This window comes from Cydia pomonella, chromosome 4 (assembly GCF_033807575.1).
Source record: "Cydia pomonella isolate Wapato2018A chromosome 4, ilCydPomo1, whole genome shotgun sequence".
NCBI lineage: Eukaryota > Metazoa > Arthropoda > Insecta > Lepidoptera > Tortricidae > Cydia > Cydia pomonella.
In genome coordinates this window covers 5,351,699-5,495,877 of record NC_084706.1, presented here as the reverse complement: position 1 = coordinate 5,495,877, position 144,179 = coordinate 5,351,699, and the positions used below count along the sequence as shown (strand labels likewise).

The following is a 144,179-nucleotide window of genomic DNA, read 5'->3' as shown; positions in this document are numbered from 1 at the left end:
ATTGCGATCAACGCGGTAGGTCATAGTAATGTCAGGATTTCTGGTAACTAAATATAGGATGGGACTCATGGGACACGACACGACACGACACTCATGGTTTCGAACTAAAAAATAAATGGTTAACATATTGACCATTTTATTTTGAATATTTAAAACCATATTGAAAATTTAATATAATTACCCCTTTTTACAAGTGTGACAGATAATGGGACCAAGTACTAGGTGCTTGAATTCGTGTTATAAAGGGACATTTTATTTATTTATACTTACTTAGGTATGCAATAACCCTGCTGCTCCAGCGCAGAACATACCACACGTGATGGGGAAAACTTCCTACATACTCGTACCTACCTACCTGTTTTACATACAGTAATATATTTGTCACGCTTTAGCCTCTAACGGCTTGGTAGTTTTGTCACCGCAATATTTACTAGATCTTATCAAAAATGCCCATATCATTTTCTCAAATTACCTAAAATTTCAGAAGAGTTACCAAATTGTAAATTAATTTGCAATCCAATAAAGTTATCCTTTGCGGTTCTTGAGAGTATGATCAAATAGTTATTTGTTTTACAAGGGGGCAAAGTTGTTGTTTAACCCTTCGGACTAATACTGATACCCGAGCAAGCGAAAGATTCCATAATTGAACCACGAGCGTAGAGATTCTACAACAATACGGCGGTGTATGGAGGTTCTCAGCCTTGTATAATGTATATTAAAATATTAAAGCCTCTGGCTATAGATAGATTTTGGACTTGCCTGCAAACAACCCCTCGATGATCATGCACCCAAACTAATGTCACGAGTACCTCGAGCCGTCTGATGCTGGCGTGTATTTACAGCCTGTCCCCTCCGACCTTGACCCGCAGACCCGCCTTCCACCCGCGCTAATAACGATCTACAACCTATTCCAGGCTATATTTATCCGTCTATACTCTGCCGCCTTCTATATACGATTACATTATTGAAAAGTTTAAATGTGTCATTTTCAAACATATTTGTATACGTCGATTGATTGTCAGTGTGGTCATATGGCATTGTTTTAACTGAAACGCTGCATTCTTAAAAAAAAAACGATAAATCGAAGGTAAATTTTAAACTCAATACGCGATTAAGTCCCGTTTGTATAATTTAATAATGTAAAACAATAATTGTTTACGAATATAAATTTCTTTCTGGTTGTTTAAAATATAGCATAAGTATATTAACTTCAACTTCAACATTATTCAGCAAAAAGGCCACAAGGGCACTTTTACACGTCAACATGGAATTTACATACAAGCAAAAAAACCCTAATAAGCACATCAACAATTAAAAACTATAATTAACTGAAAATATAAATGCAAACTAAGGTATTATTATTACTTAAGAGATGTATAAAGTATCTTAAGGTAACAGGTGTATCATGGATTTTTTTGAACTATAAAGTAGGTGTAGGTGAAGTATTAATAAATTAATTCAAAAGATGAGTATGCGGATACATTAATTAAATAAAACGAAATTATGACTACTTATAAAATAAAACTACTAAAACTAAACCTACCTAGAAAAAATAAAATACCTAAAGCAAACCCTAGCCTCTTGGCAGGGTGCCCATCATGCAGGCGGCATACCCGCGCCATATCGCTATGGCAAACCTTTGCGCGAGAAAGCTCCCAGCGTGGGGGTCTCCCGTTGCCTCCTAAAAAATAATCTAAAATTATTTAGAGGTGTAAATGTCTCTAAGTGTCAGAACTAAAAGATTATATACTTAATCAAATCATCCTTAGAGATATATAGGATCTCGAAGAGTCAAAATCTTGTTCAATTAAAACATTCCTTAAGATAAAAGAAACATACGAGAACAGTCTCCACAAATAGCACCCGTTCACAAGTATGACGCGCATCTCAGCCATCGCCTCCCTCAACCTTCATTCGGGAAAGTGGCGACCCGATCAACGACGCCACCATAAGCAAAGATTTTTAAGCGAGCATTGCATGTTTAAGCTAATGGGCTTATATATTTATAGTTAAATAGTATTACTACATGTAGGTAGCTGTGAGACATAACATTTAGTGCTTGTATATCTTATACCTTTAAACGAGCAATTCTTATATATATATATATATATAGTACCTGGGCGACCGAGCTTTGCTCGGTTAAAACTGTTTATTGTAATATGGTGGTGTATAGGTGATAATCTTAACTACATTTTTTTACTAAACTAAACTTGTCTAAAACAATAAAAATTAAATAATTATATATAAACTTGAACATATAAAAAAAAAGAGTTAGTCACCGGGTGAGATTCGAACCCGTATCACTCGTTTAGCAGTCCGCGTCTTAACCCGCTGGACCAAACAGACACTGGCCGGCAATACGAAATTAGCGACCATATTCTGCGTCGTAAGAAAAACGCATGAAAACTCGAAAACACGCGTTTTCCCAAACATAAGACTAATCTAGATAGATTGTATACCCCGAAAAACACCCATATACCAAATTTCAGCGAAATCGTTAGAGCCGTTTCCGAGATCACAGAAATATATATATATATATATATATACAAGAATTGCTCGTTTAAAGGTATAAGATATTTTGCGGAACTCGGAAACGGCTCTAACGATTTCGATGAAATTTGCGATACGGGGGATTTCAGTGGCGATAAATCGATCCAGCTAGGTCTTATCTCTGGGAAAACGCGCATTTTTGAGTTTTTATTCTCCCAGATATTGTTATATAAAAGACGATACAGCTTCACAAAATTACTAGCTTAAACTTACTTAAAGATGTAAAGGTATCTAAGTGTCAGAATCGTTAAAAATAGTGCAATCAAATAAAACACAAAAAAAAAGAGATGTATAAGGTCTTCTGTCCTAAACTAAAATTAATTTACACAGTATAATAAAGCGATAACATGATGTTCTCATGTCTCAATTATACTGGATACTAGCGTGCTTAATTCATGATGAAAACAAAAACAAAATATTTACGAGTATTTAACTTTTATCTTACTATCGAAATCAAGCTACTGGCTTAAAGGTATTTCTATCGTCAATAAAATCATTTCTTTTGGCTTTACCCTAGTCAGTCGGACTAAGTATGTACTTAAAGGCTGAGCATAATGTATCACACTGCACTGGTTGCATCAGTTCTTACGACGACCATTTGAGTCAGGCGAATCGCGAATCGCACCAAACTTGTTTTCAAGATTAACTAAAACAAATTATTCGAGCCTTTTCTGTATTGACCAACGTAATCCGTGTAAATGTCAATGCTAAACAAATAAGCATTAGCATGTCTAAAGTAGGGTTGCCACCTGTACTAGAATATATAGTATCGTTCTAGAAAGGGGTATACAATATGATATCGCATCGTATGCGAATTGGATTTTTAAACGCCGTACTTCGCCTCAAATCGGTGTCCTATTTTTTTCCATTTTCCCAGTAAATAATATATTTTTTCAATATTTTACCAAAAATACTATTTTTCTGTAGAAGGTGGTAACCCTAGTCTAAAGTAACGAATAAATAACAAAGTGCTATAAAACTTGTCATAAACGGATTTAGATTTTTTTTATTTGCATCGTACGCGAAGAATATCTCGTCAGGTGACAAGCAAAACTCACTAACAAAAATCAACCTTATTTTAGTAATATTATGGTTCATTATCGCTATGAACTTGTGGTGGTAATTAGTGAGATTTGCTTGTCACCTGATGATATACTTTAATTGCAGTGCCATACGAACTTCAGTTACGACTCTTGCTTACACTTACAAACTTGCGGGATTAATTCTAGGATATGAACTATTCTGTTGTTCATCATGGCAGTGAGGCGACGCTCCTCCTTTCGGCTTTCCCGGCTCATTATTGGGGTTGGCACAACTTGACGTCCCTGCACCGTGCACGACCACAGATAAGATAATGACTTCAATTTTGACAACCCTAAATGGCCGAAAGGGATAGTGCCATACATTAGAAAGGGACCATAATTCGACCTCAATCGCTGTCAAACTTCGGTTTTGTAGGAAGTGTCATTTCTGTACGGTAGTACTATTATTTATTTTGTGTATAATTGATACTATCTAATTACATATTTTTCCCCAATATGCTCGGAAATGTTCACCTTATTGTAGCAAAAATAGTACGGGAAATTCTTCGTTATGGTCAAACGAAAATTAAAAAAATTCAAACCATTATTGTCGTGTTTTAGCGGACGGGAAAGTTATTACTGTATTGTTTTAAACTTTTTAAAAACATGTATCCACTAATGAAAGCAGAATACAGCCAATTAATAAAGCCGAGGGCTGCGTCTACACGACCCCCGCCCCGGTCAGCATCATTAAGACCGACGTGTATGATCGTGCGAATACTGCTTAATCAAATCAAAGACTATATAAAAAAATTTTTAAGGATTTCATGCGTGCAGCTTATATTAGACAATTATATTGAATGGTAGAATAGTTATGCATTTAACTTTTAAAAAAGAATTAAAGAGGGAAATTGTTTTTGACGTTTTTGATGTGAAGGTTCGATTTGAGTTCTGGTTCATGTTTAAATTATGATTATGTTACCTGATTTCCTCGCATGCTTGGCGAAAAGCACTATATATGCCTCGGCAGGAACAGCAATTCGTGAATTCGTCTTCTTCGCGTCGTCCGTCAAAATCGAAACTCATCCACGAATTGCGCTTTCCCGCGGCCTCTGCAATAATCTACTAATCTGTGAGTGTTTCTGTTACCTATGTGCGCCTACCAAAATGCAATCACATCCTCGATATAACTTTAGCGTCAATAATATTAGTATACAGGAATAATTGTTGTAATACTAGTATAGCTTTTAATCAGGTTCAGTTCAGACGGAATCTACCTCGTCATCACTATAAGCGGATAAACTTCAATTCACAAGCCAAAAACGTAGACGCTAGTTTCCTTAACCGGAACAAATGAACACTACTTTCTACACAGCACAGAACAGCAGCATCAGCACTAGCGTGAAGATAAGTTTACTTCTGTCACTTCGTATGAATGGAGACATGGAAATCTCCATTGAACGTGTCATATCTTTTATTAACAGCCTACTGTAGGTAGTAAAGACTGTCCACGACAAAAAGTGGTCATGCATATTATAGTAAATCTTTTAAATGATTATTTCCAAATAATGTGTGGATATCAAAGTACATAAAAAAAATACAAATGTGCGTTCGGTAAAAAGATATATGGAAAGATGGATAGTCTTTGCTTTAGCCAGTCTATCTCAGGGGCTATAGAGCAAGATCCCAGAGCCGCCAGACCTTACTTATTTTCTCATGACTAAAATGTATGGGATAATATAGTGTTAGTATGTACTTTTAATGTCTGCATACTTGCTCTAATGACCCGACGGCCATTTGTCCGGTACAGGGTGTTAAAGGTAGGTACAAATATTACTAACGTTTTCGTAAATTACTAATGAGTTTTCGTAAATTCCCATGGCTGATTTTTATGTATGTTTTAGAAATTTTTGTTAAAAGTTGATAATCAACATTGCCAGACCATTTCCGCTGGCAGTAACTTTTACAAGACGCTTTAAAGCTGTCAAAAGATCTTGTAACTTTACTTATATTCTCACTCTTGATTTTTTATATACGATACTCAGTGAACTATTACTATTACATTTTGTAAGTAGCCACACCAATTAGAGGGGCCCAATCATTCCCCAGACCCCACATAATAAAAATATTGTAAGTAAAGTTACAACATTTTTTCGACAGCTTTAAAGCGTCTTGTAAAAGTTACTGCCAGTGGAAATGGTTTTTTGCACCTCCTAAATAGTTAAATTAATATTATCACTTCTCCGCTACCTAAAGGTTGTCTGGTAGAGATCGCTCTTTAGCGATAAGACCGCCTGTTGTCACCTCTGTCTTCATGTATTATGTATGTCTCTCTGTAAAGGTTATTTTGAGGTTGTGCAATAAAGAGGATTTGTATCGTATTGTATTGTAAAGTTACAATATCCTTTTGACAGTTTTAAAGCGTCTGGTAAAAGTTACCGCCGGCGAAAATGGTCTGGCAATGTTGATTATCATTTTTTAACAATATTTTTTAAAACATACATAAAAACAGCCATGAAAATATCAAGAAAAAGTAGTATTCTTTTTACCAACCTTTAGCACCTTGCACCGGACAAATGGCCGTCGGGTCAATATAGCAAGTATGCAGACATTAAAAGTACGTACTAACACTATATTATGTCTTGTGTTGTTCAAGGTTCCGGTTTTTCGATATATTCTTGCCACGTGCCTCTACACACGTTTGACTGTCGCACAATCCTCATATTGTGCATAAAACACGTTTGAGCTCGCGCTTAAATGTAAACAAATAAGTATTAAGGCGCCGAGAGTGGTTTGGTTGATGACTCATTACTCGTAAGCGCAGAGAACTGAAACTGAACTAAACAAACTATAAGAGCGTCGTACAGAAGGCAAGCTTCATGCAATAGACACAACACACTTGTTGCACCTATGCAGCACCGCTGCCCTAGCCCCCGAGTCCTCGAAATTAAACATATAATGTATATAGGTACTTGAAAAATCTCCGTAAAAGTAAGCATAAGGCCCAAAATAGGTACTTTATTTATGCGGTAAAGTGAGTGATAAATTAATAATCACGATACTTAAGAATCATAAAGTATCGTATAAAGAACCCGATAAATATTTCCATCCTTCTGCGCAGTTCTTTCTAAAGCGAACAAAAACGAACAACTATTCCATTATGTACCTAACCTAAGACGAGATTTTCGCGACTTTTAAATGTTACTATTGTTCTGATTTTTCCCAGCGGGATCCATCGGTAAAGTAGTGATCAATCGAGGGCTAAAAAAAAATAGATTATAAGTACCTACCTACTTAAAATGTCAGTATGTTAAATCAAATGTCATGTGCCTGTCTATCACTCGAATACATACATACATACATACATATAATCACGCCTATTTCCCGAAGGGGTAGGCAGAGACCACGGATTTCCACTTGCTACGATCCTGACATACCTCTTTCGCTTCCTTCACTTTCATGACATTCCTCATACACGCTCGTCGGTTTTGGCGAAATAGGCCCTAAATTTTATACCTACAATGTAATTATTAACGTGAATTTCTTTTGAGTGTTGAATAGTTGCCTATTACTCTCATGACTCATAAACCTCATCAACAGCTCGATCCGATCGATCGGATGAAGCACTAACTCTGGCTCAGCTCATCTGTGACGTAAATGTTCATTGTTCTCAAAACTTACACAAGAAAGACAAAATAAAATGAGTCTTAAAGGAATATAATACCTAAACATCGACAGTATCGACGTAGTAGGAGCCGATGCCAATGTTTCGACATTATTTTAGGACATTACGAAACATGTCGGATGCGATTTTTTACGATAAACAGTGGCTCATTGTTGTCTCGTGTGACTAAATTTATCAGTTACATGTTAATTATTATTGCAAACAACAGCTTCCAAAAAATCATCAGAATTTTAGGGAGCATGTTTTGAAAGTTGACTCTCAGTCAGTCCATTGTGGATTGTTTTTTATTCATCGAGAAATGGCAATTTTTTTAAATGTAATAACCTGAAAAAGCTTATATTATGGGCACAGCGTGTATGTACCTCATTAATGTACCTAAAAAGAACCGACCTCTGATGCAGAGTATTCTGTTTTTAGGGTTCCGTAGTCAACTAGGAACCCTTATAGTTTCGCCAAGTCCTGTCCTGTCTGTCCGTCCGTGGCTTTGCTCCGTGATCGTTTGTGCTAGAAAGCTGCAATTTAGCAAGAACACATAAATCATGTATGGCAACAGAACGTTAAAATAAAATGTAAAAAAAAAACTACGGTACCTTCCTTACAAAATGGTTTTAAAAAAACGCCTTCAAGGCTGTCCCTTTAACGTAGGATGCCACTAGTATTCAGGAAAACATAATTCGTTAATTTTACATATTTCAGTAGGTACGTATATTTACTTCCTGGTGTTGTACCACTTGCGCATAAGTTGGCTCGATGACTTCACTCCCCTCCCGCGCGATTCGATACGGCACGTACATTCGGTGACATTGTAAGCATCTGACCGCAGATTAGTCATCGCCAGGTTAGGCGAAGAATTCTGCGTAAAAATCTCAAAAAATGGTGTTTCGTACTCGACAAGCTCATTGATGTCAGTTCTGAATACCATGCTTATCTTTGCGGCCTCGTAAATTAGGCTGTTTTTGCGAATATTTGTAGTACTCTAGCGCCTTAAGAAACAAAAATATCAAAAAAAGCAAAACAGTCCGACACAGATATTAATAATAATAATCTGTGTTAAAAAAATCATTGCTCTAGTTTTAAAAACCACGAAGGAAACAGTCGAGTACGTTTGTATGGAGAAATGAATGACCGCTCCTGTTGCCTCTTAAGGCACCTCTAGGACCCTGCAAACTGTCAGGAATCAATTGAATCTGATAGTTAACCCGGGGGCGATAGCACAATGATAAATAGAAACGCTTAAACTGGTATATAAATTTATTATTCCTGCACTGGTACTCTAAATTGTATGTTATACAGATCGAAAGCTTTCCTCACAAAGCGTTTACATGAGCACTTCCGAAGCCGTCGGGTACACACTTGTGTGTAGTTGGTGTTTTAGTATGGCGCCGCGCCGACCGCAACGCAACGGTCGGTAGCTCCGCGATAACGGTCCGCCACTGCAGTACAGGGACAATGCGCAGGCTGCCTATATCAACTTTATGTTACAAAACAGTCTTTACTAGTCTACATGTGTGTGAATATTATTTTTATGTTTCCGACCGGTAACGTGGCTGTCTAGGTTTTCTCAGTTCGGGCTAAAAAAAGGAGTGCACAGGTTTGCAGAGTGCGTGAGCATAGCATACGCTTGTTTATAGTCGTTATTTACAAAGCTGGGTATCGTGGTCATTCATTTGCAAATCCCCCGTATTTCTACCGGTAGAATAAAAGGGTAATAATCTAATAATACATTACTATAGAGGCCGAGAAACGAAGGATTGCAGGCCAAGTAGATATAGGCAACCCCGTTTCTCGCCGAGATTTGTATAGTACTTTTCTCAAGCTAGCAATGAAAAAAAATATTAAATTAAATATTAAAAAATATTATACAAATTACGAATGTACTACTATTTGATGGTTGAATACATAGACGTCGTGTCACAATTTGATGTTTAAAAACAAAAGATCGCTGCTTTACAGGCCTAATAGGTATGCAAGATGCAATAAAAATCGTCCTTAATGTACACAGCTCATTAAGTGGTCATTTTCCAGGATTAGGAAAGAAAAGTTATTTGCTCCTTGGTTTGGATAATAGCAGTCCTTTGTAGTTGGAATGTGTATGACGTTTGAAAACGCTATTTGCCTAAAACTTTGCTTACGTTACATAGCTCTAGGTATTTCCAACGGCCTCAAAGCTCGAAACAACTAAACGGTTTATGAACGGTCCTTATACATTATGATTGTGACCACAGAAACCCGTTGTGTTTAAAAAGCACGTACGAAATACTCAGCGAATAAAGCCTTAAAAAAAGCTACATTAATCGGTAAACAACAGAGTCCTTTGAACTTTACAGAACGCTATTAAGAGCAAAGCGAATTTTAGGGCTCTACCGTTCCACCCAATCTAAGGTTTAATTTAATATGAAATTCTGGAGCGAAATACTTTATATTTAAAACAAATGTCGGTATTCCAGTTTTTGCTGCTTAAGCCTGATTCAACAAAGGAACAGGAAGGCATCTCAACAGCTAGCCAGGTTGTTTAATTCGTGTGTTAAGGAGACAGCTACGCTAATTACAATAATTACACACGGCGGCAGCGATATTATTCTTCGCAAGTGTCGCAACAATTTAAAATACTTAAAATTTTAAAACGGGCATAGTCATTACAATTTTTATATTTTCTCGAAAAAATACAGAAATTTAAATTCGCCGACAGCCGAAGTATTTGTAAAACCTGATGGACATTTCGACAACACAACACATGACATTGTCTACAATTCTGCATCGACGGTAGGCACGTGGACTGAATAACGAAGGAGGGTTCTTCGAGAAAGCTAGACGTTTTTGAGCTTAGTCATACCGCGTGTAGCCTTGGCTCTGTGCGTCATGGAACTGATAAACTGCCCATAGGTAGGTTTATTGCAAAACTGACTTTTGTTTTAAAGGCACGTTAATTCAACCATTAGAACAAGAAACATTGAATTTGAAGCAAACTATTGATATTGTAAAATTTACCATTGCAATTTCCTCTAATATCCCTTAACAAAGTCACTTATGTCACGTGTGAAGACAAAGACACAGATGGCGCGAGAACCAGCATGCAAATTAGATTACATTACTGACTATACTGAAGTACTACCGATTCAACCGATCTATCGTATGCGAGTTCTCGTTTAGCCTAAAGAGATCTCTGTGGATGCCACAACTGGCCGAGACAATATGATGTGGACTTACATAAGGCGGCGAGCCAGCAAGCGACTCACCTGCAACAAATAAGGCGAACGTTCATTGGCGGTCGATTTGCACACCAACAGCGCAAACCAGCCAGCTACACTATCACCAGAACAAACCATCAGTTCAGTCTACACCCACCAGGGATTTTTCGCATAACATTTTACAAGTTTTAGCCGCCGCCATAATCGAAGTTACGCTCTCATTTTAAAACGACATTAAAATATATCTATGTCTGGTACTAGTTCTGTTTTCGTTGTTAGAAATAATAAAACAAGGCCGATTTTATTTCCTTTGTTTTTTGTAAAGTCTCTCAACGCCCGGGAGTAGGAATATTGCGAACGCAACCTTTCATATGAAAAAATCAGCCGTCGGGCTCGGCTAGTATTCGGAGGCTTTTTCTAAAGCATCAAAGTCAGCGCTCCACACAATTTTTGTCGTGGGCTATCAGATGTACCTACATTCAAAACCCTTTGTAATTGTTCAATCTTGCAAATGTATCACTCTGTCATCATCCTCCATACAAACAACAACCACTTTCTACATTTAACCGTTTGTTACGAATCCCTTGTAAACCAGTACCTTTTGGAAAACTATAACACTTCACTACAAATCGAAGCTTTTTATTTGAGTCGTCGCGATTCTGAACTGCACGGCGGCTACAACGTTGTAGCGTTGCTAGAAATGATAAAACAAAGAAATGAGAGTGAGTAGAAACTGTACATACAAACCTTCTACTTGCTGTATTTTGCTTGTAATAGTTATAACATTTTTTTACAACTAAAACTAGTACCAGACATACACACACAGACATGTTACGTAGATGTTCATGCCAAGTTTCATGTAGTTTAAGCATTTCGTTTTTAAATAAGAGCGTAACTTCGCTTGTATGGGAGCGGCTTTTTGGCGGCGGATTCGTGTGACTCTTAATCGCATCAATGTTGACAGTGTAAACTAGTTTAAAATTTGAGCCCACACAGAACTAGACCATTTCAGCCACAGTCCAACACTATTCAGCTACTTTAGCATTAGACCACAACCCATGAACCCACCACCGGTGCCACCAAACCATCACCTCAGTTTAGCCGCACCCCAATACTCGACCAGATCACCTCCGGCCCGGCGGCGCCGGAGGATCAGACCCGGCGAGTATTTACAATCTAACTGTCAAAGACTCCATGATTATGATCCCATGGCGATGGGGTTTCATATGACTTTACTTCCTACTATTTGAAAAAACAAATTGATGACAAGAAATGTTCATTTATTTAGAACGATGTAATGTGAATCAAACTTTTTTTTTATATGAGCAAATTAAAGGCAAGCATTCCATTTAAAACAAATAGGTATGTTTATCAGATAATCGCATAAATTAGTATGCGATACTCTATACCTAACTCAGATTTTTCAAAATGTATCAAGTAACAAGCAATTAAGGGACATACCTATATCTCCGTAAAAGCCATTAATTGATAGGGATGATGTATGGTGACAGTGGTGACGTATATTCATGGCATCATACCCTATCAATCAATTAAGGCTTGCAGTCTTACTCCGTACTGGTGCAAATCAGATTCCCGGTTTTCCGGGAAATTTAAAAGCATATTACCAACATCCTGCAGCGAGGCGGGAAAGAGGATATTGCACAAATTTTTGCTTCAATTTCTGCAGCTGAGAGGGAAGTTAAGTGAGAGGAGGAGTCGCAGCGGAAGCTGGCGCAGTCGACGCAGATAGTTTCCTATCGATAAATTCAATTTTGTTACAGCCACAGCAATCGTCTTTAAAGCGCAACTTAAGTTGTGTTTCAGTAACGTCTAACCGTCCCTTTCCCGCAAAATGTATGGGATTTGATATTGACCGCCAGCTTTGTAACGATTGCTAACCGGCCGTTAATGATACACAGTTAAGTGAAAGAAAACGCCCAAATATAAGGATTTTTTAATAGTAAGTCGTGCATTTGCTTTTGCCAAGCACCAAGCCAGGCCTATGGAACTCTCCGCGCGAGCTCGAATTTATGCCTACGAAACTCGTCCCGTTTACGGTACAAAAGTCAGCCAGTTGGTTGCCACGCGCGCTCACGGACGCACGTCACCGCGCGCTCTTATTGTGCGAAAGAAACGTCTTCGTCACTAACAAATAACACGGCTTGTGTGGACGGATGCAGAAACATAAAAATATCACTTTGGTTTCTTTCGACAGATGAGGAAAAATAACTACTTATTTTTCCTCATCTGTCGAAAGTTTAGACATTCTCAATATACCTACTGTTATTATTTTTGATAGTTAAAAAGTACGTATGTATTGAATATCTTTAAAGCCGTTATGTTTTTAGGGTTCCGTAGCCAAATGGCAAAAAACGGAACCCTTATAGATTCGTCATTTAGCAAAGCTGTCAGCTATAAATAATAGTTCCAAATCTCTCCAGAGTAGCGCCAGAGTAGCGCTAGAGTAGCTAAGAACCTAGGCGTTATTGACGGAGTGAAGTGCGCTGTCTATGATTAGATTTTTTTTCAAGTATTCTAGGATTGTAGCGCCACCTATTTAAGGTTTTTTGATGTCACTTTTTGGTACATGGAGATTCCATTCCTTACCTCCACCTTCCATAGTATGGCGGACGAATGTTTGATATGTCTCCGTATTTAAGAATAATTTCGCTTAAAATTTAGTTTTTTGTTCGAAGTATAATGAAAAATATTGAGTGTAACTCCGGGGGTAAGAATATTGCAAAATCGGGTCTTTAATTCTCTCCAGCCTTCGGCTGTCGGGATTACCAACCTCGCTTCTAAAATTTTACTTACCCCCCTCATTGCACAAAGTACCATTAGTGAAGACGGCTCTTTTTAACCGACGTAAAGAAGGGAGGGTTTCAATTCGTAGTGATATTTGCTTCCCGATGTCTAGGAGACAGCTGAACATTGATATATGTATTTTTTTTGTTTTTAAAGGTATACATTTTGACGACCGGTCTGGCCTAGTGGGTAGTGACCCTGCCTACGAAGCCGATGGTTCCGGGTTCAAATCCTGGTAAGGGCATTTATTCGTGTGATCAGCATGGATATTTGTTCCTGAGTCATGGGTTTCTATTTTTTTATTTAAATCTATCGTTGTGTAAGTACCCTCAACACAAGCCTTATTGAACTTACTGAGGGACTTAGTCAATTTGTGTAATAATGTCCTATAATATTTATTTATTATTATTATTTATTACATATATACTTAACAGTTCGTACGTTGTCGTCACGTAAGGATATTGACAGGATTTTCCTCAATATTGTTGGTAGTTCCCTCGCACTCTGCTATTAGAGGGACAACTAGATGGATTTGGGCATTTTATAGTAACTCGTAATATGTGCTCATGGAAAGCATTATTTGGTGAAGTGGAACTGCTAATGAAGATCATTATAAAAGATAACTGGTTAATTAGCGTTAGGCTGTTCTGAAAAATCTGATCTTTTGTTGTTCATGATATCCAAATAGCGTGCAAAGCATCCACTAATGTACGTACTTTTATTAAAATATTAATGTACAGTCAGTAATAAATTATACTATTAGCTTAGCACCTTTGCATACAAATTTATATGCAGGGCGGATACCTTTTCTCTGCAGCTGACTGTACATTTGAATGCTAATAATGGATCTAGCCACAGGTTCAACGTAGACGAGAGATTAATTAATTATTAAACCACCAAAGCCTCTAGGCCGTTGTTATTAGCCTTTGTGATTTGCGGTTCCACTAGCACCAGATTAGCGGCTGATTTTACAGGTATTAGGTAAAGGTAGCGTGCAATCGACAATTAGTTAGTATTTGACACTCAAAGCTTATGTGGCCAATTGGCAAATGGGTCAGTGTTGGTGTCAACAGTTAATTAACTGTGTGGTCGGTGGTAGCAGGAATCAGGATTGAAACGCTCTGACTCCATTAGTGCACTGTCCGTGCCCCTAGCAACACGATCCGTGCACGTGGTACGTCGATCGATGATTGATTCGTTCGGGAAATACCGCTTTATCAACTCCGGACGTACTGTGGTTTATCCTTGACGAAATATTTATACTAATTAAATAGGTTAATACTTTTCATTTAACTTTAATCGTATGGTGTGCTGTATAAAGATTTTAAATAGATACACGTAAGTAGCTGTAAATCCACATTCTGTGCTCTGAGCCACGGGACCACGTTATGTGTTTGGGCGGGAAAAGTCTTCCGAAATCTAACACTAATATATATTGTCTTTTTAATGACAGGGTTTTTTTTTTCAAACCTTTATGAGCCATGCTGCTTGAAATAAACATATTTTATTGCTGCCAGAAGACGAATGTTCCAACCAACAGGCGAATAAAATATTTCAATAATATTACTATATTTACTCTTACTGTTTTTATTTTTTCATACATTAACTAAACACCATGGCATAAAAATCTAAAATTTTAATAGTTTGATTTCCCATTAAATTATTTTCCTTTGTACAATATATTGCAACAATGCTTATTTGCATTTTTTTTTATATAAAGAGCCAAACATTTACTATGTTGTTTAGTCAAATTTAAAGCTCATCATTCAAAATTTTCATCTTATTTTGGAAATAAAGATAATCGAAAACTTGCATTCAATAAAAGTAATTGTAATTGATAGTCATTATTTCAAAATGTAATTGAAAATTTCGTCATATCAGCCTTTTATCGCCCACTGCTGAGCATAGGCCTCTCTTCCAGTACGCCACTTATCCCGGTCCTGAGCCAATGTTGTCCACCCAACGAGCCAATGGACGCCCGGCACTCCTTTCGTCTGAAAGCGGCCACCATTCGGTTTATTAAAAATTTAATTAACAATTACATTTTGCAATTGTAATTTTTAGAGGAATGCGCGATTACTTCCTACATGTAATTGAAATTAGTTGTTGCAATTACATTTTATAATTGCAATTGTTAATTTGTAATTAAATTACTTTTTGCCCAACACTGTCTGCGACGAATGAACGTCAGCGACTCTGACTCACCGCTTACATGGGAAATTTCATAATATGTATTGTACTCGTATATTATGTTATCTGATTGTGAGATGTGGTTATCTTGCATCCGCGATGTTACATATTTAGTATTCAATTTCTTTCGAAGAATTCACAGAATAGCATACATTATAGTCTCCCATGAATATAATAGTTCGTGAACATGGCCTCTACACAGTTGCTCTGTGCGTGTGAGACATCAGTTAAATTTATCGACATAGGTAGTAAGGTTTACTTGTCCTCGCACTATTTAAACGTCAAACCAAACTACACCCATCAAATCTGCGGCTGTAACACGGTTGCATTTTTATCACTTGTCACTATGCCTGTCACATTCTAACAAGTACGTAAGTGCGAAAGTGACAGGCATAGTGACAAGTGATAAAAATGCGACCGTGCTACAGTTCACTGGGCATGTTAGTTATCACTATCAGGCAGTATCCTACTGGATACAGTCAGAGTTTCAGCACAAAGCCTATTTATAATAATATCTATTTTAAGGAGCCAGCGCGGCAGCAGCATCCCACTTCCTAGGCTAGGATGTTCTAACGACCTTATGAATTATCTGAAATGATTTATACGCCTAAGAGTACAGTTACTACTAATTACTAATACTATCACGATACAGTTGCTTTTTAAAGGGCATTGTTGCTTTGCCACGTGTCTAATACGGAGCTTCAGATAAAAACGATTACGATCTAATTGAGGCTTGTAGCGCGTTTATGAATAGTTACACAGTCTGCGAGCGAGAATAATTTACCAATTCCCAATATTGGTTTTGGTGCAAAACTGATGGGATGGTGAGGTTTAAGAATAATTGGTAGCCATTTGAGAAGTGCTAGTTCATGTGCGGAAATCCTTAATGTCCTCAGCGTGGCAATGGCGACCATCATCATGAAAATATTCATGTTCAGTAGTGGGAATTTACATGTGAAGATACGAAAGGATTCTTAATGTGAAGTCGTAGTCAATATGATAAAAAACGGCCGCCATCTTGGATTTATAAATTTTTGGTGGTTCGATCGTCTTGACAATAACAAACAACAAGGTACATAATTGCGAAAAACTTGGACCTGGCGTGACGTAACAACTTGTAAAGTTGGAGATGTCGCAGACGCGAGGACGGTGGTAATTGAATAGGCGACTGAAGGTCGCGGCGATTGCCTCCACTTGACTCGCCTGTGGCCTGCCTCCACTCAGCTCCAGCTTATAAACATACTGGAGAGAGAGCTAATGTAAAACAATACTTTGGAAGAAGATTTACATATGCTCTCTCTTTCTGCAGTGTTATGTGTAATGAGAGGGTGTATTTCATTGAAAACTGCTTTCAAGCTGCTTTCATGAGAGTTACCCTGAAGCTTTTATTCTGCGCGCAAATACCAGGTGATTTGGTTTCTTGCGCGGCTCATACAATAGATAATATTTAAAAGTTGGTAAACTAGCCCGCCTTATGGGAAGCGAGGGTACGCAAAACCATTAAAACAGTCCTACTATTACTATGAATGGTTTCCGGTAACCAAAATAGAATCGGGATTTTCCGGTACTTTTAGGACAGGTCTAAATTCGATCATCCATACTAAGTTATTAATGCGAATGTCTACGGGACCGATTTTAATGATATTTGGCATGTATGGCTGCATGGCTGGGTTCTTGGGGATGAATATAGCCTGCTTTATTTTTGGAATGTACCCTCAGGGGGAGATTTAGTTAATTATGCAGACTGATGGCCAAGTGGACAGAGCTGCAGGCACAGCTTGTATATGTTTTTCACGCTGGCGAGTCAGAAATACTCAGTTCTGGTTATTGTTTGTTGATTACATAATACATGTATCTGTAACGCATTTGACATGCTTAGACTTTGCGCTGGTTACTTCAAAATCTGCATTTTTATTTTGATATGTTAGTCTTTTCTTAGGTTTAAAATACTTAGAAAAAGCTCTTCAAATATTATAGAATATAAATTATTAGTAACTACGGAAAGTTTATGTTAGACGTGTGTTAGGCTAGTGAATCCTTGAAAGTTCACGTTCCGTCCTTAAAGGCAAGGCTCTTTAGTCCGAGTTAGAGTTAAAAGCCGTGGGTGTCCTAGCCGCAACGGACAGTAGACTAAGTAAATGCTAACAACAGCGACCTTGACGCTGAGAGTGTACGTCTGCGCTGCAACAGGAAACTAACACAATCGAAAGGCACTACATGTCTATCGCAATAGGTATTACTACAACTAGCTCTAAGCTGTAGGTACACTAGGTAAGCTATACAATTTATATATTATTTTGGCAAACAGATTCTAATCTAACCGGTTCTGCTTTTTATTTTTTGTTACATCTAAATTGTCTTTACTAAAATCTTTACAAAAAAAGCACAAACACAGTTAGGATAGTGTTTCATTAAGGACTTCCATTGAATATTTTACGTATGCTATGATATGATCTACTTTCTTACATCAGTAGTTTCACTTCACCGAATGGTGTTTTCCAGAGCAAAAACAAGTTTTCTAGAACAAAATGCGTTATGAAAAATAATCAAAACACTACATAGAGGAGTGTCTATGTTATTTGAAGAGTTTCCTTGATTTCTCAGATCATTTGAGCAAACTGGGTATGGATACTAGATATGGGACATTGGAACAAACTGGGGTTCTTTATGTATCTTTTTCATCATTACGATTGCGAAGACTTTAGATGAAGAGATCTTTAGCCATAAATGCGTTTCGTTGACGCTGCGTTTTGCAAGACAGTAATAACTAATAAATAAGAATTGTGATTTCGTTTCGCTTTACAGACATTTTACGCATAAGTCAACAATTATTTAGTTTCTACTAGAGATGCCTCGAATATTCGGCAACTATTCGGTATACGCCCACTTTGTAAAATTTTTGGTATCCGGCAGAAATCAGAATACGTATTTACACCTACTGATGTAAACAGGTATTGATGAGCAACAAAACTTAATAAACATTGTCCTTTGTAGGTGACCTGTTTTCATAATAAATGTGACTCAAAATGTACACATGTTTTTTACCAAATATTAGGCGTTTCGGCCGAGTGTGGCCGTATATGGTAGTCAGCCAAAACGTCTACTGGTAAAACATTTCTAGTTGCTGCCTCCGAGTGATGCTTGCACGCGAAACAGCAGTCAACATAGCTGTAAAACTGTGTATGTACCGGCAATTGCAAAAGACAAAGGATACAGCGATAACAATGGGACAGAACAATGCTTATCATTATCTGGCGTGACGTAACACAGGTGTCATAGTACCTGCAGAAGCATGAGACGGTGTCGTCCAAGTCCAGCGGCAAGGCGCTCGGGACGGGCGAGACGCTGCGGTACTTGACGTGGAGGACGCGTCGCGCCACGCGCGCGCCGCTCCTGCGCAAGATGCCGGCGGGCCACCGAGATTTTTCCACGCTCTCATCACTGCCCGAAGTGCCAGAGCTCATCGCGCCGGCGGCGACGCCGCGCAAAAAACACAAAAACGCACGTTCACTCGTGCGCGCGCAACACGACTGACGAGGCCGCGCGCGCGAGGTGACGTCACGCGTTATCAGCACACCTGAGGCCGCGATATCGTCTCTCCCTAGATTGTCGCTCTTATCAGGATTCCCCGTGGTTTCCATTGGCTAGAGGCATTACCCGCGCGTATAATGCAGAGTTAAATGGGGCGTGAAAGTACTGTTTGTTCATGTAGGTAAACGTGTGGATGTAAGACGGTGAAGTTGGACCAGTGAAGTTGACCACCCCATATCGGTAAAGTTTGATCATGGGTTTCAAAAATTGAGAACCCTTTAAGGAAAACAACTACACCGAAAAGCCCATGAATGTAGTATCTAGAATCTAGATCTTTGGCCTTAGTACGTAACATGAATTATCATGTGGTTAGGTAAAGTTTTTATCATATTGTTATGTTAGCAAATCGTTTAGACTGTCCACTCACTAAAGTACTTATCGACCTACATGTCAGGGCCCGGAATTCCCGGTTTGAAACACATTTTAAAGATTTTAACTTAATGAAATATTTTATTCTATTTTAATTTTACGATTTCAAAATTATTCTTATCAGGACATGCTTATATTTTAATATTTATTTATTATTTTGTCATACTTAAAATAATTTTATAATTTTAATGTTACTTACTTAGTTTTAAATTTGAATGTTTTAAGTGTGAATTTAGAATTTTTGTTTTTTAATCATTATAATTTTATTTTGTGATTGTTTAAATGTTAATTTAACTTATTTGATTTGGTGTGTGTACATTTATGATAGTATTTATTTTTACATTTTATGTGTAATTTGTTGTGTATATTACGGACTGTGTGTCTGCAATAAACAATTACATTTCATATGTATAAGCATATAACTTTATAACAATTAGTGCTTCACAACATTTAGTAGCTTGAATACCCAAGTAACAATAAAAAAATATCGGTAGCGTGTCCAGCCAAGTTCAAAGAAAAAGGAACTGGTGACGTGGTGACCCAACCGTGTTGATGCTTCCGAGCTACTTTTGACCCCTTCACAACTTTAAACCTATTTAACCTATATACAATACACATCAGTTTGGCATCTGTCCACAGTTTTTTTGTTGTGGCTTCTTTCCACTATTGTTCAGAACAAAAATGCAGAAATTTAAGAGGGCGGCTGTTTTTTTTTAAATTTAATCTCAGATTCCTCATAAAGGGCTTCTCAGATTCTCGGATATCGATTTTCATCTTGATCAAAGCAGAGATGCAGAAATTCAAGATGGCGGCCGTTTATTCCAATTTAACCTCTCATCTCTAATAAAAGACCTCTCAGATCCTCAGATATCGATTTTAATCTTGATCAGAGCAGATACATTTGGATGGATGATAGAGTCACAAAATCATTCGATTTCTAAATGTTTCATTAAGTTTTTAGAGTCAGATCAAGATAAGTTGGGAGTGATTTTGAAGGCCCAGCTTATAATTTAATATATAATTAGCTTCATAATTTCATAGAAGTTTGATGTTTAAAATAACACGTCCCGTCTGGACTATCAAAACCCCTGCTATCTTAGGTTGATATGACTCTAATTTCGTTTTATTTGCAGTTTAAATAGTTAAGGTCTCTAATAAATTAGAAAAGAATAGAATAGAATTATTACCATAATCCATTTCTGAACGCACCCACAAAGTTCGACAATCAACAATGACAATCCTTTGTAACTGTGACGCTTTTTATTGTTATTATTATTTGTATTTATAATCTAAATTAGCGATAATCCAAATATAGTGTATATATGTTGTCGATTCCAAATCCTTATTTTAATACGATATTCAATTTGAGGGGACTCGAGTCTACGGCACCGGCGGGACGAATCAAATGTTTGACAGGTAGGAACAGTTTGTATGGGAAAAAAAAATCGTTGTTTTTACTATTTTCCTCGCAATTTTTCCATATTGTCTCACCGCCTAAACCTTTTCTGGAGTTCCACGAATATTTCGATACTAAAATTAGCCAAATCGGTCCAGTCTTTCGGAAGTTATGCGATCAGAGTCATTTTATTAATATGACGAGTTTTTAAGTCTACCGATTGTTATTTAAATGGTAAATAATATTGTGACATAGTAAAATATTTTAATATGGATATAATTTACATACAATATGAATAATTGTATTTGCATTAATTTTATTTGTAAGATTATTGTAATTGATAAACTATTGAAAACTGTTATAAATAAAATATTTCATTTCGTTTCATTTCACATACATTGGCGATTCATGTTTATTTATATAGATATAGATTTAATTGATAAATTCACATTTTATTATCCAAATATATAATTACAAATTATTGACTTATCATTGTTATAAGGGTAATTCATAAAGAAAATCAAAGTTTGTATAGGTTACTGTATAGCTAGATCTAGTATATAGTATACTCTTTATTGGCACACCTCGGTAAAAGATACAGCTTTAACAAAAACAATTACCTATTGTAATATATTAATACAAACAAACAATAATTTATTTGCAGAAAAAGGGTAAAGATTACATGTGTTAGTGTAAAAGAAATACGTTTCACCTTTTCCAACTGTTTTAAACAGTATGCAAATACAAAGGGTATTCATTAGAATTTAAATTCTGGATAACATTAGAGTAACATAACATCAGTAAAAAAAAGATTCAGTAATATAGAGAGTAAGAATCAGTTGGAATCATAATATATTGTAACAATAACAATAATATAATATATTGTATCATATATGTTATTTAGTTGGATATTTCATATTTTCCTTTCCAAATAATATAAAAATTTCGACGAGAGATGTTTTGTGTGGTGTTATTGAATTTTGCATTTAAATTACTAAATAATATTTTTAAGGAGGGCACTCCATTCTTCTCAAATCATTGGGCATCAGACATCCCGAGTAATATTATACAGTGTGTCCCTAGCCATTGGACAAAGCCGAAATGTACATATGCATTAGGGTATTTAGAACCAGTGTACAAAGTATCATAACAACCGGTGTAGCGGTTTCGAAGAAATTAATCGACGACGACGATCGACCTGTTGGCCACCTCTGGTCTATAATTAATCTCCAGGGGTATTTGTACCATTTCTCAGATTCATCACATTGTGTACAACTTATGTAAGATGTTTATTATGACTGTGTGTTCTTAATAAATGAAAAAAAAAACACACACATACACACAAAAAAAGTGTAATAATCCCTATGTAAAGGTTGAAAAAATCTATTCCTGCTAAGCGCTAAACCATTGCACATAATCATACTGATTAACAATTCATTTCATTATTATTTATTCTAACAATAATTATAAATATGCAAAGCAATCATATTCCAATATGTTTTAGAGATTTTAGAAAACAAAGACCAATTTCTTCTTTTTGACCCTCAAAATGTGCTGGTTTAACTACTAACACTTATTTATTTACAATAACAATATACATAATGGATATATACAGAGTATTACTATAACTATCTTTTAAGATAGGCTCTTGAGGCATTGTACCAAGGATGATGGTGGAATTTTTTCCTTGTATTGCAATACTGATACATTGTGCGAACTTGGAAACTTGTATGTTTTACAAATTTATCTAAAAATAATAATATAAAAACATTTTTTTTGGAGCAGAAAATAGATCATAGATTAGACTTTTTTTGTAGGGTTCCAGTTTTAACCATTGTAATCTGTGAGTTTTTAACCTTATTCATGTAATTGTTATTTGTTGAGATCAATAAAAAAAACAGTTTATACGCCAAGCTTTATAATAAAAGGAAATAGTTATTATTATTTTTGTTTAAGCTCACTAAACATGGTCCTGTGCTAAGAAAAACATAGAACCCTTTAGGAAATCAAACTCAATTAAAATGAAACATGAAATGGCCCAACATTGTGTATCAAACCTTGTATCAAAATTAATAATTTAATTGTAATTATTTTTTGTATACGAGTAGGTGCTAATATAGTCTAAAGAAATGTAAGTAACATTTTTCTTTATGGGCCCCCGGCCTGAAATTAACGGGTATTTAATTTATTTAATTAATGTTCAATGAAAATGTGTTAATGTTTTGTATTCCATTAAAATACTAGGTTACCTGCAAAAGCTAGCCAAGTATATTTGTTTCCAATTTTTGCCATTACTATTTTGATTGAGTTTAAGGTTAAAGTCTAATATTGTCACTGTTTTCTGTTCTATTCATGTTATTGCATTGTTATCACTCCATACTTATATACACTCTGAATAGCTGAATGAGTAAATTTAAGAAGCAGATGCCCAATTTAATTAAAAATCCCCACACAAAAATGCTGACATTTCAATGTTTGCCACTTGCTTGTTTTACTCCTACTGTATTCGAATCTTACTTCAAGCAGATAAAATACTACTTGAAAAAGGATTTAGTCATATTTTACAGTCAGATTAAGTCAGAGTAAGTAACTAAATTCAAATGACCGTATTTTCATTGGAGAACAGCTGATGTGATAAAATAAGTTTTGTTAATTTCGTTTTTGAGTCATGCAATCAATAATAAAATATAGGTAAGATAAGTGTGTGTGAAAGACAGATGTGATGCTTTATAAAGTAACAACAAGCAGTGATATTATCGAGCAAAATGTTCGGTCGTGCGAGGCCACTCACCCCATGAACCAGTCGACGGTGTCGCGCAGGTACTCGGGTAGCCGCTCCAGCTTGACGGCTGACACTTGCTTCTGACCAGAAACACAGCGCCCGGCGCTCCGCTGCTGTATACCCTGAGCTCAACGAGCTCCGATCCGCGCCTAGCTCGCCGCCAGCATCACACTTCACGGAGCTCGAGCGCGCGCAGCTAACTGTAACAAGTCGCCGCTGCCGCACCGCACCAACCGTGCGCGTTAAAAATCTTCAAAGCTAACTAGAGCGTGTCACAGTCACAAAGTTATTATTGAGAGTTTCATTACAGCAGCTGGGCTCAATTCGCCATGTTGCGCAACTAAACCGATTATTTATAGATAAAACGAGCTTTTCGACGTTCTTTATGAGAACGGAAGGCTTAACACCGACATATAAAATTAAACCTTTACATTCAGAAACAGAAGTTTATGAACATTGTACATTTTTGTTTTCTCGAAAGAGCTAAGCTCAAAGCTGACAAAAATTTTTGCTAACTCAAATACTTACAGGCAACACCAAGACTAACTGTCAAGCAAGGCTGTCACATTAATCACATCAAGGCCTGTCCAGACGGGATGATCCAAGGCCCATTAAAATGTGTAAACAGACCCTATAGGCATGAATATAAGCCCTATACATATATTATGGAAGGTGGAGGTAAGGGATACAATATAAGGGATCATAGGCAGAACTGTTGCAAAAGTGTCCAGATGTCAACTATAAATAATAATTCCTCCTCTGCAGTTGCAGGCGTACATGGGCTGCGGAGACTGCTTACCATCAGGCGGGCCGTATGCTTGTTTGCCACCGACGTAGTATAAAAAAAAATCCGATTCTCTCCATAGTAGCGCTAGAGTAGCTAATGAAGTGTGCTGTGCTGTCTATGATTTGAATTTTTTTCAAGTACCTATTCTAGGTATTGTAGCGCCACCTATTTAAGGTTTATAATGTATGTATATATATAAAGCCTGACCAGTAATATATGATCACGCGCCATACTGCGGAATTTCATTGGAACTACATTTTTGACACTAAACTGAACTGTCATCCTATACATGAGAATAACAGCGCCCTCTTGACAATGATCATATATTCCTACCGCGAAACCCGAAATTCGCAAATTGCGGGGATCTTTCTCTTTTACTCTCACTAAGACGTAATTAGAGTGACAGAGAAAAATGCATTTGACGAACTTCGATTTTCGCGGTTATAGCCCTGGTCGGGCTTTATATATATACATTTTGACGTTAATGCTTTTGGCTAGGAATTACAGATGGCGCTTCAGAGGGCGCTCTTTGTCCTATATATTATATTACTCTTTGGGCTGATGGCTCATACGATAATTATACTTTTATCTTATCTGTGGTATATATTGATATGTCAATAATTGAAGTTTCTTTTCTGCTGTGATCGTAGCAGAAAGTTAAATTGCGCGTCGTTGCTGGCGATCCGCTCGCCACTATCGAATTCTGACAGAGAAGACCAGGATGCGTTTGCGCCACGGTCGAGTAGACTAAGCGGCATGTATGAGAGCACGTGCGGAGCGGCGGCCAGCGGTCAGTGCGGCGCGGCGCAGCACGACGGCGATGGGGCCGTCGCGGCGCCCGCCCGTCCCGAGCCCGCCGCGCGCGACTACAGTGGCTTCGACATCGTGAAGGCCACACAGTATGGTGCCTTCGACCGCGTCCGCGAGCTCGTAGAGGCCGGCTGGGACGTGAATCAGCCGGACCATGAGACGGTGACGCTGCTTCACTGGGCGGCGATCAACAACCGGCGCGAGATCTGCCAGTACCTGCTGGCGCGCGGCGCACATGTAGACGCGGTGGGCGGCGAGCTGCGCGCTACGCCGCTGCACTGGGCGGCGCGCCAAGGGCATCTGGAGGCGGCCGTCATCCTGGTGCGGGCGGGCGCAGACCTTACGTGCCGCGATGCGGAAGGCTGCGCGCCGCTGCACCTGGCGGCTCAGTTCGGGCACACTGCGGTAGCGGCCTACCTGGTGGCGACGGGAGGCGCGGGCGCGGCGGATGCGGGGGACGCGGGTGGGATGACGCCGCTGATGTGGGCAGCGTGGCGCGTGGCAGCCGTGGATCCGGCTCGGCTGTTGCTGTCCCTGGGCGCGTCACCACGCCCGGCTGACCAGGCGCACGGCAACACTGCACTGCACTGGGCCATTTTGGCCCGCAACTCTACTGCTGTGTCGACACTTGTACTTTATGTGAGTCTCTTACTTATCCGAGGTACTTCTCCACTAGACACTTCTTTTTCCTCTCAATAAAATAATACAATCACCAATTCAGCCCATCAACACTAGCAACACTGGAAAATAATTGCGATTGTTTAAATTTAACAATAGATATTTATTAAAGGGGGCGCACTGTGTTTTGTATTTCAGTATCTATTGAATACTTAAAAATAGTTTTTATGTCGCTGGATTCGTCGATCTATGAACTCAAAACAAAAACGGCCGTTTTAACTTTAGACGGCTAGATTGACGAATCCAGGAATGTAAATGCCATTCAAATGGTACTTAAATATAAAATACAGTACATAGCGGCCCCATTTTTTAAATTTTATTATTATTATTAAAGCTTTATTTGTTCTACAGTCAGATTGTTATTTTTATTTTTTATTTCTTTAACTTTGTTTTGGGGCTGACTGCAGATCCCATCTGCTGGGTGAAAGCCTCATCACTTTTTCTCCACTCATCCCTGTCTTGGGCTTTTTGGAGCCAGTCTTTTCCTGCGACGGAGTAGATGTCGTCTATCCACTTCTTTTTGGGCCTTCTTCGGAGCCTCCGTCCTGCCGGTCCTGTCCATTTTGTTGCTACTAATGTCCATCTTTTGTCTTTATATCTGGCTACATGACCTGCCCATTGCCATTTTAGATGAAGAGCGCCTGTAAGTTTGGTCTTTTGACATATTATTTCTTCATTTTTTTAATATCTATCCCTTAAATTTAAATAATCACAATTATTTAGCAGTGACGCTATTCGTATTCGCGGGCTGGGTTTCCGCAACTCGACGTCGCAATTCGCGCCTATTTTGCGTGAAGCAGTGACGCTATTGAGAATGTTGATGGGCTCTTAATAAATCTATTTGTGCTGCTTATAATTTTATATCATTAAGCTGATTTTACTCCTTAAGTCACATATTTTTAGTATTTTTATATGATGTTCTGTTTCAAGTACCTTTTCATAAGGACTATGCACTGTCAATAATCCATTTACTATCAGCAAAATAAAATAGAGCATATTACAACATAATTACCTAAAAAGAAAACTAAATCGAATATGATGATATTTCAAATATGATAAATTAATTAAAGTTTAATTGATTAATTAATCATCGGGAAATTTAATTAAAATCAATTCTATGGTAAGTTTTGTTTTTCGAAAATAACTCATAAACGGTGGCCTATAGCAAAAAAATTTGTTTAACGTAAATAGCCGGGTCCACACAGAGCGTGCATACGCGCGAGGCAATTTCCTCACGCACAAACCGGCCAGTGTAGACGTGCCTCGGCCGAGGCACCGCGCGCGTTTCCCTCGCCTGAGCGCGCTGCCTCGGCCGCTTTTTTCTACCCAGTGACTGATAACAGCCACTGTGCCAACGCGTCTTATGCATCTTTTACTTCCATTCCTGGAGCATATAGCTCTAACGATTCCTCTCTGGACGGCCAATGAATGCAAGCCAGAAATGAGAGTCCTGCAGGTCTCCCTGGAGTCCACTCCGACCGACGAAGACACGCCGGAGACGGGGACCCTGACCGACTCTCGGGAGCACTCGGGTCCGTGGGGCCGTTACTCCTCAACAGCTCGCCCCAAGCTGCCCTGGGGGCTTATTATTATTATAGTTTAGAAAATACACAAAAATAAAATATTAATGGGAGATTGTAACCAGTACCTTGGGATCAGATAAAATAAATAACCACAATATTGGCAACTATACTACAGGAAACTCACTCTGTTTGTGTGTTTATTAATAAAACAAATTCTATTCTATTCTATATATCTGCTACAATGGTGACAGATTAATAGAATTTGCAACAGAAAATAGATTATAAATATTGAATATAAAAAAAAAGTTAAACATGGGGTTTGATTTCACCATTAGGAGTAAAGGACGAAAGAGATTTTATTTCAATTTATTTATTTCCTTTTTATACAATTTTAACTTTACAGCATGTTGTTCGTAAGAGTAGGAAATGATTCCTCCATACATACTAGTAGAAATAAGTGTCCGTTTGTCTGTTTTCTGTACAGTAATGGGTAGTATTTTGTGTTGCAGGGCAACGCCCCACTGGACGTGCCGAACCTGCGCGGCGCCACGCCGCTGGCCATGCTGCAGGCCGCCGCCGGCACTGGCCGGGACTCCTGGATCGGCAGCAAGGTGCTGGAGAAAGTGCGGGAGCACGAGCTCAAGCATTCCAGGCCGAATCTGCTGCGGCGGCTACTGTATGACAAGGTGATTGATGAAACAGGCTCAAATCATCTGTACCTACGCGCCTTTAGACTCGTTTTGTACCTAAATGTATGTGGGAGAATCAACTTTTTAGCGTCACTCGTTGCCATGGTTACGATTAGTTGTCCAGGGGACAAAAGTTCATTGAAATACTGATTTTATGGTACTTAAATGTATCAAACTTGCGTTTTTGTGGTCGTTATAACCAATGTCCATAATGGGCCCCCTACTAAGCATGTTAATAGAACGGCATACAACGTCTCTTTAAACAAACTGTGCCACTGTTGTCCCTTGGACAACGGGACAGGATAACAAAACAAAAAAAGTTGATTCACCCATGTACATATGTCAGATAAGATAGATAGATAGAATACTCTTTATTGGAACACCTCAGTAAAAACATGAAGCTTACTTTCATACACACAATTACAGTAAATAAACATACATATACCTATATATACAGCAAGAGTTTGAGCGCGTCTAATGTCCAGAGGTAAATAGTCCATAGTCGAACAGCATGAAAGCAGCATGCCAGACTGCGTGACTATATCACAGAATTAAGATAATTAAAACGCACCTTAAGGTATCCGGGAGTTGCGGGTAGGAATAGAACACAATATCACAGGGACAAAATGTGGAAGTTACGACGTTAGCGAATAAGGAGTCACTTGAGCTGTGACCGAAAAAGAGAAACATGGTCATACTTGCGTAACCCAAATATGAACTGAATGCAAATATTTTGGATGCGCTCGAGTTTATTAAGTTGTTCCCCCGTTAGATCAAGATATAAACGTCAGCAATCACCATAGTCTAGAATGGGGAGAAGGAGAGTTTGGCAGGCGCAGAATAGGTTGAAAATTTCACAACCTTCTAAGACAGCTTACTGCTGAAAACATCCTCCTGTTTACTTCAAACCAAAGCCTGAAGACACTAAAATCTTAATTTCACACAAAAAACAGAACATAAATCGATTAAGTGAAGAGTAGATATTAATCGTAATGCGCATCATTAAACATGGCAATTCCGATGGATGTCCCGCGAGTGCGGGAATTTCCATGTATCGCGAGGGGACATGCAAGATGCACGATAAGTTACCATATGTCTGAAATAATGTCGAAACGCGTTTGGTGTTTATGATCGTCTTTAACTCCCCATCGGTTCGTGTTCTTCTCTCACTCTCACTGAGCTGAGCGTAAGCGTGACCTAATGGATGTGCGTGCTCGGGACCGCAGATATCATGTCTTAGAATTTTAATATATTAAGTTTAAACAAAAAAAATCGATGAATTCCCTTAAAAATAAAGTCGCACATTTTTCATATTTTTAGCTTTTTAGGGTTCCGTACCCAAAGGGCAAAACGGGACCCTATTACTAAGACTCCGCTGTCCGTCCGTCCGTCCGTCCGTCCGTCCGTCTGTCAACAGGCTGTATCTCATGAACCGTGATAGCTAGACAGTTGAAATTTTCACCGATGTATTCCTGTTGCTGCTATAACCACAAATACTAAAAAGTACGGAACCCTCGGTGGGCGAGTCCGTTTTTTTACTAATAGCCCCCGTTTAGCCTATTCTGAAAGAATGGTAATTACGGAACCCTACACTACACTGAGTATGGCTTGATATGCTCTTGGCCGATTTTTTACTTTTATCATGGAAAAATTAGTGAGCTTAAGGGGGCTCACTCCATACATGATTTTCCTAACTGATAATAATAAGTTGTATGGGAGGTATGGTAAAACGTATTATTAATTAGATTAAAACTAGCTTAAAACTTAATCATTATTTACCTTAAATCTTTTACAAATAAGTTTTTTCAAAGCTCGATTAAAACTTATTATAAATGGGTTTTTGTTATTGTATGGAGTGAGCACTCTCATCATCATCATTTAAGAGCATGGCTCGTGTCGGTGGAGTAGACGCCAGTTTTCGCGGTCCTCGGACAAGTTCATTAGGTCCCTGTACGGCACGACATTTGCTTTTCTTTTTGGTTGCTGCGTGTACCTTGTTCTTGGCTTTCCTCTTCTAGTTTCGATCTTGCCTTCTAAAATAGTTTTAAAGAAAGGGTTGTGTTCGAAAGGTCCAGAAACACCAGCATACGGACCGGTACTTGGTATAATTATGTATGTATGAATATATGTATGTTTATTTGTATTAAGTATATGTGTAAGTTTATCAATATATAGTTTATATTCATATATAGTCTCGGTTACAAATTCATTTACTTTAAAAGACACTGCACCTACTTAATCTTTCTGGTTTAACCCATTGGTTGACTGGTAGAGAATGCCTTAAGGCATTAAGTCCGCCATTTGTACCTTCATGTATTGTGAAATAAAGATTAAATAAATAAATACAGGAACAAATACCTAGGAACGCCGAACACACTGACAGAGGTATTTAATAACCTGAAAACACTGTTAGGTTTTGTAGAGGAGAAGGAAACGAGGTGGCTAGAGTAGCGCTACCTCGTTTTTCACGCAAAATAGGCACAATGGATGTCGAGTTGCGGAAAAGGCCCTGAAAAACTAACTCACTAGTTCGTTTTTTTTCTCCGTCCAAATTATTCTCTCCATTCTTCTCCACAACCACATGCACTATAAGAAGATAAACCAATACCACGCGTGAATCACATCAAAATTTAACCCTTTGACCGCCACCGTCGGCTATGGCCCGACATCAGAATGACTTGCCAAGGACGCCAACGACGGCTACAGCCGACAGTTTCGCCAATGCAATAGCGACTAACGCGGGACTCTGTAAAGTCCAATTTCGCTTAAATAATCGTGATAGCCAGCGTCCGGGGCACGGCAAGTTCCTTTGTCGTCTGCCGTTCAAAAGGTTAAGAAGCAAACGGATCATTGTGTTTTAAGTGTTAATCCGATTTCCCAAAACGTTGACAGAAGCTGCGCTGGTGGGTGGTGGTGTTGGCGCCGTTCGTGGCGTTCTACCTCTCGGGGCTGGTGTTGGAGTCGCGCGCGCGCTACGCGGTCAAAGCGCTGCTGCTGCTGGCGCTGTCGGCGGCGCTGCACGCGCTGGGCTCGGCGCTGCTCGACGACGACTTGAAGAACATCTTCCCGCTCAGCGTGTACCTGGCGACTAAGGTATAACAAGGGTGGGTGTGTCGTGCGCTGCCTTGTAAATGTTGGCTCTAGTACTGGACGCTTGGTGATTAAAGATGTTGCTGTTGGCGGCGCTGTACGCGCTGGGTTCGTCTCTAAAATGTCTCATAAAATGTGCTCAACGCTTCCTTCATTAGTATTTGCTGACAAAATGATCCTGATTTAAACGCTTAAGCTAGCCAATTTATGCAGTAATAAAATATGAATATGTGCTAGATTTGGAGATATTAGGCCAATTCTTACACCATTGACCACAATGTTAACCTACAATTCGTAAATGTATTCGTTATAAAGCTTAGTTCATATAGAATTGGCACATAATTAGCAATGTTTAAAAAAAAACCATGGCGGTAAAAAAATGACAGTTACAGTTCAATCACCAACCTTGAAATAATGGTGAAAATATTATTTACAGTACATATGGTACTACTTTACCGCACTAGTGCGAAAATTAGCATATTACGTTACTGTGTCGAACATTTAAAGGGCCATATGTACTGTAAAACGTTGTACGATACATGTGCGAATAGGTAATTCGCAACTCGTGTCGATTTAAAACACTCCCTTCGGTCGTGTTTTAATATGTCGCCACTCGTTTTGAATTTCCTATTTTTCGCACTTGTATCGTAATGTACTATTTTCTAGCTTTATGCATTTTAAAGTTTTCGACCATGAAAATTGGGAAAAGGAGATTGATCGTGCACAAATACTTCGAAAATTCTTATCGATCCCGGACAAAGACAGCTAAGTTGCTTAAGATGCTAAAAGCTAGTATTTGTAGGGTCATAAAACGTTACAAGGAGACTCTATCAGCCGACAGGAAAATACAAACTAATCGGAGGTCTGGGAAAGATAACAAGATGTTGGGAAAAAAGTCCCAAGGTCATTCAAACAAAATTCAGGACGGTCTAATTACGATTTATCCCAAAAATTCAAAGAAACATCTAGAAAGATAAAGATGATTCACCTCAGAGGTGGCTATAAGAGCTATCGAGCAATAAAACAGCCAAATCGGACTGTTAAACAGACCCGACAAGCTAAAACACTAGCTCGCCTATTGTACGACCCAGTATTGACAAAATTCGAAGGTTGCTTGTTGTTGGACGACAAGAAGTATGTAAAACTCGATTTTAATCAACTGCTCGGTTCGAATTTTTATATGGCCAATAATAGAGGTAATGTACCCGAAAAATACAAGTTCCTGAAACTTGACAAGTTCGCAAAAAAACATGTGATACGGCAAGGAATTTATAATTTCGGCTGTAAGATGAAAATTTTTATAACATAGTCAACTATGAAGTCGGACCTTTATATTAAAAAGTGCTTAGGGAAATGAGTATTGCCATTTATTAGAACCCATAACGGTCCTGTGAAATGTTGGCTAGATTTAGCCAGCTGCCACTACTCAAAAAAACTTTTGGCATGGTATGCTAATAATCAGGCCAATTATATACCCCGCGAGATGAATCCTCCGAATTGTCCCCAATTTCAATCTATCAAAAACTACTGGGCAATAATGAAATAAAAAATTAAACAAGACTAGTCAAATTGTCCAGGGTATCAATTCATTGCGATCTACAAGAAATTAACACGCCAAAAATATCGACAAAAGTGTTGTGCAGAAGATGAGGGGGTAACAGAGATTTTTTATTTATTTATACATATTTGAAAGCTACATACATTACTATTTAAAATTCACCATTCATAACTTTCTTATTTTATTTACTTAAAAAAATAACAATCTTCTAGTGCGTACCAATTCTATATGAACTATGCTTTATTTAGACAAGGTGCACTGTTTAATCGAATGTATAATTTGTGTTGCGAATTCGACAACTGGGGTAGCTGATGCTGTACAGGTTGTCAAAAGTTGACGTTTGACAATCCAGTGATCACAAAACGTACGGCGCATCACAATTAGGGGGGCGACACTTAGAAATGTAGTTAACATAATATTAGGTCTACTTTGGCAGCTTACAAGTTAGTATTTCATTTGATATCTTGTAAACAAAAAAATTATGAAAGTTACAAGAAATCAAACAAATAATTAACTTGTGAACCGCCCAAGTAGACCTAATATTATGTAGGACGAAAGGACCTACACTTACAGATGTATATGTAGATGTACACGCACACATACATAGCTAGTTTCGGATACAAAATAGAGATAGCGCTTCGAAATTAGTTTCCTTACAATGCTTCAAGAGAGCCCTCTCTTTTCCTATATACTTACTTTACTCTTTGATCACAACGCCGCTTATGTTAGCTGTCAAACGATCTCTTCTTAGGCCGCAACTACATTATCAATATTATCATAGATATAGGCAGGGGCGGCCTTAGCCTTTGCGAGGCCCCGGGCGGATTTTTTTTGCGAGGCCTGTGTGTCTAATCACTTTATTTAGCATTAGTATCAGGGAAACGTCTAGTAAAGTCCAAAATCCGACCTTCAAGAGAATTGAGCTCGGTCATTAACACATGTATGGGTGTATTGCCCATACGTGGCGCTGTACATACGGAACGATATTCGGTATAAACAGCGCACCGACCTACAAAGCGTTGCGGTTCAGTATCATTTCGAGTTAACATCGATTGAAATTATAAATTTGAAATTGATTATTATTGCGATGTATCGGACTGGTAAGGGAGATTTTGACATATTTATAAATAAATTGGAATTATTACTGAGTAAGGTAATTTTAGAAAATAAGAGGTTCATATTGGTTGGCGATCTGAATGTTGATTTCCTTTCCGACAAAAACGAAAAAATGAAAGTGAATGATATATTGGCTAGTTATAGATGCGCGAACATAGTTGGGTTTCCGACCCGTGTGTGCGCGGAGAGTTCCACCTCCATCGACTGCGGCATAGTAAACAACACCTGTGACGTCACCGCTTCACCTATAGATACACCTATAAGTGACCATAACGCACAGCTATTTACGCTAACGGTGGAGCATCTGTACCGCGAGGAAACCAATATCTTTCTAGAACGTAGGCTAATTAATGATGAATCAATTTATTTATTTTACTGTGACATTGAGAATTATGATTGGAATTTTATATTAGATACTAATATTGACATTAATAATAAGTTTAGCAAATTAATGCGTGTATTGACATATTATATTGATATTCATTTCCCCATGAAACGTATACGAATAAAAAATAAACCAAAACTTCCATGGATGACTGATGATATCTTAAAATATATTCAATATTTAAATGACCTTTCTCACTTTCGACAACAATATCCGGATGACATTAGTATATCAACAAGTATCCAGTACTACTCAGACCTGATTAAACGTAAAGTTTTTATAGCCAGGCAAGACTACACCACAAAAAGGTTGAAGGACAGCCGTAATCCCACAAAGGAAATCTGGAAAATAATTAAGGATGAAACCTCACCATCACAGGAGAGAAAGGACATCACTTTAAAAAAAAGTAACTCAATTCCTGTTCCTACTATAGACGTCCCTGACCACCTTAACTGTCATTTTTTGAGTGTCGCGTCCAACTACAACATAGGAGTAAATGAACAACTCGCGATGCATTCTATGAATGACTACCTACGGACCGCTGATGTTCACACCTTTGAGATACCCCTTGTCACACGTGCTGATCTCGATCGCACCCTCAAAACAATGTTAAAAAGTCGCAACACACTTGACATATATGATATATCAGTCAACGTTTTACTATCGATTTGGCCATTACTTTCGGATACTTTGGTTGCCCTCATCAACGAGATGTTTAAGGAAGGTGTTTACCCCGACATACTCAAGAGCACCCGAGTGTGCCCCGTCTACAAAAGAAAGGGTGATAAAACATCCGTTGACAACTATAGGCCGATCTCAATAGTACCCACCATATCAAAAATAATCGAGTCCTTCCTATCCCAACAATTAATGAAACATTTTGAAAATGACTTACTGACTGACAGACAATTTGCTTACCGTAAGAATATGTCAACTACTTCTGCAGCGTATAACATGATCGATAGCATCACTACCGCTATTGATGACAGGCACAAAGTAGCTGGCATTTTTTGTGACCTGTCCAAAGCATTCGATGTCATAAACCACGACCTACTTATTAAAAAGCTCTCATGTTATGGGCTGCAAGGTAATCTACTGAAATCTTTTTTAAAAAACCGAACACAGACAGTAGAAGTGATGGCGGGAGGAAAAAGAATGCGATCAGAGACTGGCAACGTGACGGTAGGAATTCCGCAAGGTTCGGCTCTGGGAAATACCCTATTTCTCGCATTCATAAATGACCTGCCAACTGCTATTAAAGACGGCCAAATCATTTTGTTTGCCGATGACACAACAGTGGTTGTCAGTGCTCCAACATATGAACAGCTTAATTGCAAGGTCAATACTGTATGCGACCAGCTTAACAAATGGTTTTCGGCTAACGGATTGATTCTGAATGTCAACAAATCAAACGTCATGCTATACTCGGGTAGGCGCGTCCCTAACGCGAACATTCAGTGTCCTATCCCCACAAACGATACGTGCATGTTTCTAGGATTTACAATGGATCCCACCTTAAGCTGGAAGGAACACATAAACACACTGTGTGATAGGCTGGGTGGTGCGATCTTTGCACTGCGCAAAGTGAAGCCATTGGTTTCAAGTGCTGCGTTAAGGCAGGCGTACTACGCATACTTCCACTCGCTTATGGTCTACGGTGTGATCTTGTGGGGTAACTCGACCGACGCCAACAGGGTGTTGCTTATGCAAAAAAGGGCGCTGAGGACTATACTCGGTCTACAGCAGAGGCAGTCCTGTAAAGCGTTATTTGCTGAGCATCAGATTATGACCCACTATTCGGAGTACATTTTTGAGGTCATCATGTTCACGCGTAAACACCTGTCTCAATTTAAGCGAGTGGAGGTCGTGGGCAAATGCCTCCGGAGCACGGGAAAACTTCGGACAGTTCCGCGTCGCACAGTATTGCATGCAAAAAACCCGCGAGTCATAGGTCCGACTTTCTACGAGCACCTGCCTAATCAAATAAAAAATGAGACATGTGATGCAACATTCAGGCGCAAACTAAGATTTTTTTTACTAAAGAAATCCCTCTACTCAGTTAAGGAATATCTTTCAAAATAAACTGAATCTGACCAACTACATGTAGATTGTAATTTCTAATATGTATATTGTTATTGTTATTCATTTTAAAGTTTTTGTTTTCAGTTGACATTCTTTTTTATTTTCTACTTGACATTGTTTGAAAATCATATGTAACTTATTCATTGATAGGTACTCTGTAGTATCATGGTACAATTTCAGTTTTTTTCTTTATTCCTATTGCTTATTTTTGACATTTTGATATGGCAAATATTATATGATAGATTTATATACCATTGTATATAACTACCTCTACCTCTATAACATTATATTGTATTGTAATAATATTAAATTTCACATGTATCCGACGATCACTATACGATAAGTAATTGCTTATGTATCCTTTTACATTAACTTTGAACATTGTATTGAGAGATAAATAAACTAAACTAAACTAAACTAAACATGTGTTATAAAGTGAGGCCGAAAGCCGACCTCCACTTAGAACAGAAGTCTCGGAGCGTCCAATCTCGATGGCTTCCCGTGCTAGGTCGAAGGCCGTACAGCAGGCCGTACGGCGCAAAGGCCGAGCTACAGATAAGATCTTGTGGCCAAGTGTTTTAATGCCACAATGCCAAAGGCCGAGCTACGAGAGAGCTGAGCTTGGATGTGAACTAACGGCCGAAGGCCGGACCGTCCGCTCGAGGCGCGTTTCCATTCAAGGCCAAGCTGCAGAAAACGATAGCCCGTAAATGAGCCAATGTTATCTGGACTCTTGCTGCTCAACCTTTGGCATCGCTTGAAAGTGCGAGTTGCTTGGATGTTTTGGGTCTTCAACCGTATGCAGTTTTCTTTTAATAAATTGTACTTTCATAATCACACATCGTTATCACGGGAGCAAAAACAAGCCTGACACTCAACAACTTTTAAGAAAATGAGAAAAGAAACAAACACTAAAGCGCGCGGTTGTTTTATGCGATGAACGCTGCGTTAAACGCGATGCGTTTGACTTACGTCATTTTACATCAGATAATCTAATTGCCAAGTATTGTTTTACGTAATAAACGCAGCGTGAGAAAAGTTCCGACAAGTAAAAATGGTTTTGCAGGCGTGGTTCTACATAACGTGGGCCGTGTTCCTGGTGGGCGCGGCGGGCTGGCGCGCGACGCTGCTGTTCCTCCTGTGTTCTGCCGCGCTGTGGCACTTCTTCCTGAAGTCCTGGCGCTCCGACCCCGGCGTCATCCGCGCCTCCACGCGGGACAAGTTCCGGGTATGTTCTACATCACGTGGGCATTACCTCCGACGTTTCAAGGACGACATTGTCCCCGTGATCTCGGAGAAAGAGTGGAACGTCGGAGGTAATTTTAAAAACATCATCATTATACATATATATAACAAATAACCTTGCTTCGTCACCTTAACACTTTCCACTTAAGACCGACAGTTGTATCCCTTTACTTTTACGGATGCGTCATTAAGTCGGCTGAAAGTTTCCTCTACGTCTTATGGATATCATACAATTCACAAACATGCGATTTGATACAAAATATATTAAAAATCAGTCACCCATGACATAAGGTCATAAGAACATACATGTTAAACGTCTACTCTCTTTATTTTCTTTCGTATTAAAATGTGTATCAACAAAAACGGATACCAGAGTAGATATATGTTACTTGAATGTAAAATGAGAACTTAACTCCAAATGTATGGGGGCGGGATTTTTTTTATCTTAAAGGTTTCTGACATTTTAATTTTCATTATTTTTACAAGTCCAAAAATGTTATCGTTACGTCCACACTCCGCAGACGATAATCGAGCTGTCGGAGGACAGTTCGGGCGGCGGCGGCGCCGGCTTCGACCCGGCGTCGTTCTGCTCGGCGTGCCTGGTGCGCCGCCCGCTGCGCTCCAAGCACTGCTCCGTCTGCAACCGCTGCGTGGCCCGCTTCGACCACCACTGCCCCTGGGTCGGCAACTGCATCGGTGGGTACGCCATTTTAGGCCTTCTTTGTAACTTGTAACGCGCTTTAAGTTGTGTTTATATTATATTCTATATGAATGCTTTTAAATCCTTCAATTTAGTCAATGTATTTTGTGAGCCTACTCGAATCACAGCAACCAGTGCTACATGTATAGATAACATCTTTAGTAACAAGGATGCGATTAGTAAATCTGTTATTAACAACCTAAGTTCTGATCACTGTGGATTAAAAGCGTCTTTCAGCGGGAAAACTGAAGAAATTCCTCAAGATACCATGTGCAGGCCGATTTCCGAAAAGCGCCTAGATTTATTCAATCGTAAAATCACTAAACAATTATGTTGTCTTTCATGTAATCAGGATAACCCTGACTGTTTGAGTTCAGAGTTGTTTAACTGTATTAAAACGGAATTTGATGCCTGTTTCATTCAGAAGAAGGTGCAAGGCAAGGCCAAGACTAAATTTTGCGACTGGGCTACGCCGGATATTCACGAGAAAAGACGCCGACTATACGACTTGTATGATTTAAAAGCAACTGATAAAAGGCCGGAATTTCTGGAGTACGTTAAGAATTTTTCTAAATCTTTTAAGATGATGTGTGTCGCCGCTAAAGCTGATTATTTGTCCAAAAAGATCCTAAGTTCTAGTGATAAAGTTAAAACTGTATGGCAAGTAATCGGCAATGAAACTGGAAAACGTAAGATGAAGGATCCGCACTACACCGTACGAATTGCTGACACTTTAGTAAGTTCTGACCGTGAAGTGGCAGATCATTTTGAGCGGTTTTTCTCGAATATACCGGTAGAAACAACAAAGTCTCTTAATTCATCGCCAGACGTCGCTGAAGAAATTTTGAAGACAAATGTGGCGGAATGTACAGAAATTTTCAAATTTTCGTATGTCACTCCGAACATAGTTCTTAAGACTTTTAGGTCATTAAATATAAAGAAAACAGAAGACCTATGGGGTCTGTCAGTCAAAGTATTACATTCCATTATTGAATCGATTGCACCATACTTAGCTGAGATTTTCAACAGATGCATTGATGCTGGAATTTTTCCAGATATTATGAAACATAGCAAAATTATCCCGTTGTTTAAATCAGGAACAAGAACCGACTCCACAAACTTTAGACCTATTTCAATACTACCGGCATTAAGCAAAGTGTTCGAGAAACTTATTCTAAATCAACTATCGTCACATTTCAACAGAAATAAACTGCTTGATAGCAATCAATTTGGTTTTACCAGAGGTCGATCAACTACTGACGCCGGTGTGGTACTTCTAAAACACATCTTTGACGCTTGGGAAAAAGCTCAAGATGCTATTGGAATTTTCTGTGATCTGTCGAAGGCATTTGATTGCGTTGATCACGAAAATTTAAAGAGAAAATTAAGCCACTATGGGATAAAAGCTAGTGCCCTTGACCTTGTCTCATCGTACCTTTCGAATAGAACTCAGCGAGTAGTTATTAATGGAACTCAATCGGCTGGGTCCCCGGTAGCCCTCGGAGTGCCGCAAGGTTCAATTCTTGGCCCCTTCCTGTTTTTGGTATACATCAATGACCTACCAAAAGTTGTGCAAGAAAGACATGATATAGTGTTGTTTGCAGATGACACTTCCCTTATATTTAAAGTGAACAGAAAGGAAAATAGATTCGAGAGCATTAATGACGCGCTATCTACCGTATTAAACTGGTTTACGGCAAACAATTTGCTTTTGAACGCAAAGAAAACCAAATGCATCAAATTTACGCTACCTAACGTCAAGCAGGTAAATAACAGCAAGATTAAAATAAAAGGTGATACGCTGGAATTTGAAGATCGAACTGTTTTCCTGGGAGTCACTTTAGACTCAAAACTGCAATGGCATGCACATATAGCCACTTTAGCCGGCAAACTTAGTTCAGCAGCCTATGCAGTGAGGAGAATCAGACAGCTAACAAACGTAGAGACGGCCAGGCTGGTTTACTTTAGTTACTTCCATAGTGTTATGTCGTATGGAATTCTGTTGTGGGGAAAAGCGGCAGACATTCAGACAATATTTGTACTGCAAAAGCGAGCTGTACGTTCCATCTATGGACTGGGCGCTCGAGTATCCCTAAGAGAGAAATTTAAAGATGCAAGCATTCTTACCGTTGCATCTCAATACATACTTGAGAATATTATGTATGTTCGGAAAAACATTAACGAATTCAAGCTTAACAGTGATATCCATAACTATAACACTAGAAACAAGCATAAACTTGCTGTGCCCGCCCACCGCCTCCGTAAGGTTAGTACGTCTTTCGTCGGGAACTGTACACGTTTTTATAACAAAGTTCCCACTGATATAGTGAATTTGCCTCTTAACAAATTTAAGTCACACGTTAAGAGCTCTTTGTTAAGTAAGGCGTATTATGCTGTGAATGATTTCATAGATGATAAGGATGCCTTTAAGCCAGTAGCTTGATCTTGATAGTATGATAAAAATGTCAGTAATAGTGTTTTCGTTTTCTTCCTGTGAAATAACCATACTAGCGTCCAGTAGAACTGACACAAGAGAACATCATGTTCTCGTTTGATTGTATTATTTTAGTTTTGGACACTTAGAGACCTTATACACCTCTAAGATTTTATTTTATTTTAAATTTTATTTTATTTTAAATTTCATTTTATTTTAATACCTATTTTAATGATTTGGACACTTAGAGACCTGTACATCTCTAAGTCAATTTAAATTTATAATTTAGTTTTATAGGTAGGCACTCCTTATGAATAATATGTAGTCGCGTTTATGTGGCGCTATGCCGTCTTTAATGTAACTTACAAGCACAAATGTTGTATCTCACAATTTTTTTTATTATATTTATATTAATACAACCCGGCAGCTTGAACATGTCATGCTCGCTTAAAAGTCTTTACTTACGGTGGCGTCGTTGATCGGGTCGCCACTTTCCCGAATGAAGGTTGAGGGAGGCGATGGCTGAGATACACGTCATACTCGTGAACGGGTGCTGTTTGTGGAGACCGGTCTGTTTAAGCTTACACGGGGTACAGGTTATGTTAAAGTATGTAACTTTACTTTTGAGTGACATTAACGTGAGACACTTCATTCGGTTCTTGTCTGTTTTAATTTTTTTGTCTTTTAATTATTTATATAAGAATTCAAGCCTTGGCGACCCTCTACATCTCTAAGGATAATTTAATATATATTTTTATATTTTATCTCTGACACTTAGAGACTTATACATCTCTAAAGAATTTTAGTATTTTATGGTTTTATTTTTTTATCATAGTTTTTTTTGTGTAATTTGACATTTAGAGACAGTATACATCTCTAATAAAGTATTTATTATTTCATAGATTCGATATTTGTAATTGTTTTTTTTTTTTAATTTATTGTTTGTAAAAATGGACATGTAAAAGTGCCCCTGTGGCCTATTTGCTGAATAAATGTTTGATGTTTGATGTTTGAATGCACAGGCTGCTTATAGCTGATACGTGCACATCAATGTTTGTTGTTTGTCGAGTCCGTTTTTAAGTGTTCACTGCGGGTGCACTGATTACGGGTTCGGGCAAACTGTTCGTCACTTTCACTACCGAGTTAGACAAGAAATGTCGTCTAGGGTTGCTACTACGCGTCCGTGTCAGCTTCAGATAATGTCCTTTCATTTTGTCCGAGCGAAAATATCACTGAATGCGGGTACATTGTACTCGTAGTGGCCTGTAAGTATTTTGTACGTTTCTATTAAGTAAAGTCCCGCGTAGCCTCCGCTGCTCCAAGTTTGACAGGCCCAATTCCTTAAAATTTATAGTAATGTTAATATTATGTATAAATTTCATAATTTTCCGTCGGTAAACTTCGGAGGTAGGGGGGGGGGAGGGAGGACGGTATTTTTTTTCACATTCTCATTCATAAATCAATTTTGTTTGTCTATGAAAAAAAAAACAAAAAATATTTTGGAATGAACAATTTGATCTCTTTCAAATAATACCCCACTTGACCTAGTCACTAGACTTTGAAATTTTGCCCCCTCTTCATATTCGGCAAAAATACTTTCAAGACACATTGAAAGTATTTTTGCCGGTTTTAAGGGTTAGCGTTTTTTTTCATACCACCCATATGTTTTTTTTAAATTGGGTGAATTAGTACGGCGAGCGATTTTTTATTCCACTGAAAGAAGCCTCGGGACCCATCTCGCCGACACCTTGGAAAAACCTAATTCGTTGACTATAATATTTTGAGTTCTTTCATAAGAGATGCCTACGATGTCAGCTATTTCCCCCGCACCTTTAATCGTCAGTCTTTCATTATCATTTCGCATATAATTGCCACATTGTCCGTGTTAGTCACCGTTGTTGGCCTCCCGGGACGAGGGTCATCTGCGATACTATCTCCTCCACCCTTGAATTCAGCTGCCCATTTTTTCACCATCGTATATGATGGACAGGATTGCCCTAATGTACTTTGCATATCGTCATGAATTTGCTTCGGTGTCAATCCTTTTTTTATGTCTTAATAGTAACTATTATGTTTGGGAGAGGACACTGACTTCTGTAACACAGGTTTTTACCTAGCTCAGAAGTCAGGGACTTCAACATCGCCGATGATGATGATCGCCGAACCACTAGCTCATGTGTTCAATCTTATGTTTAATCAAGCACTATTCCCTGAGCACTTCAAAATATCATTAATTAAACCCATTCATAAAAAGGGAGATAAACATGATATGTCAAACTACCGGCCTATTGCTTTATTATCAATTTTTGCTAAACTAGCCGAACGTCTGATGTATGATCGACTTTACAGTTTCCTAGAAAATACTAAAGTGTTTGTAGATGAACAAAATGGTTTTAGGAAAAACAAATCCACTCAGCTAGCAATATTTGATTGCCTTAAACACGTCATGAACAGCATCAACGAAAAACAGCATGTTGCAGCAATATTCATGGACATGACTAAGGCTTTCGATTACGTAGATCACAATCGCCTCTTGTCCAAACTATACTCATATGGTATACGTGGAAAAGCCTTCGATCTTTTTTCATCATATCTTAAAGACCGTAAACAGCTATCTGAAATAAGTAAAATCTGCACTCAAACAAAGACCAAAACTGTACATCAGTCTCAAATAAAAACCATAAAATTTGGTGTACCTCAGGGCAGTATACTTGGGCCGTTGCTGTTCCTTACCTATATAAATGACCTTCCGAGACACGTCCGTCACCCAGCAGTACTATTTGCAGACGACTGTACAGTAATCGTTAAATGCTCTGATTTAAACTCGTTAGAAAAAGAAGTGACGACTGTTTTAGAAAATGCAACGCAATGGCTTGAGAAAAACAATTTAATTATTAATTTATCAAAAACAAAAATTGTACTATTTCAACAACCACAAGCAAAACCTCACACATTAGACATTAAATTTAAAAATGAACAATTAGAATTAGTTAATGAAACAAAATTTTTAGGGGTCTATCTAGATAAAAATTGTAACTGGAAATATAACATTGAAATACTTTGCGCCAAAATTAATGGGTTTATTTATCCCCTTAGACAACTTGTAAAACTTGTGAACAGAGAGACTGCAATTACTGCTTACTACGGCCATGTCCAATCATTAATCACGTACAGCATTATTTTTTGGGGTAACTCAACAAATTGGCACCAAGTATTTGGTATGCAAAAAAGGTGCATACGTGCGATTGTCGGAATACGGACTTGGGAAAGCTGCGAACCCTTCTTTAAAGACCTTGGCATATTGACTGTCCCTTCTTTATACATACTGGAGTGCCTAATATTCGTAAAAAAATATGACAGTCGTTTTTCTAAAAAACAGCCCAACCCGGCACGTACTTTCCGGCAAAGAGATACACTTTTAAATCCACGTGCACATTGCGCACTTTTTAGAAAATGCATTTTTAGCGTGGCTGTTAGATTTTTTAACAAACTACCAGAATCGATACAAACTTTACCGATAAACAGATTCCGCAATACGATAAAAACTTTATTGAAAACCAAGTGCTACTATGACATATACGAATATTTAAACGACAGCGAACTTTTTTGATGCATGTTTTTGTAATACATATATTATCTAAATTATATAATTTAAATATATACCTTAATTTGACATTTAAAAATTAGAATTTTTACATTAATTGATAAGCATGTGTATGAAATAGTTGAAATTTATTATTTTGATGATGACAAATACCTACATTGAATCTCATGAGCTACACCGCCACTCACGTTAAATATTTGTATGCCTCATAATATGGCCAAAAGTGGAGCACTTAATTATCTGTATGTAACACCTGTTTGTAACACTACCTGCTTTTCGACAAATAAATGCATTGAATTGAATTGAACACTAAAATGTACTTACCTTAATGCCAATAAAAAAATATTTTATTTTATTTATTTTTTTATGCAGGTATTTAATCACAGCACGCTGCTCTAATTTCTCGATTTTCACGATATCTACCGACACGTAACTTTAAATATGCCGTAAAATTGCTTTTAAATATAGACGCCAATTGAAGTTTCGCGGGAAGACAGTCGAATAATGACAGTTAAAAATGGCGGCAGAAAAAAGAAAAAAGTTTTTTTTTTAGTGGCCAGGCCGCGTATTTTCAATCAACCCTCGTACAATGTGTATTTGCGTCACACATTTTGCTTAACGAGAGAGTGTGACGCAATGCACATTCCACAAAGATCTTGGACAAGTGGAATACCGGGAGACTTGTTTGGTTCCAAGATAGTAGGAATGATTTATAATGGGTTTTGACCCTCATTTCCAGGAGCTAACAACCACCAGCACTTCATCGGTTTCCTCGTGAGCCTGGTCGTGATGTGCGGCTGGATGGTGTGGGGCGGCGTGCAGTACTACCGCGCGTCGTGCCCGGCGGGCGCGGCCGACAGCGCGCTGGCCACGCTGGCGCGCTGGGCGCAGTGCAACGCCTGGCTCATGTGGGTGCTGCTGCACGCCGCCTTCCACATGTTCTGGGTCACGGTGCTCACGGGCTGCCAGATGTACCTGGTACGGCTACTTTTTATTCATTATCTCTCGCTAGCTCTTCTAATATTTATGTGTGTACGATTCACCATATGACAATGCATGAAGTGAAGTCGATTAAGGCGAAACACGTTTACTTATTTTTGGTATTACGGGGAGTTTTGTGTTCATTCCTTTCTGCTCATAAAATTTTGGGGGTATGGGTATAATTAGCATTCAGATATCGCGTCCGATATGCCACCGCCTACCTGGGGTTTCAAACCTTTATGATAAAACTCAACTTCTCGACTCAACACCTTTTATTTCGGTTACGTTTCAAAAATAATTGTTTTTATAGAATATTAAAGGAATGGAAAAGTTTTTTAGGATATTTCCTTTAAAAGTGAAGTGAGTGTTTTAAATTTCGTCATTATTAATAACTCCACTCGTAACTAGCTTTATTTTATAAAGATCGCGTTCTCGAAAAAAATCGGAACGATACTGTAATAGGCTTAGGACGAACTTCCAGGGCCGGATTTAGGGGAGGGCAACCGGGGCTACTGCCCCGGGCCTCCACAAAAGAGGGGCCCCCCACAATAGAGAATTCGAAAAATTTTCCATTTTAAATTTTGGAAAAATTTGGGGCCAGGGGGCCTCCACTCCTTTATTGCCCGAGGCCTCCAGACCTCTAAATCCGGCATTGCGCACTGCGATGAATTTCTTGCGGTTTCAGAACCGGAAAAAGTCGTACAGCATAACAGCATGCTTTATAAGTGCACGCACATATGATTTATTTCAGTGACTGATTTTAAAAACGTTACTTGTTACAATTCGACTTGTGGTTTGCAAACGCGATTTTTTTCGTCAGTTTGGCTTCGAGAGCGCAGTAGTGAGGTGTGTTGAAGTGCAACAAGTTATGTCATCGGAGTCAGATAGCACGTTGCCGGTAAATAGCGAAAATGGTGTAATTTATCAAAACTACTGATTACGGCTATTGACATTTTGTAGTAGTGAAAAAAAAAATAGTTTCGGTTATTTCACACATCACTGACATCACTGTACATTTGACAAATATATCCTTTCAAATTTATTTGATCTGTTCTAACGCACGCACCCAGGACCTACGTTGGCGACGTTTTCTAAGCTTTCTATTTTTTATCACTAAAGCCACAATACATGCTACTCTGCGGAAATCCATTGTCATACTGAACGTAAAAAACGCAAACACAGAAATCGCAGTGCGACTTCCAACGTGGTTCGGCGGTTTTAGCAAGACTGATACCGCAAGAAATTAATCGCAGGGCCAGCTAAGCCACATACCGGGATTTTAAAAACCTCGCTCGAGTACCGGTGTCCCGCAGGTGGTGTGCCTCGGCATGACGACGAACGAGCAGCTGAACCGCGGCCGCTACCGGCACTTCGCGGCCCGCGGCGGCCGCTCGCCCTTCTCGCGCGGCCCGCTGCTCAACTGCGTGGACTTCTTCAACCTGCGCCTCTGCGGCCTCGTCGCGCCGCGCCGCGCCGACTGGTCCCGGGCCGGCGCCGCCGCCGCCGCCGCCGACGACGCCGACGCCGACTCGGCGCCCATGCTGCAGCACGTGGTGTGAGGCTCGGCGCGCGCTGCCGACGGCGAGCCCGTGTAGCCGCCCCCGCCGCCGCCGCCGCTGCGTCTACAAGTTTTATGCGTGCGAACGACGAGGAGATACAAGACAGATTTTAACACTTATTTGGCGACTATAGTAGCGAACGAATTTGTCGGTAGAAAACGGCCGCGAATTTGAATAACGCACGCGCTAACGGTCGACCTCCCGTAGAAAGTTTGAATTTTGCATCTTTTTATATTGACGATGATTTTAAAATGGGAGCGTTCCGCTAGACTGTCGCTTACGAAACGTACTCCTTTGGTTATTCTAGAAAGCTCCGAAGCTGGATTGTGACACGAAATACGTGTAAGTACAATTTTTTTACTCTCTTACTAAACCAATATTGGAAAATTATTTTCGCTCTCTAAACTCAAATTGTTTACTAATGTATATTTTTTTTTAAACCAAGCCACGGAGTGTCTATCTATAAAATAGGCTAAAATCGGCCTATTTAAAATCGTAATACTTGTTTACAAATATATACGTAGAATCTATATTTATGTAAATAATGTTGTATAGTGACTTTATAAATACGAACCTCTCAGACATCGATGTTCCCTTTCTGAGCCTTAAGTACTAATAACAAACCATCAGTAGCGGCGCGTTGAGTAAATCAGTTGTACAAAACCCCGCCACTGCAAAATACTATCACGAAACACTTCGCTACTAAAAAATCTATATCTAAATAACACTTACAATAAATCTGCATCCGACCCGAAATACATGTAGTTAAAATCTGTCAAATACCTCCCCACTTACAATCTAGTATATTGTAACCCTCGAACTTACTTTCTTACCGCAGTTCCGAGTAAAACTTATAAATGTTGCGACGGTCGTAGTCAGGTGTCCGGGGCGCGCGTCGCCGTCAGCAGTGCGCCGGTCTAGTCCGGTCCGGTTCCGACGCGATCCTACCGGTCCCGGCGCGGTCCGTACCGGTTCCGACACGGTCCGGTCCGGACTTCACGCGCGCGATTTGCGCTCGCACGCGTACTCACATCGATCTCCGCAGGTGGACTATATAAACTATATTTTTTGTAGTACAACTTAGGTTATGCGTACACGTGTATTGTGTACGCCGCGATTCTAAACTCTATTATTATTATAGTAATGTTTACCAAAAAAGTTCGTCGCTTCGCGCGGTCGCGCTGACCTTGTAATTTTTATAATTAATTAATTATTGAACAATATGGAATTAATGTTTAATAGGTTTAATTAAAGTTATTCCGAGCGAACAAGTTGTAATTATGTAGGTATGTTATTGTGTGCGTGCGGCTTGGGCGAGTGTGTGTTATACCCGATGGAAAATCAATTTTGACACCTGTCACATTCTGACGGTACATTTTGAGTAAAAAAATAAAAGTTTGTGATACAAATAGTATTGAAATGCCAGGTGTAAAAATTGACCTGTAAAAGTTGCCGTTGGGGATAGTTATTAAAGGTATACTTATTCCTGAATTTAGCGTCTTATGGTCGGTCTTCACGTTGGCAATTCTTGCTGAATTTCGCAACGGGATTCCATTACTTTTTACCAAAACTTATGAGTTGTAAGATGTTATACAACAGCCCTCTGATAAATCATTTAAATGATTAGAGTTCAATACACTCATAAAAATCAGATTTTGTAGGATAATATCGTCAACCTAACGACCCCGGAGGTTAAAGTCAGGAATGTGTGATGCCACCTGCACCTATGTACTTTAAGAAACGAAGCTTCCTTCTAATCTAATAATGTACTGTTATACTCATATCAAACACTTGCGATCCAAATATTTTTGTAACGGACTCGCCATTTGTGAGCGTGAAGTTTTTAATGATTCCTCTTTCTCAATATTACGGAATATTAGTCGTTCCGGTAGTTAAGAGAGTTCTATTCCACAAACTAACTGTATTATATATTTAAGAGAATATTGGACGAACGCTTCTCCATACAAACCTAGTCCCCATTTTCCTCTCTGGATCTTAACATTATATATTTTACACGATTTGATGTAGGTATATTACTATATACCTTTATTTGGCATTTTTTGATTTTTTTTTATTAGAGTTAGGAGAGAAAAATCCATATACCTCTTAAATTTTTAGAACGTCACCCTTATAAATAAATAGTGGGCCCGTGAGTGACTAAACATACGCAATGCGACGAAATTAAATACACGCTTTAAAATTCCTGAGAACATACCAAACATAACCCACGTAATACGGTCGGGTTATTTGTTATCCACCATAAACCATACTAAATTCATGGTGGGGAATAAAAAAAATGCGAGACTGTGACAAGGACAAACAATAATAACGCTTTCTCTGCTACTCCTACTGAAAGTTCCATAAGAGCATCTCGTTCGGTTATCTCCCCCCCTTCCACATTTCATCTCTACTTATATTATTGTACCTCTATAATAAGGTAATTAAAAAATCCAAACAATTCAAACAAAGAAGCATAGCTGTGGTTAATTTATGATTGTGTAAACATAGGTATTTTCTAAATATCAACATCCAGAGAGGTAAATGGAGATTACATTTGGATAGAGTAGCGTTCGTCCATTTTCAAGCTACCGCGTGCACTCTGCGACGCACGGCTAAGCTTTTCGCTTTAATATTTAAAATTACACTATTACTACTTTTTGTTATATTTCTTACTTGTAACAAATGAAATGAAAAATAAATGTAACAGATGAAATTAATTTATTAGAAAAAATATTAAGTGATTTTTTTTTACTTAAGTCACCTAGGGCGCATTGTAAACATACACGTTACTATTTTACAACTTTCAATGGAAACATGGCAAAACGTATCTTGTTAACCCTTTTCCAGGCCGCACCAATCTACAAGGTTTTCCCAAAAAAACCAAATATATTCCAATTAATCCAGCTTTTATGATTCATTTGAAGACAAGTAACATTTCCTGAAAGTGTAATCTAATTTGAACCTTAAATCGGCATGCTAAAGTTGAAATTCTAATGGCGCGTATGTGGTCGATAAATCGTACTATGCCTGGAAAAGGGTTAAGTCGAGACCGGCTTATTCATTTAGGGCCATACTTCCCGATATTGGGACCGAAGTCAGTCCCGATGTCGGGCCTAATAAACGTTTTCCGTTTCTCGGAATATCAGCTCATCGATCGTTAACAATATTTGAAATGTAAAAAAAATGGTTCATATGCAAAAATATCAAACAATGAACATTTTTGGCAATTAGAGACTAAAGTATTTTTTACATGATAAATATTGTACCCAATGTATATATTTTCTCAATTTCTGTATCTGTGTTTTATGTAGTGTGCAATAATGAATTTTATTATTATTATTGTAAGATGTGCTGATATTTGGTGAAATGGAAAAATATTCTTGCTCGGGCCCGACGTCCGACCTAGAGGTGTGCGCCGATCGGAAAATCATCGGCAGCTAGTCGCCTTTGGCAGCTACTCGAAAATGTGGGTGTTATACGTCCAAAATTAAAGTATATAAAACTCAAAACTTGTCCATTAAAAGATGACATGTTTAAAAAAATACGATTTATGACAGGATTTCTTTCCAAATGTGGTGGCTTGCAATATGTAACGTATTGTTATATATGGCATGCTAGGGCTGACGCAACAGTAGGTGTGCTGTGTGAGGCCGAAGGATATAAGATCAGATACATCTCAATGATTAAATATCTGTAAACCGATGCAATCCGCGATTCCAAAATCTCTGGAGAGATTGCCAAGATTGACTGCCGAATTCCGCGATTGGCCGAGGGCATTCCAGCGAGACAATTTCGATACTATCATGCGAGGCCGAAAGCCTATATGCAGGACAGGTGGTTTTTAAGAGTCAGCAGACTTAAGGCGCTGCCCTAGTGGCTTGTGCTTTATTATTATTACATATGGTCGTTTAGATGCTGAACCAATTAAATGTTAAAAATGTGTCATTGTTAAGTACGAATTGGATGTCAATATTGCACTTTCTCTAATATTGTGAGTTCTAACATACGAGATCATTCTTGCCCTCTAATCGATCTATTGCTATATTTGTGGAGTTACCATGGACCTATTGATAAGCTTATTCGACTGCGACATCTATTCAGCTGTCATATTTTGCATCACGGTTTTCAAGCAATATCTTCTATAAATCGATATCAAAATACGGACGCTACAGTGGCAATATAGATTAACACTTTTCCTTACATTTTGTTTGTTATTGCTAGTGACTTTTCACTTACCGATTCTAAAAATGACTCGCGCAAATATCCATGGGCGTTAAATTTGTGTACTTAATGAACTACAATTCAATTTAATATTGAGCACCGAATCGTCACCAAAGTCACCATAATGAATAAAAGAAATTAATTGTAACGTGGGGCAATTCACATCTAAGTGTTTTTTTATTATTATTGGCAGATTCTGAAAATCTGGTGGATAGATAGTTTCTTATTCTGCACAATTTGACAAGTGTTGACAGGTTAGACAGAGCACGCACCATATATTATGCAGTATGCACCATCACTACACAAAGTTCCCCACCGCGTCAGTCTGTCTGCATGTTCGCGATAAACTCAAAAACATTGAACGGATTTTGAAGCGGTTTTCACCTATCAACAAAGTGATTCTTGAGGAAGGTTTAGGTGTATAATTTGTTAAAATTTTAAGTAACCCGTGCGGACCTGGGGCGGGTCGCTAGTGCCATACTCGTATATTCTAATGACATCACAAATTTCAACTTTAAATTCGTTGAAAGTTGTTCTAGTTGGACCAAGTTAACTCTGCGCAGAATTTGCAATGACAGTGTGGAGTGCCACCATAAACGTCAAATTCCTACTTCCACTCTGTCATTCTTGAAATAATTTACACGTTCTCTGCGAATCCCCCGAATCGATGTATGCTTAATGTTGCAGAAAGATTGATCGCACTCTCTTTTTCGCATAAAATGGATTGTCATATTTTCACATGGCATAACACGATTGGCATGACGCTATTTCGCATAAATGTCATTATAATAATGCTTCAAATCGCTTAAAAAGCTGTGTTCCTAATATATTATGCGCATAATTTTCAAACTTGAAGAAATGCAGGTTAGGTTAGTTTAGAACTGCGATCCTCACAAAGACGAACTGTTTTCATAAAAGCAGGTAAGGTTAGGTAAGAACTGCGACTCACATAAAGACGAATTGTTGCCAGCAAATAAGTGTAGGTTAGGTTAGAACCGCGGCTCCCACAAAGACGAACTGTTGCCAGAAATGCAGGTTTGGTTAGGTTAGGTTAGAATTATTAGGATATTCGAATTTAGGCTATACGTATAGAAGAATTCGACATAAGAATCTTATGACATTTAACCTGTAGGGCGAAAATCGTTTAGGCAAGACAGGCTTATGCGCATAAAAATTAGGATACTCAATTTATTCGGATCAATAGTTATGCTTAACGTTGTTATGCCAATAGTTGTTATGCGAAGTGAAAATAGACAGGAAAAATTATGCGTTCCAATATAGACCCAAATTTCCGCAAAGTCTGATTAAATTGTGTGGTGCGGATGCACAAATGAAAAAGGACTTCGGCTCGCCGATTAGATGAGATTGACGCCAATTTAATTAATTATCAAATTGGTAATTTCATTGTTCCATCTGGATTGACTTTTATATTGCATTCGTAGATTTGGTATGCAAGCTAAGTACTTGGTGTATTACCTACGTATATTTTTAATATTTGGTGACAATCTTCCATGATCTCCCCTGGACCCTGGGCTGGGTCTAGGACAACAGTAGATATTTTACTAAACTCTAAAAAAGAATTTGACTATGCGACCCCATGACTACAAAACTGGATGCGCCCTTGTCGGGAATGCTATTTTGTATTAAGTTTTCCATTTGATTTATGTATTTTGTGCAATAAAGATTTAAAAAAATAAGTAAGTAAAATTAAGGAGAGGGCGAAAGTATATAAAACCTTGTAAAAATGGGTAGGTAATTGGTGTAATATATGTTTTATAAGGAATCGTGCGTCGCATTGGGTTTAGCCTTCACCATAGGGCCTACCGCGAACCTCGAAACATCTTTATCTGCCTCTTTATAGCTCCTTAGTAATTGAGCGGGAAATAGATGATCGAACGATGTGGTTGGTTCGCGGTAGGCCCTCTGTTTCTCGTGCCGCAACGTCGCGCGGTGCGTCATGTTGTACCTTGTAACTCGTAGTAAATGTTGCTTTTATTTTTGTAAACATAATACTTTGCCTTATTATAATATAAATATCAAGTCTTTATATTATGGATGTATTGATGCCATTACAAAATTAAAAACAGTATTATGCATTTTCTTGCAGTATTTATTTTATTTACTATTTCCACAACTTAAGTGCCAATTACATCCACAGTTTATCAGGCCCGACGTCGGGTCCGAGCAAGGGTATTTTTCCGTTTCACCAAATATCAGCACATCGTTAAAAATATTTGAAATGTAAAAAAAAATGGTTCATTTGCAAAAATATCAGACGTTTTTTTACATTTCAAATATTGTTAACGATGTGCTGATATTACGTGTAACGGAAAACGATAATCAGGCCCGACATTGGGAAGTGTGGATGTAATTGGCGCTTTTGGAGTGCCGTTCCGAATTTTTTTTTTTTGAGCTCTGGTGGTATGTATAAAATTTTAATTTATTTTTTACCTTAAATGCTCGAACAAGGGTGTCTAGATGCTTAAAGAAAAATCGAATTTTGCTCACTTAGTGAGACAGCAAAAAAGTTGGGTAAATGGGTTATTTGTTTCCTTTATATGATATGTGATCTACATAATGCGAAGGAGAAAAGTTGTATGTGCCACAACGAGACCAAAGTTTTTTTACACCTTAATCAACATGATTTTGTAATTCTTGTACCGCCCGTGCCGTGGCACAAGTTTTTCATCACACTTGTGAGGATAAACTAAATTTTAAGCGAAATAATTCTTTACTACGGTGACATTAACATTGCCATATTGTACATTTTGGACAGGTTAGGCATCGAAAGCACAGACCTATCTGGCACCTATTAAAAATATTTAACGGGTATTAAATTAAATATTTATAAACACACAGAAAAACATTATAAACGTCAGTACATATTTTAAAAATAAATCTCATATAATACTGACTTAAAAAACCTTATGCCCAATATGCCCATGGCCGTAATGAAAAAAAAAAATCTATTACGCCCATACCCACGGCCACGGGGGGCATAATATAGCTCATTCCATCTCAGTATGCTGGCATACAATACAATAACACCGTTTACGAGCAAGTGTATGAAAAATATACATTTTAGGGGGTCCTCCATACACGTAAGTAAAAGTAAAAAAAAGCTTCATATATCAACGTGGCGTACATCTATTTTTTGTAGTACATCATTCGATATGACAACATAGAGGTTGCTAAAGCGTCAATTATAAAAAAAATATTTCATTTAATTTTAGAAATGTATCTATATTTGGAACAGTTATCTGGAATATTACATACTTTTGGCGCGTTGTTTCATCCGCTACTTTTGATGCTGCCTGTACATACATTTAAAACCTTTAGTTTCATGTAACACACAGTATGTACGAGTATGCGTGACTTATTACAATTTGCAAATTTCGGCAGAGGTCACCTGTATGCCGTCATTATTTGTGACTTACTCAGGTACCAAGATGGTCTCCCGGCAGTTATAGGATCCAGATCATATTGCTAATATGTAAAAATGAAAAATTATTTATTTCCTTATCATGTAATGGTTTACAAATTGCCAACAGTGGTTCGGACTTCCTTTTGGGTGAATGAACCTGTATCAGGATATTTGTTGGGAAATATTGTACACATGAAAGTTTTATAGCTAATTTGTTATATATGCTATTTGATTTTGTGTTCTAAACTAATTAAATACTATGCATGTGATGAGGATATGTGTGTGTGTGTTTGTATGTGTTTGCTGTGCGTGTACACGCGTGTGTGGATTAGCGTATGTGTTCAGCCTATATGTTATGTCTAGTTAATAATTTACGCGGTACAGATAACTGTTGTATAAGTGTATCCACTAGGATGGATATCGATTAGCTAATTTACATAGTTGTAGATTATCTAAAAATCTTGAAAATCCAATTAAGTTTTCTTATTCTATTGTTTACGTTTTCGGGTTGCATGTGCCATGAGAGGCGTTGATCAAGTAGTAAACCTAGATATTTAGTGAATTTTACTTTTTCCACTTCGATGCATTCACAGGGGGAAGGATCATCTTGGTTACACATGTGTATTTTTATTTTTGAAGTTAACATTAGGCTGCGAACTGTCATATTTACCTACTAAAACATATATGATTTGTTTACTGGCATTAAGCGTAAGGTTATTTCTAAGCCATTATACTGCCACTCTGCGGAGGCCTGATTCTGCACTTCTGAACACTGACTCCCAGGATTCTCCATCGAAAACTAACACTATAGCTGGGTCATCAGCATAAGAGCAGATGTGCCCACGTTGTAGTTTGAGATTTTCGTCAAATCATTCATATTAATAAGAAACAACGTGGGCTCCAGAACGCTTCCCTGGGGGACACCATAAGTTATATCCGTTTCGTCGCTAATGAAGCCTCCCATTTTCACTCTTTGCGTATAGTCGTTAGATTTGTAGCTGGCTCCCTACGGCTTATCCTTTGTTTATTGTTAACTAAAACCGCGCGTGCCACTACCTGCTGCTGCTGCCGTACCTGCCTACGCCCATGCAGTTTGGGGTTAATATCACGCCCAGCAACATACTTGCTTGATTTCTACAGTAATCTAAATTGTATTTTTTCTTATTTAATGCATGTTAATTAAAGATTAAGTAGAAAAGCGGACCCTGGCGTTACGCCGGGAAAACGCTAGGTTGAAGAAGAATGCATGTTAATTATAAGATGTAATGTTTTGAAAATATGTGTCCCGCCGAGTTTCTTGCCGGTCCATATTGGGATACCGTCCTCCAATTGAGGGGGGGATTTAAATCTTCTCAGGTCAGAGGTTGGTTAGAGCCGTTGTAGCTTTATTTGACGTTCATAAGCGCGCACTTGAATAACTATCTTTATCTTAAAATTGGTAGTGGTTACCGGCTATGAACTATCTCTTCGACCGTTTCTCGTAAGGCATATGCCTATTGAGTCTTACTTACTACTCATATAATTTTTCAAAAATCAAAAAAACATACCATATATGCATTAGCTGTGGTTTATATAGATCGAATTTTCTATAACATCAATATCCGGAGATTAAAATGGGGAATATGGTTGTGTGGAGAAGCTGTCACATGCAGTTGTCCACTTTTGTTTTACACATCTTGAATACTGTCTATAGAAGACAACTTTCTCATGGAAGAGTAGTTATATGTATAACCTGTATGTAGAACCTGATTAAACAACTTGAATTAAGGATTATGCTTGACTGCCACCAACAGGCAAAGGCAATTAAAACCACCGAGTTAAAATAACAGTTACAGTAAGTTTATTTCATAATATTTGGACTGAAACAGGCCATGGAGGAGTAATGAAAGATCACTGTGATGGTAGTGCAAAACAGAATGGCAGAGTAATTGAACATTGGCTGTTGGGGTTGTTTATATGCCGCTGTGCTCCAGGATCAGTGGGGCTGAAACAAACACCATACAATTTAATCATTAATTATATCATCCTTTTAATGTTTCCTTTAGCTTCCTAGAGGTCTATAAGGCCTCCCATATCATTATTTTGATTAATCAAGGAGGTTATCATTTGTTATTTCTTAGTGCTTACTACCAATATTTGGGCTAAAATTCAACAAGTAACAAAGCTCCTATATAAGCACTAATTCTTTATTATTCATCTTATATTAATTTCTCCTAGATTGCACTTAGCTAGATTAGGCAATGAGTGGTGGTACCATATTATCAGTTAACTGTGTCCTAGAGGCCTTTGTCATAGCCTCTAGGTTCAGACACTGACCATCCCTTGTTGTCATCAGTTAATCATTACCTACTGTTGTGTAGTTCAAATTTTCTTTTTTTTCTGGTCAACTCATCCTGTCCAATGTATCACCATTATACTTCAACTGGTCTAAGATGGGTCCTGTGACACTTCATATGATGTTTCTTGTAGTGATGCCAAAGTATCTATAATTTTACTTTTTTTAGGGCAATGGTTGTATTGTATAAACAGCCAAATCAGTCAAAACATTCTATTAGTAAATTTATGATATTTTTAGTGGTGAATGAGAAAAAAAACCGCTCTTGCCATTCATTCACTTCTTTAATACAAATATTAATGATCATCAGATTAAGATCATTTGATTTATTTAAAACTGACATTATTTTAATCTACTCATATCTATTATCAATACACTCCCTAGTCGACACTGATCAATGAAGTAACTTTTGTAAGATGTCACCATGCAAGTTCATATTGGATTATTTCAACAAATTTTGAGCAAAACTACATCATATGCTATTAATATTGCTTAAATGTTGAGTTATTACATGAAAACATGTGCAGTATATTTGTTTTAGGCATATAAAAGTAATGGTGTGACAAGACATTGTCTCAAGAAAGCATTATTTAAAATGTCACAGGACCCATCTTAGATCGGCCAAAGTATAGTATTTTGAAATAAAATTGTTTAATGAAATTACCTTTAGTATTATAAAACTTGAGATATGTTTAAGAACAGCATGTTTCCTCTATGCCGACCAGAGTGCTCACAACCAATCTCACTGAAGGCATAGTTTTAATTTAGTCTTTATGTCTGACCATATCTCGAAATATCCTTGAGTTACACAAAGCCATTACATTAAAATTTTGTATTGGTATGATTATAAAAGGGGCCAATATACTACGGCTATTATTATTGGCCCTGAAAAGGAAGCAAACACCATGCAGCAACCCATGGGCCAAAAATTTTGATGATCCCTGGGCTAAATTTAAGAAGTAAGTAAGGGACACCATTTTCCGATCCTTGTTACCTATTTTATATTACCTTTTACACCTTATCTTTTTCAAAACGGTAGTCTTTGTAGACAGACATACTGTAGATGACTTTGGTTAACTTGTTGGATTTGAAGATCTGGTCAAATACTTTATACTACAAAAGTGTAAGACAGGAAGACGTGTATATGAACAAATTAATGAATTAATACATATATATTTAGCGCTAAAATGTATACTAACCGACTCTTATGGCAGCGCAAAGTATACAGAATGTAATAACACTATTGATGGTGTTTTCTCTAGCTTGTCGTTTTTCCTCCATGGGGTCGACCCTTTCACCAAAAGGTAAGCGGAACATTTCGAGAGAATGTAAATTTAAACTGCAAGTGTACGAATCTCTAATCAATAAAACAGTGAGTTTGAGTCGTAGACCGCGTGAGCTGAGGATCTCGGGGAAACCGTGCTACATAATGCGAATGTGATATGAATATGACATTGACAACTACTTGACAGTGACACTGACAGTTCGAAAGTTAGTTTATAATGCATTCACTATAATATAAACAAGAAAATAAAAATTAAAAAATATTAAGGCCTCGTCGCACAAGTTTTTTGAACGTGCGTTAAAAAAGGGGTTTGAATGACACAAATTGATAACCAGCACGGCGCTTTTTTATCGAGAACTTTGATTACACCACGATCTGTTCTGATAAGTGTTGAAAAGGCGCCAGCGCTGGTATTTGAGGGCTGGCTTTCATCAAATACGCTTAGCGACCATGCAGAAATAGTTAAATAAGTTGTCAGGAAAGCCTCCAATCTTCCAAAAAGGACACTGTTCTTTTAAATATCGTTGATCATGAAAGGGATGTACAAATACTTAATGATGTATTTTTACTTTTTCATCACATTTGCTCGAAAAAGATCTTATTTCATGCAGGTGTGCTGAAGGACAAAAGCTGATACTCCCTAGGGAGTAATAGTTTTTTTTTAATTATGTCACTTATTCATATAAACCAAGTAGCATGAATGAGTTTTTCTTTTAAAATAGTGACGTTTATAATTTAATATTTTTGTTTTTGTTTAAAATTATTTAATTTGATTAATTTAACAGCCGTTTAAAATATTTTTAAATAATTTTCAATCGTGGCTGAATAGGTCTGTTTTTATACTGTAGTTGTTCTGTACCCCTAGTGTAAATAAATTCGATTTCGAAACGTGACGTACGCGTTTGCGTTTAGTCTCATTTTGTATGTGATTTAGAAAGAGCGCGCCAAGCGGGACGTTTTGGAAACTCAAAATCCTATACAAAATGACACTTAACGCAAACGCGTTCGTCACGTTATGATGTCGATAAAACTTACACTAGGGGTACTGTAGTGTTCATATTGTTTAATAGTTGTATGTAGTCTATTAGTTAGTGGTAATTTGTATTTTTTGCACATTGATCGGATACTCCACCGAACACTATGATCGTAATATGATAAGATTGATATACTAGCCGTGTCTTATCCAACCTCGACATTGGCAGTATCATCAACACCTTGATGGAGCCATAACACGAAAAATTTATTGATTGATTTTTTTTTCTTTACAACTGGGATGTGTTACTCCGGGAGTAAAAATATTGCAAACTTGGGTATTTTATTATTACCACCCTCTTATCCAAAATTTCACTTTCCCCCTCGTTGCACAATGTACTAATTCACCTTCCCTTTTTTTTCTCGTATTGCTTATTGTGTTACTCTACTTCAGAGAAATCTCTGAAGAAAACACTGTAAATGTACTGTACCGCTTCTTTGGTTAAGGTGGTAAAATCCTCCACTTGCCCATGGTATTTGGTTAGAGGACAGCCAAATACCGTATGGTGTACGGTCTGTTTGGGTGCTCCATACCGACATACTGGTGATTCGCACTACTTCCATTTGTGCCATAAATAGGCGCAGTTCCCAACTCCCGTCCTTATCCGATTCAGCATGCACCAAACGCGTTGGAGCTCCGCAAAGCCAGCAGGTCGTGTCTTTGTATTAGGCTTAGATACGTCGCCAGAGAGAAATCTTGATTCCCATTCAGATTCCCAAGAGTCCCGTAGCTTAGACATTGGTGCTGGATCATGGAATCTCAGCGCTGGAGGATGGAGAGACTTAAATCTTGTCTTTTTAACATTGTGAAGGTCTTCATGGACAGGTAAGTTTGGGGATGCCCAGATCTATTGTATTTCAAGGCCAAGGCATCTTTCTCTCCGCATATGAGGAGGTAGTATATCGGATAGGACTGGTAGTCAATAAATCGGTGTGGGCTTGAGGCATCCAGAGATGAGAGGCATTGTGTGATGGAGTTGGACGTCAACCAGGGAAGTGTGAGCGCTGTTCAGCCAGAAGGCAGAGCTTTATTCGGCCTAAAATACCACTTACCAGCGACAGTGCTGAGGTCCGGAGTGTAGCTGCATTAGCATCCCAGGTAGTTCCGGTTAGTTTTTGAATGATGCTGTTGCGGGTTTGCAGACACTTTCCCAAGATGCTGTTTGAAGTTCAGACTTCTGTCAAGAGTAATTCCCAGGTATTTGGGGTAGAAATTATGTTTCAGAGTGGTGTTCCTAAACTTCACATTGAGCTCTTTTTGGCCATTTTGTTGCTTAAGAGGCCGTTGTCGATTTTAGTCTAAAATGTCTAAATGATAGATTTTGTCGATGAAATTGTACACCTTTTGTTAACTAGTGATTGTTTTATTTTTCTGTGATTTTTACCCAATATGATGGATGACGCAGTGTTATTATGACAATCAGTGATATCTGCTCGGTAAGACAAGAAAGGCTTGAAAGGGCACGTATAAGTGTTTACACAGAAGGAAGGCAAGGCGTGTCGATCGCGGCATGAATATTCATCAGACCGTGAGGGATGATTTTAGGCACAGTTTACTCGCGACGTGCTGGCAAAGTGCGAGCTGCCTGATGCTGATGCTGCGGATGGTTAATCTGTTGAATGCTATCACTACATATATTTGATCTCAGGATAATTTACGCATACACTTGCATTGCGTTTTTGGTCGCACTTTTGAAGTTTGACAGGCAATCTTTGATATTCTAGATCTTATAGCCTTATTACCACGAGTTTGTCACTGACATACGCTAACGTCTGCGTACCTTACTTTCTATACGTCTCGCTTGCACTAATATGCCAGTACATCAGTGTCAAACTCATGGTAAGGCTACTGTGTGATTAAGAAATAAATAAGATTTACTGATTATTAATCTTACAAAAGGTAAGATGGCAGTCGCTTTTGTATAAACCAATGCCTGTCCCAAGTAGGTATTGGAATTAGGTTGTCGAGCAGACCTCTGGCTCCCCAAGTGAACTGTCGCACAATACCGGGACAACGCTAGAAAGATGTTTATTTACAGTCTTAGCTAATAGTCTTCGTTGTTCGTAGTATCTTGAAAATCCTTAATTAAATCATACCTCGTGCCAACCTATTTTAATGATTATAAGCCCGGTTAATAACATGCTATCCACGAATGCGAATGAACAGCAGCTTCTTCCAGTCCATTTCACTGTTATTTTCAAACTTCCAAACCGGTGGGTCGTCAAGTGATTGAACCTATTATTACGAATAACTTTACTTAATGGTGAGTGAAGGTGAGCAGTTATAGCGACAATTAAATATTAAATAATTTTAGTGCCTGAATGCACTGGTAAACACGGTTTCACAGAAACGTTACATTCTTAAGAACCACGTCAAAATAAAAGCTCACAATGAATTTAGGTCCTCAATCTGGGAGCATGGTAGTGCCCCCGCCAAGACGAGCCGTGCGAAACGCAAGGGCACTACCTATCTTTTTTCGAAGAGCTTCGTCGTTTTTTTTTAACCTTCATAACTTGGATTTGAATTATACTCGTACCAGATGAACAAAATTCTTGGGATATGATGTCAATAGTGGACTTATTAATTACATAGCTGTTATACTTTAGATTTTATTCATACTTAAAAAACCCCGACTTAGTCACTGACTCACTCACTGATGATCATCAAAACTCTTAGGATATTTTCTGAACTACTAGAAAGCTGAAATTTGGTATGCATCTAAGCTACTATTAGTACACAAACAACGAAAAAAATCTAAAACTTTTACCCCTTAACTCATTAAACTTGGGGATGAAAGTTTGTATGAGACTTCCGCAAATTTTGATGCTAGAGGTCTGAAAATGTATATAACAGGGATTTTTAGTAAATCACCCTCCACCCTTTAAATTAGGGGATGGGAGATTGTCATAACGAACTTGCAAAAAGAAGTGAAATCCCACCAAAAACAGACGAAACCAATTTTTGAGACGAATGTTAACTCAAATAGTTCAATTACTGAAATGCAGCTGAAATTAGGGTCAGACGAAGCTAAGTTGACACTTGGCAGCCATTTTGATAACACAGACTGCGCAAGTGTTATTTTAAACGCCAAAGTTCTGTGAAATTATGACGCTATCGAAATTGTTGCCAACTTAGCTCGGTCTGACTCTAGTCTCTTAGCGTAATTGCAATACCTGCATTGATATTGACATTAATTTGATGATTTACATTGTCACATACAAAAACCAGTACCATAATCATTACTGTATGCCGACGATGTGGTCCTTCTAGCTGAATCGTTAACCGAAGTACAATGAGATCTTACAGCTTGGCAGGAGGCGTTGGAAGAAAGGGGGTTGAGAGACTTGAGAGTCAATAGAGAAAAGACTGAGTATAGGTATGTATTGTGGCTTCTCTGGAACCAGATAGTACGGTCGCCAAGCCGCTCCGAGGCCAGATTTAATTGACTCAGCTCGGCCTTACCCACAACCGGTATCAATGTGTTCGGACAGTTCTCCTGATCACCGTACATGCGGTAGTAAAGCGGAAAAATGGTGGAGGGGATAGTAATGACGTCACAAAGATGGCGGCCGGACCTATTCTTTTTGGCGGTGTATCTCGAAAACCACTTAACCGATTTTAATCATCGAGGTGTCAAATAATAGCTTATATTATGGAGATTATTTCCTTTTCTACAAACATTTACGTGAAACCTATAGGAAAAAAAATAATCACAAAAAACAGTTTTTTTATAAAATTATTATTTTTTATTTTGTAAAAATCTCCGTAAATATTAGCATTTCGCAAATTTTGTTTAATATAAAACATATTGCTTCATTATCAAGGAATATAATGAGCCTTAAAACATACAGATCGAGTAATAAACAATGAAGCTACACTCATTTATTTGCGCATGGGTAACGACAACTTGGCTACCGGTCGAAACTGTGGTGACTGTTACGATACGTATTGAATGGAATTTATAGAGTATCGGTTTTAATTACTGAAATTATAATTAAAATTATAAAAACCAGACACAATAATGTTACCTTACTTCGACGTTTAGTCTCTTTTTTCGTCTTAATCATAGGTAGGTACATATTTCTTTTTACTTAAAAATTTTATACAGGGTGAACTTTTAACGACCAGTCATACTCTGCGCAGCGACTTTATAGGTCATACTTAACAACTTTTACTATGGGACCAATTCCGAAATCGCGAAAAAAATTTTGACTGTCCCATATAAAGGTGCGACCAACTTTACCAGACCAACACTTTTCCAAACTGAGCTACAGCTGTCCGATGAAGTTAAGTACTTAGGACTAACTCTCGACAATAAACTCAATTGGAACAACCACATCAACAAACGGATAGACAAGGCGGGAGTTGTCTTCTGGCAGTGCAGAAGGATGATTGATAAGAGGTGGGGACTCAACCCGAAAATTACCCTCTGGCTCTATAAGACGATAACCCGCCCCTTACTCTGTTACGGTGCTCTGGTTTGGTGGCCAAGAACAAACCTAGGCAAATGCCACGAGGTATGTCATAATAACAAGATCACCCTACAATGGATCAAGGGACACAGTGGATCCCGAGGTAACGATGCTGCGGACGAGCTTGCCAGGCAAGGATCGAATGCGGGGGCGATTGGTCTGGAACCGATTCTTCCGATACCATTTAGCAAGGTACGCTCAATGCTGCTGGCACGTACAGGGAAACTACACACAGAACACTGGCTGAACCAGACTGGATGCAGACAGGCAAAAGAAGCCATGCCTGGCATCAACGGAAAACTCACAAGGGCGCTCCTGCAACTAGGGAAGGTCCGACTGAGTATGGTAACCAGTGTCATAACAGGTCATGGACTATTTAACAAACATCTTTTCACAACAGGTGTCACAGACAGTCCCCTGTGCCGAGGTTGCATGGAGACAGAAGAAACAGCCTCTCACGTGGTGCTGGAATGCAGCGGAGTGACTCCATACAGGGCTAAACATCTCGGATCTCCGAGAGACCTCCCCGAGGTCCTACTCAACATCAAAGGTTTGATAGGATTCCTCGAGGAGCTGGGCTGGCAGGACTAGCCCACCCCCAACATATCACGCAAAATAGGCGCAAGTCGTCGAGTTGCGGAAAAATCGCCCGAATACAATACAATACAATACAATACAAGGTGCGACCAGACCGCAGCTTAAAAAACGGTTACGATACGGAATCGCAGTGACGCGTCGTATGCGTACCGTTTTTGACGCATGCTCCCCACACCGCTGTTTAAAAAACGGTGACGGTACGGAATCGCAGTGACGTGCTTCACGCGAATCTTTTTTGTTCGCAAAACAGTTGCGTCTTTTACGTCACCGGTACGGTGTCTGCCATAAGATCTCCGTGTAATATTTTTTGCGATTTTTACGCAGTTCAATTTACGGTGCGTCAGCTTATTTTAAGCAGCGGTGTGGCGAGCATGCGTCATGGACCCGGGTACGTCCTTAAACTACGTCCAAAAGAGAGGTATGGGCATTGTGAATGTCATCTCGCTTTGTGTGGTAGGGCACAGCCAGTGGGTGTCATTCCAGATCCAAATTTTCTTGCGTGATTCGGCATTGGTGCCATAATAAAAGTTGTTCAGTATGACCTGTAACGTCACTGCGCAGAGTATGGCTGGTGGTTAAAATTTCATCTTATACCTATATTCGACACAAGTAGTAAGTACTTACAGACCAACTATGATACACATTTTGCCTGTATAGTGATACATAGTGAATAAATTAATACCTGATTTAAAAAATAACAAATAGCATGTTATTTAATTCAGTAATAACTAATCAGTCTTAAACAATGAACATCATACTTTTAGATTAGACAACAAAATGTATATTTATACTGTGTTTCGACTTGAAAGATTTTACTGCTTTAAAACATAAGACAAACCTACCAACCAAATGTATAAAAAAAAATGTTTTTTGTGATTATTATTTTCCTATAGGTTTCACGTAAATGTTTGTAAAAAGGAAATAATCTCCATAATATAAGCTATTAGTTGACACCTCGATGAATACAATCGGTTAAGTGGTTTTCGAGATACACCGCCAAAAAGAATAGGTCCGGACGCCATCTTTGTGACGTCATTACTATCCCCTCCCACCATTTTTCCGCTTTACTACCGCATGTACGGTGATCAGGAGAAACGCCCGAACACATTGATACCGGTTGTGGGTAAGGCCGAGCTGAGTCAATTAAATCTGGCCTCGGAGCGGCTTGGGGACTACTAATAGTAAAAGTTGTTCAGTATGACCTATAAAGTCGCTGCGCAGAGTATGACTGGTGGTTAAAAGTTCACCCTGTATAAAATTTTTAAGTAAAAAGAAATATGTACCTACCTATGATTAAGACGAAAAAAGAGACTAAACGTCGAAGTAAGGTAACATTATTGTGTCTGGTTTTTATAATTGTCATTATAATTTCAGTAATTAAAACCGATACTCTATAAATTCCATTCAATACGTATCGTAACAGTCACCACAGTTTCGACCGGTAAAAGCCAGTTATCGTTACCCATGCGCAAATAAATGAGTGTAGCTTCATTGTTTATTACTCGATCTGTATGTTTTAAGGCTCATTATATTCCTTGATAATGAAGCAATATGTTTTATATTAAACAAAATTTGCGAAATGCTAATATTTACGGAGATATTTACAAAATAAAAAAAAATAATTTTATAAAAAAACTGTTTTTTGTGATTATTTTTTTTCCTATAGGTTTCACGTAAATGTTTGTAGAAAAGGAAATAATCTCCATAATATAAGCTATTATTTGACACCTCGATGATTAAAATCGGTTAAGTGGTTTTCGAGATACACCGCCAAAAAGAATAGGTCCGGCCGCCATCTTTGTGACGTCATTACTATCCCCTCCACCATTTTTCCGCTTTACTACCGCATGTACGGTGATCAGGAGAACTGTCCGAACACATTGATACCGGTTGTGGGTAAGGCCGAGCCGAGTCAATTAAATCGTGTTTCTAGAGGGCTTTTGAGATTTGGCGACCGTACTAAGAAAGGATGCAATTCCTTGTCCATCGATCGTAAATAAACCTCTTAACAGAGTGGAACAATTTAAATACCTAGGAACCATCGTTGCACCGAAACCCTGTGTTGAAAAGGACATACAAAATAGAATTCAGACGGCCTGGCCGAAATGGAGAACGTTATTTGGAGTTCTATGCGACTCCCGTATGCCAATTAAAATGAAACGCAACGTTTACAAAAGAGCTGTAAGAATATGTATTAAGAATATGTGTCCTGAAATTATAAAGGATTTGATTTGGCTAGTTTTACGTATAGACTATTATATTTCTCTAAAATTTGGTTTGTTGGTAAAAAACTAGCCAAGTTTAATCCTTTATATTTCAGGATTTTCTACACAGCACAGAACTTGGCACCCATACAGATCTCAATTATTTTGTCGGCAAGTCAACAACCATACATATTCTTAATATTGAACTTGGCTCTCATTTCTCATATAAGGTAGAACTACTAGTGCTCGACGCTGCACTAGTACTCGACATGGGCACTTTATGTCAAAATGACAAGGATAAAGTTCGAATACAGAAACATCTTCGTTGTTAAAATTTAACCTATATTTCCATGAAATAAAGTTCCCATGTCGGTGACTAGTGCAGCGTCGAGCACTAGTACTTCTACCTTATGTTTTTGACAAGCACCGCGTACAGTCTACTATGGTAAATTCTCAAAATTCTCAAATAAATTACTAAATTATTATTTTAGTAGGCAGGATGCAATTATGGGGTGAGATTAAAAAAAATTAAAACTTGATTTTTGAAGCCTATTACAGGTCTATAATTATTTATTAGAGCGCCATTCCGTGTTGAGTGGCTTCACTTGTTTCACTTGCAGCGTGATTTTATAAAGCCACACAAGCAGCTTTTTTTTACCCTCTTTTAGGGAGCGTGGCATAACTTAACCTTCCTATAAACCTACACAACTGAATCACTAGGTAGGTACTTATAGTCTACATGGGTCATAAATCCGTGACCCAGTGGACCTTCGGAGCGACTCATTAAGTTTTGATGCTTTAATTATAAATGCCCTGTGATGAGTTTATACGAACTTGCACAACCTTCAGGGATTGTTTCTGACCCCGGTGCTAGAGGTCGTCTTTTTAGAAGTCAACTATTTAATGATAAATTTTAATGTTTTACTGTCATATTTTTTTTACTAATTTTACTGTGGGACTCTCTACTATATACTTTAGCTTCTTATAAACAAACATGAAAAACATAATAAAATTAACGATTACTAATGGGAGTTTTTTTATACTACGTCGGGGGCAAACAAGCACACAGCCCGCATGGTAAGCAGTCTCCGTAGGCTATGTACGCCTGCAACTCCAGAGGAGTTACATGCGCGTTGCCGACCCTATACCTCCCCCCCTCGTTGAGCTCTGGCAACTTTACTCACCGGCAGAAACACAACACGATTATTTCATTTTGTATTACAATTTACCCGATCCGCAAAAATTGGTTACCTGAAAAATCAGCTGATTAGCAAAGGGGTTGGGTTAGGTTGGTTAGACCTTTGCTGATCAACAGATTTTTCAGGTAACCAATTTTTGCGGATCGGGTAAATTGTAATACAAAATGAAATAATCCGCTTACCCACGGATTGCTTCTCAGAATTGGATTAATGGTGGTAATCGCTTACTGCCGATTATGTAAATAATTAATTTGCCAACCAAATCAATTTAGAGCAGTACAGTATGACATTAATTGCAAACTGACCAAGTATACATTTTGCTGACGAAATATATATTTTTCACGACAGCAGCTGGAACAAGGGTAATTTGCTGCTTAAAAACTGAGCAAAATCGCATTTTGTTCACTGAGTGAGACAAAATAACATTCAAGTGACCTTTATATTGGAATGTCATTTCAACGTGCGGCGGGGCCTAATACAAGTTCGAAATATTCTATATAGTTTATATTCTATATATATATATTATTATAGTTTGGATTCTATTGTCGTTGTCCCTTTCACGTTATTAGCAAAAAGAAAGAGACAAAAATTAGTGCATACGTAATTCAACGGTATATTGACGGTTTATAATAGACCCCGGAAATAAGTCAGACCGCATCGTTCCAAAACACCCTACGAGTCCTCATTCGTAATAATTAATTAATGAAATAAAAGTTTATTATTTAATAAAAACACCATATTTTACGTATTTTATTATACAATCACAACAATAAACTAAAAAAAAAGCAATTGTTACGAAAAGTAAATAATTCTAATTTTAACGATCTCTACTTCTACTATAGTTGACAAATAGTTGTATCCGCAATTCGAACCGTATCTTACAAAGTTTTTTTTTTTACAAAAAAAAGTTGTCGATTGAACTGTCAATTGATGTTCGTTATTTCATTATGTCCGTATTATCTTATTTAAATTCCTTTCGTTTTGTTTTATTGCGGTAATTAAACTTAATTGTTAGAATACCTTAAGAAAAGAGTTTGGTTTTGACCGTCGTCGAGGTTGGTCGGGTCCCGGGACGCCTCTGGGAGCCCTTTTGATGACCATTCTGTCGCCAGATGTGCGAACCGGACCGTATGGTTTTGACTGCGCGCATTTCTCGTTTGATTTTCGACTTTATTAAAATATCCCGAGAAACGCGGGTTTAATGTGTGTCGGTTTTATAATGTGTAAAATCACCGCGCATACGCCGAAGTTAAACCTCAGCGAAGCCAAGAGTACGAGCTGTACGAGTTACCCGGTGAGAGCTTTCCATTTAACCTCTAAGTAAAATTATGTTAATGTGCGTAATTATGTCATGTTCAAGCAGGTAACAGTTGTTGTTTTCTTACGAACATCCTTGACTCTTGCCTCAAAATAGGTACAGTTAAAGACAGGTTAGTAAACGAACTCTAATGTTGTCTTTTAAGCATTCCAATTTCGTTCTAAATAAACGATTTATAGGGCTCGTACGAGGGACGCTGCATTATAAGTATTCGGCAAAAGCAAGCCAAGCCAAGACAAGCAAGCAAGCAAGTTGTAAGAAACAAGAGGGGGAGGGGGACTTCATAAAAATAAAAATACAGCAGTCACATACCCTCACATTCCTTATACCGAGTATCTATTACACACCAAGTATAGTATCTATCTACCCCATGCTGACTTAACGATGCCTTGTATTCGGGTCGGCTAAAACTTTCCTGTCTCTCTTACTATCCTGACTGCAAACACTACACTCCAGTCCTATCTACTGGGTGCTCCGGTGTCTCGGGCAGGCTGCGGGTGCCTACGGCGGAGTGGCAGGGGTTGTTGCGTAATGAGCCGGTGTGCGAGCGTACTTTGTTTGATTTCGCGTTTGAGGCTTAGCCGGTGGCATGTGACGCTGACATAATCCACCGACTCGCTGCCTCTTAGGTTGAATCAGCAGAGTCATGCGAGCTTACAGTGCTATTTTGTATCAACATCGCCTCCCCCTTGTAGTCTCCCCTTCCTAGTCCTTGCTGCAGGATCTGCTGGCTGGAGTTACCCCAAGTATCAGTATCAGTATCAGTATATTGTTAGAATACCTTAAGAAAACATGAGTGAATTAGTGATGAAGACGGATTACATTTTTTTTAGGTTGCATTATTATCTTTCAAATATGTTCTCCCTGCTGTCGTGAATTTTTTTGTGTACTACATGAGATCAAAGTTATTTACATCTCGTGTGCTTTTGAATCCCTTACTGCGCTCAAGATTCTAAATTAGATTCACGAGGGTAGCGAGTTCGCTAGCACGGGACTCAAAATAAGCACTCGAAGAAATATCAAACTTTGCTCTCTTGTTGTACAAATAACTATTTCATCACACTTGCTCGAAAAAGATCTTATTTCATGCAGGTGTGCTGAAGGACAAAGGCCTAATTTTGTTCCCGCGGGAGTTATGGATTGTGAAGAATATAACTCCCTATAATTCCCTAGGGAGTTATACCTTTTTTTAAATTATGTCACTTATTCATACAAACCAAGTAGCATAAATGAGTTTTACTTTTAAAATACTGACGTTTATAATTTAATATTATTGTTTATGTTTAAAATTATTTAATTTGATTAATTTAACATCCGTTTAAAATATTTTTACATAATTTTCAATAGTGGCTGAATGCCGAATAGGTCTGTGCCTTTGATACCTCACCTGCCAAGAAATTACAAAGTGGCGGACGAATGATTCGTATGTCACCGTATTTAAGAATTATTTCGCTTAAAATTTAGTTTTTTTCTTCGCAACTGTGATGAAAAACATTGTGTGTAACTCCCTCCGGAGAAGAATATTGCAAACTCGGGTCTTTAATTCCCTCGTATCCAAAATTTTACTTACCCCCCTCGTTGCATAATGTACTAATTTACAAGCTTTTATTTAACTTGCAATGTACCTATGTATGTACGGGTCAAATCTTGCAAGTTAAATTTAACTCATTTACCGGTTTTCGATGAAGCTGAAAATTTGCATACATATGTAGGTCGGGTGACAATGCAATATTATGGTACCATCGAGCTAATCTGATGATGGAGACAGGAGGTGGCCATAGGAACTCTGTGATAAAACAACGCAACCTAATTGTTTTTGGGGTTTTTAGATTTGTCTCGATGAGTATTAGTTGCCTGTGGTGGTGTACAGTCAGCGATAAAAGCTTGTATCAAAAATGAAATTTTTGCTAAAAACTTATTTGTTCATCAAAAGAGGAATATTTTGCAGATCGGTTAAATGATACCCATTACTAATTCAGTTACGCATCGATTTATTGCGTTCAGCTCTATTTAGATTTCGTTTAGAAACTTCAGCTTTAAGGATGACTCACGCTAGAACGGTCCGTGTCCGGGCCGAGGCTTCCGACACTTAGTTTTCTATGATGGATGACCGGTGCTCAAGTGATTCTTTCTATAGGAAACTGACGTGTCGGACGCCTCGGCCCGGACCGGTGATTTATCCTTTAAGCTACCTTATTCTTTAGTTCTCATCCTTACGGTGAAAGATTTTTTTTGTATCTGTCTAAGCGAGGTACCTAGAAATGTTAAACGTCGTTTATATTATAACAGCTAAAACCTTAAAAGTGCAGTACCCCTAGTGTAAATAAATTCGATTTCCAAACGTGACGTACGCGTTTGCGTTTAGTCTCATTTTGTATTGGATTTCGAAAGAGCGCGCCAAGCGGGACGTTTTGGAACCTCAAAATCCTATACAAAATGAGACTTAACGCAAACGCGTTCGTCACGTTATGATGTCGATCAAAGTTACACTAGGGGTACAGTTCTTTGAAACACGACACACTGAAAGCTATCACATTGCTTTGAAGATAAATCTTAATACGGGTGCTTGCACTAAATTAAAAGGTCGAGAAGTGTTCTTCGTGAGCATTTTATTTCTAGTACCCTGAATTTCAAACAGCCCCTGCACAGGTACGAGTATCGTCATAAAATGTTTATTTCTCAAGCGGTTCCTTGTGAACAAATGTCAGTCGCTAACCCTACCTGGGCTCATCTGATCACATGGCACAGCGCACACGATCAAAGCCGCTCGTCCCCTTCTGTGCGATCGACTGTGTGCTCGAATTCAATGAATTAACTAATATGACACACTTGTTCAAATTACCTTCTAGTTCACAGGTTATGATCATAATCGTTCATATTTAAACATGTTTTTGTTAAAGCACAGGTTAAGGGTGTTGTATAATGTCCCTGGTTTAATGTAAAACGTTTAGGGAAATGTAGCCGTAAGATTAGAAAGTATTGACCAAGAGGGCCTACCGCGAACTACGTTCGACGTGTTGCTTCTCTGTCCGTACGTAAGTGTGACTGAAAGTGGTTCGCGGTAGGCCCTCAGGAAACACTCCTAAATATATGATTGGTGCCACGCTATGTTAGTTAGTTATATAACTAACTAATATAGCGTGGCACCAATCATTATTTATTTCTTCATCGTGATGACATTGCATCGTGATGAATGCAGGGTTGGTACAATTAGGAGTATACCTATAGACGATTAGTTACAAAACACTTCGTTTTGTTTAGTATTAGAAAAAGGGTAAACAATCTTGAAATATATAGTTGGTAATATTAGTAGGTAATGTATTAGTAGTGAGGAAGCGCTGGTGGCCTAGCGGGAAGAGCGTGCGACTTGCAATCCGAAGGTCGCGGGTTCAAACCCCGGCTCGTACCAATGAGTTTTTCGGAACTTATGTACGAAATATCATTTGATATTTATCAGTCGCTTTTCGGTGAAGGAAAACATCGTGAGGAAACCGGACTAATCCCAACAAGGCCTAGTTTTACCCTCTGGGTTGGAAGGTCAGATGGCAGTCGCTTTCGTAAAAACTAGTGCCTACGCCAAATCTTTAGGGGATTAGTTGTCAAGCGGACCCCAGGCTCCCATGAGCCGTGGCAATATGCCGGGACAACGCTAGGAAGAAGAAGATTAGTAAGTAATACATTTTTTAAAACCGATTTTCAATGTAAAGACGTTTATAAATAGTTAACTTGCGGTATTTCGATATGAAAACTTGGAAACCTTGTGAAAATTTAGTTTTAGATCAGCCAAATTTTTACAGTAGGTATGAAAGAAAAATTGCAGCGCACTGTATCATTTAAGCTTAGCGAAATCAATTTGTATTCGCGCAATCGCAACCACGGTGACGGCATGCATAGAATAACTTGGAGCATTTCATTTTATAAGTTTTAAGGTTTGGAGTTTCGCTAGTATTAGCATAACTTTATATTCAGTGGCGTCGCACGAGTACCTAACTTACTGGTAACGTCGTAAATTTTACAAAACTTACAAACACACAGGATGCACTCGGAGATTCTTAAGTTATAGCTATCCATGAACTGCTATTATGAATAAAAATTGAATAAATTCATGTTTGTGGGTTTACCTACATTGAAAGTACTTAAAAGTAAATGAATTCTGGTGTCGAAAAAATATTAAAAGGAAAAAGTCATCTTTACTTGTTCGTTATGGCGGTCTCGGTGTCCGTCTAGTCTAGGACATCGGCCTGGAGATGGTTTTTTTGCCCTTGGTACATGGTTTAGCTGATCTAGTTGGGCGTATACTTGCAATAGAGAGCACCAATATCTGCATACCTTTCGCATCCGATGTCCATCCAACAAATATCCGGAAAGCCCGGCCGTTCAGAGGGGCTGGAATGACATCTTCTGCAGGCTAACAGTTGCGCAAATTTACAGGCTGGTGCCTCGGGAACTGATCTGGCGCGTCTTAAGGCCACCTCCAAGCCTGAGTCGGGTGCATGGCTGCACCCTTGCCATCCCCTCATCTAGGCACACCGCTGGACAATAATTCCTTAAGGGTCGCAGTGGCCTTAAGGTTAGGGTGCAAGGTGTGCAACGCGCACCGCTGCATTTGCGGAGTGATGGTGGAGGAGAACGGCCATCATGGACTCAGCTGCCAGAGATGCGCCGGTCGTTTCCCCAGGCACCATTCTCTTAACGAAATCATTCGTCAAGCGATGCTCTCGGTAGGTGTTCCGTGCCTCCTGGAACCACCAGGGCTGTCTCGAACAGACGTCAAACGACCCCACGGGTTGACGCTGGTTCCCTGGCAGAGAGGGCGGTGTCTTATATGGGATGCAACCGGTGTGAGTACATTTGCTACATCCCATGTGTAGGACACACTGCTAAGTCGGCAGGCTCAGCGACAGACTGCCGCCAAAAGCAAGCGCCTGAAATACTCTGCCTTGGAAGCCACCTACGACTTTGTGTCCGTCGTCGTCGAGACAGCCGGGCCTTGGCGACTCAAGGAGAAAGGAAATGACCCCCGTTCTGAGTCATGGCTTGTCCAAATGTCTCCATCGCCATATAGAGGGGTAACGCTGCTAGTGTGATGGGGAACTTTGGACCCGGCATGGCTCAGAACGGGTTTTAGCTTTTTAAGGTATACCTCTAATTATTATGTCATTATGTATTTTTTGTGAAATAAATTCTTATGAAATTATTTTAAAAAAGGTAAAATATAAATAAATTCACAGAGAATGTGTAACTCGACACTACGGCTGCGTGGTGACAGTCTTATCGGATAGGTCGGACGACAAACAAATGTAATTCCTCGCTGTTCGATTACTCATCGGGCTATAAGGAATTTTACAGTACATATGGGGCTACTTTATAGCACTAGTGCGAGAAGTAGCATATTACGTTACTGTGTCGAACATTTAAAGGGCCATATGTACTGTAAAACGTTGTACGATACATGTGCGAATAGGTAATTCGCAACTCGTGTCGATTTAAAACACTCCCTTCGGTCGTGTTTTAATTTATCGCCACTCGTTTCGAATTTCCTATTTTTCGCACTTGTATCGTAATGTACTATTATATTCCTCTTAGTTCGACTGTCGTATAAGGAGACCTCACGTGTATTTTTCTACAGTTAACGAAACTAAGAAAAAATATCTACCACAAGAGTAGATCCTTTTTTTCAGTTTCGTTAAACATAAATCAACACTTCGCACTTCAAATTTAGCGCGTCTATTTTACGAAATTTTGGAGCGCGTATATTAAATATATGATAATATTCATAACAAAAGTAGAAAATTATAAACAAGATTTACTATGCATAATACTATTATCATAAAATTAGGTCGATTGAAAAACTTTCGAAAAAATACACGTGAGGTTATGTGTGTGTGCTAAGCCAAAAACCTCGCGTGATTTGTGCACACGCCTTTAGTGGAGAGAGTATCTAGTATATCCTTGATCACCCTTAATTACTCCCCCCCCCCGTTATTGTACCTTTTTCTATTCCCAGCAACCAGCTGATAAACGGAAGCAAGGTCTACGTTACAAGGACGTGCTTGAGCGTGACTTAACTGCCTGCGCGTGATAAATGGAGGACTATGCATCTCTGCGGTTATAGGTAGAATGGCGTTTTCTTATTAAATCGAGCGTAAAGAAATTTGAAGACGCTCGTCTCATAGACCTTGATGCGAAACGTCAGATGCGTAAATTCCGACCGAAACCCTCCTATAATTACACTTATAATAGGTCTGGCTTCTGGTCAACTATACTGCTGCACCTGCGATAGAGTTTTTAAAGTAAGTTTGGCTTTGCCATATTAGAGCTCACGCTCGTAATTAGCCAGGGCTACCATTGCCGAACACGGCATGGATAGCTATATTACATACAATACTGTAGGTAGCACCGCTATGGTGGAAATTGGGACAAATCTTAGATACTAAAATTTACTTTGAATTGAAACAGTTCACTAGTCAATTTTTTCACGAAAATAACAGATCGGTTCGACAAATTGTGGCGATCGAAGTATATGATGAAGTCATAGCGGATTTAGGTCACAGCGACTGCGTGTACTGGACTGGGTATTAATATTATTACATTAATTTAAAATTGTCAACATACTATCTGTCGCCTGGCATATAAAAACCATATAAAACCAATGTTGATCTGTGTAAAGTCTTACTTGGTATAGTATTATTAAACCTCTAGCGTCGAATGACGATCTCTATTACATTTCATTTTTATATGTCGCCAGCTGATGGGCTAGGGCGAGGCAGTTGATATGGCCGATAGGCTAGGGAGGGTAGTTGATATGGCTGATGGGCTAGAGAGAGCAGTTGATATGGCCGATGGGCTAGGGAGGGCAGTTGGTATGGGCGATAGCCAAGAAGGTAAGGAGCATACATTTAGTTACAAATTTTATTCTTCCATCCCCTTTCAAAGCCCTTGAAAATATGGCATAATCAAATGTCTCCAGTTATTTTTAAGCCGCGACTAAGTGCGGGGCTCGCCGAGTACCGAGTCGATTATAGCTATCTAACAAACAAAAGAAATGCAAGGAATAATCGGGCGGCCCCCAGCGAGTCCCACATGTCCGGACGCTGCTTTAAAGTAAACAGCAATAAAAGAGACTTGAAGGAATTATCATAGGTCAAAGGGATAATCTCGTGATAAGTATATTATATTACCTGATTAATATAATATTAACTTTAAATAAAAGATAGTAATAAAAACTCAAAGCACGCCTTATTTATAATAGGTACGAGCTTTAACCACAGACAACCAGAAACGTCAAAGTGTAGTCTGGTTGACGTTTCTTACGTATTTATAAATAAATTGTATTTAGGGATATTTCGGAATAATTATAAAATAATCTATGGCTGACGATGAAGATGAAGGAGAAGGGGGGTTATATGAAGAGGGGCACTGGATTTGGGATGAAAATGCTGATCAAATTACCTTTGTAAGGTAAGTTAAAATGCTAAATTACTTTTCTTTATATGTGAAAGTGGTGAATAAAGGGTCGCGGCCATCGCGGGTTTTAATCATGATTAATCTATTGTATACTGGATGATATGAAGAACATTTTTGCTAGTTAGTAAATACATTGTATTGGGCAGCGACCGGCCGGTAGTCGAAGATGAAGCTATTCAAATGCCGACCAAAATGCCGACGGGAGCCATTGAGTTCAGAGATGATGTGGATTTAATAGAACAGGTAAATGTTTGTTTCTTTTTTTTTCCTGTGAACTATATAAATTTAGATGCTTGGAGACTTGGATTAATAATCTACGGACGTAGTTTTGATAGTACACAACTAGGATTCATCACCCACCAATTTTCTAGTAGGTACTTACGCGCGTCACACACTAAGCATTGATATCCGTCATAACTTACGTTTCAAAAGTAACGGAACGGGACCGGAGCTCCGTAAAATTCCTTGTCTGTAGTAATGCCAATTAATATTTCAGTTAAGATATCGGAGACGTTATCAACGGAAACTGAAGCCTGAACAGCCGGATGTCGTAACAGTACAAGTAAGTGTGATATTCGGATCCCAGTTTAGATTTATAGATATTTACCACGACACACAAGGCTGTGTTTAATAAAGAAAACATCGCAAGGGCACCAAATAAATTCTAATGAGTCCTAGTGGCCAATTCGAACTTATATTAGTATTGAAATATTCAATATCAATGTCATATGTAGTAATTTAATTTTTTTTTTATATTGTCGATACGTTTTTATGGTGGACTTTTCCTACCGTTAGATAAGTATTGCTCTGTGAAGCTACGCCGTAGCGCTACGAGCGTAGCTTCGTCATGACTATGGCGCCATTAAATCATTTCTCTTATTATACCTTTAAACGAGCAATTCTTGTATATTTATTTCGGGGATCCCAGAAACGATTCTATCTCGATAAAATTTGCTATATGGGGGTTTTCGGGGGCGAAAATTAGTTCTAGCTAAGTCTTATCTTTGGGAAAACGCGCATTTTTGAGTTTTTATATGTTTTCCGAGCAAAGCTTTTGCTTGCTTTTGATATTTTTTATTAAATATTGTGATTGTGCTTTTAAGTACACTACTATATATAATTTAGAATAGAAATAAATGTAGTTTACTAAAGAAAAAAATTACAGAGTTCTCCATTAATTAATGAATCCATAAATTCTCCATAAATGAGCTCCTAAATTTCTGTTTATAACATTGACAGTACATATGAGAATTAAGTTACTTACCATGTCTTACTTGCCTCGATTCGTCCTACCAATGTGTTTCAATACATATGGAAAACGACGATGGGAATATTTGCTACCACATATCCTCAACGAATTACCCGAAGTAAGTTAAAATAATATTAGTAACAACCCACATATGTGTAAACAAGTATTAAAAGAAGAGAGAGAGGTGGAAGTGTCATTCTAGATCTAGAGCAGAGCCCAACTGGGGAAGTACCTCCACTTTATGGAAAACCGCAGCCAAATAACACTAGACCCTACTCATAGTGTTGTGTTCCTGCCGGTGAGTAAGGTGGCCAGAGCTCAACGTGGGTGGGGGGGGGAGTGTGGTCGGCAACGCGCATGTAACTCCTCTGGAGTTGCAGGCGTACATAGGCTACGGAGACTGCTTACCATCAGGCGGGCCGAATGCTTGTTTGCCACCGACGTAGTATTAAAAAAAAGCCTTAGTTAAGTTAATTATATGTAAGTCACATTTATAGGGATTTTTAGGCGGGGTATAGACTCTAACACCTTATAATAAAAATCAAGATTGCCGACTTCGTAAAATGAAATATTCATAGATTTTTTTTATTTAACACCACATTGAAAAATGTTTACAGGCAATGCTACAAAACATTACAAGCCTTAAAATGAAACTGAATACTATGTTTGATATGCGCAGGATTGCAAAGACATTGCGCTGTACACGGCGCCGGTGTCCATACTGAGCCCCGCCCTGATCAACATTCTGCATATACCGACTGCTGAAAGATTTATCAAGGCATTAATTTTATGCTGCCAATATTATTTACAGGTACTTATTAACATATATGAGTGAGTATATATATGTAGAGAAATTTGCTTTAAGTTTTCATACGACGTTTTTCAACACACTTGCGAGGATAAAACAAAACCAAAAAATTAGATTTTTTTGTCAAAACAGTAAAAGTACCGTTTTCAAAATGGTGGCTTACAGTTTTAACATCGAATAATTGCACCAAAGCGTGCTGGGCTTCTAGGCACTTATTCGCCAGTTCATTGAAGTAAGCTACCAACACGTTTTCCAAGAAAGACTGGGCGTTTTTGCTGATTTTCCATTGAATAAAAGTATCATTATGCCGTCCATTTCTTTCACCCGATTTTGATGGTAAAAGGCTATCGTTCTCGTATTTGGAATTTTTGCTGGATTGAATTAATTTCATTCAAAACCTCTTTGAACTAACATTTGAAACCTAATAGTTCGTAAAAAAAAAATTACTCAACCAAATTAAGAAGGCTCTGTTTCCATGCATATTATTAGCAATCAGTTACCTTCTTAACTCAGTCGGATAATATAATGAAAAAACACGAGTGTTATAATATACTGAAAAAGCACGCGTGATTATGAGCCAAAAATCGATGGAATAAAAACGTCGTTTTGAGCAAGTGTGTTGAAAAATTATAAACTGAAAGGGTTTAGCCCAGAAACTTTTAGGTTTACAGAGATAGTTCTAGTCTCATATTGTAGCAAATTTAGTATAGGTACTTTAAAAATCATGAACCGGACAAGTGCGAGTCGGATTTGCCCACTGAGGGTTCCGTACTTTTTGGTATTTGTTGTTATAGCGGCAACAGAAATACATGTGTGAAAATTTCAACTAACTATCACGGTTCATGAGATACAGCCTGCTGACGGACAGTCGACGGACAGACAGCTGAGTCTAAGTAATAGGGTCCCATTTTACCCTTTGGGTACGGAACCCAACGAAAGTAGTCCTTTGGGGTTATAATCGTCAAAAAAGAAGACGTAATTATCGCGGTTTTCATGATTTTAGACAAAGTTGCGTTTGGCGCTCGAGGTCACAAACTTGGATTAGTCAGTGAGCCAACTTTATAAACAAGCCTGCCAAAAATCAGAATGACCAGATTTGACGCTAACGCTAACAAATATAGTTACTAGCTAACGCTAATAATAAGTATTACTTAGTATTTTTTACTTGATATTTAATCATAATGACGCATGATTTTAATAAGTTATATCTCTCGCATCGAATGATGGTCCCTATGACAAGTACAAGTATGGCAGTTAATTTTTATATGGTATAGCTGTCACATAAACTTGTGTATTTTTTACAAGTTTAGCACATTAATTTACTTGACTTATCACATTCATGTAACTTTTAGGAAATAAAAATATGATCAAAACATACTTCTCTATTTTTTTTGATTAAACATAACTAAAAAAGATTTGTAGGAACTGTCGTAGGAATCTTGATAACACAAATTAAAATCATACGTCATTATGATGAAATACCAGGTTACAAATACTAAGTACAAATACCTTATTCTGACAACTCGAAAATTCATAGGTTTATATTCTTATATAGGAATGTATATTATACTACTCTTTGGTTTATATGCCAACGTTACTAATTGACGTGCCCGCAAAATGCCTTGTCGAGTGCGGTGTATAGTTATCTATGCGTAGGAACCTCAACTCTATATAATAATCTAACATTGTTGAAGATACCTCGAAATAATACTTAGTACTCTGTCTTCTTTAATATTACTTGGTTAAGTGGGACCTGCATGAGTGGGAAACCTCTATAGCTGGGAGTCATTGTGCGGTGCGGTCCCGATACTTTACCACTGAATTACCTCTGTTAGTGAGATAAAATATACCTCTATGACTGGTGTCCGGGAATTGTGGACATTAATTTAATTTGGATAGCTTTTGGAGAGCAAAACGAAACAACCGGACCTTCCAGTCTACATTTTTAATGACAACTAAAAATAAAAGAAACATACATATACCTCAGGTGATGAATAAACCTAGACAATATGTATAAAAAATATGAAAGCCTATTTCCACTTCGACAACTGGGATTATTTGTTTAGATTTTATAGTCACATTTACCACTGAGTCAGCAGTTGTGGTTTACCTCTTTTACTAAAACTATATTTGAAAGATTACATTTGCTTAATTGTTTTTTTAGGATGTTATAGGAATTGGCCTCTGTCTTTGAAATAACGTCAATATATGACCTCTCGAACTTGGACTTTATTGCAGATCAATTTCGGAATTGTTAAAGTTTAACTATTTTTCTATGCACAAATCCGCATTTGGTTAATAGTGTCTAAATGAATTCAAGTTATTTAGTTAGTTTAGTGCAGTTCCAAACTGTACTTGTAAATACATCATCAGTCGAACTAAAATAGTAAAATATCTTGGCGTTACATTTAACTAAAAACTAAACTTTCATGAACACATACTACTGACTGCCAATTGTATTCGTAAATTAATATTTATATTCAAGAACCTGCGAAATTTTGGTGATAAAAAAACTTCATAGCACTGTTTATGTTAGTATTTGCTAACCGATTTTGTCTTACTGCATAAAACTGCTTGGGGTAAGGCTGCTAAAACAGCCTTGATAATGTTAGAGAGAGCTCAATGTGCTGTCCTAAAAGTTATTCTTAGAAAGTCAGTCTTGTACCCAACCAAGCAAGTGTATAGGGATTTGGATATACTTAACGTTCGTAGTTTGTTTATTATGTGGGTTTTATATACAAACACCCCCATCAATCGCACAAACACTTTAGTGAGCTCAAACAATTGAATATAAAATATTTGACTTTATAGCATGATAGGTTAGATACATTTATTTGTAAATTGTTTAAATGTTTAAAAAAAAATACATAATAATTAATCACTAACTATATATCTTAAAAAGCTAAAACACGTTCTGAGCCACGCCGGGTCCAAAGGTCCCCATCACGCTAGCAGCGTTACCTCGCTGTATGGCGATGGAGGTCTGTTGGACGAGCCATGACTCAGAACGGGGGTCGTTGCCTTTCTCTCTGAGTCGCTTGCCAAGCTCTCGGAAGAGCTCACGCACCTCCCGCCCCCAGGGCCCGGCTGTCTCGACGGCGGCGGGCACGAAGTCGTAAGTGGCTTCATGGCTTAGCAGTGTGTCCTACACATGGGATGTAACAAATGTACTCACACCGGTTGCATCCCATATAAGACACCGCCCTCTCTGCCAGGGAACCAGCGTCAACCCGTCGGGTCGTTTGACGTCTGTTCGAGCCAGCCCTGGTGGTTCCAGGAGGCACGGAACACCTACCGGGAGCATCGCTCGGCGAACGATTTCGTTTAGAGAATGGTGCCTGGGGAAACGACCGGCGCATCTCTGGCAGCTGAGCCCATGATGGTCGTTCTCCTCCACCATCACTCCGCAAATGCAGCGGTGCGCGTTGTAGACCTTGCACCCCAACCTCAAGGCCACTGCGATCCTTACGGAATCAATGTCCAGCAGTGTGCCTAGATGAGGGGATGGCAAGGCGTGCAGCCACGCACCCGACTTGGGCTTGGAGGCGGCCTTAAGACGCGCCAGGTCAGTTCCAGAGGCACCAGCCTGTAAATTTGCGCAACGTAGTCTGCAGAGGCTAAGGCATCGGATGCGAAATGTATGCAGATATTGGTGCTCTCTATTGCAAGTATACGCCCAACTAGATCAGCTGAACCATGTAGGTACCGAGGCCAAAAAAGCCACCAAGCTTGATGTCTTGGACTCGACGGACACCGAGATCGCTATAACGAATAGGCAAAGACGACTGACGCCACTGACATCCGCTCAAACTTACGTTCAGTACTGTTTCTAGGATGAGTATAAATGTGTCGTCAAAGATTTGTAGGTCCTGTTCGAAAAGCCAAGTCGGAGATGTTCGTAAACTGTACACGGTACGGGGTAGAGCGAAACAGTTCAGCAGAAGAAAGAGAAAAACGTGACCAGACAGATGGACCAGGTGCTTCCGGTACCCCCGAGAGTGCCTGCCTCTTGCTTTGTAGTACAGAGCTGACACCCTCGGAAAATATTCCCATATTTTCCGAGGGTGTCAGCTCTGTACTACACCACCTGTCTGTACCACCTAGGAGTTGGAAGGAGGATTTAAAGATCTACCTCATTCCCGGCAGAACTGTTTCGAGATCTGTAAGTGTTTCAAAAGTTACATCGCCGCAGGTAAATAATTCGGACTTTGAAGTTTCTGATTGTGACATTTCGGTGAGTTTACAACTCATTATAATTTTCTTTTGTATATATTTATCTTTGACTTGCTTTGCTCATCGAAAACAGGTTGGTCGATGTTTCATTTTGTCAATCCCTTGTTTTTGCTAGAATGCATTCTAGGTACACTTGTTAAACTTGAAACTCGAGTTAGCTCTGGTTGTAGGTGTCGGACGAGATGGCGCACCGCATGCTGGACCTGGAGACGCGCGTGCGCACGCCGTACTGCGACGTGGTGGAGCAAGAGTTCGGCACCAACCTCAACGATTTGCGTGTGCTAGTTGCTAAGGAGTATTGCACTATGCTTATAGGTAAAGCGAGCTGCAAAAGTGCCTACCCGCTTTATTAATTGTAGTTTAGTAGATTTTAGCAATTTGGAAAAAATTTCGACGGCATATTATGCAAAGATCCGTTGATTGTGTAAGCTGTAACAAGAAGGAAGGAATGGAAAATTCGCACGCTTCTGGTAAGCTTTGGTAGCTCGGTTGGTTGAAGGGATTGGACCGGAGTTCCAAAAGGTCGCAAAACTCAAGTCTTGTCCGAAGCGGTTAATTTTTCCATTTTTCCTTTAATTTTTAAGATGTGTATGTGGAAAAGACAATTTCGTGATTCGAATTTGACAGCTAAAACAGGAGGCGAGTCCTGCGCCATAATATGCTTTGTTTAGTCACTGTATTTATTGTCAGTCGTCAAATTTTGACAACCAAAGTTACTTTAGGTGTCAAATTCTAATCACCAAACTGTACTAGGTCATCGATTGACGATTCATACTCGTAACATATGAGCTGGCATGAGATTTATACCGAAGTGTCGAAATTGACGTAGAAAATCGGCGCCCGCTATCGTGAATCAACCTATACCAGAAAGCATTTCAAGTGAGTTAAGATTCTTCTCCGAATGCAGCTCGCTGAGGACTGAGAAAGATACAATACATACTATGTATATGAGATGTATTCGGATAATTTCTGGATTTGGGTAAACCCTGAAAATCATTTAAAAATCACTCATAATTCATTAAAATATTCGCAATATTTTAAAGTGTTTTTTCCATTCGGAAATACCCGAATACACTAGATAAATATTATATGTACTTAGATAACATCCATAACTCAGCAACAAATATTCGTGATAAACTCACAAATAACATATGGGTAAATACCCATACCAGGTTTCTAGCCCTGCTTCTGCTTCGTAGACAGGGTCAATACCGATTTGCTAGGAGGCCATTCTAAAATGACGCGTATTTGTGGTGACAGGTGGTGCGGACACTAAGAAGTACCACCACATGGGCCCGGCGAAGAAGCGACGGTCGCTATCCGACAAAGATGCGCGGCTCTTCGAGACGCTGCTGCGGATGTGCGTGCAGATCGTCTGGCTCGCTTTAGGACGCAAGGCATTCAATCAGATAGGTACCTAACAACCATCATATTCCTCGCGTTGTCCCGGCTTTGAATAGTTACAATCTCTTCCATAGTGATCAATGGCGGGACGACTTGGACGCATTTCACACGGATTAGCGGGAAAGTACAAACGAGAGAACCGAGTGGAGGAAACGAGGGGAGGCCTTTTCCCAGCACGGAACACTAAATTAGGCTAAAAAAATTACAAACGAACGCTACGCAAATTAGTTTGAAGCAGTCTTCAGACAAATTTCCGAAGGAGTTGAATTTTAATTTGTCCTGTTGTATAACTTATTTTCTTGCTTATATATTTTAATGCTTATTACATATTTGCGCTCTTTCTGTTGAGTTTATTTTTTTAATTGAGGTATAACTGGCTAAAATTGAATTTGATACTTTACTCCTAAAAACCATTAACGGTCCTGTCAACAACTCAACAGATAATATGCGTCGGTGCATGGAGTATTGGTATACATTTCAGCCAGTCATGCACTATGCTGTTGCATGACGTAACATTGTTAAACCTATTTGTTGTGCTTTACTTTCATAATAATTAAAAGCTACCTATCAAGTGCAATGAATAGCGATATTGATATCCATAATGTAAATAGTGTACCTACACATAACGATAAAGACAAAAGCGGAATTACAATAATGCTTTTAAATTCGAATATGAACATTGACAGTTTATATACAGGATTATAAAATAAAATGTTAACATAACACATAAAAAAAAATAACACATATAATTATATCTATTAATTTTCTTATTGTTAAAAACTTCATGCTATATATTAAAAGAATTATTTCCCCTATACTCTGCGATTATTACATTGCATTGAACTGTTAACTATTAGTACTATTACTTTAGCCAAATTATAATTTAATTCATTACTTTCTGTATCTATATAATTATTGTATTGGTTTATATACCCTTAACTTGCTGCTGGAAGAGCGGGATCTCCTGTCACAAGTATTGAGATACTTACTAGGAGGTCCCAACCCCAATCCTTTCTCAATTTGTAACGCAATGATTTTGACCAATAAACGATTTTAATTTTTTTTTTAAACCAGTTGTACGGTTCTTGATTATGGGTGACTATTTTAACTAGATATACCTGTCAACAGAGCTGGAGGTGAATCGATTATTCAAATCAGAAATCTTCAATGCCGTAGAGCACACTCTAAAGACCAACTACGTAGAGAAAATGACGAAGGAGGAGCGGAAAGTCCTCCTGGGCGAATGTGTGCGAACTGACAAGAAACTTACCACGAAATCGCCCATCATGAACGAGGTGTTCTGTTACAGGGACATTGACTATCGTATGATGGGAATTGGAGTTATCAAAATGCACCAGTAAGATTAAATATTCTTGTGTTATATAGCTATGTATATGATTTTTTTAACCGTTTAGGACTATGACTCATAAACCTCAGTTTGAAAAAAAAAAAAACAACTATACGAATGTTTACTTTTCATAATATCGGTTTAGTCTTAACACTCCAACATTGCAGTCCGCCACGCTGTCCGCCTCATTATGTAGGATTGTGTATGTGGTCGGGGACTGCGTGGCGTTCTGCAACACCCAAGTAGGAGGCCTCTTGGGTCCTGCAACGCCGGCAACTTATTTTTCAGATTGCCGTTACGTCTTAAGTATATACATAATATTGTAGCCGGGCCAGAGGAGAAGTACGGGGCGCTAGGCGTCTCGCTCGGCATCGTGGGGCTATCTCGATCTAACTTCGACACCATGCTCAAACCGCTGCCTACGGCGGAAGATCAGAAATCAAAGAAATCATTGTAAGTTTTTAACTAGATCGGTGGCAAATAAGAGATGGTAAGTACTCTCTGTAGCCTATATGCTCGTACGCCTGCAACTCCAGAGGAATAACTTGCGCGTTGCCGACCCTAACTCGTTGAGCTACACCCTACACCGTACCTACAATGCTGTCCTGGATTAGACATCAGTAAGATTCTATCATATTTGTGTGTTAAAAGCCGGCTTTGCTGGTAGAAACAGGCGGCCTATTTGAAAAAAAATGGTGCCAAGGATCTCCCATACAAAATTTGAATTTTGCGCATTTTTTCTACTGAAAAAATTGGCTTGTCAGAGTATATCCTCTGGATCTTTAAATAAAATTTTGCAAAAAAAATCTTATTCGCATATTCGTTAAAACAAACTAACAGTTGTAAACCCCACTTTATAGAACACAAAATACTTACAGTGCCTTCCCTATACAGTTTAGAAATATGTGAATGTGTCCACAAATACCCCGAGTTTTTATACCAAACGTGAAGAATTACAGTTGACTTATGAGCTTAGAAACAAATCAAAGTTAATGCTACCCTCCCGTTTAAAACTACACTCACCCGGCCCCTTATCAATGTCAGTTAAAGTATATAACAAACTACCAGAACCAATAAAAAACAACTTAAAGAAAGCCAGTTTATAACAAAACTATGTGATGTGCTGCTTGAGCAGGAGTCACATATTCTCCTGGCTTTAAGGGCTGGGGAGGTTCACTGAGCTAGTCTCAGATTTGGGAGAAAGGGGACTTATAGGTAGTGAATATAAACGCTCAGAGTACGCTGGTATAGACGGGGCTTTATGCCGTTTATTGTAAACACTTAGCTTATTATTTATAACTAAATATGCCCGCCGGTCGGGACTATTCGATGGCGGCTTGAGACGCGGATTATCTAGGTCACACGGCACCGGGCTAGGTTGACGGGTAGAGTGTATGGGAAGGTGGAACCATGGAACATTTAAGAGAAAACTTGGAGTATTTTTGGTATTTCACCGACACCTGTAAAATTTCTACCTCTTTACGCTTTAAAAGTTGAATGTCCAATTCATCCTTTATGTTTTCTATGTATTTAATGAAAGCTACTGCAATTGGTTTTCATTATCATTAACCAAGTAAAACTGTGGTTTTTGCTCCAGTCATGGGATGTATGGCATCATTCGTTTTGAAAATAACAAATATCAATGAAAAATTAGACTTAAGCAGCTATTTGTCTATACTATCCCATTACTGGTGCCTGTTCCATTATAGGGGTGTTTACTATACTGTGCCTTTTATAAGTAAGAACTCCACTCGGAACACATTCGGATTTTATCAATTATTTTTGTTCCAGAGGGTCTATGAGCAGTGGCAGTGCAAAGAGCAGCAGTAGCATAAAGAAGAGCGGGATGGCGTGCGGTCAACGGAAATTATATGCCGACATTCACTTGCCATTAAAATCAGAGCACGAGTAAGTAAAAGGGGTTGTTACATTTCTATCCTCTTTTAGGACATTTTCTGCTAAGAAGAAAATTTTATATATTTTTCACTGTCCCTTTAACAGCAAGATAGCAAAAGTATTAAGAAAGGATATACTCCTTTACCTTTGGTTACCAATAGTTAGTACCAGAGGCCACGCAACGACTATGTGTAGAGACATGAAACTGTTAGCTAGCGCCCCGTTAAGTTTTCTAATATAATACTGATATTTTATAGTTTTTCTTTAGTCTAAGTCCAGCTACATATAATTTGTTATACTTTTTTAGTGTATTTCTAATTTGCATAAAGCAACTTGATTTGTTATTGATATAATGTGACATTGAAACTTTCGTATTTTGAACACATTCTAACTGATTTTAATTCCTATTCCCATTTACTATTATATATATTTAATAATTATATTGGTGCAAGGAGACGCGCTGCGAGTAACATAACAATATATCATAAAGAAATCAGGTCGAATCGGTTTATGATTTGACGTCAGAGAATAAAAACCGTAAAATGGTCCTACTATGCTCTTCTGTGGGTATTTATTCTCCAATTCTAATGACTTAACGTCTAATATGTTTAAGTATTATATTTTTATGTTATTGTTTATATACTCAGATCAGAGTTGGGCATAATCAATTACTTTTGGAATTAAATTACATATTACATTACAGTAATCATGATTCCTTAGTGATCGATTCCTTTGGTAATCTAAATTACTGTAGTCAATCCCGCCGATTACTTGCGTAATTGATTCCTTCGGAATTGAATATATCTAACTACAAGTGTAATCGTGATTCCTCGGTAATCAATTACTCGAGTAATCTGATTACGTAATATTATCCAGACTAAATTACAATTACTTAATGTCAAAATAATTTCCTTCGTTTTTATCCCAGAAGACAAATACATTTTATGTGTGAAACTCTATAATTACTGTAAAATAATGATTATTTTGGAATCCAAGATGGCGGCCGTGCACTACGTGATAAAAATCGTCATGGATATCGTTTTATAGGTTTTCAGGAGTGGAGATTTCGAAAAATGATGCCCATTTTGGAATCCAAGATGGCGGCCATGCAGTATGCCATAAAAATCGTCATGGATGTCGTTTTATAGGTTTTAGGGAATACAGATTTCGAAAATGATGGCCATTTTGGATTTCAAATGGGCATAATTTTCGAAATCTGCACACTGGATACAAATAAGATGCATCTATATAGTAAATCGAAATATACTTTACGTCTGTAGTCAGAAATATAGCTTTATGTATAACAAAATATATTTTGAAGTAATCTGAAAGGAATCAAGTAATCCATTCATGTAATAAGGAATCTACACTGGTTCCCAATTACTAGTAATTTTAATATTCCAACAGATGATTCCAGATTCCTCAAATGTAATTGTACTTAGTAATCAGCTAGTCAGATTACAAAGTAATCTGGGAACCGGTAATCAGATTCCAAAAGTAATTTCGAGTAATCATGAAATCAGGAATCAATTACGAAATGCCCATCTCTGACTCAGATGAATGACAATGTCATAAACTAATCTCTCTTTTTGGTGTGCGTCTTTTTATTCGGTGCACAATAGGGTAACAATGCGCCTCTAAGTAAACTGTAGGTAGGAGGAAAGATTCCCCGTACAATGGGTATCCTTTGACCCTTATTCATTGCTTCAAATTTATAAATAATATTTCATAATGTTGATTTACTGATAAAATTATGTGAGATAAGATGTTCTTTGTTTCATATCAATTCATCTGAAAAATTAATAATTAATATTTTAAAAATATTTACAATTTCCTTAAAGTGGTGCAAATATTGAAGCAAACCATTTAACGGAATCGGTAGAAATTGTATCGAAATTACCGATGTCTCTTATACTAAATTTTGATCAGTCAAATAAATAGGGTATTTTGACGTGTAAACATGGTTGACGTGTTGCAGCGACCCGTTCCCCTCTTCGTTCCCGAGTGAGGCCGAGCCGCCTGCGCCGTGCAACGACACCCAGCGCCGGCGCTGGCTCAAGCGTCTCCAAAGGCTGCGGCGCGGGCAGAGGGCCTCTGCCGGAAAACGAGCTTAAATTTATTATAATCTATACAGGATGATTCAGGAGACGTGAGCAGGATCAAGCCTGCATATTCGGTAAATTATCAGCAACTGTTTCGTACCAGTATTTGTGAGATTAACGTTAATTTAATTTTTACTGCTCAAAAAAAAGAGTTTTATTTTATTTACGATATTTATGGTCACCCTCTTTGTTTTATCCATAATAAGTGACAAATTGAATGTCATCGGAGTGTGGTTACTTTTATAAAATCGTATCTCACTCAAGTGTGACATTTTATTTTCTTCATAATCAAACTGCTGTCATAACGGTTAAAGAGGTTTTATCTTTGTTAATTAATTGTTGAAGGGTGTCCATAATTGTAGATAATCAAATTTGTCCTTAAGAAAAAGTTAAATAACAGATAAAAACCGTGATTGTTTTACTTAAATATGATGTTGAACGATTCATTAACATTTACTGATTTTGTAGTCTTAGTCCAGCTCACGTCTCATGAATCACCCTGTATATTATATATATATATACCTGTAACAAAAAGTTTAAAATAATCCATACCATAATGTTTATAATCCGTAACTTTGTCTTTCTTAATTACTAATACTAACAGCGTTGCTACGCTACCAGTTATCCGGAGCGAGGGTCGCAACTCTTAGGCTGACCTCACACGTCCGGAATGTCTCTCTGAATTCATAATCGGAATTCAGTTTCTTAATTCAGAAAGCTTTGCCTCACACATGTCCTAAACATTCAGATTGATCAGTTGTCTTAAGAACGTCTGTCTCACTCTCTCCCATGAATGACAATGGCAAAGTATGGAAATAGTTGCGTCCGGAATTCATAATCTGAATTTTCATATTCTGAATACATAACGCACGTCACAAGATCAATCTGAGAAATTCATAATCTGAAAAAATCTGAATGTGTGTGGGGAATAGTTAAATTGTATGCAATTCCGTGCGTTCTGAATTAATATGAAATCAGATGATCTGAGAACAATGGGCTACATGTACGAAAAATATTGTAATCAAACAATTGATTGAATTCAATATCACACGAACAATACTAAATCAATGCAAAAATGTGGAATCCGCAATTACTTTGTTAAATTTTTGTATTGATATTCGAGTATATAATTCTAACATTATTTTTATTGGCCAAATGTACCTATACAAAACACTTTTATAGGGGATGTGCGCGTTGGAGGGTCTGCCATCTTGTGACCTAAATCGGAAACATAAACTGTACATTGACACTTCACGTCGAATACTACTTTTTAGGGTTCCGGAGCCAAATGTCAAAAAACGGAAGCCTTATAGATTCGTCATGTCCGTCTGTCTGTCCGTTTATGTCACAGCCACTTTTTTCCGAAACTATAAGAGCTATATTGTTCAAACTTGGTAAGTAGATGTAGTCTATGAACCGCATTAAGATTTTCACACAAAAATAAAAAATAAAACCAATAAATTTTGCGGGTTCCCCATTTTATATTTAACTACATACTAGCTTCCGCCTGCGACTTCGTCGGCGTGGAATGATGATGATGGTCATGATGGGTTGAACTACCTAGGCTGAATTCTTAATTATGTATGGTTGCTTATTTGGAGTTTCCATAGGAGGAATCATGGATCAAGCAATCAAGTTGCCAGAAATATTGTAATAAATAAAAATATGTTTTCTACGTTCCGATTCTAAATTACAAAATAACCGTAAATTCCAAGTATATTGTTAGGCCGATTTGTAGGAATTTTTAGAGTACTGTTATGTATTTATCATGTGCTCCTCCCCTTGATCCACATCAACTTCTTCACATTGTACTAATACTCGTATGCTATTATTGGGACTACACTATGTTCCCCGGCGCAAACTATCTCCGTACCTCGGCAGTTTATGCGTGAAGAGGTAACAGACATACAGAGAAACATTTACATCTATAATATAAGTAGAGATTATTAGGGATAAAACTCCCCTTTTAAATATAATTGATTTTAGTACTTTAGGGTGGGACCAAAAATAAGCAACCTGCTAGTTATAACTCAGTCTTGTACTGATTCTAAACGCTTAAATAATTTATTCAGTAAATAGCGATAGTTGTAAGAATTGTAAGGTCATAAGAATCAAGAATTTCGATTGACGGCCGGAGACAGGGTAATTGCATGATAATTTTCCATTCTCGGACTTCGGAAATGGAACTGACATAGTGATAGGTATGTGAATGGTTGACACAGCTGAGTATAATTCATTTAAGGCTTCTATTGAGGTTATTTTTGATTGCAGCTGTTAAATTCTGAAGGATTTAAGTTTTTGTTATTATAATATGAATCTATTTAGGGACCTATGGGACAAGTGCGTCCAGCCTATAGTACAGAAGATAGTATAGTGTAGTGGATAGTTTAGAAATACAGAAGTTTCCGAAGAGACCGCATAAAAATGCATCTTTATTCTTAAGCTCGCTATCATTACACCGTAACATACCATGACCGTACTGTGAACATATCAGATACGGGCTCAGCGTATCATCCCCGTAGTATCCGCCTATAATCCCCTCCCCCCCTATACTCTGTAAATCATCCGCGTTCCATCTTATTAGTATCAGCGTTTTATTCGCGAAAGCCAGACTCTTCAGAAAGAGATGGAGGGGAAACCCCAGACCGTGGCAGTCTCCACAGCGGACGAGGTAGAAGCCGCAACCAACGCCATCACCGCCAACATACAGGACGCGCTTAACTCGGCTACGCACACCATCCAGAGTGACGGGAGACGCCCTCCCCTGCTGCGAAGGATCACGCATCTGATAAAGCAGAAGCACGTCCTGAGGAGGAGATGGCAGACCACCAGATGCCCCACAACCCGAGAACAACTGAACTCACTGGTCAGGCGAGTCTAGAGGGAGCTGCAGGAACACGCTGCGGAGAGTTGGGAGAACCACATCGCGTCCATAGACGGCGATATCCCCTCTATTCACCGTCTATGCCGACAACTCGGAACAACGCGAGACTCGGTTCGCCCACTCAAGGACGCGACTGGCAGGCCCAGATACAAAGCGGAGGACAGGGCGGAAATCTTCGCTGAGTGCCTGGACAACCAGTTCCGCCCAAACCCAGTACAGAACCCGGAACACCAGAGAGAAGTCGAACAACACCTGGAGAGATACTTTGAGCGGCCGCTGGCGTTGGAGGAAGATCCGGTCTTCTTTTCACCCGGCCAAGTGCAGCGGGTTCTCCGCCGCTGCAAACTGAGGAAAGCCCCGGACCCCGACTCGATCCCGAACGAGGCGCTGCGTCACCTGCCACTACGCTCCATAGTGGCGGTGACCAGCCTCTTCAACGGGATCATGCACTCGGGACACTAACCGACCCCCTGGAAGCTTGGTCGGGTGATCATGCTGCCTAAACCTGGAAAGGACCGTAGAAGACCGGAGAACTACAGGCCCATCACCTTACTCAGCACCCTCTCCAAGGTGATTGAGCAACTTCTCCTGGGAAGACTGCAGCCCCACATCGAACCCAAACCGGAGCACGAAACGAAACCGGAAGGCTCGCACGGTAAAAAAGTTATCAGATCTCTTGTAGAGCCAAGCTTCTAACTCTACAACAACCCTAACCCTACAGCTTCATAAACTTTACACCTTAGTCAGAATATGTGGCTTGGCCGTTTCGTTACTACAAGAACTATTGTCAGATATAAAATAATGAATAGTGAATATTTTTTTCACCTTACGCCCATATGTGGAGAATAACCGGAGAAGCACCCGTACACAAGGAGATCTAAACGCGCAAATGGCATTGGATTGAGCATATCCTCAGGAAGCCTGACACCCACCTATCCAAAGTGGCCCTGAGCTGGAAGATGCCCGGAAAACGGAAACATGGTCGCCCTAAATTTACTTGGCGCCGTTCCGTGGAGCAAGAGTTGGGAAGGGGTTGGGTTCGAGCCCTACACCCCAGCAGGGGTAACAGGATGGAGAGAAGAAGAAGATGCCCATGTGACGGTAGCGAAACGGCCAAGTCATATTTTGATTGAATTATACCCACGTCTACAGATTCCCAATACTACAGATTGAAATTAGAGTTTGTGAAAGTTAGGCCTTGTAGAGTTAGAAGCTTGGCTTTACAAGAGATCTGATAACTTTTTTACAGTGCGAGCCTTATGGTTTCGTCTTGGCAACATTTTACATGAAAATGTTTTTGTTGTAATTTGTATTTACTAGAAGACCAAAGTCCTACGACAAACGTTGCGTGGGTTGTAGGGTTTTTTGAATTTTGAATCGGACTCTGTCCAGCGATATTTCATTTTGGGAAGGTACATTTTTATGGTAAAATCAGACACTGTCAAAGTTGCAGTTATTTGTTTATTTGCATTTTTTTTATTCACACATAAGCTTGCATATATAAGAAGTACTATAATAATTGTACGGTTATACCCACATATTTTTATGGTGACACTAAGTCAAGTTAGGTCTGGAATAACATCCCTCCCCCCTTGAGAAACCTGCAAAGTATTCATAGTTTTAAGTCAAAGCTGAAACAGTATTTACTTAATCACGAACTTAACCAGGAAGGCTACTGACTTGATACTAGCTGCCTGTAGTTTGTACGCTTACCACAAGTTTTTGTTCCTTCTGCATAGCAATAGTTCACCATTCCTGTTATCCCATACTTGTTTGAGTATTATTATGTTAGTATTCGTCTTCCTCTGATGTTGTTTTGATAATATAAAAATCATGTAAATTGATCTAATGGACGCTCGATATTGGTCTGATCTGTCATTGCCTTTTAGTTCGTGTAGCTACCGTTGGCGCTTGTTGCGTATGCAGCTGTAATGTTCAGCCAAGGTATGGTTGGACCGGACCGATACATTGCTATGTTTACGATGCTATAAATAATCTTATATAAATAATCTTTACTTAATGTAGTCGTTATCTTTTATGTATTTTTCAATTTATTCACTTTATTTTATTTTATGTCTTTTTCCTTCTTGTCTGTTACCTTTCGTGATTTTTCTCTCTTGATGGTCTCATCGGAAGATCAGCGCTGGAAGCCACCAGCAATATGCTGAGATGAGGCCATTTCGTGGCACTTTATACTTTCTTTGTTTTTGTTATATTATGTAATATAATGTGTCTTGTTTGTGTTTACGAATAAAAATTTATTCTATTCTATTCTATTCTACTAGCTGTTAATTATATTGTCCCTGTCACATGATGTTAACGTTATATAACAGCAAGTGTGAGACCACCATTTGTAAAAATGCAAACAGGTGTAAGGGCCTACTAAAGCCGTGAATACCGGTTCGTAAGCCACGCCCGATAGCTTCCTCACTCCCCGCTAGCACGCACACATGGAAGCGCTCCGCGGAGTCCGCGGCGCACGTGAAGGTGAAAGCTCCATCTAGCGTTACAAAAGTTAACTACGATTATACGCGGTCGGCCAGAAACTGAATTCTTAGAAAATAAAAAAGATGGCGTTATTACTTGCTACTAGAAAATAAAAAATTATATTGTTGTAAATTGTAATAAATCTGAGACTACAATATAGCCAATTTTTATTGTTGATTTTTGGAAGATGTCAATAGTATAGATAATTGTAGGTATAACACTACCTATCTTTTTAAATTCAGTATCTTACATTGTTAGTTATCATATTTTATTTAGTAATATATTGTTGAGGCAGGAAATACAGGGTGCCGTTTTCCGACGACCAATTTTTCGGATGATAGTGAATCACAGTTGTCACCTACATATAAAAAAGAAAAAAGTAAGTATATGGTAACAACGAAAACTACAAAAAAGTGAAACTTTTAAACAATTACTCAAACAATCAGGGTAATTCTTAAATTGTGTCCAGAAAAATATTTTTCACATATTGTTACGTATAAAAAGCATTTTTTGATGCATATGGTCAAGCTTAATACCCTCAGGAAAGGTAAATAAAATGAGTACATAATCACGGTTGTCACAAAGTGTCCCTCAGCCGTGACGTTTCGGCATTTTGGCGGCCAACTCCACTATTTTGAATTATACAATATTTTAAATATAGCCTAAGTTACTCCCATGACTACGACACATCGAATGACAGCTCATACGTTGAAATTCGTCAAACTAACGCTGTAGAGCGTGACAAAGAATCGGATACACATCATACATCCACATACACGCGGAAACCATTTTTCTGCTTCGGCAGTTGGGCAATAATAACAAATGAACGTAGCTAATACAATCCATTTCTAAAGAGTGAATATGCCTCTAAATTAATCAAACGAATTGAGAATGTCACGACCACGTATCTATATGACACGAACGTGGATTCAATAGTCCGTGGCGGGGAGAGAATTTTGAGGCCACTGTCGTGACAATTTGAAACATGTTCGGTATTACCTAAAAATTACCTTTTTGCAAATATTAAATAATTAGCTCAATCTCGAATGTATTAGGTATATCTTATGTTACAAACAATAACGTGAAATGAGCACTGACTTTTAAAAACTCAAACATGGCGGTGACGCGTTAAGGTTGACCTTTTTTTTAAAATTAACACAAAAAAATAATTTTCGACAACATTTCTCCCTTCAGCCATTTGCAAATCTGACACCAACACAGTATTGCTGTTCTAAAAAAAAAGCGTTAAAAAGGCTGCCAGACGTAAAGGTAACTTTCTACCGAGTACTGCATGTTTATGTTATCACGCGCGGCGGTGACACGAAAACTGATCACAAGACGTATGTTATTAAAATTGTTATAAAGTCGTTATATATCCATACAATTTTTAAACCGTATTGTGGAATAGGTGTAAGTGTTAACATTTGATATAAAATTCTTAAGAAACACTTTCAAAGAAAAATAAAATATCATAAAATCCGAGGAAGTCACACTACACGTTCCGTGACATTTAGAACTTCTTAATATGTTTCTAATAAATGCTCTTAGGATATTAGGTTGACATAAAACTAGAGGTAAATTACTAAGGATATTGATATTTAGTTTACTTATTTTCTTAAAAATATATGCTATTCTTACAGGTAACACAAAATTGACGTATGTATTTATGATTGTTATTTTGACTGTTTTTAATTTAAGTTAATTTGTATTGTATTTTCGTTTGTTTGTGATGTAATTATGGGTCTTTCACCTGAAATAAACGATTTCATAATATCGTTCCCGTGGCTTTGGTTCACTGTGATTTTCATTCCCGTGTGTTTTGATATAAAATGTATTCTTCATGGGCATGTACAATGTAAAATCATATGTCAAGTAAATGATTATTTACTTTCATGGATTAAGTAAAAATTATCGTAATCATAACAGTCGATCAAAGACATACTTATTTCTTTTCCCCTGGTTCTCATTCAATGCCTTTGGACTGGGGTTTCAACTAAAATCAACGTTTGGTACTTCGTTCTATAGATCTTAAAAATAACATTAAGTTGCTAAGAGCGTTCTATGATTCAGTGTATTATTTTGGAAGTAATTGTTCCGAAATTCATTGTCATTATGTCATTCCTTGTCATTCCCTTATCGGTTTTTTTCATTCCCTCGTCGCTTTTACATTCTTTTTATCGATTTTATTATTCCCCTGATAGGTAAGAAATTGACCAAAATGTATGCCTATTCGATTGATGGGCTTATATTGAAATTATATTTAATAATCTGATTTCAAAGAACGACCCTTCAATGCCCGCCATAAGCTAATTGGTTGGCTAATGGTTTCAAGAGCATGGACAAATAAAGTATTGACTAACATTATCAACACAGAATCGCGTTCCTCTGAAATGAAAAGTTTGATCGGGATATCCAAAATTGCACAACGCCGTCTATTAGGAACTACTTTAATTATCAGACAGTTAGACAAGAGGTTGAAGCACCGAACCAAGTGTAATGAACTGATACTGCTGTTAAATGGTGGTATCTGCTATAGCAGTTGCCTAAACTTACAGGAAAGACATTGTTAGTAAGCGATTTTGCTAAGTATAAAACTTTAATCGTCTTTGTCAAGACTAAGATATATTATTAAGGTAAAAAAGTATAATTTTAAAATCTGAAAAAAAAAAATTAAAAACAGTGTAAGTTCTAAGATATACATTATCAAAAACCATCCTGTATATGTTAACATTTATAGTATTTTTCAAACTCGATGGGTAGGGTGACAGGTGTTATCTCTATATAATTATTAACCTAAAAACGCCAAATCTCGCAAAATCGTATTGAAACGACAGCTGTCAGCGTACCCATATAAACAAACTATAGATAGCACCATACACGAGCTGAATTTTCTTTTTTTTTTATACTACGTCGGTGGCAAACAAGCATACGGCCCGCCTGATGGTAAGCAGTCTCCGAAGCCTATGTACGCCTAGAGGAGTTACATGCGCGTTGCCGACCCTAAACTCGCCCCCCCCCCCCCCCCCCCCCCTCGTTGAGTTCTGGCAACCTTACTCACCGGCAGGAACACAACACTATGAGTAGGGTCTAGTGTTATTTGGCTGCGGTTTTCTGTACTGGCTGTGCCCTACCACACAAAGCGTGATGAAATTCACAATGCCCATACCTCTGTTATCACAATGCCCATCTCTCTCTTTGAATGGCAATTTTAAGAAAGGGACGATTCGGTACGTTTTTTTATTGCTCCTTGTCAAGTAAAATCAAACTGAAAAGCATAGTTACTTTACTCTTTGCTGAAAAGTCATATTAGTCATTGACGTTTTGACAGTATCCTGTTAAATAAATTATGTGAATTGTTCTTAAGGCATGCGGATTACAAATCAGAGGTCGCTGGTTCAAACCCCGGCCCGTGCAAACGAGTTTTTTTTTTCTAATAAACATGTTGATTTTTTTCGTTTTTTTTTATATAATAAGTATATTTGTTTTACATAAAGATTACCTAGGCTATAGAAAAATTGGTATGAATAAAATAAAATAATTCGTGTCATTAAAATATGTTTTTAATACACATATTTAAAAGAATAACCTTATTTCTGTATAAGACAGACAAGATTTACTTTTACAATAAAATAGAAAATAAGCAATAAAGATATTATATAGTAACAAAAAAAGAAAACAAAAAGTTACGATTAGATTCGATCGGTCTATAGATGTCTCGCATTTTTTCTTTGGTGTCTACACGACACAGCTACCGATACATTACAGATGCTGTCGAAACTTCCTTACCCGTTGTAATTGTTCAAAGAGTATTTGACTTTGACGTAGCTAAGCAAACACGCACACATGCGTAACGTATAGGCCTGTAAAGATAGCTCCATTCGTAGTAGACCTCGGATTCCGTTACTAGTTAATAGAGCTACGACTCAACGTTTATTGGATATGTCGATTTTACGTAATTTGAAGCGCTGCGCGATTTGACATAGGTCTTACCTCTTTGAGGCACCACGGCCATCTAACATTACTGGCATAAAGGACGCATATATGACTTTGACGCATGACAAAAAGAGAAGTCGAACTGCGTAAAATGGGCGTTTTCTGTTGAATTCATAAAATCAAAAACGAGAATAAATCCGTTTGTATAAGATAATAAGTTAATATTTAGTTGAATGATGTTTAAGACGAGATGAAAACCTTTACTTTAAAGTGGATTATGCTGGATGAAGATGTGTTTTCTAGTTGCACTGAGGTAAACACTAAAAATGTAGATGTAACTTTGGATTTATATTCTATCGAGAAAATTTTAAGCCTTTTTGTTTCGACTAGTATCATACCTCTTATCATATAGTCAAGATACATATATCCGAAAATCACGTCTGTTTGTTTCCGGGGCTAGCCACTGCCACGCTTCAAAGATCCCGTTATTTTTCGATGCAGGGCCTTAAAATGAAGAGCTAAATTTCACAAAACATGTTGGCTAAAGCAAGTGATCAATATCGACCCTGTTTATGTTTGTGATTTTTTTACCCATTAGTTTAAATTGATATTGGTAAAATGTATTTATTTTTCGAGATCTATTCAAGCGATTAGTTTTTAAATTTTGAATTTATGTTCTTTATTTAGATTTGCACCACCGCCAATAAACTAATACCGGTTATATCATAAAAAAATATTTTTTTACGTGGTTGTGAAGTAATTATTTTATACATTGGCCTACATTGGTATTCAATCGGTGTTTTGCAATGACATATACACAAGAACAAGTGCTAGTGCTGCACCCTAACAGCAGGACATTGCAGTAATAACCCTATGCAAAAATATACAAACTTTATTAATTAGGTACAGCCAAAAATATCCTAAAATGAAACATTTTGAACAATTTTATTTTGTCGGTTATTTAAAAATACACCACAAACAGAATCAAAGGCAGCACTAGAAAAGCTGCGACTTTAGTACGGTCGCATTCTTATCACTTGTCACTATGCCTGTCACGTTCTAACAAGTATGTAAGTGCGAAAGTGACAAGCATTGTGACAAGTGATGAAAATGCGACCGTGCTACAGCCGCAGGTCACATTATTTTTACATTTTGACCTTTTGTGATTTGTATTAACTTGTTTTATTTAACTTGCCCTGTTAGTAATGTTAGTATGTATTTTAGTGCGGGTCAAATTAATCTTGGAAGCTACATTTGCATGCATATGTAAATCGGATAACAATGCGATATTACGATGAAATGTAGCTGATCTGATGATGCAGACAGGAAGTGGCCATGGGAACTCTGGGATGAAACTGATAAAACAACGCATACGAATTGTGTTTGGGGTGGTTAGAATTATCTCGATGAGTTCTCGGTAACTAATTACCATGAAAAGTACAATTAGCGATAAAAGCTTGCACCAAAAATGAAATTTTTGCCAAAATTTATTTTAGTCTTCAATCCTTGGCAATTATTTTTAAATTACCTATATAAATTTTATAGATTATCCGATGTCCGCAGATATTTATTTAGAATGTTGTATCTTTTCGCATTATGCTAATGATAATAATTATTTGCGCGGAGCAGAAGTGAAGCGCGCTCAACACGAAGCGCGCGTTGAGTGGTAGCGCGCGCAGCACGGAGTAGCGCGCGCCGCGCTGCTCCAGCGCGCCCAAGAACGCGTGCATCTGTTGTCGTTCCTCCGCCGCTGAAAACAGTTTGCTCGATATAAAATCGACCACGAAAGAAACGCTCCCAGCGATATTGCTTGCCACTGACACTAGCAGCGCCAACAGTCGTACATTTGTTTTTCACAGATGTATAAAGGAAACGTTTGGATGTCACTCATTTTATCAAGGAAATTGGCATATTATATATTATATACAGTAGCGGCAACAACGACGCCGCAACAGTAATGCAATGCAGCTACAATTGACAACCGAATGCCACCTTTACGGTTGCCGCCGCCAGCGGGATAGTTCACATAGTATGTTGGCAAATAAGGTTTCGGGTAACTTTCCATCCAAGTCATCAAGGATGTGGATGTATACTATAAGGCATCAATGGATTCCGTATGTTGTCCTGAATACAAATATATGAGATGACAACTGTGACGCCATAAATTCAGCATCACAACGATTTTTTTCTTTTAAATATACCGTGTGGGATATCAAATGAAGGGCTTTGCGAGTAGATTACAAAGTGCAGATAAATTCGATTATTCCAAATTGAGCATGTCAGTACAAAAAATAATAACATAAAAAATAACAATACAATTATAACTAAATATTTTACATTTTCACTATTTTGTTTAACAAATTATTAGACAATGTCCAAAAGATTAATAATTCAGAGTTGACTTTGAACTGCTCTAGATGGAAAACGACTGAGTAGGTAAATTATTCCATTAAACATACTAATCTCTGGGTTAAGTGTGGGTATTACTGCGCTGCCGCCTCAAGGAAAAAAAACCATAACTGACAAAAAGTAGGTAAGTTTCGATCAAAAGCCAAAAAACTTTGCACTTCTGTTCAAATACGTTAAATTAAAAGTACAAAGCTGAAACTTTTGTCAATGAACAAAGCAATAGTGTAGAATTTTTATGCATTGTATATTATTCGATTATCTATTTATTTAAATAAGTTATTTAGAAAAAAATAGTTACTGCCTCGAAAAATAAATAATTAAAATTATTTTTACTAACATTAAATGATATAAAGTGCGTACTTATGTTTTTTGTGTTAGTTTTGCACTACGATGTCTAAGAAATAAAAACACAAGTACACAGTTGTGCTAATGTTACTAATCGATCAAGAAACTTAAAAAGCACAACCGGGTACTTTGTGTATTTTTTGCTTTGTTAAAGTAATCAAATTATGATTTTTCTCGTTAAAGGAATTCATAAAAATACGATGAAGAATCAAAATTATTTATTAAAAGAGAACAAATCTATTTATCTATAGTTACACAAGTTTAATTAGTTTTGTTATTTAACCTGTAACTTTTACTTTATGTTAAGTAAGAAATTGTTTGTCTTTTGCATGCTAGACCGGTGGTGGTAAAGGTGGACGGGGGTCTGAGGTTGGGGGTTGAGGGGTTGGTGCTTGACGAGTCAGAGTTTGAGAGGTTAGGGGGTTGAGGGGGAGGTGAATTGATTGGTCGGGGACTGAGGGGCTGGGAATTGAGGGATCGGAGTTAGGAGTAGGAAAGTCACGAATATTCGTATTATTCGCATCATTTTAAACATTCGCATCTACATTCACATTCACGAATGCGAAGAAAGTGACATTCGTGACATCCCTGGTTAGTAGTTGATTGGGGGTTAGGATTAGGAGTTGAAGGGTCTGGGGTTTAGGGGTCGGGGATTGGTGGCTGAAGGTTTGTTAGATCGAGGGGTTCAGTGATCAGGGGTTAATAGCTGTGAGGTTGAGTAATCCTTTGTTTACTGGCTACAATAAAACCAAAAATTAACCATCCTAAAGCATGAACTTTTTTTACAATCGCTATTATTAGGCCGGAAAATGACGTTTATTCGAAAAAACTACCAAACCAAAAACCATTGAAGTTAGACCCCTAGTTGACTGGACATTGTAAATAAGCTCTAGAATAACGCCTTTCAAGGAATAGGTCGTATTAGCAGTCGCCCTGTATAATATACAAATACTTAAATACATAGACATGCTCATCACACAAATGAATGCCCTTACTGGGATCCGAACCCAGAACCGTAGTCTTCATAGGCAGGGTGTCGTCAAAACAAACATACTGAATCCATTGATACCATTGAATACATATCCACATCCGAGATAACGTGTGCCAAAAACGATTTCTAGAAGACTTTTGGACCAAAACTAACATTGGTCTGAGTGTTTCTTTGTAGATTTTGAATTACCTTAATTACAAAGGTTCTTGATTCTATTCCTATTTAATTTTAATTACAGGGCATATGGCATGAAATATCAAATACGAGTATAATCTAGTTTGCAGATCGGTCGATTCTTTTAAACCTCGCCTCGACCACCTAGTTTAGCCTTAAAAGGCACCTCCCGTATGTCTGTGTAACTCACTGGGTGTCTTGATGAGCTCCGTGGCTGTGTATACGGCCATATCCTCGCAGTGCGCGGCGGCCGACTCTAGCAGCGCCACGTGACCGAAACTGATATACACTAGAATGATCGCTCCCATTAATGCGAACAGAATGCGTGCCGCCGTCACGTTATATTGAAAGTCCTAAAATATTAAGGTTAAGGCACGTTAACTAGAGTTAATCGAACATCAGGTCTTAAATACATACCTTAAGACTAAAAAGGCCCTGGCCAAAGTACGAGTAAAATCCTGGTTGAATATGAAATATTCTTTTCACCACACCAACTGGTAAAGGGGTGTGTAATGATCCGTATAACAATTATTGATATATTTTCAAAAGATCTAACAACTTTTGATATAATTTCATGGTGTATAATCACTTAAGCGGTATAATGAACTTGTGATATAACAACAAAATAACTATTTTCATGGGGTATAATGTTTAATCGATATAAAAGCTATTCGATGTAACGTTTACTGGATATAATGAATATTTGTTATAAGTATTTATGGTATAATGTATTCAAATGTATAAAAATAAGTTGAGTTCCTAAAAAAAGTAAAGTAATAAAAAAGTCGGTTCTGGCGCTTCGCCGGCCGTTACCGCGGCACGCTCACTTCGCTCGCTCGGCTCGCGCGCTGTAGGGTTGCAGTTCTACCTAACACTCCTCCTCGCTTCGCTCGTCGTCGTACCAAACTGAGACCTGCCTTAAGTTCGAATACGTAGGTTGTTATAATGGTAGTAAATATTACAAATTATACCAGTACTACATTATGCCAACTGAGCGTTATATCGAACAAAATTATATCACATATACGTTATACGCTGTTAATGTTAGATTAGAAGTAATTATATTACAAGTTCATTATACTTGACGATAGTTAGACTCTCTAAGAATAGACCATGTATTGTTATAACTAAAAATATATCAAAAGTTGTTATATGGACCATTACGCACCCCTGGTAAAGGCCCCCTTGATTGTTCAAAAACTAATGAGAAAGTTGCATTTTATCCACATGTGGGGCAAAGTAATGCAAAGATGCAAATTTTGAATTGTTTTCTTATATTAGCTGGTAGTATTGACTTTTAAATGATGATTTTGAATGATATTTTTTTTTACGTTGATTTGGATTTGATTCGGTTTTTTTTTGTATTTCATAGTTAGTATATTCCTCGCATTGGTGTGGCAAAAAATTTTGTGTTTCACTCGGAGGCAAAGTTTGTTTAACCCTCGTGCCTTGAAACCCTCGCAACGCTCAAGATTCCACTTTTCGAACCACTCGCTACGCTCGTGGTTCAATTTTGGAATCTTTCGCTTGCTCGGGTACCAATATTAGCACGAGCGGCTTAACAACTTTGCCCCCTTGTAAAACAAATAACTATTTCATCACACTTGCTCGAAAACGATCTTATTTCATGCAGGTGTACTGAAGGACAAAGGCCTATTTTGTTCCCGCGGGAGTTATGGATTGTGAAATACTCCCCAGGGATTTATAGCTTATTTTATTTTATTATGTCACTTATTAATATAAACCAAAGTACCTGGGCGACCGAGCTTTGCTCGGTTATAACTATTTAAACCGTAACACTCGTCTAGCAGTCCGCGTCTTAACCCGCTGGACCAGACGGACAGTAGCCGGCAACAAGAAATTAGCGACCATATTCTGCGTCGAAAGAAAAACGCATGAAAACTCGAAAACATGCGTTTTCCCAAACATAAGACTAATCTAGATAGATTGTATACCCCCAAAAACCCCCATATACCAAATTTCAGCGAAATCGTTAGAGCCGTTTCCGAGATCACAGAAATATATATATACAAGAATTGCTCGTTTAAAGGTATAAAGGTATAAGATAGCATAAATAAGTTTTACTTTTAAAATACTGACGTTTATAATTTAATATTTTTGTTAATGTTTAAAATGTATAATTTGATTAATTTAACAGACGTTTAAAATATTTTTACATAATTTTCAATCGTGGCTGAATGCCGAATAGGTCTGTGCCTTCGATGCCTAATCTGTCAAAAAATTACAAAATAGCGGACGAATGTTTGTTTGATTTCGCTTAAAATTAAGTTTTTTCTTCGCAAGTGTGATGAAAAACATTGTGTAACTCTGGGGGTAAGAATATTGCAAACTCGGGTCTTTAATTCCCTCGTATCTAAAACTTCACTTCCCCCCTCGTTGCACAATGTACTATTTTTCTACTCGTCGACTGTAGATAATGGTTGAATTAAGATTTCGTATACCAAACTATAATTGCGTACTTTTCAAGAATGGGCTCCTACTCAACTATCAGATTCAGTTACATTGACATCACGTGCCGCCGCGCTCCCATACAAAATACTAAATGGGCGCGGAGCGCGGGGCGGGATTCTATTATATACAATCGTGATATAATAGAAAGCTTTTCAGTATATTGTGTGGAGAATGGAACGCTCATTATGAAATTGGAACTATGGTCTATCAGAAAATGCCCTTAACTTTATGTCTTCATATCATAGCAATAGAACACAAACAGTTGTTGTAAACAAAACCCAGTCTAGCGGAACTGTAGTCCAATTAGGAGTGCCACAAGGTTCTATTTTGGGTCCATTCCTGTTTTTGGTTTATATAAATGATTTGCCATCTATTTTAGAAGACCTTTGTGAAATAGTTCTTTTTGCTGATGATACATCACTACTTTTAGGGCACTTACACCGCACTGTGTAGCGCAGCGTTGTATTTATATAGGCGCATCGTTGATAATGGCGTAAAGGCCATCGACAATAAGGTCTATTTAATTTCTTTTTACTATTTATTTTTTGCACTTGCACCGGTTTTAATGTTTTTGCTCACTTTTAAGAGGCTGTCAATACCTAAAGCGCGCACACTGTCTATTTATATCGGAGTAAATGAGATAGCACTGTCGCATGTTACTGGGCCTGGGCAAGGGAATAATAAGAAAATTATTTAAATAAAAAAAGTGGATTATTAGTGTAATATTTTACTCAATAGCGGTTTAGATATAAATGTTTTGAAATTGTGATTTTAATTGCAGACCCATAAGTCAAAACAATAAAGACATAGAACCGTTTAATTGTGATTTTAAGACCAATCTTTGCAATTATTTTCTATCGACCCGATTTCGTTCAATCATGTATCGAGTACAACCACGGTCTTTGAAATATAATTAATATGAACATATATTTTACTTACTTGACTTAAACAAATAGTCTTTCTTAAAATAACTGTTTTTGTAACATCAATTGGACGTAGTTAAAGGAAAAGGATTCAATCCACAGCGAGATGAGCAAAAGTTATGGAGGTTTAAAGTTAGAAATGGTATTCCTCATTACTGATTCACTTTTCCCATAATACTTATTTGGATGAAACATGAGTTTTGACGTGTTTTAAGATTCTGTACATAAACGATTTAGTTTAATGTCGTATTTCTTGAGATATTTAACTAAATGTGGGGTTGGATCCATTTTGAGAAAATACTTTTTCCATGTAACCTTTTTCATTTTAAATAGGCAATAAGGATCCATCCCAATAAATTGGAAAAAAAAACGAGAAAATCACCAAGAAAAGATAAAAAACTTTATTAAAAAAACAATGTAATAGCTTATCAAAGTATTGAGTATTAACAAAATTGAGATCACTTCTGTTTAACGATAATAAAAGCCTCTTATAATCACTAATCGTTTTTTTTATTTTTTTTATTAGCCTATTTGTGTGTCCCACTGCTGGGCAAAGGCCTCCCCTCTAGCTTTCCAATCCTCACTGTGCTGAGCAAGGTCCCGCCAGTCCCGCTGAAACGCATCACTAATCGTTTACATAAAAAAAAATTTTAGGACATAAATCAAAATACCATTTTTGAACAATATTTCCCATGATATACCAAATTCATCACATATTAATCTTTTGTAAAACCAATGGAAAATTAATATTTAATAGTTAATACCAAAGTAATTGTAGATTAAAAGAAATATAACTATAACCATACCACTTACTTTTATGCCTATTTTCGTCATTTTTTTCATTCTTGTCATAGCATGCCTTCCTTGCAAAAAATTTAGGATCGCTATTCTCAGCTAAATAATAACATACACATATTAGAACAGAACTTTAATAATTTATCTTATCTTATCGGAAGAAGTTTTGATGGATGCAACCAAAATAGCTTTTACTCACCATTTTTGTCGTTACAAATCCACAGACCTGTCTTTCGCGACAATGCACAGCATGACGCAATAGCAAAATCAGTTTTTTTAGTTACAAAAATGATAGGTAAAGTTTCAAAATTATAATTACTATAACATTATTAATACCAGCAACGTATAAACGAAATTAATACTAAAAGCAATTTTTTTATGAACAATATAATTAACATGGATCGTTATTAAAATTTAGCATTGTATTGCCATTTTAAATAAAAAAAATCCCTATAACGTATTTATGTAAACTGGATCTTTTCCGTTGATTAATTTGCCACTATGAAACTATACCTGGAGTAAATTATCAAAAAAGATCCAAGTAACTTAAATCGACTTTGATGTTTGACGCTGAATATAAGAACAAGTTAATTTAAACCTGCAAAAATGATTCAAACAGTTTGAATGATTTCTGTTATTTTTCCTCATCTATTTAATTTGTTTATGAATTACGATCCAAGTCGACATATATAGCAAAAAATTCAAAAATAGCCTATCATAGCAGTAAAACTGCCTTTTAGGTTAAGTATAAAGTTGTTTAAATTTAAAAAGTCAGCCTAAAGTTAATATATTTAACATGAATCGTTTTTGTTGTTTACTGACACACCAATGCTGGAAATAACAAGAATTCCACAAATGTGATCCAAGTTTGCTGAATCGTTTTTGTTGTTTAGCTAAAGTATTTACACATCGTCAAATTAGTTTCTCAAAAACGATCCAAATGGGTTGGATCAGTTTTGTTGATATATATTTAGGACGAAAAGTATTCATTGCATTTTCTCAAAAAGATTCCAAGCAGTTTGGATTTTTCTTGTTGAAATTTATATAAACCAGTCCTGTCACTAACATAATTTTACAACAAGGTACCAAGAGTATTGAATACTTATTGGTGAATATCATTTTTAATCTTTCATACATGGGGGATGGTATCCGATGTCGATTAAAATATGAAAACGCTATGTGAGCTCAGTGCTTTTTTGCTGAATGAAAATATACACATTAAAGGCCTGCCTGGTATACTTAACTCATGTTTTGGTATTTTTGTGGATTGGATCCTTTTCCTTTAACTACGTCCAATTTCAAGGACATTGGGTGTTGACAGCCTCTTAAGGCAGTTTACTGATCAACAGTAATCGACTTATAATTATTTATTAAATTACTCTTATAATGTGTTATTATTGTTGAACTCCTACAATATTTTGGTGGTAACTATTGGAAAAAAAAACCCAGTAGTTGCCACCAAACCGAGTTGGTGGTAACTAGTGGGATTTTTTTCCCAGTAGTTACCAGTGTGGTAAAAGGTGGGAAAAAAAACCCAGTATTTACCGCTGGTAACAACTTGGTGGTAACTGGTGGGAATAACCCACCCAGGACAGTTTTAGGTTGGCCGAGAAGACATATAATTCTAGCCTAGGATGTTGTACGTGCTGACTTTACCTGCGCTCCAATTGAGAATAAGTAATAGAAATAAGCAGAGGCGGCTGTTATCTTGCAGCAGCTGCAAACCCAGTCTAGCAATAGCTGAAATAATTGGTAACAATGAATTAACATGTCAAATATCAAATATCAAACATTTATTCAGCAAATAGGCCACAGGGGCACTTTTACATGTCCATTTTTAAAAACAATAAAAATTAAAAAAAAAAAACAATTACAAATATGGAATCGATGAAATGCTGGACAAAGGGGGGCAAGTGTTATACTCGTATAAAACCTATACCATTTATAAAAAAAAAAAACGAAAAACTGAATTATCGTTTTTAACAATCCTCTAAGGGCGTTAAAAACGAGTTAAAATTTTGTGTCACATTTTTTTTTGTGAGAGACTTGAAACTTAGTAGAAAGACACGATATTAGAAAACAATAAGTGATTTCAGCGTTTTTTTCGCTCAAGATTTGTCTTTTCGAACCACTCGCTACGCTTGTGGTTCAATTTTGGAATCTTTCGCTTACTCTAGTACCAATATACCTAAGCACCAAGTGTTAATTAGAATTAGGTAACAACTTTGCTCCCTTGTAAAACACATAACTATTTCAAATGAGATATTGGAATACAAGATATCAATGAATAATGATCCTTCTAAGCGTGTTGAAAGTCTGTACCTAACTATCGTGATTAATCGTGTTTTTTGCATCATGCTTGGCAGGGTGCGCGGGAGTAGCAACAGCATTCTAAGCATGATAGCTAATAAGCTAGATTGTCCTTTGTTGTGTGCAATGGGTCAGCAAACAAAGTCACTATATGTATTATTTAATATTATAATATTAGGTTACGATTGTTATTAACATAACTGGTAAACTATATATAACTAACACATTTATGGACCATATGTTGTCTTTAATAAATACAGTTTAGTTTTAATTTAATTACAACAACTAATAAATAAGCATAAACATGTATTAATACCAAAAAAAAGCGTGTGTGCTCAGCACACGTGTCAGAAGTGAAACTTCTCAAAGGATTGAGGTATAGTATTAAAAGCTTTTTAATAAAAAAAATCAACATACATTAAAATTCTATTTAGGTGAAAAATGAATACACCTCATTGTACTCGTACATACACGGTCAAGGAAAAAGACGCCTATGTATTGAGTGTCTATTTACGAAACTAGTCATTTATAAATTTTGAGAAAGGCTAAAGAAACCGGTATAAGTGTGGTATTTAGGCTAGGAAACGATATTGAAACACGGAGCTCACGTTAACAGTTTAATCTATAATTACAGACTGCCTGAGGGTAGGGGTATGAATCCCAACTACCGACGACATATGCCATAATCCCTCCACCAATAGTTACCAAAAATAACAGTAAAAAAGAAAATAAAGAAAAAAGAAAATAAACTAAATCTTATAAATAGCGTTCTTATTTCTAGTGGATCGCACAAGCCGTCCACCAGAAGCAGGTTTGGGGGAGTCGGGTACCGGCCCGCTCGCGGCGCTTCCCGCGGCCGCGCTGGCCTCCTGGCCCCGTTCTGGCCGGGTCAACTGGCCCTCAGGGCGGCCATCAATGACCTCATTGTTAGATTGAGCACTGTCCTGCATTTCTGCTGAGGTCTGTGATGATGCAGGTTGCCCATCATCTGGGAGTGAACAGAACGAATCATTATCGTTGACTCCTTCGAGCTCTGAGTCACCGTCATCTTCATCTCCGTATAGGCTCAAATCCTCCACGTCAATTTCAAGCTGTGCTCCTTTGTATGCCAACAGCTGATCGATGTGTTTTTTAACTGTTACGTTCAAGTCGGGCACAAATACTTCATATATTCTTGACCCCAGTTTCTTAATAATAATCCCTTTTCTCCACTCATGTTTATTCCCATTTGAAAATATGTGTTTCACTAATACAGTATCATTCATATTAAAATTACATTTACGTAATCCACCATATTGTTTACTGTGTAAGATCTGTTTCGCACGCACATTAGTCAGCGGATTAGGCGCTGCGGATGAGGACGACACCGCGGCGGTGGCGGCAGCGGCGCTGGCGCTGGCTGCGGGCGGCGACGTGCGCAGCAGGTCGAGCCGGCAGCGCAGCATGCGACCCAGCATCAGTTGGGCGGGCGCGTAACCGGTCGTACAATGTACTGCGTTTCTGTAGTCGAATAAAAATTTGTGGAGTTTCCGTGTTATTTCTTGCTGGCTTTTATTCTGCTGCATTATTATTTTAACGGCCCGTTTTACAGTTTTTACCGTATTTTCCGCCTGCCCATTTGATGCTGGATGGTATGGCGCGATAGTAACATGTTGCATACCGTTTATCTTACAATATTCTTCAAATTGACTGGAACAAAAATTGCTAGCGTTATCGGTAACTAAAGTTCGCACCAAACCATATCTACTAAAAATTTCGCATAATTTGTCTATAATGGCGCTAGTATTTGTCACCGTTAACAAAAAACATTCCACCCATTTTGAGTGAGCGTCAACCGCAACTAAAAACTGTTTCGCTTGCCACGAAAACAAATCTAAATGCACGCGCTCCCAAGGATGGGCCGGGTAGGGCCACGGTGCTAGCGGCGCGCGGGGAGGGTCACTGCGTAATGCTAGACAAATATTGCATGTACCTATTTTGTCCTCAATATCCCTATCTATATGTGGCCACCACATTCGCGCTCGGGCTTCCGCTTTAGTTTTTACGATTCCGAAATGGGAGCTATGCAATTCTGTCAGCAATTGTTCTCTGTATACCGAGGGAATTACGACCTTATGGCCTCTTAAAATGCATCCATTTTCCAATGACAGCTCTAAACGACAAGCGAAATATGGTTTTAAATCAACATATGGCATTTTAGCCGGCCAACCGTTAATTATGTAATCTTTTACCTTATTAAGAATTGCATCGTTCGCGGTTTCTTTTTGAACTTGAGCATAGTTACGTTCTGCCTTAGAAAGTGATCGCGAAGCGTACGCCACTACACGCTCTGTGCCGTCGCGCTGCCGTTGTGCTAGCACGCCGGCCAACCCGCGCGGGCCCGCGTCTGCGGTGACCACGGTCGGCAGGTCGGGGTCATAGTGCGCCAGCACCCGATCGGACGCTAATTCGCACTTGATTTTGTTAAAAGCTTCCTGTTGCTCTTGGCCCCATTTCCACTTTTCACCTTTTTGTAGTAATAAGTGTAAGGGGTCAAGTATACTGGACGTATTTGGAACAAAACATCTATAAAATCCAATCATGCCCAAAAAAGACTTGAGTTCGCTCACATTCTTAGGACACTCACAATTAAGAATGGCTTCCACTTTTTTATCTGATTTATGCAACCCATTTTTATCGATACGGAACCCTAAATATTCGACGGAATCTTTAAATAGTTCGCACTTACTCTGTTTGAGTCGCAACCCCGCATCCTGTAACCTACTCAGAACTTGCTCTAAACGTTGTAAATGCGTTTCTCGGTTAGGACCCGTAATTAAAATATCATCAAGAAAAATACACGTTCCCTCTATTCCAGATAATAGTTGTTCCATTGTTCGTTGAAATATAAAGGGGGCATTTGACAAACCAAAAACTAACCTATTGTAACAAAATAATCCTTTATGAGTGTTTATACACGTTAAGCGTTTTGACTCGTCCAGAACCAACTGAGAGTATGCGCGCGATAAGTCCAGTTTAGAGAATTCCACTCCCCCGTGTAGCCTCGCAAATAAATCCTCTATTCTCGGTAATGGATAATTATCTAAGTACAAAACTTTATTAAGCGTGACCGAAAAATCGCCACAAATGCGTATATTTCCATCGGGTCGCAATACGGGGACGATAGGAGTAGCTACATCGGAATGATCTATTTTCTCCAGTATACCTAACTCGACTAATCGCTGCAACTCTGCCTCCACTTTTGGTTTAAGAGCTAAGGGCACCGGACGTGGTTTAAAAAATTTCAATGTACTATCGGGTTTAATTTTTAAGGTTATTTTATATTTGTTAAATTCACCTAATTCGTCTGAAAATAATTTGGCATATTTGTTTTTAAATTGATCTCCCAAATCGAGATTTTGTAAATTATTACAGTAATTGGTACTTAGTTGCAAGTCAAACGCACATATGAAATTTCGTCCTAATAACACGGGTTTCTTGGATTTATTTTCCGAGACGAACATTTTAATCTGTTTTGTGCGACCTTCGTAAATCACCGGCAACGTAACGCATCCTTTTGGAATAAGCTTACTTTCATTATAGCAATTAAAAACTTCTAACGACGGCTGCAACTCGTACGCAGCGAAAACATTCATGTACAATGAGTAAGGAAGAATTGAAATGGCACTACCGGTATCTATCTCACATAAAATGTTTTCGCCCGCTAAAGACACCGTCTCGAGCATAGGTTTCTCATTAGTGCATTTTATATTAAAAAGATCGAAACTACCTGTGATGGTGTCGTCGTCATCCGCAGTCAGGAAATGGTTGCTCCTGTATTTCGCCTTACCCGTACAGATACGCTTCAAATGACCTTTGACCTTACATTTAGTGCACGTGAAATTTATAAAACGACACTGATCTTTCGAATGACTTTTATAACCACACACTTCACAACGAGAGTCTAGCATGACCGCAGATCGCGCCGCTCCGCTGCCGGTCCGCACGGCGTACACGGGCGCCGGCGCCGGCGCCGCCGCGGCGGGCGCGGGCCCGGCGGCGCGTAGCGCCTGGCGCGCACAGCGGACACTTTGCGCTAATTCCAGCGCCCGGTTGAACGTCAAACTCTCCAAGTTTTGCGCGAATAACTTCTCCTTCTCCTTAATATCCTCCAATCCGAGGACGAACCGATCACGAAGCATAGTGTCGAGTTCCGTTTTAAACCCACAATGCTCTGCTAAATTACGCACTCGCGTTGCCCATTCGGCTAAATCTTCCCCGATGCGCTGCTCCGCCTTATAAAACTTATAACGCTCGGCAAAAGAACTTTTCTTTGATTCGAAATGAGCGTCAAAATGCTGTATAAGCGTCTTATATTCGACATTATCGAGCTCCGTCGGGAACAACAAACTCCTTGCAACACGGTACGTGTCTTCCACCAACGCCGTCAACAGGATTGCCTTTCGTTTGGCTCCAGATTTATCCGAATCATCGGTAATATCGTTTGCCGTGCAAAACTGGCCTAAACGACTCTTAAATATCGCCCATTCCTGTGTTCGATGGTCGAAAGTGAGACTGCCACCAAACATGTTCCCGTGACTCGCCATAATTGCTTCTTATCGCTTGATTTCATTTACCTATGTCCACTAAACACTAAACACACGCGTGAATTACTAAATCGTCGCCAATTTGTGGTATTTAGGCTAGGAAACGATATTGAAACACGGAGCTCACGTTAACAGTTTAATCTATAATTACAGACTGCCTGAGGGTAGGGGTATGAATCCCAACTACCGACGACATATGCCATAATAAGTAAGCTCTCTGATTACGCATAGGTTGTTACGATCTCACGATCACGTTACACTGGGGTTTTCGAGATGTCTATACGGTTGCGAGTAGCCAACTGTTGTGAATCGTTTGACGGAATCGTGACGTTCGTGATGTTCGAAAACAAAAAGTTGTATGTGATTGTAAACATCCTATTATGATATGAGTATTTGCCAGTCACCGTAGAATTTGAGTAGCGAAGGTTCATTGTCATTTATAATATCGAATATTCGCTATAGCAATAAATATTCAACCTTAAATACTTTGAAATAAGCTTCATTATTAGACTAAGGTAGACCCGGCTACAAAACTTAATTCACGAAGACTGATATTTGCTTGCAATTTAATACAAAATTTTAAGGATAGTAGACCTTATTAACCTTAAATACGGTAAGTTTAATACGTCTAAGTCTCTCTATCTGTCAAAATAAAATAAATTCTACATAAACTAAAAATAATAACATAAGACTATGAAATCTAAGTACTAGAAATAAAGTAGAATTTTACTAACGCTTATACGGAATCCAAAATAGTCCCAGCCCATGGAGATATTAAGTGGAGCACACTCTAACTTTTTTTTTCATAGTAAATTGAACCTTATCACTGAGTCAGAAAGGTGTTCTTACCAGACTAGAGAAAACGGTCCACTTGAGATAGCAAAGGTGGGTCGCGGTGTCTCACTCGCACATGTTGCCAATATTAAAAACATACCATTGTGATGTTATTTACTATACTACTGAAATTAAATAGTTTCTTATACTATTTTAGTGCTATATCCAGAGTGCGGTTCTCAAATCTTTTAAGTAATTTGTAAATAATTATGATGTCAATATTATTAATTCATTAAACCAAGCATGTGCACAACAAACAAAAAAAACATTAATTTTAATATAGACATTGTAGAAACTTTGAATATTAATTGGTCTCCCCAACTTGATGACAAATATCAAATATCAAACATTTATTCAGCAAATAGGCCACAGGGGCACTTTTACATGTCCATTTTTACAAACAATAAATTAAAAAAAAAACAATTACAAATATCGAATCTATGAAATAATAAATACTTTATTAGAGATGTATACTGTCTCTAAATGTCAAATTACACAAAAAAAAAACTATCATAAAAAAATAAAACCATAAAATACTAAAATTCTTTAGAGATGTATAAGTCTCTAAGTGTCAGAGATAAAATATAAAAATATATTTTCATGATATGTTCAAAATACGTGAATGGTAAAAAATGTTGTGTGACAGGTTGTAGAAGTGAAAGTTTAGCTGATTGTGGTATATATTTTCACAGGTGAATCATAATCATACAATTTTACGATAAAAATACAAGGCGATCGCCGCTCAGTTTTTTAATAAATAAATAAATACGATAATTGTCAAACTCATTAGGGTGACCATGATGTCGGCACGATGTGAATCAGTTTTACACAATTCTTATTACGTACTTAAGTAAGTTTATCTAATTAGGATGTCTTCATTTCGGCATGATTAAATTGGTGGAATGATAGCTATTACAGAATAATTAATTGACAAAACTTAAATCCAAAGTCCTTAAACATTCTAGACTTACGTTTATACATTATATTTTAATACTGAAACGGTTTTTCTAACTATTTGTATATACGTAATCGATTCGATATAGGTTGGACACACATTTCCGTCAGTAGAAAAAGGTGGCAAATTTGAAAACTAGTTGCAATCACAGATCTACGATGAGTCGATGACGCTTATGCTTAAAGTATTAAAGATACCTAGTTAAAGTGTGCAAAACGTAAGCCATCATGCATATGAACATACCAAGAGGCAGACTACAAATGAAAAAACGTGACCATTTTTCAAACGGCCGCCATTTATTAATCTTCAAACACATGTCCAGCATCGTAACACCTTAAGTATTTAAATTAGAAAATATAAATCTTATCCAGTTATTAGTATGTGTCAGCATATCTCTCTCTCTCTATCTTATTCATACCTGTGTTCTTAACAGAAGTTACGGCGGACCACTTTTCAGGGGCCATAATACTAGCACAGCAAAAATACAGTAAGATTCTCTCTGACTATGCACGAATGAGAAAAGATCCTGGCCAAACTATATATTCCGCGTTATCCTAATATCCCAGATACATGGTCACCCTAATTAGAAAGAGATGCAACGGCCCACCTTGACTTCTCATGTGGACACATTTTTTGGCCAATGGTCCCCTATCCGGATTATCTTCTAAGTCCGTGTCCCAGCCGACGCTGACGCTGTATTGTCGTGAGGCGTGCACTCACTGTCAGGTCACTATCAAAATGACCTTATCGTTAAAAGGTTAAATTGTTAAATTGGAAGTGTACTGTGAATTTATATTCTAATGATTTTGTAAATCTGTTGACATTGTAATTGTAATTTTTTATAATTATCTTCAATATTTACTTTAATTTTTAATAGGTACAATGTAGATAATTTTGATTATTAAGTAATTATGTTCGACACAATAATTATTGTAGAGAATTAATAAAAAATCGACCTTTTCAGCTAGATGACATAAAATTTAAATACACAGTCAGCAAATAGTCAACTCAGCTGCGACGACATGAAAGTAGAATAGGGACCGTGCGCGTTGGAGGGTCTGCCATCTTGTGGCCTGAATCGGAACCATAAACATGTACATTTACACGTCACGTGTTTTCTTGTGCATAGTAGGTTCTGCCATCTTGTGGGCCACATCGGAACAATAAACATCACATTTACGTCTCGCGCCAAAAATCTGACGGCTCCTGTGCTGCCTCCTACAGTTCATGCACGCTCCCTATACTCAGTCAGCAAAAAGACAGTTTAGCTAGATGGCTAAGAATTAGAATGAATAAGTAGCCAAACGTCTGAAAATATAAATAGTCCATATGATTAGAATATCTAATGAGCCGAAAGTGAAATTAATTAATTGACATAAACATAGAACGAGTTAATAGCAAAACGTCATGAAATGTAAATAGTCTATATAATTAGAATTCCCAATTCGTCGAAAGTAAAATTATTTGATTGACATGAACACAGAACGAGTTAGTAGCAAAACGTCTGGAAATTTAATGTATCATAATGTATAAATATGTAACAGTTAAAGCTAGGCTTATAAGTTATAATATTAATATGGATATTGTGACATTTTTATTTATTAGTAACGCAGACCCCTTAAAAACATTGGTTCAAAACTTAAAAATTAAATTTGAAGTAATTCCTTTACTGTTTTAACTTGTGTTCTAGAGTCTCATGTCATACTAAACATTTGAAATCCAGACGTTTTGCTAATGGGTCGCTTGGCATTTACAAAGAGCATATAATCACTACGTGGGCGTTTATTCCATTTAGCAATAAAAACATTACACAATCCAGACTTTTTGCTTCTTGACTGTTTAGCGTTCATGTCTGTTTAGTAATTAAGGCGTTCTAATATACAAACGTGTAGCTACCGGACCATTTAGCATTTGTGTCTATTAAGAAATAAAGACATTTGAAGATAAAGATGTTTTGCTGCTAGATCATTTTAAATTGTTACGTTCTAAGATCCAGAAGTTTTGCCAAAGAGGCATTTAGCATTCATGTCTATGTAGTTACAAAGACATAACACAATCCAGACATTTCAGCTATATAGTCCTTTAGCGATAAGGTCAATTCGATAGTGACGCATACATGCTCTCAATATTATATTATACCTAGATGTGATTATGTTATAGATGGAGCATTGTTCTCACCATTAATTTAAGCGGATTGTCGGTATCATCGAGTCCCTGTATGATTTGGTGGTAGATGTGGCAGTAGGGCTGCAGGCGCGCGCGGCCCACGCACCGGAACCCGTACCTCTGCAGCCGCCTCTTCAGCACCAGTAGTCGCGCGTCGAACAGCGCTATCACCAGCATCTTCGTTAAATCCGAACATACTACTAATAGCTCACAAATACTCGATGTAGTAATTATTACTACTGATAAAATAGTATTTTCGGGAAAAGATAAGATTTGCACACCCGTATATGCAAATTGAAACAGAAACACAGAAATATACGCTTGATGCATCTGCCTCTGCAAACGGTTGAAAATCCTTGGTGAGTCCAACGTGACATCAGTCAATTTATTCTGGGTAAAGAATTTGTAAATGTAATCGTCTTCAGTCCAGAGTGCATAGAACGCAGAAATATAGTATAGGCCGTATGCCGGTAGAATTAGCCAAAATATTCGAGAGGCGTAGTAACGAATCACGATATAGATGAAGCATGCTGAGACAAAGGCCAGAGTGATACAATATGCTCTCGCGAGGGACCGCCAGCGCGCCGGCACGGCGCGGCTGCTGTACAGCCCGCACAGCAGCCGCGCGCGCATGATCAGCGTCAGGTCGCACACGCAGGGCGCCGGAGCCTCCGACATCGCGCTTAATAAGTAGATACGTGTGCTTTTCGAGCGGGTTCTCAACATACTACGCCTGCCGCTGACATGCATCATTATCTCAGCACTTCATCGGAGCTATAAATAATACCAAATCAATATTTAGACATTCCATTCCATTCCATTGGACAGCACACACACGACATGTTTTTAGGGTTTCGTACCCAAAGGGTCAAACGTGAACCTATTACTGAGACTCTGCTGTCCGTCCGTCCCGTGATAAATCCCTATCTCGTAGGGTGCGGGACAGCTCTAACATTATCCTGAGGGCATTTGCGTCAAGCTTTGACTGTCAGTACATAAGATAAGATAAGGTACGAAATGGTATAGAAATTAAATTCCTTGACCGTATGTGCTAAATCAACGCCTGAAGATTTATTTGATTTGAGATACTGTCTGACCTTGCACGCTATTCATGACAGCAGACGTGACTGTGAGTTTCCGAGACACGCATGTCTGTGTCCAATTACAGCTAAATTCGATTCATTCCTTCCCACGAGGTGCTATTGTGAAGTGAACGTATTGGAACAAGATGCCGGCTGTGACAAATATTTCCATAGAACGAGAATATGAAAAAAATCCCGAGTTAAGTTCGGAAGACGTCAAAAACATAAGAGAGTGGATGCAGACTCAACCGCATTTACCAAATGAACATATTACTGGTGAGTAAAAAAATTAATGATTTACGTTCCTACTCGAACACTAGGGTCTATCAATTTACTGGGTCGCTTTGTCACAGTGTAAACAATAGGGTTGTTTCCATCTACAAATCTTAGGGCAGAATATTATCACAATAATTTCTTTTGGATTATAAGAACATGTTAAACTATTTTAATATTAGGGGACCTGTAATGACCATATTTTTGTAAATATTGAATTTAAAATATCTTTTGGCACACGTCACGTGACCAAACTCGAAACGCCATAGAAGATTCTGATGACGTCACAACTCTCGGATTGACACTGTTGACAGTTAGGTGATAAACAACAAATGACAAATGTCAGTTGACAGTTCGTATCTTCTATGTGTGTATGTAGTTATGTGTCAAACCGTAAACTGTGACGTCACACAATTCTCAAAGAGCGTTTTGGGCGCGAAAGCATCTGTCAAAATATATTTTGTTAATTTAACATATTTAAAGCCGTTTTTAGTCTAAAAGTTGAATTTTAGGGCAACTTTTAGTTAAGAGGCTGTCAACACCCAATGTCCTTGAAATTGATGTTACTTAAACAGTTTTTTAAGAAAGACTATTTGTTTTAGTCAAGTAAGAAAAATATATGTTCATATTAATTATATTTCAAAGACCGTGGTTGTACTCGATACACGATTGAACGAAATCGGCTCGATAGAAAATAATTGCAAAGATTGGTCTTCAAATCACAATTAAACGGTTTTATGTCTTTATTGTTTTAACTTATGGGTCTGCAATTAAAATCACAATTTCAAAACATTTATATCTAAACCGTGGTTGAGTAAAATATTACACTAATAATCCACTTTTTTTTTATTTAAATATTTTTCTTATTATTCCCTTGCCCAGGCCCAGTAACATGCGACAGTGCTATCTCATTTACTCCGATACAAATAGAAAGTGTGCGCGCTTTAGGTATTGACAGCCTCTTAATATAGAACGTAATACAAGCGTTTCAAAAAATTAGAAACAACCCTATTCTGCAATGTAAATATGAAAAAAAATCGGCTATAATATACCTAAAGGTGACATTTGGAAGTCAACTGCAGCTGAATTACTGTTGTGACGTTACAGCTGCGGCATTGAAGCGGGTGCTTTCACTACCAGTATCCTTGATAAAATAAGTGACCGTTCTAATCGTGGCAGTAATGCGGCGGCAAACGACATGCAGATATAGTTGCAATCCGAACGTTACCTTAACTTATGATCAGAATGAAATGTAAATGAAACAGGTGTTTTGGGTTTCATTGTAAACGTTGTTACTTAGTTATAGTTATACACGTTCATCTCGCATGATATAGCTTGTTGTCGTGACTTTAAAGAAATTGAAAATTGTAATAGTCTGATTGTAGGCAGGGTATTTTATATTCTCCTACCACAGCTTCTATTTGCTTATGTACCTAATTTAAATAAAATAATTAAACAAAGAGTGTTTGTAATCAATATGGCTATATTTAATTTTATCGTTGAACGCGTTAGCAACGCGGGCGTATTAATAAAGTTATTGTTGTGTTCGACGTTATCGGTTGCCACAACGGATAATAAACAGAATTAAGTGTACTAATAAGTAATTTTTTTTCAGATCTTGACATAATATTGGCATATCATAGATGTGACCAAAATATACAAAATACGAAAAAGTTAATCGATCTTAACTTTTCATTACGAAATCTGTTTTCATTTTACCAAAACAGAAAAATAAACAAATCCTTAGAAGATGCTTTGAATACTTGGTAAGTTACTTGGTTAGTTGTTTTTATATAAACATTTATTTATAATGCAAATTTATAATATTTTTATTAATTATGTTTATGTTACTCTTCCATATTGGTGACTATTTCTTTAAGGTTGATTACTCCATTAAAAACTCTGACGACAAAGGGATATCGAGCTGTTTATTGCCAAATATTGAACACTGACCCGGGCCACTTTGTATACAGCGATGTAGTCAGGTAAAGCAAATATTGAACACTGATCCGGGCCACTTTGTATACAGTGATGTAGTCAGGTAAAACAAATATTGAACACTGACCCGGGCCACTTTGTATACAGTGATGTAGTCAGGTAAAACAAATATTGAACACTGACCCGGGCCACTTTGTATACAGTGATGTAGGCAGATAAAGCAAATATTGAACACTGATCCGGGCCACTTTGTATACAGTGATGTAGGCAGATAAAACAAATATTGAACACTGACCCGGGCCACTTTGTATACAGTGATGTAGTCAGGTAAAGCAAATATTGAACACTGATCCGGGCCACTTTGTATACAGTGATGTAGGCAGATAAAACAAATATTGAACACTGATCCGGGCCACTTTGTATACAGTGATGTAGTCAGGTAAAGCAAATATTGAACACTGATCCGGGCCACTTTGTATACAGTGATGTAGGCAGATAAAACAAATATTGAACACTGATCCGGGCCACTTTGTATACAGCGATGTAGTCAGGTAAAGCAAATATTGAACACTGATCCGGGCCACTTTGTATACAGTGATGTAGTCAGGTAAAACAAATATTGAACACTGACCCGGGCCACTTTGTATACAGTGATGTAGGCAGATAAAACAAATATTGAACACTGACCCGGGCCACTTTGTATACAGCGATGTAGTCAGGTAAAACAAATATTGAACACTGACCCGGGCCACTTTGTATACAGTGATGTAGGCAGATAAAACAAATATTGAACACTGACCCGGGCCACTTTGTATACAGCGATGTAGTCAGGTAAAACAAATATTGAACACTGACCCGGGCCACTTTGTATACAGCGATGTAGTCAGGTAAAACAAATTTACAGTCAAAACCAACACTATATGTGGCACTTGTAGAAACGTTAAGTTACCGTTCGCATTCAGACTACACCAGCATTATTACTGTAGCAGTATCGCAGCACGACATTACTGTCGACTGCATTGCTGCTGTAAATAAATAAATATTTGGGGACAATCTTATACAAACCGATCGAGCCCTAAACTAAGCAAGGCTTGCACGATGGGTACCTAATAGGCGTTGATATACATATACGTATATACAGGTGATCAATCCAAAACGGTCAGTATGGAGAAGTCAGAAACTATGAGAGATAGCCACATCGCCCACATCTTAATGCCTTTACCAGGATTTGAACCCGGGACCTCCGTTTTCGTAGGCAGGGTTACTACCAACTGCGCTAGGAGCCCGTTAAATGTCATAAATCCGGATAGCAAGATATATTTTGGTATTTGTGTGTTGTAACGTCGCGAAGCAATTTTTTTATGATATAGGAGGCAAACGAATAGACGAATCGCCTCATAGTAAGCGATTACCCTCGCCCATGGACACCTGCGACAATGCGTCGTCTTAAAGTTTTCACTGAGGCTTCACGGAAAACAAGTTTTAACTGGAGAAAACATTGCTTTTGTAGGTAAAACGCTGTGTGATATACGCGCAGAAAGACAATTCTGAACAGTAATTGTGTCGTTGTCGAGCTAAAAGTATAGACATACTATTTAATACATATAAAGACAGCGCACTCGCTTCCATAAAATGTGCTGACTGCGACAGTAATCGCTCCCGATGTATGATACTCGTAAAACTCTTTAGCTAAGAGTGATATCTCGACTCTCGTTTGGGTTTGCTTATTTTCTACTAATGACCATTGCATTTACTTCAGAGCCTTTGTAATGATAATGGATCTCTGGCAACTGGAGGAGGGCACTGTGGCAGGCCTCGTCGTGATTGTCAACATGGACCAGGTGTTGATGGGACATTTGTACCAGATAGATCTCACTGTGGCCCAACAGTTTTTCTATTTTTTACAGGTTTTTGATTTAAATAACATATTTTTATTTAAGTATTATAGATTTCCCGATGTTCCTTTTTGGGGTTCCATACCCAACGGGTAAAACGGGACCCTATTACTAAGACTCTGCTGTCCGACCGTTTGTCGGTCTGTCAGTCCGTCTGTCACCAGGCTGTATCACATGAACCGTGTTAGCTAGACAGTTGAAATTTTCACAGATGATGTATTTCTGTTGCCGCTATAACAGCAAATACTGAAAAGTACGCAACCCTCGGTGGGCGCGTCCGACTCGCACTTTTTTAAATGTAAATTATACTGATATTGAATTATAATTTGCCATACTTAATCATTCGTTGTAAGACTTGTACTTGATTTTAAATGTGTCGGCAACTATGACTAAAAAAATATATGATAAGATGAAACAAAAAAAATAGAAAAGGATAGCGAAAATGCTCTAAATGACACACAATATAAAATAAATCTAAAACGAACTAAAGTAACAAAATAAATAAAACAAATTAGGTTTATTTTTACCTATCCGTATTACTTGTAAGCACTCCATTTTTAAAACATCATAGTTTTATATGCCAAAGATTTTCCTACAGTTTTACCTTTCATTTCAGGAAGCAATGTTCATTCGACTAAAAGAGTTCCACATTATCAACGCACCAAGTTTCGTGGACCGGCTGTTAGCCATGTTGAAACCGTTCATGAAGAAGGAATTGTTACATATGCTGCGAATACACACCGTCAATTCCATGTCATTGGATGAACATTTCTGTAGTGTGGAGCTCTCGAAAGAAATACGGGAAATCAATTGCGTAGAAATTAGTAGTAAGTCTTTTAATGTTGTGTCTCGTATATATTATTTATTTATTTCTATTCTCATATAGCATTGCAATTGTAGATCGTTAACCAAGTTAGGAAATGCACCAATTTCTGCCGAGAACGAGATATGTGAGAGTGTCAATAGTTCGAGTCAGAATGGATGCCTTTCATCCAGGTTAATCCTAATTTTCATGTCAAATACTAGGCAAGTAAAATAGAGGTACACGTGTATTTTACAAAACACGACGAATTATTAGGAGAATACATAAATTATAGGACATTATTACACAAATTGACTACGTCCCACACTAAGCTCATAAAGCTTGTATTGTGGGTACTTAGACAACGATATATATAATACATAAAAACTTAACTACATAGAAAACACAACAGGATTTGAACCCGAAACCATCAGATTCATAGGCACGGTGACTACCTACTAGGCCAGATAGGTCGTCAAAATGAGAATGTATATTATATTAATGGTATTTCTTGAGTGTACTTGTCAATTAATAACTCCCAAAAGGATCGTTATTTTTGAATCCAGAGTTAAATATTGGAATGGAGATTATAAATCAAATCAATTTAGAACCGAATTTTCATTATTTATAACAAAAAAAAAACTAAACAAGAATGTAGTAAACACCCCTATAATGGAACAGGCACCAGTAATGGAATGGTATAGACAAATCCTGTAAAACAAGCATTTACCATCAGTTTTTAATCGCTGGCAACATTTTACCATAAAAAACAAAGTATTTGTTATTTTGAAAATGTATGGCGCCATAAATTCCATGACTGGAGCAAAAAAAAAAAAACACAGTTTTAATTGGTTAATAATATGGAAACCAATTGCAATAGATTTCATTAAATACATACAAAACATAAAGGACGAATTGGACATTCAACTTTTAAAGCGTAAAGCGGAAGAAATTTTACAGGTGTCGGTGAAATATCAAAAACACTCCAAATTTTCTCTTATTAGTTCCATGATTGGTGCCGTTAACATATACTTAGAAAGTAATACACACGCAAACACACACACAGGATTAATATTTGTCTCTTCCTTAGTTTATCTTATATTGTTTCTTTGCGTGACATCAACTTACATCATATTTGTATATCAACGTTTATTGTTAGTTTAACTGCACCACCTACGGAATATTTTAATTATCTTGTCTCCGTTATCTAAAGGTGGTTTGGAAAGGATTTTTAAAGACAACATGTTGCTACCTACCTAACTGCTTACATTACATACGATTATAGATATAAAAATAATTTACATTAATTTAGGAGAAAAAATAACTATCAAATTACAAATTAAAATGAACAATAATGTGTTTAAATACAAAAGTACAAAAAAACAAACAAATCAAAATAAAACTCAGTTAAAAATCCCACCCCCGCGTCATTCCACGCGCAAAGGTGCCCAAAACGCACGCCGCATTACCGCGTTGAATCGCACCAAAAATGACTCGGAGCGGGGATCAATGAAATTAATGAGCGCAACTAAATAAATATATTTTTAATGCAAAACACATTTGGTTTTTAGTTTTATTGAAAACAGTAAGAATTATCTGTGTATTTAATACTATTATGTCAATCTTCTCAGTTGTTGTTTTGGTACAAAGAAAGGAAAAAAATAAAATATATTATATTTTGATAGCCCACCTCGTGATCCTCTTCCAGGGAATACGTATGATGCTTTCAAGTATAAAAACGCTGTTCTCTCGCCTATCTTAACGCAATTCATAATTCTTTATTGCGACCATGGTACAGCAGTGTAGACATAGACATAGACACAAAGGCTTTTTGGCTTAAATCGGGGACAACATATTTCGTTCATCTTGCATTAAATTAGCGCTAGGAGAGAAATATAGAATTCTACGAAACAAAAGAAGCGAGAAATTTATCATTTACTAAAATTGTAGTCTCGGAATTTGAAAGGAATCTAATAAAGTAATAACCATCCAGCATTAATTCATAAAAAAATTCCTAGACAGCCAATAAACCTCTTTTAATAAATATAAATAGGTACCTAAAGATTATTCTAAAAATTACCATGTTGCTCCAAGCCTTCGAGGAATACCGGCTTCCAACATATCGGAAGCTCGGTAGGGAGGAGCCCGAGGGATATCTTACCGTAAAAATTGTTCCGCCTTTTTTTGCGGGGGGAAACGTGCATGTAGTCGCACTTCAACGTAAGGAGAAAGGCACTTATAATTATAATTCAATGATAAAATACATCTAGGTTTCACTTAATGCACCAGTTAATTCTCTTTTAATATTCATTTAAATATAATAATATTTCGTGATCAGTAATCGTTTCAGCTTGCAGATAAAAGCTGTTTCAATTGTTTCTGCTTTTAATTCTTCCGGTAATTTGTTATATATTTTTATTGACATTACAAAAGGTACAATTGAAAGCATCTTAAATCTCGAGTCTGGTAATAAAAGTATGTTTTTGTAGCGCATTATACGATTTTTTGTTACAACTTCGCGTTTAGTATACACATATAATTCGGGGTAGTTTCTAACAAACTTGCACATTTCTAGAATATATATACAGGGAAGGGTGAGCTTATTATGTAATTTTTTTGTCATTAACTAAAATTCGAATTAGTTTTTTTTAGAATAAATAAGCTCGGTGCCTCTGTACTATTTGCCCAAATAATTACACCGTAGCACAGCCAGTTATAGGCGTATGCGTAATAGGTCTGAAGTGCAGTTGTAAAGTCCGTCGATTTTTTTATTTCCTTTAGAGCGCCACCGAATTTTGATATTTTACTTTTATTTAAAAAAAATTATATGTGGTTTCCAGCAGATATGTTTGTCTATTACTATCCCGAGTAATGTGAATTCATCTACGACTTCTAATTTTGTATTATTCCATCTATATGATTTTGGTGTGGGTGAAATGTCATTAGTTTTGTTTTTGAGAAGTTAATTTCTTAATTGTGGTCGCTTAACCAATTCTTTCAGAGCGATTATTTCCGAAAATATTCTTTTTACCAAAACGTCGTTTTTGGAGAGCTCATTCGTTTTGAAAGACCTATCCAACGATACTCCACACCATTGGCTTAAAGCGAAAATATATATATTTTTTTAACTATTTTGTATGGGAGGCACCCTAAAAATTTTGTTTGCACTTTTTATTTTACCGTTCTATTGCCATGCATAATTTATGTATCTATGCTATTACAGCTTTCTAGCCCTAACGATCACGGAGCAAAGTGGCGGACGGACAGACAGACAGACATGGCGAAACTATGTAACTACCTATAAGGGTTCTTACTGTTCCTAGTTGAATAGGGAATCCTAAAAAAGGTAAACAATATTTACGTGTCTTTTTATTGAAAAAAGTTTTGTAATAATTAGTAAATGATCGTATCGTATATGATACCGACTTGATACCAGTTGGATAATAAATCTTTGAAGTGACATTTCAAGAAAACTGTCATTAAGTACGAAATAAAACTTGACTGATTAATAACTAGTATTACGACTAATATATAGTGTAAATTCACTGGCTATTAAGTTCAGAGAGCTCTTTGTTCCCAGCATGGTTTGGATAGATTGGATTTTTTTTTTCGCTCTAACTCATATGATAATCAAAAAATCTACAAAGAAGTTAAATGAAGGGGCATAGCTGTAGTTAAAATACAATAAATTGTGTAAAAATATTCCCCTAGTCCACCTATCTCTACCATGTTTCCACAAAGTAAATATCTTGGGAGGGAATTGAGAACTACGTTTGTACTGAGAAGCGGTCGTCCACTAACAACAATAAAAGACTCATTGAAAGGATCATTGGTTGTTATGACGTGCACGAGCACTTGAAACCAATTGAGTTGTCATTACATACGTGTCATTATCTGATCCGCCAGTTACATCAGATCTGAAGGACCGCTTTAAATGGTAAACCGGTGGTTTGACATAAATACCACGCCGGTTAACAAGCTTCTAGCTTAGTTGCTAGCAGAACTTCGGTGATTGTAAGTATCTATGAGTGAAATTTAGCTTATGGTAGCTACAGCCAGGATCATCGCAAAGCAAAATTCATTAATTGTATAAGAATATTATACATCTTATAATAGGATGTGTAGGGTCTAAGAAAAATCGTATCCCGAGTTTGACAGCTGAAGACGCTGTTCATGTTTGCTTGTACATGTTTTATGGTATTAACTAAAATTTTAAACAACTTTTGTCAATGAAGAGTCACCGCACAATGCAGCTGTGCAGCACCGTCTACTTCAGCTGCCAAGCTTTAGGTGTAAAACATGGTTTTTCTTGTGAATGAATGAATTTTTGAGTTGTGGTGACCCTGCCTACCAAGCTGAAGGTTCTTTACATTTTTTTGTGTCACAAATATTTGTTGAGTTACGGATGTTTCTATGTACGTATTAAAGTACTTATTATGCAAAATGTGTTTATCAGTTTTTGTAGCTCCGTTTGTGTAGCTCATAAGTATGCCCCGCCCGCCCGTTCTCTTCAGGTTTGAATATTACCCAAACAAAGAGTAAAGTATGTACCCAAAACACTATTTTTCGCTATTACATAATCACCGGTCAATAAAAGTTTTGTTTGGTTAGAATAAAATTCTATAATGTCAACAAACCTCTTGCCTGACATTGCAATATTTGACGTTGCGTTGCCAATATGCGCGCTGTACAGTTGAGTTGTTCGCGGCATAATTCTCGAGGGGTCATTTAGGTAGTCGGACTTCTATAGTTTTTATATTTCGTTGGTATATGGGTATATATATTATACCATTGTACATATCGTCGTCTAGGGATAAGGTCGATTTGTGTAAGATTGTCCTATAATATTTATTATTTGTGTGTTTTATTATTTTATGTGTTCTTATAACGTGTAATTATGCAATATTTCAGATGAAACTTGGAACAAACTAAGAGAAAATGAAATTTTTTTTGAAGATGAATCCAAAAAACGAGTTAATGAAGCTAAGCGGCCCGAAGAATCGTTATCAATGAGTAAAATATTCAGCGGTATGGAGGACACTTTCAGAGCCTTGCAAATTGATTAAGGTGCCGTAGGTTCAGGGAACGGAGTTCTTTTAAACGCGCGCGCGCGTAGCGCTTTTTTAGATCCCAATACAGTTGCCTTTCTCTAGTAACTTCATTGATTCGAAACTTCATGTTTTGAATTTCGCTCGACAGAAAGAAATCACGAACATAGGTCTAAAACGCATCTTAAAATTTTGTAGCAAATTTAGCACAAAAGCTAAAAATATTATAATCGCTTCTAAAAATTAGCAATTAGCTAAATTAGCATCTCATCAATTAATTTTTTTAATTTATACAAAAAATTAAAATTTCAGAACACGGTATTCATTTCTCTCACGCTTCCGCTCAGTGAGGGTGAGAGAAGAACCTACCGGGCCTTAAGTCCTGATTATAAATAAATACCAAGTGATTTAGATGTATGAGGGCCCAGCTAACAAACATAATCATCATATCTGAAAAGTTTATCTTAGTAAGTCATTGTTAATCTAGAACAAAAAATACGTATAATTGATTTTAACCCAAATTTAGTTGCAAACTCACGTAAAATATACGTTTTACGTGAACTATTTGTTAGTATAATTAAAACGTAATTCAATTTACATAAACTGAGAGCTTGGTCTAACTGGTTCTTCGAAAATTACATACACAATGGAAGCTCGAATTAGACTGAAAGCGGGTGTAAGTTGATAGTTGACAGGAAATTCGGGGATAGTGTTGATAGTAAACCTTGTCTCGACAGCGCCGGCAAATTCACCCGGCGGCGTTCATGTTTCTGTAATACGGGTGACGTTCACAGCGAGCTGCCGATGGATCTTGCCAGGTTATCGCCAGCTGCTAATACCAAATTGTTACACTGTGCACTGGTCAATATCCTTTTTCCCCTGTTCTCGTCTGTTGCTTTGCTACTGGGTTCAGTATTTATTTAATACCACGTCGGTGGCAAACAAGCATACGACCCGCTTGACGGTAAGCGGTCAACGTAGCCTGTAAACGCCTGCAACTCCAGGGGTGTTACACGTTGCCGACCCTTTAAAAAACTGTAAACTCCTGTGTGCACGCTTGTTGTCGTCGTCATGGTATAAAAAATATGTCATTAAACACTTCCAACACTGGTAGGTAGTGAAATTGTTTATATTAATATATAGGAGGATAATTTTCCTACGTTGTTCTGAGTGGTAACCGTTGGGAACAATCCATTCTGCCGATTTAAAGGCACATTGTTGCTGTATAAACTCGACGATTAGCTATGCATGTGTTTTTGTGTAATTTGTATAGTAAGTAATAATAACAAGATACAAAAGATTATGCCTGAGTATTTTTGTTACACGACTGCCGAAGAAACCTGATGAACACATGTTTTAAAGAGAGCAACACAAAGCATTCAACAAGCGTATTCTAAACGGTCTACATCGGCGCCGGAATCAGATATAGCGTCCGCCAGCGTGATAACTGCGTTATTTTAGTGGTACTTGAGGCCAATTTAAACTTACATTTTGACATCCCAATGGTGATTTTGTTATGATTCCCTCGTGAGACGCAGGACCGCCTCGTCAACAATCCTATTTCGTCACCTTTTTGCATATCAAGACTTCGCTATCTGTCGAGCAAAAAAGTAGCACGGCCGTACCATCCTTTTCTCGAAGCAATTCCGGCCATTTTCGACTCCTCTATAACTACGTTGTGGATAAAACTAGAAACCTGAATTTTCAGTAACCAAGCAGGCATTCATACGTAAACAGAATGACTTGGCCCTCACATGAAAACGCAATGTATCTCACAAGTAATACATATTATATCAAACTATATTGTTTAGTGCGATTGCTAAGTCAATCTGTTTATCTAAATCATAAAAGATTTTTATATTGATATGGTCACTATAAGATGTTGTTAGGTTAGCTAATTACGTAATAACTTAAGACAGAAGGTCCCTTAAGTAGGGACTGAATAAATTAACCGATTTGGTATTACATGGATCTCACAACGTTTTACGTTAGAAGAACTGAGTTGCGAGACTTGTTTTTTTTTTACAAGTTATGTTTTTGATGGCATAAGATAATTCTGGACTCATCGTCATAAACATTTGTAATACCGTAAAACCGTGTTTTGTAAAAGTTTGTTTTGTAAATAACCCTAAATTATTTATTTATTTAATCGTATGGCATAACATAGTACAGAAGCATATAATATCCAAAAATTATTAAACGTCAACACAAAGACCAGTCAGCCATTTGATGGCTTGTCGCACAGGGAGATCAGGTCTTCTGGAGAACCGGCAGTATAGCGCAATATGGGGCAGTCTTCAATTGTGTGCTGGATAGTCTGGGTTTCAGCACCGCAAGCGCGAGCAGGAGAGTCCACCTATCCACAGCGGTGTTTATATTGAGCGCAACGTCCGTACAACACACAACACACTAAAACACTAAATAAATATCAGTTAACAAACGCAAAATGGGACTGTGCATATGCAGTCGTTTCGGCATTTCGCGCTTACACGCGCGCTACATTTCGCTACTTAAGGCCTGTACGCGCCTACACGCGTTTCAAAAACGAGCTTAAACTTGGGGATAAAACGCTAGCCTGAAACAGCCCTCAGTCAAAAGTAATTAAACGACGAGTTAATATCCTGGAACTGTTGGTTTTTGCTATGTACAGACTAGGTATTCTCAATAACGAACTCCACCGTCCGGTATTTATTTTTGGCATGCATGTGCATATAGGAGTGCAAATAAAAAAATATGTTGATTTGGCACTTTTTTAGGGTTCCGTAGTCAACTAGGAACCCTTATAGTTTCGCCATGTCCGTCTGTCTGTCTGTCTGTCCGAGGCTTTGCTCCGTGGTCGTTAGTGCTAGAAAGCTGAAATTTGGCATGGATATATAAATCAATAAAGCCGACAAAGTCGTACAATAAAATCTAAAAATTTTTTTTTTTAGGGTTCCTCCCCTACACGTAAAGTGGGGGTGAAATTTTTTTTTCGCATCAACCCTAGAGTGTGGGGTATCGTTGGAAAGGTCTTTCAAAACTAATAGGGGTTTTCAACAATATTTTTTGATAAAGTGAATATATTCGGAGATAATCGCTCCGAAAGAAAAAAAAATGTGTCCCCCCCTCTAACTTTTGAATCATAGGTCCAAAAAATATGAAAACAATCGTGGAAGTAGAGCTCAAGAAAGACATTAAATGAAAACTATAGCGGACATTATCAGTTTAGCTGTTTTTGAGTTATCGCAAAAAGTTTTCCCTTCATAGTAAAAAGACTTACTTTAATTAGGTACTGATTATGCAAATTTGCCTATTTGTTTAACTCGGGTGAAAGGTACCGTTTCATCTCTTGGTTAACAATTTACTATACTTTAAGCTCCAGTTTAGCTTATTGTGACGGAAGAGTAACTACGGAACCCTACACTGAGCGTGGCCCGACATGCTCTTGGCCGGTTATTAAATAAAACGGTTTAAGTTTCCGACCTAGGTTAGTCTGTCGGACTCCCATACATTTGATAATGATTTCTAAAAATGATAAATTATATTGCACTGAGCAAATAAGTTTTTGGTAAAAAAACATTTTTGGTACACGCTTTTATCGCTGACTGTACTTTTCTTTCCACAGGCAACTAAAATACTTATCGAGACGATTTTAACAACCCCAAACACAATTAGTTTACGTTGTTTTACCACACGGTTCCCATGGCCACCTCCTATTTCCATCGTCAGATCAGCTCCCTGTTATCATGATATTGCATTGTCATCCGATTTATATATGTATGCAAAATTTTTGCTGAATCGAAAATCGGGAAGTGAGTCAAATTTAGCTTTCAACACTCCCACTCTAACTAACTAACTAACATGCATACATACTAACAGGGCAAGTTAAATAAAAGCTTGTAAAAAGACTGAAAAAAAAACAACCCTTAAAAAATAAAAATCTTTTATCAGTGATCGAAATGACATTTTTATCAAAATTTATGACATTTTTATTAATTAACATTATTAATCTTAATTAGTAATATAATTTAATTGAAACAAATTGTTATTTTAATAAATTTATGCATACAATGACATTTTATATTGTATAGAGATTATAGAGTAATTACTAAACATATTTTATACTATAGTTTCGTTTTTTTTTTGTTTTTTCTGTGATCGTGATCGGAGACAGGTAGCAATTTATGCCACTTTAACGTCAAATGTAATAACGAACATACCTAAATATAGTTTACTTGACAAACTGCAGAAAACGGTGAAAAATAGCGATACTACTCCTAAAAATTCGTGTGATACCTCATTAGATTCGTAATGATGTTTAGAAACATTTATTTGAAGCGTTTATTAGCACACAAAAAAATTCAAAAGTTGTAGACAAAAAAAAGACGGAAAAAAGAAGACATTTCCTTTTTCGCCATTATTTTAAAAAGTATTCATATTTAAGAAATTTGAATAAAATATTAATCAAAAACAGGAAATTTTCGTATAAATAATATTCATTTGCAGAACTGTATCTTTAGTATTTATGCTTTTTATTCAACGCTGAACATAGCCCTCTGCGTTTCAGTTTCGGATCACGTGCGCGGCGTGAAAGAGGGAGTACGTAATATTAAATATTATTATAAAGATATTAAATATACATAATAAAAGTTGAAGAAATTTTTTTTTATTTGAAGCATGTCAAAGAATGTAATACTGCTAGAAATTAATCTTAAAGTTATATTTTTCCACAAGTTACGCAGTTATTAAGTACTTACCTAACACAATTTTCTCGAACGTTTGTCTTAAATGTAAATCTAGAAAAATATTTCGCCAGGCGGAGCCCTTCTTATATACATATTAACAAGACCACTTTATAAAAGTTGTAATAAAATTAATACTTTGTTAAAAATAAATTTTACAATAATGGTGAAAACTAACAAAAAATGAAAAATCGAGGTAAAATGGTAAAATATATTATAACCAAACTATTGATTTGAAATAATTAATAACCTTTATACTTAACGTGATCTTGTTTAACATGCGGCCTACACGAAGCAAAAAGTTTTTAAGATAATTATTTTAACATTTTTCTTGTTTCCAATGAAGAAGGAAGTTCGAGATTTTTTTTTATAAACATTTTCCTAACTTGTTGAATAGTAAGTAATCTTAAGTATTTTTTCTAACAGTAATAGATTTTGGAAAGTGTTCAGAATACGCCATAATTAATTCAAATTATTACATAGACAATTAATACCTTTAAAAAATATTCAATGTGACGTACTTGCTTTTAAAGCCGCGCGCCGATACTCAAAATTACGGGCGGATACCTATTTTCAGCGTTGAATAAAGAGTACAAATAATGGAGAAACAGTTCTGCAAGACGGGACTTTTCTATTGGAAATAACCTAATCTTTAATAATGTTAATTTTGATTTCTTAAATATGAATACTTTGAGATATTGGGGAAACAAGAAATAACAACTTCTCCTCCTTTTTTTGTTAATAACTTTCGATATTGTTTCTGTGCTAATAAAAGCTTCGAATACATTTTTTAGGCATCGATACGAATCTAATAAGGTATCATACGTATTTTTAGGAGTAGTATCTCAATTTTTCACCGGTTCCAGTTTGTCGAGTAGACTTTATTAATCCTACGTTGTTAAAAAATAAACATCACCGATGTTGCAAAAAAAACTTTAAAAACCTCAAACACTTTCCAAAAAATCGTTGTTATTTAGAATATTTTTTTGTAATATAAACATCTCAACGACAGTGTATATCGACTTGAAAGTCTATTTATCGTTCAATTAATAGACATTTCATATGTTACAGCTATACTTTTAATTCGAATAAAAGAAATGTACATACTTCGATAACAAAAGTAATCATATTTAATGTATAAATTATATACGAAGTATAAATTATGTCACATCCATTTTATTCTTTCATTCTAAAATTGCTACTTGTGTCCGATTCTTAGTAATCACTAATCATTCACCTCAACTCTCCGGGCGATACCATAACTAATAAGATTTGGAGGTATTTAGGTCTATCAGGGGTATGTCTGTAGAAAACCGGTAGATGCAGGTCAGGTTATCACACATACGGGACGAGCACAAATGTTCGGAGGATTCAGCCAATATGATGATGACATTGATGACGACTAAAATATAGGTTATTTAAGGAATAAGAGGCTAAATATCAGAATGAAAATTGTACAACAAATCCATTTTCACCTCAGCAGGTCGAATAAGCCTACTTTCGTCACTCCAGGGAGTGTGGAAAGTGCGAATTTCCTCACTCCAGGGAGTGAGACAAAGTAGCTTACTAATTTAGTGAAGGCTATGAATACAGGAATAAAAACTTTACTTGATGTTGAATTGTTTTAACCTTTAATATTTTCTCACTACTGAGGTGAAAAGTTGTATGTGTCACACGAGAGCAAAGTTATTTTACATCTAGCTACGCTCGTGATTCAATTATAGAATCTTTTGCTTACTCGGAACTCAAAATCAACACTCGTAAGAAAGACTTACTTTCCTCTCTTGTTGCACAAATAACTATTAAATCAAATTTTATAGGATTATCGTAATAAAATAAGAAAAAGCGGCCAAGTGCGAGTCGGACTCGCCCATGAAGGGTTCCGTACCGTTTATACGTATTAAAAATAACTACTTACTAGATCTCGTTCAAACCAATTTTCGGTGGAAGTTTGCATGGTAATGTATATCATATTTTTTTTTTTTTGATTTTTCATTCTGTTATTTTAGAAGTTACAGTGTCCCCCCCCCCACACACATTTTTTCACTTTGGAAGTGTCTCTCGCGCAAACTATTCAGTTTAGAAAAAAATGATATTAGAAACCTAAATATCATTTTTAAAGACCTATCCATAGATACCCCACACGTATGGGTTTGATGAAAAAAGATTTTTTTGAGTTTCAGTTCTAAGTATGGGGAACCCCCAAAATTTATTGTTTTTTTTTTTTCTATTTTTGTGTAAAAATCTTAATGCGGTTCATAGAATACATCTACTTACCAAGTTTGAACAGTATAGCTCTTATAGTTGCGGAAAAAAGTGGCTGTGACATAATCGGACAGACAGACGGACATGACGAATCTATAAGGGTTCCGTTTTTTGCCATTTGGCTACGGAACCCTAAAAAGACGTACTCGGAACTTGAAAAGTAAAATGCAATTTTTTTCGTTCCGAGACTGAAAATGTTTTACTGGTTTTAAAGTTTGGGTTTATTTTTGTAACACTTTTTGAAGTGATGGAGAAATGAAATGCTAAAGAGTATCAATATGGTGTCGTAAGTTGGCTCTCGGTCGTCATGAATTACCTGTTTTAAGTATTTAACTTCGCATGCAATCACAATGGGACATAGCTTACTTTTATAACGAAACAATAACGCTGCCTCAGAAGCCCAGATTCCAAATCTTTAGTCCGTACAAAGCCGGTACAATGCAACCGCGAGAATTTGCGGTGTACTGCAGTTTATAAAGCGGGTTTCATTGTTCTGCTTCAAGGTGTTGCCATTTTTACGGAGAAATCCGTAGAGCTACCGAATTCAGTCCTTATTTTATTTATTTATTAACGTTAATTGCACAAAAAATATTACAGTACAAAAGGCGGACTTAATGCCATGAGGCATTCTTTATCATTCAATCAAAGTAGTATACTGTGGGAGGTGCTACAAATACATTAGCAAAAACACATAATTATGATAACATACTTATATATAATATTTACATACACTTTTGTGTCTATTGCATATACCTACTTTTGTATGTGTTGATATTCTTGTGCCCGGATATACAGAAATTATTAGACATAGGAACGATAAGTGTTCCATTTTTGCCATTTCAGCTACGGAACCCTTAAACTGAATTCCATGTCGGTCGTTTTATATCGCCAAAAAGTAGGTAAGTATAGTTAGACCAAGCTAAGTTGGCAGCGATTTTGATAGCCCAGACCATAGAGTTAAGATATTGACGGATACTAATGCATAATATACTGACTTTAGTTGCTTTAAAGTAACTTCATCGCGTAAGCTTCTAAGTGCATAGCAAGCGGAGCTGATGTTATTTTCCAGCGACTTAGGTTCTTCTCTCCAGTTAAGATCCCTATCTAGGTGTATACCAAGGAATTTAACACAATCTTCAGTGGCCACATCAGAACCTTCCAAGTTAACATCTAGGGACTCTCTATTCCTAGACGTTGTTCTAAATAGCATGGCTTTTGTTTTAATCATGTTCAAGATTAGGTTATTGCTATTGAACCACGTTTGAAACTTTCTAAGGAGTGCATTTACGTTATTATTCTGTACCCCTAGTGTAAATTTAGTCGATAGCGAAACGTGACGTACGCGTTTGCGTTAAGTCTCATTTTGTATGGGTTTTTGAACAGCGCGCCAAGCGGGACGTTTTGGAAAGTCAAAAATCTCATACAAAATGACACTTAACGCAAACGCGTACGTCACGTTTCGCTGTCGAAAATATTTACACTAGGGGTACTGTTCTTCTATATTAGTTGAGGTAACTATTGCGTTTGTGTCATCTGCAAAAACGACTACTCTAACATCGCTAAAATGTTTACTAATGCAATCAACCAAATCATTGACAACTATTACAAAAAGAATAGGTCCCAGAATAGAAGCCTGGGGCACCCCTTTATAAATTTTAGCTAGCCTGGAACCGTATACCTTTTGGCAACCATCTTCTATCGATTTCATCTCTACTAGCATTTTTCTGTTTAACAAGTATGACGTGAGAAGTTTTAATACCTTGCCCCGTACGCCACAGTAATTCAGCATGTAAAATAGTATATCATGATCAACCGTATCGAATGCAGACGTCAGATCAAGATAGTATAGAAAGCATTAGCCATTAAAGCGTCTTTAATCGCCTTATGCGCGGGAAATTACCATACCCACCTTTTTTGAAAGGCACAAACAATAATTTAGCCATTTAGCTTATTAGTTTCTATATACATAATTATTTAATAAGAAGGGCAACAGTTACACAAATTTTCGGAAATTACCCTATGGAACTTACTGGTCACACTCCGGTTTGATTTGAAACATCGTGATTTAACGTACGATAATGTAATAAACTATTAACTTACCTATGGACAGTTATTTCGTCTCATTTTTTCTTCCGATTGGTTAGAACATAGCTTGGTCTAACTCCATGCATTAAAAAAAAAAGTTTAACCTAGTGGGTAGTGACCCTGCCTACGAAGGCGATGGTCCCGGGTTCAAATCCTGGTAAGGGCATTTATTCGTGTGATGAGCATGGATATTTGTTCCTGAGTCATGGCTGTTTTTTTATGTATTTAAGTATTTATAAATATTTATATATTATATATATAGGAGCTAAAAACTATAGTTTATAAAGAAAACCACTAAGTCCAAACAATCGTTGTCTAAGTACCCTCAACACAAGCCTCATTGAGCTTACTGTGGGACTTTGTCAATTTGTGTAATAATGTCCTATAATATATATATTTTAATGTTTCTGCGAAGCAGCAGACTCATGACACTGAGTAACAATTTATCATTATTATTTTTTCAATATTGCTTGGGAAATCTTCTAAGTTTCAGAACAGTTGAAAAAAGCGTTGAAAACAATCTACAAAACCATAAATTTGTTTACCGACGATATACGGATTTTTAGTCAACCTACAGATTTCCAAAAATCTAATCTGGCAACACAGTGTGTGTCGTATAATGTTCCTCACGTCGTATTGTATTGATTCAATGATTCAGCGATGGTATAATGGCTCAAAATAAACCAGGACCTGCTGCAATCACTGCACCATTGTCTCCTCGCCTAAATGCGATACAAAGAAATTCGATTGTATTTATTACAAAGCTTCGTTGAAGTCAGTTTGCACTGGTAGAATTGCATTATACCAACATTACCAACTACGATTACGTGGAATCGTTTACTTGTTTTTCCCAGACTGTGAGAGAAAAAGGAGGGTTATATGTTTGACCTGAATACGGTTTCGTACCTTTTGGCGTCGAGACCCTTGGCCCGTGGGGTCCGAATGCATCTACACTATTTAAGGAATTAGCCAAAAAAATTGCAGACGCTACCGGTGATCGTAGAGCTGGCAGCTTCCTCGCACAGAGAATAAGTATTGCGATACAACGAGGAAATGCTGCCAGCATCTACGGCACCATGCCGCAGGGGGATAGTTTTTAATTATTTATTTTAAGATTAGTTTTATTTATTTTTAGATTTAGATTTTAAGTTTTATATGTATTATGTTGTTATGTTTGTACCGAATAAGTTGTTTCCCTAATAAAATAAATTTCCCTATAATAATGTTCCCGCGTAACTACAAAACGCTTGAACCAATTTTTGTTTAGTTTTTCTTGCGCGAATGTTACTGGGCACCTATATTAAAGATGTAAAAATCAAAATTACAAGGATTTTCGCCAAGAAATGTAACTTTTTATAATTAAATTATAGTGTAAAAAATATGAATTATATGTTAACACGTCAAAAAAAACATCGTCGGGGGTGATTAAACTTCTTACTTGTTTAATATAAAAATGCAACTACTGTAAGCTATATCGTATGCATTTTTAATTGAATATAACATGCAATATCCATGCACAAAGCAGAGGATAGCAATGTAGAGCGGTTTTATTCCGTCGGATAAACTCAAACATAAATTTTCATCTTGACATTTCAATTTATCCAGCCGCTTTAAGCAGCTCGTTATCTCATCATGAATATTTCAATATGGCCCTTTAAGTGCATGCCCATAGAAGTGCAACTGAACAATGAATAAAGCGAAAGGCTTCAATATTAAAATTGGCGGGCAGAATAAAGTGCATGTGCTGTTACATAGTAAATAATTCTGGCGGGAGTCCCGGCATCCGCACTTGCAATAAAACGAACAATGCAATTTAGCTAGTGCTGCATTCACGCGATGGCTTCCCTGTAAAAGTTGGTAGTTAAGTTACCCGCACTCGATTCGGGCCGTCTATTACCGCGAGATATAAAATAAAACTGGGCTAACCAAATCACAACACCGCAGCATATCACAGTCAGGTGCCGTTATAACCGAATGTATTGAAAAACAAAACATTTGCACGGAGAACACATGTTCCAGCGATACTCTTTTTAGACACCCGTCCAGTGTTTTATGCGTATGAATGCGTGAAATATTATATCGAGCAAGTGCGAACTATGAACAAAATAAAAGCGGAGATAACAAACAGTACCCCTAGTGTAAATTTAGTCGATAGCGAAACGTGACGTACACGTTTGCGTTAAGTCTCATTTTGTATGGGTTTTTGAACAGCGCGCCAAGCGGGACGTTTTGGAAAGTCAAAAATCTCATACAAAATGACACTTAACGCAAACGCGTACGTCACGTTTCGCTGTCGAAAATATTTACACTAGGGGTACAGATCGTGACTATGTTAAACGATGCACTAGTTTAGTCCTTTCGAATAAAACTGGTGGAACATTTGTTTTGTAGGGCTGTTATCACCCTGGCGTTGGCGCCGGAGTTTTAAACCCCATTAGAGCCTTTTCACATTGTCTGATCCGATATCGGTAGTAAGACCGATATCCGACAGTGTCTGAATTAGATAGATAAAATTTGTCAACACACCTTTGCGACCACGACCATTGAAACTTGCGTCGAAACGTCGGAAATAAACTGCCCTCCTAACGTACTTTATGTTAATAACTCGTATTAAAATATAATTTAATTGTTTACCATATTCTCATACAATGTGTCACACAATTGAATGAGATTTTAAAATTAGTTGTTGCATTTAACGTTAGGAGGGCAGTAAACGTAATACATAAGTATAATAAATTCGTGACAGCCTCGGTTATAAATTAACGTCTTGGTATATTATATTTAAGTCCAAGCAAACATTCATTAAAATAAAAGTCGATAAGGCGGGGATTTTTTTTTAGGATAGGAACAATGACTGCCAAGATTTTATAATTAAAATAAATGTATAAATAAGTGTAGTGTACAATCTATTTCAATAGCTCGTATTGCTTATTTTTATTGCATATTGCTAAAAACGAAAATCACTGTACCTACTTCGTTTTTTAGCATTAGAAAGAAAGTAAGCGATCACGACGTGTATTTTTATTGAAAAAATAAGTTGTAATATGTAACAATGTATAAATCATATACGAAAATTTACATTTTATTTGTTTTCATAAGTAATAGTTAGGTGCCTACTATTTTTTAAAGCGTTGTATTATAAGCGTATTTTGTAAATACGTGAAGATTGTTGACCTCTTTTATAATGCAAAAAAAAAACAAAGTATCGACTCAAGTTTACACGAATATTTTTCCCGCCGTTTTCGTACATTATCTAGGTATCTAATGGTTTATCTACGTAATTAGTTTATTACACGTTATATTAAATTTGTTGCTCATAAAAAAAAACTTAAAATGTTATTATAAAGATTTTTTTTTTGCAAAACATGTGAATGTTTTCAATACATTTTTTTTCTCGATTATTATACGAAATTGCTGTTGTCATTAACAGCTGTTTAAATGACGCCATCTATGTCGCGCCCTACCGCTCGCACCGCTTTCAGAGATCACGCACACTACTACAAGGTACAACATATACCTACATATATACGCAAACAAACAAAAAATATCGTCCGACAGTCGACGGGGGATTCGACATAGCTACGAGTAAAATTATCGGAAGGCCCTTCCGATATCGGATGTCTGAAGGCGCCTATGAGAAAAAGTTGCAGGAGAGTGCCATTGGCATTAAGCCTTTGCGTTGTCCATCCCTTTTTAGTTATAATGATTTATTAAATGCATAAATAAATACCGATATCAGATCGGACAATGTAAAAACCCTCTTAAGGTAATATCAGGCTAAGGAATCATAAACAATTTGGCTACATGTATTCAGACCTTTCCCCAATTTATAGATATAAATGACAAAATCTACAAGTATTAGTTTGGTTGTGATATTTGTAAGAATATTATTAATATCAAAGTATGCATGCAGCATGTTATTTTTTAGGCATGACATTGAATTTGTACATCCGAATTTGTGGATAAAACATAGTGACCGAAATGTTTTTAAAGATACCACCTATACGAGTATACACCTATGTTAAACAAATAAAATCAATCGCACTCTGATTCTTACTATGTTGGCAGGTACAGTCAACCAATTAGAATCCTAGGCCACTATAGAACCTTGTCGCTTTAACTACTAGATACTTGACACGCAACACTCAATAAGCATTGTCGTAGAAGTCATTATGGCATGGTTCTATAGTGGCCTAGGAATCAAATTGGTTGACGTACTTATATTTTTATGTTGCCTTTTTCTATAAAAGTCAACTTACAATTATCGCACATGGGCATTTTCATTCTTTATTAATGTACCTATTACCTATCAGCATTTTTATTCATTAGTAATTTTAAAGATATAATAAATACGAGTATATTAACTATCTGAATGAACTTGATAAAGTACTAGTTATACCGCATGGGAATTATTTCATACCTATTAATTATCTTAGTATACAATTAATATTAACCACCTGAATTAACTTGCCTATTAATGATTAAACATGAGTAAATAATTTGATACCTGCTTATCTAATTAAATAGTTATTTGTTTTACAAGGGGGCAAAGTTGTTGGGGCAAACTGAATCACGAGCTTAGCGAGTGGTTCGAGAAGTGGAATCTTGAGCGTTGCGGGGGTTTCAAGGCACGAGGGTTAAAGAAACTTTGCCTCCGAGTGAAACACAACATTTATCACCACACTAAATACTAACTATGAAATACAAAAAAAAATGCAACCAAATTAAATCCAAATGAACGTAATAATAAATTTATCATACAAAATCATCATTTAAAAGTACAAATCTACAAGCTAACATAAGGAAACAACTCAAAATTTGCATCTGATTACTTTGCCCCACATGTGGATAAAATGCAACTTTCTCATTAGTTTTTGAACAATCAAGAGGGCCTTTACCAGTTGGTGTGGTGAAAACTATAGTGTGTATTGTGACAATCGCTGATATTGAAACGTCATCGATCGTGAAAATGAATCTGACAGATCTTTTGTAGATTCCACCAATATAGTATGTGACATAGAGTGGACTTCGTTTACAGTAGACACAATTCCTCATAAAATGCCGTCCGATTGTGGGAATAGCATATAAAAATTTCAAAGAGCCGGTGCGCGTGCACTGTCCGCGCGCCGCCGCATCGTTCCTGCATAAAACATGCAAATTGGCCCACTTCACTGGTGTGCCTAAGTTCACTCGCTTTTGCACTTTTATGTAAAATTGAGGGCCATTAGTCATGTAAATATTATTAAACGGGCTCGCCGCCACAAAACCTGTTTATGTATGCCGCTGATACAATTAGGACTTTGAGTTTAATCATTATTCTTCTATTTGTAAGGACTTTTAATTGGCGCGTGACATAGTAAAAATACATTTCATTGTTGGTGTTGAATGGCACAATAGAAGTTTAATGACTGCGGATCGTCGGCTGTCGTGGATGTGCGATGAATGGCGGCCGTTCGGCGCAATACTACCTAATGAGCTTCTAAATTATCCCACGGATATCATATTTAAAGTACCGAATTCCTTTTATTACAGAGTTTATTTTATAAATACAATAACCGGTATATAGATACTAACAAAGCATAAACACAGCCTTTCCTTAGTAACACCATTGAAATAAGAAAAGTAGGTACTTACATACTTATATTCTTCAAATATTGTAAGTAGAACTCCAATAATAAAGATTTTTTTGGAATTGATCACTAAAGAAGGTGAACATGGGTTTGATGTTTTTAACGAATTCTACAAACAAATATGAGGGCAAAGGCTGGTTGGTTATTATGTATATAACAGTAAGTCGCCTGTTAAAGTTTTAAATAATGGACATAGAGATCAATGCTTAAACAGAAAAAAAAAATACAAAAAAAGAAAAAAAAATTAAAAGCTTGTAAATATCACAAACTTCATAAGGTATTGATAAAAAGCAATATCACAAGAACCTTTTAAATTCAAAATGTTAAGTAAGTATATTAAGTGTGAAATTAAAGAAAAGTAAGGTACATTTAAATAACATTCCCTCAAGCACAATTTCAGCGCAGATCGCAATATTAAATGGTAGATAATTATTATGAACTAATGGAAATTAAAACTTTTTAATTTCAGAACAAAATTAGATGGTGACCTCCGTGGGTCTTAATACCTAGATAAAGTTAGTGTTACCGATGGTGCCCGAAGCCCGATAAACGCGAGGTTCCCACTTCATCAATTACCACCCCCCGCGCCCGCGACCCTTTTGCCGCTCTGGCCCAGCATCCGTAGGTATTGCAGTCGGTTACCGAGCGCGACTTCGGAATAATTGTGTTAATCAGTGTAGGACGGTTATTAATTACATCGTTGCCGCATCCGAAAATGCAGATTAAGGAGTTTGATTCCTGAGCCAATTCGTACACCCAGCC

The 144,179-nt window shown here is 37.6% G+C and overlaps 5 protein-coding genes and 1 long non-coding RNA gene across 10 annotated transcripts in view; 3 read left to right on the top strand and 3 right to left on the bottom strand.

Annotated features, from left to right (window-relative positions):
* LOC133516911 (MOB kinase activator-like 2) overlaps window positions 1–24,068 on the bottom strand; it is a 162,242-nt gene extending 138,174 nt beyond the window's left edge. Inside the window, exons 1-2 of one of the 3 annotated variants that reach the window (XM_061849953.1) lie at window positions 23,588–24,068; window positions 10,465–10,493 (exon numbers count right to left, since the gene is read on the bottom strand). Coding sequence is in view for 2 of the 3 variants with exons in the window: in XM_061849949.1 (XP_061705933.1) it covers window positions 18,723–19,081 (359 nt within the window). In the remaining variant the exon portion in view is untranslated. Of the gene's footprint in view, window positions 1–10,464; window positions 10,494–18,722; window positions 19,097–23,587 lie in introns of those variants that run through there. The other 2 variants (XM_061849954.1, XM_061849949.1) reach the window with 2 other exon arrangements.
* Window positions 24,069–24,111: 43 nt separating this feature from the next.
* On the top strand, window positions 24,112–53,136 carry LOC133516910 (palmitoyltransferase Hip14). 3 transcript variants are annotated; one of them, XM_061849948.1, is made up of 8 exons: window positions 24,112–24,256; window positions 24,344–25,814; window positions 27,886–28,062; window positions 30,958–31,158; window positions 37,363–37,524; window positions 38,063–38,237; window positions 45,019–45,257; window positions 46,574–53,136. In XM_061849948.1, the coding sequence occupies exons 2-8, from the start codon at window positions 25,122–25,124 to the stop codon at window positions 46,817–46,819; spliced, it is 1,893 nt and encodes a 630-aa protein (XP_061705932.1). In that variant the 5' UTR covers window positions 24,112–24,256; window positions 24,344–25,121; the 3' UTR covers window positions 46,820–53,136. The 3 variants fall into 3 exon arrangements, 2 of the variants coding, with proteins under 2 accessions (XP_061705932.1, XP_061705931.1); XR_009799301.1 differs by lacking the exon at window positions 24,112–24,256 and having other exon boundaries at window positions 24,265–25,814; window positions 46,574–47,161; window positions 47,699–53,136; XM_061849947.1 differs by lacking the exon at window positions 24,112–24,256 and having other exon boundaries at window positions 24,265–25,814.
* A 3,145-nt stretch (window positions 53,137–56,281) lies between these two features.
* LOC133516914 (uncharacterized) lies at window positions 56,282–59,331 on the bottom strand. The gene is made up of 2 exons (XR_009799302.1): window positions 57,999–59,331; window positions 56,282–56,448 (listed from the first exon to the last, which is right to left on the bottom strand). It is a non-coding gene; the product is annotated as an uncharacterized LOC133516914 (long non-coding RNA).
* Window positions 59,332–75,638: 16,307 nt separating this feature from the next.
* LOC133516901 (protein phosphatase 1 regulatory subunit 36-like) lies at window positions 75,639–89,437 on the top strand. Its single transcript, XM_061849938.1, has 10 exons — window positions 75,639–76,368; window positions 76,521–76,617; window positions 76,871–76,936; window positions 78,303–78,434; window positions 82,835–82,979; window positions 83,925–84,077; window positions 85,197–85,425; window positions 85,705–85,869; window positions 87,208–87,324; window positions 89,291–89,437. Exons 1-10 carry the CDS (start codon window positions 76,277–76,279, stop codon window positions 89,424–89,426), a joined length of 1,332 nt encoding a protein of 443 aa, XP_061705922.1. The 5' UTR covers window positions 75,639–76,276; the 3' UTR covers window positions 89,427–89,437.
* An 8,890-nt stretch (window positions 89,438–98,327) lies between these two features.
* Window positions 98,328–118,452, bottom strand: LOC133516900 (uncharacterized). Its single transcript, XM_061849937.1, has 4 exons — window positions 117,691–118,452; window positions 108,484–108,567; window positions 102,828–102,990; window positions 98,328–100,468 (listed from the first exon to the last, which is right to left on the bottom strand). Exons 1-4 carry the CDS (start codon window positions 118,429–118,431, stop codon window positions 100,290–100,292), a joined length of 1,167 nt encoding a protein of 388 aa, XP_061705921.1. The 5' UTR covers window positions 118,432–118,452; the 3' UTR covers window positions 98,328–100,289.
* A 260-nt stretch (window positions 118,453–118,712) lies between these two features.
* LOC133516898 (alpha-tocopherol transfer protein-like) lies at window positions 118,713–130,019 on the top strand. The gene is made up of 6 exons (XM_061849936.1): window positions 118,713–119,036; window positions 120,649–120,799; window positions 120,914–121,018; window positions 122,731–122,878; window positions 123,483–123,693; window positions 128,580–130,019. Exons 1-6 carry the CDS (start codon window positions 118,907–118,909, stop codon window positions 128,732–128,734), a joined length of 900 nt encoding a protein of 299 aa, XP_061705920.1. The 5' UTR covers window positions 118,713–118,906; the 3' UTR covers window positions 128,735–130,019.
* Window positions 130,020–144,179: the final 14,160 nt, after the last annotated feature.

Bases quoted from the DNA above. Each gene is read 5' to 3' on its own strand.
- LOC133516910 (XM_061849948.1), top strand. From the start codon at position 25,122: ATGTATGAGAGCACGTGCGGAGCGGCGGCCAGCGGTCAGTGCGGCGCG. The intron at 31,159-37,362 runs GTATAACAAGGG...ATGGTTTTGCAG, and splicing joins GCGTGTACCTGGCGACTAAG to GCGTGGTTCTACATAACGTG. The intron at 38,238-45,018 runs GTGGGTACGCCA...CCTCATTTCCAG, and splicing joins CTGGGTCGGCAACTGCATCG to GAGCTAACAACCACCAGCAC.
- LOC133516901 (XM_061849938.1), top strand. From the start codon at position 76,277: ATGGCTGACGATGAAGATGAAGGAGAAGGGGGGTTATATGAAGAGGGG. The intron at 76,618-76,870 runs GTAAATGTTTGT...TTAATATTTCAG, and splicing joins ATGTGGATTTAATAGAACAG to TTAAGATATCGGAGACGTTA. The intron at 84,078-85,196 runs GTACCTAACAAC...ACCTGTCAACAG, and splicing joins CAAGGCATTCAATCAGATAG to AGCTGGAGGTGAATCGATTA.
- LOC133516900 (XM_061849937.1), bottom strand. From the start codon at position 118,431: ATGATGCATGTCAGCGGCAGGCGTAGTATGTTGAGAACCCGCTCGAAA. The intron at 102,991-108,483 runs GTAAAGTCAGCA...TTAATATTTTAG, and splicing joins TATTCTCAATTGGAGCGCAG to GACTTTCAATATAACGTGAC. The intron at 100,469-102,827 runs GTGAGTTACACA...AACTGTTTTCAG, and splicing joins GGAGCTCATCAAGACACCCA to CGGCGGAGGAACGACAACAG.
- LOC133516898 (XM_061849936.1), top strand. From the start codon at position 118,907: ATGCCGGCTGTGACAAATATTTCCATAGAACGAGAATATGAAAAAAAT. The intron at 119,037-120,648 runs GTGAGTAAAAAA...ATTTTTTTTCAG, and splicing joins ACCAAATGAACATATTACTG to ATCTTGACATAATATTGGCA. The intron at 123,694-128,579 runs GTAAGTCTTTTA...GCAATATTTCAG, and splicing joins CAATTGCGTAGAAATTAGTA to ATGAAACTTGGAACAAACTA.